Consider the following 121,896-nt stretch of genomic DNA (forward strand, 5'->3'; position numbering starts at 1 on the left):
TCAAGAATCGGAGCGGACGGGATGAATGATTCGAGTCCTCCTTCAGACTCGTTAGCGCCAAATGCTAGGCCTTTACCGCAAAACAATAACCCTCTCCGCCGACGATTGAAAAGATGAACTATTGGAGCGCGCTGGCATGCTGGGTGATGGACGAATGTTTAGCACACTACGAAGATGACCGTTCCGTGGCATCTATTTGTTATAAATGTGAGATTTACTTCCTGGTTGACTCTAATGGCCTCCAAGAAAGCCGACACTGAAGCGCGGAGCAGATTTGCGTAATGCCCACCATTAGCGGACACTGACAGCATGCCTAGGTAGTTAGGAGACGGGGGAAGCGGCAGCCAGGGGGGATTTAAGTTATAACGGCACCGATAATTCTCCTCTCATATGAAATAGTCCTTCGCCAGGCCAGCAGTGCCTGAAGCGTCCACATGAAGATGGCATTACAATCATAAAATACTCGCGGCCGTCTCCCGCTATGCAGGAATGTGATGAGGAGTCCGCGGAGAGCAGCCAACTCTCGGACGGATGAGTGCAGGCCTGATCTAGCCCTGACCCCACCAGACTCTCGCCGCATCCAGGCCAAACGCAGCCCAGCAGTTCCCTTCCAGCTCTGCACCGTCACTAACAGGTAATAAGAGCATTATGGGTTTTTCATTACACCAACTCAGGCCACTGGAGGATGACTGGGAGACAGACGAAGGATGAGAAGAGGGGGTTAGGAATATTGCCAAATAAGATTACGCCCAATAATATGTATGTGCTCACAGACTTTGTTCTGGTTGGTTGCCGATACTGTGAGTGTTTTTTCTTTTTTTTTCTTCTGTTTCCATCTCATTCTGATGATTGTATTACAGATGTGGGTAAAACGGGAGGAGAAGCACTTTGGGATGCGAACCACAAACAGAGAATTGTATTACAGTGGATGGCCTCAATGCTAAAGGTGTAGGAGCACGGGAAGGAAGGGAATTAAAGAGTGAGAAGAGCTAGAAAGGGAGAGAGAGATATAGAAAGACAAGAAGAAAAAGTGAAGGACAGGGAGAAAGAGATAGATAGATAGATAGATAGATAGATAGATAGGTAGCTAGATAGATAGGTAGGTTGATAGACAGATAGATAGCAAGAGGAAGAAAGTGAGAGAAAATGAGAGAAAGATAGATAGCTGGGGACCAATAGACACATAGATAGACAGATAGATAGATAGATAGATAGAGGGAGAGATAGATAGATAGAGGGAGAGAGTAAATGTGTGAGGGAGAAGTGTGAGTTGTCCTGAGGGAAGCCCTGCAGTTGCTCTATTACCGGCGGCTTTGCTAGTGAAATCAGCACACGTTCATCCCCCCGCCTGCGCCAAAAAACACAGCAGCGAGCAACCGTGTGTGTGTGTGTGCGTGTGTGTGCGTGTGTGTGTGTGTGTCTATCGGTGGCTCCTCTTGAAGAGCCTTTATGGAGACAAATGACTTTGCCTTGAAGCGATTCCACCTGAAGGGCAGAGTGAGCTCAGAGAGAGCTGGAGAAAGACAGGCTGCAACGCTTACTGCAGCGCTCACACCAGCGCCACGGCAACGCTCACTGCAGCGCTCACACCAGCGCCACGGCAACGCTCACTGCAGCGCTCACACCAGCGCCAAGGCAACACTCACTGCAGCGCTCACACCAGCGCCACGGCAACGCTCACTGCAACGCTCACTGCAGCGCTCACACCAGCGCCAAGGCAACGCTCACTGCAGCGCTCACACCAGCGCCACGGCAACACTCACACCAGCGCCACGGCAACGCTCACACCAGCGCCACGGCAACGCTCACACCAGCGCTCACACCAGCGCCACGGCAACACTCACACCAGCGCCACGGCAACACTCACACCAGCGCCACGGCAACACTCACACCAGCGCCACGGCAACGCTCACACCAGCGCTCACTGCAGCGCTCACACCAGCGCCAAGGCAACGCTCACTGCAGCGCTCACACCAGCGCCACGGCAACACTCACACCAGCGCCACGGCAACGCTCACACCAGCGCCACGGCAACGCTCACACCAGCGCTCACACCAGCGCCACGGCAACGCTCACTGCAACGCTCACTGCAGCGCTCACACCAGCGCCAAGGCAACGCTCACTGCAGCGCTCACACCAGCGCCACGGCAACACTCACACCAGCGCCACGGCAACGCTCACTGCAGCGCTCACACCAGCGCCACGCTCACACCAGCGCTCACACCAGCGCCACGGCAACACTCACACCAGCGCCACAGCAACACTCACACCAGCGCCACGGCAACGCTCATACCAGCGCTCACACCAGCGCCACGGCAACGCTCACTGCAGCGCTCACACCAGCGCTCACACCAGCGCCACGGCAACACTCACACCAGCGCCACGGCAGCGCTCACACCAGCGCTCACACCAGCGCCACGGCAACGCTCACTGCAGCGCTCACACCAGCGCCACGCTCACACCAGCGCCACGGACAAGCACTTAAACAACACTGCCAAGGAGCAGCGCAGGAGGAGAGAGAAACAGAGAGAGAGAGAAAGAGAGAGAGAGAGAGAGAGAGGAGACAGAGATAGAGAGGGAGAGACAGAGAGAGAGAGGAGACAGAGAGAGATTGAGACTAGGGAAGGAAGAAAAGGAGAGCTAGGAAGGGAGAGGAGGAGAGATAGAGAAAGGTGTAAGAAAGGAGAGGGAGAGGTGGAGATAAAGGGAGAAAGGAATAGAGAGAAAGCCGCAGAAGGACAGAGAGAGCGAGGGAGCACAAGAATAAGAAAGACAGCATAGGGAGAGAGAGAGAGAGAGACATAAAGAAAGATGGAGAACAGGAGAGAGAATGAGAGGTGAACAAAAGGGAGGATACATGCTGACAAGGTTGAGAAGATTCTTTTTTTTTATTAATTTTTTTGGGGGGGGTGGGTTGTGTCCCTGTCGGGAAGGAGCACGTTGTCTGCATGCCTCTTCCAACAGCGCAATGGGATCAGTCACAGCCGAGCCCGGCTCTCTCCAGCGCGCCTGCGCACCAACAAATCCTCCTGCACTCACAAGGCATGCAACCTGACTGAGGAGAGAAAAGGCAGAGCAAGAAGAAAAGATGAGAGAGAGAGAAAGAGAGAGAGAGAAAAAATAGCAAGTTAGAGAGTGCAGAGAAGAAGAGAGGCACGTTGCAGAGAGGGAGGGAGGGAGGGAGGGAGCGATGGAGAGAGGGATGGAGAGAGACGGCGACACATAGGGAAACTGACAGAGAGAGAGAAAGGGAAAGATTTTTAAACAGCTAGACTTGTGTCAAGCCTCTCGATGCCTTTTTTTCCGTTTTTTTCCTCAGTGTTCGCAGGGAACATGACACTGATGGATCACACACACCTCAACACACACACACACACACACGAACACACACAGACACAGTCAAACATATCACACACACACACACACACACACACTCACACACACACACACACACACACACAACACACACACAAATCACACAGCAATGAACAAACGCAAACACAACAGACAACAAATAAATACATATGCACCAACAAAAAAAACAACACACACACACACACACACACACACACAGAGCATACTATGACACAGACGCAGTGCAGTTGTGGAGCGTGCCGTGTCACTTGAAGAGGAGCATTTGCATTCCCCCCACTCTCTCTCTCTCTCTCACACACACACTCTCTCTCACACACACACACTCTCTCTCTCTCTCTCTCTCTCTCTCGCAGTCGCTCTGTGTGAACACTCACATGCAGCCTCTTGTGACTGCACCGGCAGGAGAAGTCAATCCTACCTTCACCTCAGCTAACCAGTGACATGCGCGCAGTCCCACTAACACTTGGGCCTGCACACACAAACACACACACACACACACACATACACACACACACACACACACACACACACATACACACACACACACACACACACTCATACACACACACACACAGACCCTTAGAGACACACATGCTAACTCTCTATTTACTTCTCTCTGTGAGTCTCTTACACACTCGCACATACACACACACACATTGTAGTGTCTTTGAGTGTGACATTCTATATCAAATCTGTATCAGTATTTGAGTCTTTTTTTCAGAGGTGTCTTGTACCTCCAGTACATCAGATTACCCCTTAACATCTTTTTACTGTCTCTCTCATCTCCTCCATCTCTCCATGACGACCCCCTGCTGGCCTTCGATGTCTTTGTCTGCCGCTGCCGCATGTCTGATGCTCGTCTGGGACACGTCTGTCACCATGGAGATGGGTGTGTGTGTGTGTGTGTGTGTGTGTGTGTGAGAGGAGGCTGGGTCAGAGTGACAAAGAATGTGTTACCTGAAGGTGAAGTTGTACTTTTTGGAGGGCTAGTCGCAGTTGGAGTCCAACTTTTCTCAGCGGTGGAGTTCATTTTCAGGTGTGCTGGTCGGGGTGGAGGGTGGGGAGGGGGGGCGGCGGTGGAGTTCATTTTCAGGTGTGCTGGTCGAGGTGGAGGGTGGGGAGGGGGGGTCTGAGGGGGTTGGTTGCTGAAAATAGAAAAAGAATGTGAGAGAAAGCTGGAGAGAGCTTAATCAAAAACAGCTCATGTGCAGTGACCAAGAATGACAAAGCTCACGCCCGTGTCATAGGGAGACGGTGGCACGAGTGTGTCACCGAAGGTAATTAAAACCAAACGCACGTGAGTCGCATACAAACACAGGGAACTGTCTCTCGCTGCTGCTCAATTACCATAGTCCATTCTATCCAAGATATATATATTATGTGAATACCTCCAAACCAAACATCTATATACACAGATGAAGTCCTGATGGAACTATATAACAAAGCTTTATGGACATAAGGATCACAAGAAAGTTTTGAATCACTCTTGGGATTTTATAGTTGAGGTCTGTGATCCCACTGTGACAGTGACAGTAGCTAAGTGACAGTAGCTAAGCACATCTACAGTCCCTGTGAACACCTCTACCTTTAAACATGATGGCATAAGACATCATTTATCAGAAATGTATGAAAGTGTATGACATGTTTATGACGTGGTTATACCGGTCTAATGGCAGATGGTTCAAGTCTCACCAAAGTCAATGGGATGCTAAAACAAGGAAGACTTAAGTTCCGATCATGCTCTCACAACAGTGTGGGTTCACTTATACCCCTTTTCCACCAAAGCCAGGCCGGTGCTGGTTCCGGGCTGGTTCCAACTCTGGAACCAGTTCTTCCGTTTTCCACACAAAAAAAGCTGGCTCCGGTTCCAAAAAACAGGTTCGAAGTCAGCACCAGCTTTTAGGTGGGCCAGAAACAAGAACCGGTGACGTCGGGTTCGTACCGAGGTTATGGGCGGAGCTACCACACCAGAAACAGAAATTTTCGCCGCCATTTTTTTTCACCGTCAACCAAGAGGATGAGTGAAAACGGTGAAAACATAAATGAAAAATCCATCCAGCAGTGGATCACCGACTGTCCACGCGGGTGAGACGTGCAGCCAGTTGAGGTGGGAGATGCCCCAGGCAAAGACACAAAGAGGTCAAAGGTCAGAGGTCAGGGGCCCGAGAGCCCAGAGAGTAACTGATTCTTTATCAGGATTATCTATGGGCCACAGATATGAGCTAGAGAGATGACTAAAGGAATGCTGTGAAGGAAGACAGTTGATGGTGAAATTTATTTATTCTACCCAGAACCTTCATTAATCCCAAACTGTACAATTTTGTACGTTTGTACATTTATAACAACTGACTCAGATGTGGACACAGAATCTGGGCTTGGTCTGTCCGAGAGTTGGTTGCTGTCTAAAGGTGATGATACATGGGGCAACCTTTTGAGCGATGTTCCAGTGCAATCACATGACCGGTTCCTAGTGTTCTGATTGGACGATCGCAGCATGATTTAAGTTCTCAAGCTAAATATTTGTTGCCCCAAATCAATGGGAAAGTTCCCGAAACAACATCGCTCAGCAACATCGCTCGGGAAATTACCTTGTGCATCACCACATTAACTGCGTTGTTTGTGACACCAGAATGGACCTGGCCCAAATCTATGCCAGATCTGAGTCACACCTGAGCCAAGTCCAGAGTCCTCTGCTCTCAGGGACCGTGTGGATGTGAAAGTCAGAGAGAGGTGAAGGCTAGCGGTGAAGCAAAAAACTAAAAAAATGAAGGCTGGGAAAATACTCGCTCCAACCAGAGCCTTATTTATGACTTCATACATTCCTGCCATGGGGCTGTAGGCGTTTCAGCGCTGTCTCTCTCTCTCCACAGGTAACAGCTTATTTTGGATCAAAATCAGCCAGAACCAGGCCCAGATCAGACAGAACTGGGCCGCATCAGGGCCGCATCAGGGCCGCAGCAGGGCCGCATCAGGGCCGTATTGATCCCAGCCTCCGCCTTCCTCTGGCTGTGGTGTTCGTGACCCACAGGTGAAGCCTCTCCCAGGGGGAAGAAGCTCAATGTCAGCAGACAAAGTCATCCGAGCACAGCTGTGACTACTGCCACATCAAAAGTCACTGTCCATCCTCATATCTTTGAGATCTCTTCTCCCCACCCCCGCGGCACATCGTCCATTTGTCAAGGTGTCAAAACCGTGCATCCCCCTTTTTTATCGATTTCTCACATGACTAATTGCGTTCCGTAGCCATCCTCCGTCGCCTTGATTGATTTCGACATGTAGACGGAGCACAGGGCCACTATCAAAATCAGATAAAAAAGAAGCGCTCTGGGTTTAGGGGGGTTGAGGTTGGGGTTGGGGGGGCGGTGAAGGACACATACCTGACCTGTGCCCCCACCCCTCTGCTCTCCATAACGCAGCGCTGCCAGGCAGCGAGAGACAAAGATAATTACAGCCATCAGAGGCGTCGCCGGCCACAGCTGCCTCTCCCGTCCTCATTCATCAAGTCAAGCCGACGCCCGACCGCGCAGGGCAGCAGGGGGTGAACTTCGGAGGGGCAGAGTGTGTGACGTGACGACAAAATAACACCCCTTTTTCTCCATTTCTGAATAGCAAGAATCACACAATCGGCTTAAAAGGGTCATGGCTGTTTACCACTCTAACTTTATGCTTGTGGTTCAAGTATGGAGCATGACACAAAAAAAGATATATATTTTCTGTTATATTGAGCGTAATTAGGTAGATAATACACCATTAATTTATTCATTTATACTCCTGATGACTGAGATTAATTTGACAGATGTAATGGTGAAGCATGATATTCATGGTTATAATCATGAGTTATGGCACTGGTAATAGTGAAACAATTATAATTCCTACAAAATTGAAAATGCTGTCAATTTGTCCCTCTGAAAAAAGAAATCTTCTGTTTTTGTGCTACATTTGAGCAGCAAGGTCACTTGTGTTTTATACTGTCTGTTTGTTGGATCACAGGAAACAGAAACATTAATATATTCTCATGGTCAGTTTGTCATCATGCGCTTTCACTGATTTTCTTTTAATTTAAGCATAAAGCTGCATGGTCCAATTAGCCTGAAGCACTGCATTCCCCTTGTGCAGTCACTGTGTGTGTGTGTGTGTGTGTATGTGTGTGTGTGTGTGTGTGCTTTTCCCTTGCGTGCAGGAGGTGCGTGATGCGCTACCATAGCTCACAGCATCCCGTCGCACATCTAAGTAGGGCATAATATTTACAAGCTGAACTACTTCCAGAGAGCACGGGAGAGCAGCTTGGCTTGGTGAGGACTCACCAGCAGGCTTCTGCGTTCCCTATGTGTGCTGTGTGTGTGCTGTGTGTGTGTGTGTGTGTGTGTGTGTGTGTGTGTGTGTGTGTGTGTGTGTTCCCTTTGTGTGCTGTGTGTGTGTGTGTGTGGTTGTGTGTGCTGTGCGGTGCTGTGCGGTGCGCTGCTGATGAACTCCTGCACACGTAACCAACTCACACAGTGGCCTGCAGGAAGAGATGAGACCTTGCCTCTCTGCTACTCCATTTTCTGTCTGTGTGTGTGTGTGTGTGTGTGTGTGTGTGTGTGTGTGTGTGTGTGTGTGTGTGTGTGTGTGTTTGTGTGTGTGTTTATGCAGAGTAAGTTATATGCAGTGAGATTATACAGTGAGACTTTGTTTTGCTCAAGGATAGTAGTTCCCCAATGAGGAGTAAGAGAAGAAAACAACAACAACAACAGCAGTAGCAGCAGCACCAAAAAGATAGAGGACTATATAATGCATGAAAGGTAATAGAGGAAGGTGAGTCTATGGAGGGGAAGTAGAGTATCCAGGGCTGTCTCTACAGTACTGCTCTGTCTGCTAGCGGCACATCCACAGGGTGGGCACAGGATGCTGCTGCATATATATATATATATATATATATATATATATATATATATAAAGCATAATGAGCAAGCCTTATCACCAAACATCGTTGCACCCTATGTAATGACCCACTGTGCGATAGTACAAAAATAGTGGTAGCTATTTAAAGCCCCATTCCGGAAGAATTGGTATTTTCTTCTACTGAGCTCCCTCTGAAGTGGCAGAGTGTAGCTCCCTTACACCACTGTCGTAAATACAAATCACGTTCGAGACCCCCTAATGGATCTCATACAAATGACTCTGCATAGTTTTATTTATTATGACATCGGAGATGAAAGCATAACCAAAGAATAAAAAAAAAGAATGACACATTTTAATTGTGCTGAAATACTGCTCGGGTTTTCAGCCCATGTGCATTGTTTTCTTAGCGTTTGACGGAGGAGTATGTGTAATCTAATAAAATGCTGATGGCAACATGCTTAACATACATTGGACAGTGTAATTTATTACAAGCAAACTGAATTAGGTTTTCAAGGTTTCAATCTTCCAAGGCTTATTAGCGTGAGATTGACGAAGACTTTTTGACGTGAGATCAATTTATTTGGATGTTAGCCAGAGACAGGACAGGTTGATGACTTTGGGCATCTGGAAAAACTACAAATCTCCGTGAGACAGGGATGACACCAATAAGGTTACAGCCTACATCGAATTCTTTCATAAATAACATTGGCAGGGATGGTCATGATGAAAGTTAGTGAGTCGGCAACTTTCCAAACACAGCCAGACATCAAGTAAGCGCAACACAAGAGATAGCAAGGCCGCTAACAATTTATTACTGACTAGTCCAACAGAAAGAAGGCCAGCTCGGCATCTGACTTGCTCAGTTACTTGTTCTTTCTCCTGCTCGGTTACTCTCTCTTTTTCTCTTCCTATCCTCTGACAGCGCCTTCCTCAGTTTCTTTGTCACCTCTGCCATGATGTTCATTCAGAGAATACTGCGCTAGCTTCCTCTTATAGCTAGCGCATGGGTCAAGTTGTTGTTGTGTGAGGTGGTGCCATAAAGCATTGTGTACTTCTCGAGAGTGGTCTCACATACCTTGTACCCTGTAAGTTACGTAGTGCAATACAAGGCGTGCTGTGGCAGTGGCACAGATGCCATTCTCTGTATTACAAGTCAGTGTACCACCAAAATGATTGTGAAGCTGTTATTTTAAGGTAAAATTGTTGCATAATGCTACTTTAACACATATTCCATTAACCTGGAAACTACAGGTTAGTAAATACAGTAGTACAGTTGTAGTAAATACAATATTTAACTGAGGGTAACTGTGTCAAAGGGATAGAGCAATCACCCCACCCAGTCTCGAACCCAGGTCACAAGCCAGAGCCATAAGCAATCCGACCGACACACTACAACTGGGCTTACTTACACAGGTTACTGATGGTCTGTTAATAAAAACAACCTCACATATAAGGCTCTGTATTCCTTATGGTGAACAGCGTTACAGGTTACTGATGGTCCGTTAATAAAAACTTGTATCGACAGCTGGGGTCAGACTAGGGGAGCGAGAATGATGACCTTTGGCCTTTCGCCAATGTGTTGCTGTCTCAGCTTTCCCCACATCAGGCCTCTAACCACTTTGTTCTTCAGTCTCTCTCGGCTATTGTCTTTCGTTCAGAGATAACGTGTCTTTTTTTTTTTTTTTTTCAGTGAAAAAGCCCTATTACACCTTCAGGCCCTGACTCACACTCTATCTCTACTTATCTCTGTCTCTCTCTTTCTTTCTTTCTCTCTCTCCCTCTCTCTCCATCTCATTTCGCTCTCCTCCGGCTGGCCGGCAGAATGACTGGCAGTGCAAGGGCTGCCTGCCTCTCCCCCCTCAGGATCTATTGACCACGTGAGGAGGACTGACGGCTGCCAAGAACAACACGGTTCCTCCCAGTCGCTGGAGTCAAAGGAACTTCCAGCTGTCCATTACCATTTCAAAGAGCCAGCCCCTCTCCATCACCAAAGACAGGAAAAGAGGATGAGGGGGTAGAGAAGAAAAGAGAGAGAAAGAGAGGAAAGTAGAAAAAGGGGAATGAGAGAAATGTGCATAGAGAGAGAAGTAGGGAGAGAGGGGGAGAAAGAGATGGAAAGAGAAAAAGAGACAGAGGGAGAAGTGAGGCACATGGGCTTCTGAAAGAGATGGAAAGGGACGAGTGAAAGAAAGCTGGAGATGATGATGAGAAGCAGAGAGGCTGCTGGGGGATGAGAATCACAGAGATGAGATAAAGGACTCCTCTGAGCACCATAAAGTTCTCTAACATCTCACCTGTGCTCGTCAAGTTTTATCGGCTGATATTAGCCCCATACGCTTCCACCACGAGCCTGTGCTTTAGTGATGATCAGCTCCAGTGCTGACAGAGATATTATTGCTACCTCATTTTCTGCAAGGTAACTATGTGTTTATGCTCAGTCAGTCAACCTTTACCAAAGACAGCTGGATGTATTACTGTTCTGTAGAGTGTGTGCGCATGTGTGTGTGTGTGTGTGTGTGTGTGTATATACTGTATATATGTATGTGCGTGTACAGACACATATCTGCAAAAGATCATCAGAAAGAAATGAATATACATGCATACATATAGGACAGCAGAGCTAGACAAGGCCAGTTACTGTATATCAGCGATGGCTCACCGTGTGTGTGTGTTTGTGTGTGTGAGAGAGAGAGAGGGAGAGAGAGAGAGTGTGTGTGTGTGTGTGTGTCTGTGTGTGTAGGCGTGCGTGTGTGTGTGTGTGTGTGTGTGTGTGTTTGGGCTGCTGTGTAACTGTTCTCTCTCTCAATTCCCTGCATCTCTCATCTCCCCCTTTTAGTCACACTCTGTCTCTCTTTCTTCTCTCTCTCCATCTCTCCCACTTTCTTTGTCTGTCTCTCTCTCTACCTCTCACTCTATTTCTCTCTCTCACTCTTTTGCCATCTCTCACCCTCTCACTTGCTCTCTCTCTCTCTCTCTCTCTCTCTCTCTCTCCCACCCTCTGTCTCTCTCATGTGGCAGATCAAACCCCCAGCTCCCAGGTGAGAGCACAAAGCTCTTTGGTTCATTATGACGCCATCACTGCTGGCCGTCCCTGTCGGCTCCCTTTGCATGTTCCATTCTCTCCAATCAATCTGTTGATGCCATCTCTCGGAGTAAAAGGGAAGAGAAAGGGGTGGGGGGGGGGGGGGGGGAGCAGGCCTTTCACCAAGAGACTCACACAGCATACAAAGAGTACAGAGAGGGATCTCAAGTCCCTCACAGCATCCTCTCTCAGACTCGTGTCTGAAAGGTTCTTGAAAATGATATACAAGATTAAACAAAGGCAAATGGCGTCATGCACAGTTGAAGTAGTCATTTGTCACGACATTTATTGTTAATATGCATTTGCCCCTGTTTAATATGGAACATTTTAATGATAATAATAATTCAACGCATTCAAACATTACCTCCCCAACCGATCTCAAAGACCCAGTGTCATGCAAATGGTGCTCTTGCGGTTCTCCTAAAATAAAAACCTGTATCTATAGTCTCTGAAGGAAACGATGCTTTTCCCATATGTTCATGGACCACACAGAGAAATATCAGTCGCGTTATTTTCCATTGGCAAACACAAAAAGTGTTGAGAGACTTGACAGGATGGAATATAAATATGCTGAAGGTAGGGGGTTAAGGTGAAGTGCTAGTTATGATTAAAGATTTCTGGTGTGGTGAGGGGGGCTGGGGGCTGGGGGCTGGGGATTGGGGGCTGGGTTGAGGTCAGGTTATGCTTAGCATTGCATTTAGTTGACAGGCAGTGCACAGTGTGGGCAGGTTGACAGGTATTTCATGGTTCATGCATTGGTTTACTATGGGACTGTTTTGTGAGCAGAAAAGAAAGTGTTACATATCTGTGAGGTTGGAGACTGGGAAACATAGACCAGTGAATTAATTAAAACTCTGAAGGAACATGAACGTGAAAAAACATTACAAAACAAAGTGTAAGAGTTTAAGGTCCCTTTAAATAACACTAATTAAATGCAGTAGCTAGTTGAGATTGACACAGCATCCACTCGAGTAAGTAATGTTACAGAATGTTGGTTAATGCCAGCTTGTCTCTGCTACCTTATGCAATGAAAAGTGTTAATGTGAAGATATCTTGGATGTCAAACATAGTTCATTGAACTCTGGTATTAATAAACAATAAGTCATGTTAAATACTAAAGTTCATGGTTTAACTAATGAATCAAGTAAAACTGATTACTGGAACCTAAATGGAATCATCATCTTGGAATGAACTAAAAAAAAAGAGAGAGAAGACAGGAAATGAGGAGTGAGATATGGCACATATAAAGAAAGAGAGAGAGAGAAAAGGAGGAGTGAGATATGGCACATATAAAGAAAGAGAGAAGAGAGAAAAGGAGGAGTGAGATATGGCACATATAAAGAAAGAGAGAGAGAGAAAAGGAGGAGTGAGATATGGCACATATAAAGAAAGAGAGAAGAGAGAAAAGGAGGAGTGAGAGAAGGCACATATAAAGAAAGAGAGAAGAGAGAAAAGGAGGAGTGAGAGAAGGCACACATAAAGAAAGAGAGAAAAGGAAGAGTGAGATATGGCACATATAAAGAAAGAGAGAAGAGAGAAAAGGAGGAGGGAGAGAAGGCACATATAAAGAAAGAGAGAAGAGAGAAAAGGAGGAGTGAGAGAAGGCACACATAAAGAAAGAGAGAAAAGGAAGAGTGAGATATGGCACATATAAAGAAAGAGAGAAGAGAGAAAAGGAGGAGTGAGATATGGCACATATAAAGAAAGAGAGAAGAGAGAAAAGGAGGAGTGAGATATGGCACATATAAAGAAAGAGAGAAGAGAGAAAAGGAGGAGGGAGAGAAGGCACATATTGTGTGTGGGTGCCGAATAGGAGCAGGAGGACTCACGTACTTCCTCATGGATCATGGATTATGCTCCCTCTCTTTATCCATCACTGCTTGGACACTGGATCATCAGCACCTCCCACTCCCCTCTTTTCTCTCTCTCCCTCTCCTCTCTTCCCTGGGGAGGGGAAGGTCTGGGACATGGTCTGTCTTGCTGGTTCCTTTTGAATCTGAGAATGTAACACAAGAGGATCTTATAGGATGTCTATATTGGAGTGCAGTGCCGTAATGTAAAGGTTTGAAGACTGGTTCAATAACCAAGTGTTAAACCTCTCCTCCTCTCAGGGGTGTGTGTGTGTGTGGTGTGTGTGTGTGTGTGTGTGTGTGTGTGTGTGTGTGTGTGTGTGTGTGTGTGTGTGTGTGTGTGTGTGGATATCCATCTCCATCAAAGAGTTCAGTCATGACACTGACTGTGTCTTCTGTGCAGAAACGTATTTCAGAATGTGAGGAGTGTGAGTGACATATACACGTCTCTCCAGAGCAGGGCTCGGGACCCAGTGAATGAGGCTTCGCAGAGAACAGAGACACCCCAGCTGCGAGAGAGAGAGAGCTGAGGGATCTGGGGATGAAATGCCAACCCCAGCCGAGACTCCTGGACTCTCTTCTCATACTTACTGCTGTCACAGTCTTACATCGTTAAGTTATATTATTATTAGCTAACCTTTCCTTGTTTTCCCATGCTAGATACTTTAAAGGTTTCTCTGGTGGTGAAAATGTCTATGACTATCATGATTTAGCAGCAGCCATCTTCTGATCGAATCCACTCTCTATTGCATTGGGTAACGTCTACAATGTGGGATTACACGAGTAAACATAAAGGGTTCTATAATATTTTCTTTGTGCATTTGATTCTATTTCTCTTTCACTCCTTTTTGCTATTTATAGAAGTCTTTATTTTTGTAAATATCAATGTTTAAGAGATACTACTTAATGTTGATATTAGTTTTTAAATACATACATGTACATGATGTTGTCCTTGCTATTCGTCCTTAATTAGAGGGCTTGGGACCTTTATATTTGTGGGGACTTTATGGTGTGTGTGTGTGTGTGTGTGTTTGTGTGTGTGTGTGTGTGTGTGTGTTTGTGTGTGTGTGTGTGTGTGTGTGTGTGTGTGTGTGTGTGTGTGTGTGTGTGTGTGTGAGTGTGTGTGTGTGCGTGTGTGTGTGTGTGAGTGAGTGTGTGTGTCTGTGTGTGTGTGCTGGGGTCTGCATGAGATAGTGACATTCTGACACAACAAAGCTGTAATTTCAGAATAAACAAGATCCTTCCCCATCACCATGGTTTCCTCTGAGTCTTTGCTCACTCCATCTTGACACACAGCTACTTTCAAATTAAACTCGTATACAGATAAAAGAGAATACATTTCTTCAGTACTCATTAGTACTGCAGCATGAAGATAGCATACATCCTGACAGTGGCAGATAGCTAGGATTCCCTGTCTTCTTTTGAATATGTTTGGTCCAATGACAGGAGTCCTAGAATTGGCTGTTTGTTGTGTAGATTTCCCCAAGAAACACAATGTATTAATGTAACAGTAGAGCTTTAGAAAATATAATAACAAACATAGTGTCTCAGAAACATAACACAGTTGTGTGTATATTTTGGATTGTGTGTTCTGCTTTGGCTTGTCGTACCAGATCATCCTTGTTCTAGGTGATTGTGTGTTCTGCTTTGGCTTGTTGTACCAGATCATCCTTATACTAGGTGATTGCCACTAGCTCTCAGTGTAGTGTGAGGCACATATGATGCTGGTCATTTACTGTACTATAATGCCAACATCAACGTGATGCCACATTACTAAAATGCTGTTGTTTCTGAGAGCAATACCTTTGCCCCTCTAAATGATGGTGCCATCCATGTGAACGTGAATCTTCTGAAGAACTGAAGAACTGGCAGGGGGGGGAGGGGGGGATTATAGAAGAAAGGAAAGTGGACGAGCGAACCAATTTTATTTTCAAACCAACATTTTATTTAAACTGACATTTTATCATCAAACTGATGTTTCGGTCTGTCTACTGACTGACTCATAATAAATTGGTGCATTGCGAGAAGAAAGCAGTGTTGCACTATTCTCTGCTCTATACTTTACAAGCAGCTGCACCTGCTAAATGCATCTGCCAACATGTGCAGATCCTCATATCAATGTGTGTGTGTGTGTGTGTGTGGGGGGGGCGTAGAAATGTTGGAGGCTATGTTTTGCACCAACAATCATTGAACATTTAAACAACACCCAGGCCTGTTTGTCAGCGGTTCATAATGTGTCAATGTTAATATTGGCAAGAGGGGAGTGGTTACATGCATAAACATGATTTTATCCTTAAGACAGGAACAAAAGTGCATGACAGAGTGCATTTATTCTATCAGCTCAGAGAACATAGTTGTCTTATGGTCTGCAGTGTGTCTATTTAGAGAGGAGAGAAGAAGAGAAACATATTAAAACTCCTCTTCATGAAGTAGAAACAGAAACAGATGGTTTAGATATAATCAACCGGGGCTGTAAAAGCACATGCATACAGTGTGAAACATCAGCAATTAAGACGTTGGGAATGAATTACTTTCATAGCAAAGAAATTTGAAATGTACGACACGAATGCTGTCCATCTACCGTACTACACACCGATGTAGCAAAGGATCTTAGTTTACCCTCTTAACAGCATAGAAGATCAGACGATGGCTGTTCCTTTTTGATTTTGTCACTTGTCAGCTTTTCCCTACCTCCTCTCTTTTCTCACCTCCTCTCTCCTCTTCTCTTCTCTCCTGTCCTCTCATCTCCTATCCTCTCCTCTCCTCTCCTGTCTTCTCATCTCCTCTTCTCTATCCCCCACTCCCAACCCACCTCCCCCCAATCTCCTGGGCTGGCTGTGATCAGAACGTGACTACAACCCCATCGGCCCTTGTTTCCGTTATCAACCACTCTGCACTCTGCTTGGTCTAATGGAGACACAGGCGAAAAAGTGGGTTAGGGGTTGTTTGTGAGAGCTGACACTGACTGGGGTCCTTTGGAAACATTAGCAGATGTGTCCTCTCTGTCTCTGTCTGAACTAAATAGCTGTTAAATCACCAAAGAATAATGACTGTTGTTCCACTTTCATCTGTACCCAAACCATAGGTGTGACATGACACTTTCTCCATCTCTCTGGAAAAAAAAAAGATGAAATTGATGCCAGGACTTTTTTTCCAACAGAAGAGCATGCATTGTGTATGGATGTCACTCTGACACTCTTGAAAAGAAAAGAAAAAAATCCCCTGTCACTAGATATTCCACAATCAGACACCCCATGAAAAGAGACGAAGGCCAGTAACCTGCTGTCTGGGCAGAGGTGTGTCCTCCATGGGCCTCTGCTGCCACCTACTGTCCAGAGCTGCATGGCCTAGCCGGGGGCATCGGCACGGCAACACAGGGTTCGGCATGGCACAGCAGCCATTAGAGTTCAGCAGAGTAACCGAGTCATTACGGCCCTGTGTGCTTAAACAAACCATCTCAATTTAAGTCGTGTGCCCCTGCTCCAGGACTCCCAAAGAGCTACTGCTAATGCTGCAGCTGCTGCTGCTACCGCTGCTGCCACGGCCTGCTCTCCTGCCGTGTCGTTCCACCATAATAACCATACTGAGGGTAATAATGGCTGCTCCACTGACGGCCACGGTTAGAGCTGCGATGCAGATGTTGTCAAGTAGCATCTGTTTCCGTTTGGGCACGGTGCATGGAGAAGCGGAGCGGGAAGAGAAGAGAAGAGAGGAGGAGAGAATAGAAGAGAAGAGAAGAGAAGAGAGGAGAAGAGAGAAGAGAAGAGAGGAGAAGAGAAGGGAGGAGAAGAGAAGAGAAGAGAAGTGAAGAGAAGAGAGGAGAAGAGAAGAGAGAAGAGAAGAGAAGAGAGGAGAGGAGAAGAGAAGGGAGGAGAAGAGAAGAGAAGAGAAGAGAGGAGAAGAGAAGAGAAGAGAGGAGAAGAGAAGGGAAGAGAGGAGAAGAGACGAGAGGAGAAGAGAAGAGAAGGGAAGTGGGGATTGCTCAGCGCTCGCTGGCTCATATAATGGGGCGGAGGGGAAATTGTTAAGTGTGGCATGGTTGCCCAGAAGCAGGGCATGAACGACTTCAGATGGGTTTTTCTGGTTGGCAGCAGCTGTCTCATGCCAATTAGGGCCAGTGAGTGTTTATCTGTATCCACCCCCCCACCCCCCAGGCATCCACTGTACCCACTACACCCATGCAGGATCTTCCTGCCCCCCCTTTCCCACCCCCCTCCCCCATCCAACCTCAACCCTTAAGGACACACAGTCACACACACACACTTCAGCTGCCATCAATTCAGACTTATTTGTGGACTAATTGTGTCAGGGGGCTGGGGTAAAACACGAGGGCTGGATGGAGGGGGGGTAGAGAGAGAGATTAAGGAGAATGCAAAATGGAAGATGGAGGGCAGAAGAAACGAGTGAAGGGAGGAAGATGAAGGGCATCTCCGCCCTAGTGCCAAACAGTTTTTTTCTCTTTTTTTTGGCACTCTCTCTCCTTCTCTCTCTCTCTCTCTCTCTCTCTCTCTCGCTCTCTCTCTTTCTGGTTTAAGATGACTTTCACTGAGGCCTGTTTCATTAGGAAGCCTGATGAACTCCCCCCCCCCACACACATCACAAGAGACCTGAATTTAAACCAAAGAGCTCTTAACCTTCAGCAGCATCCAGCAAGCATAAACCAGGCCCTATCTCATCAACTCAACGCCTCAAACCAAGCCAACGCTGCAGGGACTTGAGCTCTTACTCAAAGCATTTTGTAACTGTTACTCGTGCTGCCTGTGGGAAACTCCACACCCTTTACAGATCACCACAGAGTAGTAGCTCAGACTGCCGCACCAACATCTATGCCTCTGGTGCAGGGACGTGCACAGGAGGGGGCTAAGGTTGCTCGGGCAACTGCCCGTTTGCCCTCCTCGACTGAAGTTGCCCCTCCGAAGTATTACGGCTGCAGAACTTCATGTAGGCCTAGATAAAATAATCACAGAATAAGCGTTCAGGGGACGGGGGCGTGGCGCCGGCGGTTAGTGAGAGTTTCAAGTGATATAGGCAAAATATGCGTCCAGGGGACGGGGGCGTGGCGGAGGCGGTTAGTGACAAAAATGAACGTGTTGCCTCTTTTTTCCAGGGCAGAGCAACTGCCCTTCAAAATTCCTGTGCACGTCCCTGCTCTGGTGTTATGGTCAGGGTGCTGGGATACTGAGAACCATCTCGAGGCTACAAACCAAGCCAGATCTGAAGGGATGAGAGCTCTTACTCTGCGCAGTTTGTACATTTTAGCCACCTGGACTGTGACAGAGTACTATCGAAAAACAGTCGATTGCATTTGAACAAACTCGGCTATTTGGAATTGTGGTCAGCATGTTATTACCCAACAGACCCAGATTTGAGGCCCGGTGTAGTGACTGCTCTCTCCCTTCACCACACCACCCTCGTCCCATTCGTACACCCCCACCACTCGGCAAGACAAATCCTGATTAAATCTGCGTGGCACGCAGAGCTTATGACGAGTAGGACACAGAATCAGATACGGTCCCCAGTCCTTCTCCCCGAGTGCAGCTCTGCGTTGGGGATGGGCTCTGCCTGCAGATGTTCAGGGGCCGATGGGCTCATCCTGCGTAATTGAAGCCTCCGGGGCTCTATCAGTATTCAGCTGTGCTCAGGTGCTCTCAGGTGGATGCTGGGTCCCACCCCACTGCAGACATTTCTACCCAACAGAGAGAGAGAGAGAGAGAGTGAGAGAGAGAGAATGTGAGGGAGAGAGAGAGAATACAAGGGAAGGAGAGAAGGAGAGCTAGAGAGCTTGCAACAAAGCCAAATGTCAGTAAGAAACTCAGATTCCATAAAGAAGATGAAAATGACTTGAAACAGAGAGAGAAAGAGAGGGAGAAAGAGAGAGAGACAGAGGAAGAAAGAGATATTCACTAGAAGCCTAAAGACCTTGTTGGGAAGCGGAGATCATCAGAGACAAAGACAACAAGAGAGAGAGGTTTAGAGATATAGAAAGTGTGTTTTAGAGAGAGATTTAGAGAGAGAGAGATTTATAGAGAGAGAGAGAGAGAGAAAGAGAGAGGGATGTCAGTTATAAACTCAGTCTGTGTTTAGGAACTGAGGGTGGCAGCAGGCGTGGGGGAACCAACGCCAGAATGTATTCATTGCATTTCAGTTCATTTCAGTGGGGGCTGGTTGGCATTGAAAAGTGATGCACTAATTGCAACTGAAGAACAGTCTCTTTCAGTGGGATGAAGATGGCAAGTCTTTGGGTGGCACTCTTGAGGACGCCACATCTGTGGTAGCGGCCCCTCTCTCCCTCAAGCAATAACCCAGATGGCAGCTAACTTTAGAACAGATTCAAGAGTCTGGCCCGGGCAAGGGCCGGAACTGGCCCGGACGTGAGCCGGAACTGGCCCTGACGTGCGCCAGATCTGAGATGGACGTGAGCCATATCTGAGATGGACGTGAGCCAGATCTGAGACGGACGTGAGCCAGATCGGAGCTTAATCTGTTCCAGTCAACCGCTTTCTGGGACGAGCTTTAGTGCTTTTCTGGTGTCTTCACACCAACATGTTGTGGTGAGTCATCACGTAGGATGCACAAACACCCAGCGCTTCCTTATTCAGGCGCTCTCCACTGTTCGACGGAGAGCAGCATACCCACTGTGTGCTCAAAGAAGCAAACCCATGTATTGAACTAAAGCATGTAAATAAATGAATACAGCTTCCAGCTGCTCATCTGCCAGAGCGAGGTGCTAACAACACCAATGTTTATACCCAGGTAGCACACCTAGTGCCAAGATGTATAACTGTTCTGTACTGTATGTAGTTTTGCATCGTTGCATCTGCTAAATGAGGGTATGCAAACGTATACGCCAGAGGGTCCAACAACTGTTGGGTGTATTACGAAGAAATGCTGCATAATCCTTCAGAAAGTATTCCGATTCTTGACCAATTCCTGAATCCTATTATCCTGCTGAACCTACTATTTATTTTTTCCTCTCTGAGTCAATGACCTGGAATTATCTGTAAACATCATTTAATATATATTTACTTTAAACTGTATTGATTTTTTCCCCCTTTTTCAATCAATCTCCGTTACAGTGGTCAATTAGCTTTGCTTGTTAGATATTGATTGGATGACATAACGGGGGTTGGGCAAATACACAATTTGGAACTCAGTGTACACAAGACAAACCCTCAGTGTTGGCCTTCGTATACATTCTCATTCACAGGTATATGGAGTAGTGCTATCTGTACAGTGCTATCAGTCCAATGACTAGCCTATCAACTGACACAGAGGTGTCTGTGCATCTTTACGAGTGAGAGGTCAATCTCATATGTCTTGAAAGAGCTACAGTTTGTACATCCCTACGCAGCCCATTTGACCTGGTTCAATATGGCTGCACCTTTGGCGTATTGCGGCCTACATGCCTATGTGGCCTAGTGGGTCCCAAAATGTGTGTGTGTGTGTGGGGGGGGGGGGGGTGTAACAGCACAGGGGGCATGGCTTGAGGGCAAAAAAAACAGAACAAGAACCCTGAACAGCCAACGAGTGGTCAAATTAGGTGTGGCAGTGCTCTTACAGCATAGTAGCCGATAACTAACTTATTTGATGATTAGATGAGTTTGATTTGATGAGTTTATAGTCTACTTTGTAATATTAAAAGTACAATTTATTAGAAAATATAGTTCAGTGCATGTAACGGAATAAACTGAATGTGTTACTACCCACCTCTACATGTCACCATAATCCAAAATTGTCATGACAGTATGATGCTATGACAGTAGCATGTAGCATAGGTACCATACCATACCATAAGTCATGTTGTCTAAAACACCTATCATGACAAACACCAATAACGGTAACATAACACTGTAAAAACAATTAACATTAACTGTCATGATGACCAATGACAGGACAGAATACCTGCCATAACATGTTTATGACATAGTTATGTCAGTCTTATGAGACAGTATTCAGGTAAAGTGTAACCCAGGCTTGTGACGTAAACCTCCTCTTTATGGTGGAGTATTGCACAGATATTTGGGCAGCCTATTAATAATATCATCTATGAGCAGGGAGACATACAGCCAAGGAATGTGGCACTTCTTATAACTGGGCAACACAGACTGCTGTCAAGTTAGAATCAGTCACAGTGAACTCATCTGAACACTGAAATAAATGGCAAAAACTACAACAACAACAAACATTAAATGATAATGCTTCTATCTATTTAGCCATCTCCCAGGAAGTAACTTTTTTGGCCTTCTGCCTTTTTCCCCCTTTCTGAAAACAAAAGCACACTCAAGTCCCCCCTCATGAAGGCATGAAGCACTCAGTTCATGCCTAAATGGAAATTACTGCAGAGTTAATTCAATTTACACCCAATGGTGATCGAAACAAGTCTGTGGAACATCAAAGAGCTCGGTCTTCAGAAGTTACTGTTATTACATATCTGACTGCACACAAGTAATTATTAAAGGTGACTTTTCTCTGAGAAATCCTGTGAAGAGTCAGCACATAAGTAATATTCAGTAACCTAGCAACAGAAACTCTCTCAGCTGTCGCAGCTTTAAAAAATGAATAAATAAAAAAAACTGCGATTTTGGCCTCAATCAAATTATGAAAAAACAAACCCAATTTTCCCTCAACCCACTCAAGGGCCGGCAGCTGATGGTGTTAGATTAGAATTTCCAAGGATCCCCAAAACCATTTTATGGCAAAACTGCATGTAAGGGCGGCTGAGGACGGATTGGCCTGATCTAAAGTCCCTCTTCTACAAAGGCACCCAGGGCATACAATATCAGACCTCAGAGTCTGTTTCCAATTACTGAATGTGCCAATCAATCGTGGATTCTGACAGAGTGACAACATAACAAGGCAGGCACGTAACAGTGCCCCTGGTCACCTTTGATTGGCAGTGTTGTCTGAGCGATGATTAGTCTGTGTTCGACACAGCAGGAGCTGTCTGCTTTTAAGAGCAGACACCAGCTGAAACGACTCCACACTCTACAGGGGATAGTCTCTCTTATGAAGGCCAGTGATCATCAAACCTCACCATATTTACTCAATACTTTACAATACAGACTCGGCTGGTCAAACTGGTTGTGAAAACAATGATTACAGTTATTACTGTAGTAACATAGTGGCATTCTGAGATATGTGCATTCCTAGCAGTGGCATTAGATATAGTAATAGTTGTATTGCTTGTTGCAGTATTAGCATTTGTAGGTGTAATGGTAACATTAGTAATGGTACCAGTAGCAGTTGTCATATTAGTGTTGGCACCTCCAAGGGTAGTTTTAACTATTAGTATTAAGCAGCAGTGGTAGTAGCAATAGCAGCAGCGGTAGTAGCAGTAGTAGTAGCAGTGGTAGTAGCAATAGAAGGAGCGGTAGTAGCAGTAGTAGTAGCAGTGGTAGTAGCAGTGGTAGTAGCAATAGAAGGAGCGGTAGTAGCAGTAGTAGTAGCAGTGGTAGTAGCAATAGCAGCAGCGGTAGTAGCAGTAGTAGTAGCAGTGGTAGTAGCAATAGAAGGAGCGGTAGTAGCAGTAGTAGTAGCAGTGGTAGTAGCAGTAGCAGTAGCAGTAGTAAAAGAAGCAGGTGTAGTAGTAGGGGAACTGATAAGGAGTATTATGATCTAAAGACTTTTGTGTGCTTTCACAGCTCCACCTTCCACCTTCTTGTTAACTTTCACTCACTCCTAACCTGTGCCAGTCTGCTGCACCGCGTAAGCAAACAGCAAACGTGTCCGCCCGTGCCCACGTCAGTAAACGCGTCCGCCCGTGCGCACGTGGAGGGCCCTGAGAACCTCTGCCAGCTCGCATCATCATCACAATTAAAGCAACGCTAAATAAAAGAGACTGGCGTTGACGCGCCCCTCCGCTGCCACGGCCATCTGTTGGGCCTACAGCCATGATTAAAGTGCTGCTGCTGCACAGCGGTGGTTTGCCCAGGCTGAGGGGCCGAGAGAGAGCGAGTGAGCGGGGAGCCGCGTTGGAGACCTCGGCCAACAGGTGACCTCGTAATTATTCTCCAATCCCAGCATCCCACTGGCCCCGCTCTCTAAACTGCGCCACAACTCCCGGCTCCGAATTAGCATACTCTTTCTCTCCGTGGTCAAGCATGCATAGACACTGGAGCACACACACACACACACACATGCACACACACAAACACACACACACATACACACACACACACACACACACTCTCTCTCACACACACACACTCACACATACACACTCACACACACACACACTCTCACACACACACACACACACACACACAGACACACACACACACACACACACACACACACACACACACACACACACACACTCGCACACACACTCTCACACACACACACACACACACACACACACACACACACACACACACACACACTCACACATCTGCTCAGAGGTGATTTTAGCACAAGTGCAGCAGTGGGGGTCATATTTCAGACAGATACACAGTACTGGTGCACCATAAGGCATAGTTGATTACTGGATGATAAGAGAAAATGCACTAAAGATGTGTTTTTGAATGTGAATGAAGACAACCGTGATTAACTATTCTAAAAAAAACAACAACAACGTAATCCTATCAGCATTGTGTTTTGGTTGATATCAAAAGCTACTTCACTCTACTTCACACAATTTAATAATTTTTTTCACTTAAGGTGCATTTGCTAAATACACTGAAAAAAGAGAAAAGAGGGATTGTCAACTGTACTAAACCACATTACATTGGAATGAACACAAACTAGTCTTGTTTTGTTTTTTATAACATGATGTTAATATTTGTATCTAACATATACACATTTAATTTATCCAACTGAATCATGTAATATGTCATGTATAATACCATGAAGTTAGTTCACCACCATCAAGTGATCACATGGGGTATTTGAAGAACCTTGCTACCACCACTTCCTTGTTAAATGTATTCCCATAAGCCTTTGTAAGAACATTGAAATAATCAAGTTAGCTATCAGTGTTGCCAATTGTTCTTACATGTGTTTATTAATGTTAGTTGTTCTTAGATAGCAAAAGAATTTGGGACATTGGCTGTGTCTTTATGTTTAACTTTTAAATGTGCCTTAATTTATTCCCACCACGAGCAAGTCAGGTTTTGATAACGCTCAAGGTCTCAGTGGTTCCATTGTTTTGTTTCTCAATGTAATGAATGATTCTGAATGTTGCTGTGCTGCTTTTTCAAAATGTGTAATTTCCAGCGGAGGTGACATTGCAATATCTCAATACAATTTGTATAAGATTACCCTCATTATGTGCCAATTTTTAAGTTACATGATTACATAAAGAAATCTGTTGCTATTGCATGGAACCTTAATGTCAACAATGTCATTGGAATGACTTGGTCAAGCTGTGTCTCAAAAGCTAGGTTGATTTAACACATTTTATTTATGAGCACCCTGATGTACGCATTCTAGCTAAGTCAATTCAATGCAATTTAAATATTTTTTTCATCTTATGATTAATTATGAACACACCTTTTTTCAAATATGAATGACTTTGAAGCATAAACTGTACATCAGTCTGACGACTATGTGCACTGGATGTTTCATTTGCAAACCCCAAACCCTGCATGAGTTTGGCAGCTCTGACCTTACCCACATACCCAGTCCTCTGAGACGGGTAAAACTGTTCTAGGCCTATTTCCTCTAAGAGTTATACTCTACATCTGCAGCCAAGAACTGTGGCTAGAAATGGACTGTGCATTTCAGGGCTATGATAATAGAAATTACATTCTGAGCAACATCAATATTTTTAAAGTGCGTGCATTTAATAATAATCCATGCTTTATTGCCCAGAAATCCTGCGCTCAGTGCACTGCTCCAACCCGTAAATGTGAAAATCAATCCCAGACTCCAGCGTGCGTTGGAACGGGCTGAGAAATACACCTACACGCAGAGGCTGGCCATCCGTGATGTTAAACGCCGTGGCAACGTTACGCCAGAAGCGGCTGCAGCATATCTCCGGCTCGTCACATCTGGTGTGATTGAAGTTCATTAGTTTCCAAACAGCCAGTTGCAATATGGCAAGACGCTATGAACCACTGAGCTCAGCGGTGTTGTACAACACAGCAAGGCCCTAATGAGTTGACAAATGGGAGAGTTAAAATCAAAAAGCTGCAATGAACCGAACAGTGACGCTGACAAGCTCATTTTTCTTAGTTTTAATTACAGAATGTTCAATTACTTTTAATTACATTGGTAACCAGTGTTTCGATTCGTTTAAATGGCCCTCTACTTAGAGGAGAGAGAGAGAGAGAGAGAGAGAGAGAGAGAGAGAAAGAGAGAGAGAGAGAGAGAGAGAGAGAGAGAGAGAGAGACAAAAATGCTTTCCCTATTGTTTCATTGCTCTGGGCATTTGATTTTTTTTAGGACATTGAACGAACTTTCAATCGTTTATGAATGTTGGATGACACTAAAAGTGTTAATTAAGTCAGAAACTGCTCTCATTGTTGGGTTTTTCCTGTCTGTTATGCTTTTCAAATGGGAAACAGGTGAAATTTCCATATTGACTGAAAGGCAAATATGCGGTGAGAACAAATGGTATTCGAAGGTTAAAGCCTGTGCAAAATCAACTGTTTTAATAAGGGTTGTGTTGAGTAAAACCCCCTCAGAATTTTAGGTCGTTGTCCTTTGCAAGGGTCATAGAATGCATCACTGTGTGCTATCACATACCCATTATGACTTCACAAAACTTAAAGCACTGAAATTCATATGAGGTGCTCATAAAATGACCTGTAGTGGCTGGAGCACAGCTGTTACGCACTGCAAACGGCACCCGACAGTGAATTAGGAAGCAGTTAGAGCGGCTGATCTAAGTAAATGCACTGTCCCATGGCTCATTTGGGCTCAAGGAAATAACACATAAGTGAGACACTGAGCCAGAGAATCACTAATAACAGGACTTCAACTTGAAATTGCAAACACAATGACACAGCTTCACTCAACTCTGTTTGCGAGGGGACTTCAGTTCACTTTATCTGAAAATTCAGACGACGCAAAACAAGCTGCACACACTCCAGTGAGAGAAAGAGAAAAGAGAAGAAGAGAGAGAGAAAAAGAGAGAGAGAGAAATTTGCACAGCGGATGGAGATTCCCTGTTCTCGCATATATGTCATCCCAAAATAAAGTTAGCCTGTTTGTTCACCACAATGTCGGCCCCCGGCAGCTGTATTTAAACAGTCACAAAAAGACAGGGGGAAAACATTCAGGTAAACAGATCGATATGGATAGGATTCAATAAAGGCCCCAGGCAATCCCTTTCTCACTCATTCAAAATACATGTTGAGATTCTATTGTCAATAAATAACAACAAATATCAACATCAAACAATAAGAAACAAATGTATGCATATTACTGGTATGTGCTACGTGAAATGGATATGTACTGTATGTGTAATGACATCAAAGATATCCTTTATAAATGAGTTGCGAGAACAAGACAGCTGTGTTCATTCGTATGGCTCTTAAAAAATGCCTTAAAAAACCTTTATATGCTTGTAAAGCTAACACCCGGATTCACACAAATTGGTTACATCTCAACAACAGCCAAGCCCTTCTCTGATTGACCAGCTACACACACACATACACACACACAGTTGATTGAGCCATTTTCCGTGGCAAGGTTGTTGTGTCTGACGAGGACCGGGGACGCTTGGTTTCTTTTTTTTAGTGCCCTGAGTGACAGGTTTTTGGCATGAAAGGGAAACAGGGATTGTCACACTTACGTAATCTGTCTCAAAGTGACAAAACTATCAGAGTGAAATTGGGCCAGGAGTATTTGTATGTCCTGCTGCACGCAACGACTGGCCACAGACTGAAGCCTGTGTATACACAACACAAAAACACAAGGGTTACAACAAAATGGATTCATATCTGTAAAATAAAGATGAAGCACTGCCACCTACCATCACCTTCCATCCACAGACCGAAGCCTGCTGGGATTCATTTAAAAGTATATCCACAGACAAGGTTAGCATAAAGAAAAAAGTGTAACAACAAAATGGATTCATATCTGTAAAATAAAACTATTCCCCAGACCAAGGGGAAGGACTTGTTGGTCATAGTGCTGCTGTTTTGTTGTCCAACATTGCTTTCTGATGGTGTGCAGTTCTTGTGGTTGCTACCAAAATGAAGGTCCCATATATCCATTGTCATACTGGTTTGAAATCAGATTTTCATTGCTCTGACAAACCTTTGAAATATCAAAAGGCTCCTCAACAATTGGATATCTTATATTCTCATTGTCATGTTAGTTTGAAACTTTTCTTTGCTTCAACATCCCTTCAAACCATTAAAAAGTTTCCACTGTCACCTTTGTTTAAGATGACGCGTGTTGTTACAGGGCCCCCAGTCATTTCACCAACATTGCGTCACCTCCTCGAAGACTTTGAACCACTAAAGGAAATCTAACACGCCTTTGACATATTGTCATGCTGTTATTCCTTTCTTCTGTTGTTAACTGTTGCCTTGTTTTGTTGCTTTTACTCTAGATGTCTATGGGGACATGGAAATACATGTGTTGGATGGACTGTGGGCTATTCTGCGATTGTGCATTCTCCATCTGCTCTGTTGAGTCTTCTCTGGGATCTGTCCACGTGCTCATTGGCACAAAGTCCACATATAAAATGTCCTCTGCCTGACCTACAGCCATTGTCTGTTAGCTCTACCAGACAGAAACTTTTTCATGCTGCAAAGTATATGTCTTTGGTAAAGACGTTTTAAATAACATAATTTCAGTCCACACATATAAAATTGATAGTTAGATCGATACTTTATTTAACCCGATGGAAATGTAGGAATTATTATAATATATATTATATATTATTATAATTATATATTATCGAGCGCTATAGTTTAGGATTGCCAAGCGTTGCTCCTGTATGTCCAATACTGTCCTGAGCACACTACACACATTATAAATGTTCTATCCCCTATGGAACGAACATTAGTTCCATCCACAGATCATGTTAATGTTCCATCCACAACGGATGTTTCAGTAGTCCCTGAGGCATATTATGCAGTTTAACAGTTTCCTTCATAAGCATGAGCACCCCATTCTACATATTCTCGAGAAAATATGAATGACATTGCGTTTCTGAGTCGTATGTCTGCGATCAAGACCTCACAGGCCTAGGCCACATGCCATACCTCCCACCACTGTTTGTCCCTCAGAGACTGAAGGTGTCTGACACGTTTGGGGCTGTGGGATTTAAACTGCGCTATTAGACCTTGAGGTGTTTATATAACATGATTATTAGTGCCAGTCAAATATGCTGGGAAACATCATGCTGTGTCTTACTTTGAGTTACATGGCTCATTTACGACTTCCTGGAATGTATTTGCATTTAACAAGGCTGATTGTACCAGGCCTTAAGGCAACAGTCCCAACACTGTACGGATGGGAATTATCATGCAAATTTAAACAATTAGGACCGAATCTCTACTTGAGTAGACACTTTGAACCAGTGGAATTTCAGTTTGAGAAATGAAAAAGGGATGTTTTAATGCTGACCTGCGGATGACCCTCGTATCCAGCCCAGAAGACTTAAAGGCTGGTAAAGGGGTTATATACGAGGACAGTCACACAGCTCACAACATGTTTACACGAGCAAGTGGGCTTGTAAGTTCAGCACCTTGGGATCCTCCCTTTAAAGACAGCAAACTGCTTTCGTGTCCGCGTACTCAGGAAACAGCATGAGATTTAAAGAGGTAGTTTACACTTAAATGCACGTTTAAATGCACGTTTTTTGAGCTGTAAACTAAATATGACTTTACTGTGATGAAACGTTATGATAACAATGATAACATTGACAAAATTACCATTTCCACATATAAATCTGCACTCTATGTGTTGAAAATGGGTCAACATGGGCCATGTACTGCTTAAATCATCTTAAACCTGGCAAGGCCAATGCTGACATGGAGTCCACCGTCCACTGGTTATTATCTACATCATGAAATGGGTGGCCCACCTCCCACAGCCCCTCCTGTGAGTGTGAGTCTCATTTTCATTTGCTGATCAAGCAAGACTCATCATTCACCCACAATGCACTGGGTGTTAGTAGGAGTTTGGCTCTGAGCTGGGAGTATGCTTTCACAGTCTATAATTTCAACTGAATACACTTTTTGTCAAATTCAGCGAATTGCTCCTCACGGTCCTCTAGCTGTCTGCTCTGTGTGTGCGCACTCAGAAAAACTACTGTTCACAGTGTACACAGTCCTGGCTCTGTAAATGGGAAACAAACAAAGGGGCTTGGACTGAGCCGAACACCATTCCAGCCAATCAACACATTGCTCCAGGAACACAGAAGGGAAGGGTTTTATTTAGTTTGGCTGTTGAGCTCAAATATCAACAACCCTTCGCCAGAAACACGGACTGTACCTTCAACTGAGATGCCCCTTCTTGAGGTAGATTCTGTCTTTAAAGGCGTAGCGTTTCAGTCAGTGGTAAAGCGTTCTTAGTTTTTATTTCTCCCTAGAAGTCCCTACTGCTGATTTTATCATAACTGCACAGAGTGCCATTTCACAGATGCGCCGAATCGTTTTGAGCGTGCCAAGGAAACATTCCACTGCCATTGCACCCCTGGGCACAGCTGGGCAAAGAGTGATTCCTGACTGTGCCCAACAACCATGGCTTCCATGGCCTGACATGCACAATCCCATCCAAGGCAGCAGAAGTAGCACGGGCTATGTTTCCCCAAAGCTTTGCTACGCTCTGAAAGTTGCTTAATGATAGAACTTCTAGGCTATAATGTTGAAAAATGCTTTTAGTTATGAGGGTCGCAGTACAGTGATGCTTTTGGGAAATGTATGTTTCTCAGCTGAGAAGTTAATGACGGTCAGGGATTGGTTCTCTCTCGTAATAAATCAAACGTAATAAATAGTTGTATTTCACTTTCCCTTTTGAGAGTCCAGATGTCCACCAGAGGTCCACCGAGCTGCTGATCCACAGGCTGCCTTTACAGCGTCTGGTCAGAAAGACCGCTCAGGAATTCAAGACTGATCTGTGCTTCCAGAGCTCTGCTGTCATGACTCTTGAGGAGGCCAGCGAGGCTTACCTAGTTGTTCAGTTCCAGAACACCACACTCAAAAAAATAAGTTGTTCAAATTACTCAATATTGTTATGTCAATGATTTCCACATAACTGAGTTGTGTTCAAACTAATTTAATACTATTATTACAGAGGAAATAACTAACTTATGTAAAACCAACAAGACTGTATTAAGTAATTACAATATTATTTGGTCAAGTTAGCCTTAATTGATCAGGCAGTGTTCATCTAACTAAACAGACCTTCATTACACTGACCTAACTCACTTATGTAATTCTAACTCAACTGGATTTACTAACACCAACTGAACAACTCCTTGTATTTCCAACTTAACTGACTTGAATAAGGAGTACCTACATGGTTTTCATTGGTATAAAGCCTAGTTATGTCAACAATCGCCGTGAATTTGACTTCTGCATTTCCCCATCCCGGATTGTCCTTCCTCCAGGACCCCAGGGCAGCTTTTAAGCGCCCAGGGACCAAGTGAAGTGAACCGTCCATCTTGGTCAGGGATTGATAGGAGAGTGTGCTGTTGGGGTTCTTGTGGACGCTGGGAGAACATGCAAACTCCACACAGAGATACCTAGAGATACATACTGAAGGTACTCAACTTACAGAAACACACAACAGGCTTGTCAGATTAGATGCCTTTCATAGAACTCATAGGTCTCTCTCACAATACTCTAATGCAAAACCTGTCAGAGGCAAATGGAGGATTTTTCTACATAAATTGAGGAGACATTAAGGGAAGCTGGCATGGGTGCTTCACCACAGCACTTAGAGTAAGCAGGAGTAGAGCCACAGCCACTAGCATAGCACTTACTGCAGTTTCCCCCTGCGGTTGCCAGGCCTGTCCGCGCATTGGCAGAAAACCTTAGCACACGGGCACCCATGAGAATGAGGTTCTTGGACGTTCAGAGCAATTCTTAGCCAGCATGAAATTACAGTCAACATGACAAGACATTCAATTGCTGCAATTTCATTTCAGTGCCATTTGTAAATTATGTCGGGGCACCGCGGAGATAAAGGCACACCGTAAACACACAAAACTCTAAAGGCTAAGAATGTGCAACCTCAAGATGCTTCTGTCATGGAAATTATTATGAATTTCAACTCTAAAAGGATGAATCAATTATGCATACAGCCAGGGCTGAAGCTAAATTTCACATCTCAAAACTACTATAAATGCAAATAAAGAAAATAACGGAATTCATGCAATTCATTATACACAAAACACATGCACATCCAAACAATCTTCTGATGACAGCAAAAGGTAGAATACATTTATTTTCCATCTAAACGAAATAATGAAATACTAATAAGTCTATCCATGTTTGATTCAATAAGACATCCCAATGCAGTGCTCTCTAATGGCCTCTCTCAAGGCTAGGCTATTTCTCCTTATAGATATGATAGGAACTGGTTTAACACCACAAATGTTCCCACATTCCTCGTTTGCTTCAAGAGCCTCTAATCAAACTAATATGCTGGACCAAATATAAAAATGTCAATACAAGATAAATATGGTACAGCTGATCAATACTCGTATACCGGGGGGACTTACTTTAGGAGGACATTGTATCAGTTCATTAGACATATACTGGCTTAATTTATTGATGAAGTATTAAGAACAGTTCCACTGAAGTACATAACTATGCAATGTTTCAACCAGTAGTGCAAAAACTGTGTAAAACCAACAAATTCTGTATATTGTTGGTTATGACCTACCTAACACACACGTACACACACACAAATTCAGGCCTCCCTGCACCACTCACACCCATGGTAGTTATAACAACTGTTTGTGGGTCCAAATGTGCATTCTCAGGGATGGGTCAGTGACCTCCTGTGCCAACTCCACTGGATCTGTCTCAGGGATGGGTCAGTGAACTCCACTGGATCTGTCTCAGGCTTGGCTAGAACATCTGCTGAGAGATCTCCATGGCAACACAGCCTCTGCCCCCCCCCCCTCTCTACCCGAGAGAGGGTAACAAGGACCAAAATTTAACAAGACAAGACAGATGTTGAACAGCTACAGTCCAATCCGGAAGAACGAAGCACGCACTATTAGTTGCACATAATTGAATTCCATTCAGAACTCCTGTTCGCAAAGCCTGAATTTACAGGGTGAGAAATCACAAGGAGCAACGCAACATTTCCCCACACACAGAACCTCCAGTCATTACAAGCAGTTCACTTACAGGGGTCAGCGGTGGAATGTAACCGTGGGTGTGAGTCAGAGTAATGGCGTAATATATCTATACTGTGTGCCTGAGCGTTATAAGACCATCTCTTCTTGTACTTCATATTTCAGAAGCTGAGAAACTTCCTCCATATTTTACGGTATGCACCTACACTTATAATACATTCATAGCTTTGCATAAAAGGCTGCTCATCCAACCACATTTCAGGAAAAAGCTATGTCCTCTTCTCCCCATAAATGTCAATGTTATTCTCTGTCATTTTAATGTGACAGTATATTACTGTATTTACATACACAATGCATTATTGAGGAATCTCTTATGCCACAACGAATCAAGCTCCAGAAAGACAAGCTCCAGAAACTATACCACATGTATTCTTTTTTTTTTAATGGTGCCTAAGTTATATATAATATAATACTAAAAATAATACTGAAAATCCTTGCAATCACCAAGGCAGCAGTGTAAAGTGGAGTGTGTTGAGGAGAGAAGAAAGCTGTCTGCAATCAGACATGAAGCTTCAGCCTCCTCCACTCAGACTGGCCCTCGCCTGCTCAGCACTTCCTACTGATGGAACACTGATTTGCATGGCTGACCTCAATAGCAAAAAACCCTTTCATATGGAACGAGATTCCTTTTAATTTGCCGGGCTTTAGAAACTTTGAACCGTTCATTAATATTTATCCCCGGTTCACGTTGCTTGGCACTTTTTAAATGTTTAATTTGGTTCAGGGGCATTAAACAATAATGCTGGCACGCATTCCAGAACCAAATGTACACTGATGACTTCGAAGCTACCATCCCCCCCCTCTTCTTCCCTTGGAAACGACCAAGCAACCAACCAAGCAACCAGCCAACCAACAGAGCCATGACATGTATTCCCCAACCTGAATTGCTCATGCAGTACACCCACACGTCTCTCCCACATGCAGTGCCTCTAATTCTGATGGCTATTTTCATATGCACTCTGCATAAAGCCCAAGGCAGGCGCATGCCTCCAGCTGCAAGATTAGCATCTCCTACTCTCTCTTGTTCCGCAATCTCTGTGTGATGCTGGGAGGATTCAATATTACCAGGATTCAGTTCATATTGTTTTTAAATGAGCCCTGCATAAATATGAACCCGTGTGAAAACGTGTCGAACACATGTGGAATTACACGCCCGGTTAGCATGTCTCCACCTGGCACAGGTTTCCTGTTGGCGAGGGACGCATGGCGGATAAATGGATGGATGGATGTAGAGTTCCTCCAAAAAAGGCCAAGCCAAGACAAACACAAGTAAATCGCATTAGTGGTGCATGGCTGGAGATGAATGAATGCTGAGCTCCCAGTAGCACTGCTACATGATCTGGTTTGGTGCCCTGCCATTGGGCCTGAGTCACTTCAATGTGGGCTACGGCGGCTCTGGCTTTATCCAAACTGCACTCGTGGCAGGAGAGCCTTTGAGAACACCCGGTGATCACAGAACAAATAGCAGGGAGAGCGTGAGTTATGATTCTCTGTGTGATACTTACGTCACGATGCCAGGCCTTATATTGTGTGGTTCTCTGTGTGATACTTACGTCACCATGCCAGGCCTTATATTGTGTGGGTTTGTTTGAAGGTTACCCTTCCTGCTGTGCGTCACTGCTTGAACACATGTGTTCCCACGGTGACTGGTGGAGCTTTTGTGATGTACATCAATAATTTCTGACGACAAACCCGTGGGTGTTTTTAATAATAAATAACATTACTTGAACTGACTTGACTTCCACTACTAAATATATGAGCCTTTCACTGGCTTGAAGTCCAGAGCTTATCATACCATTATCTCAAGGTCATGTGTGGGACCACAATGGGATTGCTAGGGTCAGTCTACATGATGAGCTTCGTGTGGAGACTTTGTCATGTTCAGACGCAATGCCCAATAGGTGGCTTCAGTCAAGAGGCCTTTAACTAGTTCCTACCACCACGGTCGTGTCATATAGTAATTTATTTAACACGCACTTTAATCTATCATATTTACACAAAAATTAAAAACTATGTATGTGTACTATCAGAATATAAATCCCCTGACCTTGGGGTTGCTGGCACCTTGGTCTACCGGTTGAGCTTGGAGTTTTCAGAACCTGGTTATACCAGTTGAGGGACATGAACAAGAACAGACAGGCAGATATGTGTGTTGTTTTGAATGTGTTGTTTTCAGACTGTCGCAGCAAGTGTAGAGGTGACTAGTCATTGTCTAGGGCGCATGGTTGGAGACAAAGTTGTCCTGTAGAAAGTGAGAAAGTCCTTTCCCCTGGACCACGCCAAGAACTGGTGGACTTTCTCCTTCAATGTGAACTATGAGTGGAACTTGGTTCCTACCATCAGCAGAAGAAAAATGATAGAGACTCATACTGGGAAGAACACGTTTGTTTGAAATCCCACCTCAACTGAAGCAGTCATGGTGAATGTCTAACGCACTCCCGGTTAACTCAAAGCTTTGTCGCTGTCTCCCATTCTTCTTCTACCAGCCCTGTCCCACGGATGTCAATAAACAGACCGCTTGTAGCTTCTATTCATCCAGTTCATTCTCTGAGTGGAGATCGGAGCGAAGCTCAACACTGAATAGTGGAATGCGATAAAGACTCTTAAGTCACTGGAGCACACTATTAACCGCCCATAAACAGAACTCTGGGGAGATTTGTGCTCTCCTTCCCCCCACAGCTTGACTAGTAGGCTTTCTCTGCCTGTGTACAATAGAGGCCATTTTTTCCCATCTACTTTTTATAGACAAGGAACCTTGATGTAATGTAAGGTTCACAGGGTGTGGTAAAAGAAAGCATCAGCTCATGGGAATCAATAATAGTTCTAGTAAGGATGAGAAATGACCCAGCATCTGTTTTATTGGTTATTTGTTGTTAAATGCATGGTATTTCCTTTTTCGCTAAAAGGGGAGTCTCTTGGAAGCCTGGCAGTACTCTAACTTACAGTATATTTTAACAAGAGCCCTGAGAGCACCCTGTAAAGGAAAAGAGAATGCACATCCTATCTATGTTTATATGAGTGTGACAGAATGCCTTTAGGGTTGACAAATGTTCCACATCTTCTACAAGAGGATAATGGTCAAGTGAGCTCTTGCAGAAGCTGGGAGCAATGGGAATGTCCAGGGCAGTGCAGAAAACGTAGGTAGCTTTCAGTCTTTGAAGACTCTTATGATACTGTGTGTTAGCATTTGTAATGGCTGCTGCTCCAGTAGTGCTTCCCATGCATGATATGTATGATAAACATGCTAAGAGTTTCCTATTATCTCTTAAGGGCACGCTGTTGAGGCAAAATCTCAGCAGGAGACGACCAAGAGAAAATTGCTTCATGATGGAAACTAGCATCCTCTGCTCGGCTGTTCTGTCGACAGCCTGGGTTCCTGTGTGTCCTGTGAGGTATGCCCAGAAGGCAGAGAGTCCGGTCCAGAGAGTGGCACCAGAACAACATGAAAGCAGGCCCCCTACCAGCCCCGGAAACCTCAAAAGGCTGAGTGACTCAGTTATTGAACCGTACCAGGGTTCTGCAGGTTGGAAGATGAGTAAGCCATTGTTTCTACAGCTGACAGTCAGTCCTAAGGCAAAAAGTGAACCTTGAGACATCAGGACCAGACATAGTCCAAAGACTATATCCAAGGTGGATAGTGTTTACCAGGTGCATTTAAACTAAGAGAAAATATATTGATCCAGGATATATTGGCCTGCAGAGGGGTATATACGGTACCCGCTCATGTAAAACGCTAGGGTTTAAGCCTGCAGAGGGGTATAGACGGTACCCCCTCATGTATAACGCTAGGGTTTAAGCCTGCAGAGGGGTATAAATGGTACCCCCTCATGTATAACGATAGGGTTTAAGCGAGCCAATGTTCCCTTTTCTGTGTGACCTCTGGCTATGATGACGAACCATAGAAATGGAGGAGAACCTTTAACATGGTCTGGTTTGCTGTTCATAAAAATCTGGCATCCGTAAAATTAGTATTCAAGAAAATATGTGAAAGTTTGAAAAGCTGACTGGAGTTTACTGATGTGTTTATAAACAGAACAGTGACTATGTCTGTAAAAAGCATGGAGTCGATGATGATGATGATGATGGCTGCAACCATACCACCAGAGGAGGAGAGAAAGTTGGTCTGGTAAACAGAGCTTCTGAGCAGAGACAGCCTCTGGATGTGTATCGAGTCTATCCCTATTCATCACCAGACTTGTGTCACAGCCGCATAAAAGCGCCAGCATCAGAGGGTAGTTGCCATGATGACAGAAATTCAATCTTGCAGGCATAACAAAGTGTTTTGACTCATGTGCGCATAGTTTCTCCTATTTTGCTGCTCCCCTCTCCATTGGTGGAAAGACTGAGCTCAAAAGTTAAAAAAGAAAAAGAAGAAAAAGAAGTGCTACATATGAAAGAAAAACATTATCTCCATCACAAACAGTACATTTAGCACCCACGCCCTGCCCTGCCTCTCAAGTCAGGCTCTCAGCCAACATTAAATCAATACATTTTCAAGCTTCACAGAAGATAATTTGAATGTCCAGTCAGAGGAGACACAGTATTGCTAGATTTAAACCATACAATGTGAGTTAATTTAGTACTTCCACCACGAGCATGGCGTGGTTAAATGCTTTCTTGACAGTGTTTGTAAATTATTTTTTGAAGACACCTCGGGTGGTTTTTGAAAGGCATTTCCAGCCAGAGGACAGCTAAGGAGAGTCATTTACAATTTGATGAGCTCCCCGTCACTGCTCTCAAACATTAAGCATGATATGATTGTGTAATGCCTTTGATTGTCGAGACATGCCTTCACAATGATAAGTATGAAACAGATCTTTTTTCTACAGTGCAACACTGCCACCTATCTGGGAATGGTGGAATTGCCATGACACGTGTTCCAGACACATGGGGGCTCCAGCTACTGATTAGAGCTACGGCGAGATGTGTGAAGTCCATGTGCCGAGGAATGAGACCTACAGCCAAGGAGAATCTTTTGATATTAACATCAGAAGGCTTTTGCTTTACATCTTGCTACAAAGATCCCAGGGCAGGCATACAAACTATAAACAGAGAGGCAGTCAGTTTCCTTACTGACAGAGTATGAGTCATTATTCTGAGTCCTACCACTTCCTGCAAGAGAGAAAAAAAAAGATAAAGAGCTTTGGAGCATGACATATTTCGTAGTCTTTATGTGTCCACTGCCACATGGATGGATGTACTTCCACATACATTTTGGTTAAGTAAGCCTCTGTCATATTAGGACTTGGTATTATGCTCTCTGTTGCCATGTGTCGGCGGCCCCTTCTAACAGAAATATGATCTGGGATGTTGTGGTTTGTGTCTCCATCTACTGGTGGTCCTAAAAACAGCTTCCACACCATGCTCCACATAAGGTGACATAATAGGTGACATGTCAGTTGTTGCTTGTACAGTCAGTGATTTACATGAAAGGATATTCATGTATTGACTTACATTAACAGGTGAGAAATATGTGTTTACAGCAAGTACCCGAGGCATGGGTGACTGGTCCACTGTAAACAATCAACCAACTGGCACTCTGTTGGTTATGAGTAGCCCAGTACAAACAGGCTAAGATTTGAGGACAAGGTTTTGTTAAGATTATTTATCAGATACTTGATACATTTTTTTAAATGGTATATTGAGTTCCTTGATTTCTGTATTTCTATGCACACACATGCACACAGAGGCAAACAAAAACACATGCACACACAAACACTGACTCATGCTCATTTGTATTTCTGAATACATAAAATGAGTGTTTGAAGGCCGTTTCTACCAGGCTTTTGTGCCAAGGCTCTAGAGCTGTATTCAGTAGGGGATGCAGAGATTCACAGTTACAATAGAGCATGCTGGGTACATTTCAGTGTTCTGTACCTGTTAACCCAGGGCGATTGAAAACCGTTCGCAGAGCACCTTCAAAAGAAACAAGTCACTAATTTTAAATGTCATCATTCAAAATGATTTTTCACATATACATTTTCTTGTCACGCTTTCCCTTTGAAGTTTGTCGGCCAGCTGTGTCTGTACATTTTGATTTTAAAAGATGAAAGGACAGTTTTGCCTCCCATGAATTAAACATGAGTGGATGAAGATGTTTCAAACAGGACTGGATTGATCGGCGGTCGCCTCTCTGTCAGCTAATTGGTGCATTTTTCTCCCATTCTCCTAAAATTCAGATTTCAGTCGTGAACTTTGTAGTGTAAAGTTTGTAAACAAGGAAGTCTGGTTTAATATGTGTGATATCTGTGAGTATATGTAAATATAACTAGCTAATAGAAAGAAGCTGATGGTTCCTGAGCCCATAATCTGCTAATGCTATGTGCTAATGCTATATGCTAATGATATATGCTAATGCTATCTGTTCCTTAGTTGTTTGCTTCTGCTGCTCAGATATTATCCTGGCTAAAAATGAATTTTAGTTATTTCCGAATTAAGATTGTTATGGCCTTGTTATGTAACGTTGTTATGTTATGGCCTTGCCTGGCCTTCCTTGGCCCTGCCCACATTGTGTACCTGTGCTCTCTCTCTCTCTCTGCAGAGGTGAGTTGGTGCTCAGGTGTGGTTGGTTCTTCCTGATTGGTGGGGGGATAAGAGGCCTGCTCTCTCCACTCTGGCTGTTCCCCCTTCCTCACCGACAGCATTTTGGCTTGTTTTCTGTCCTGTTTTACACCCCTAGACACTGACTTGTGCTCCACTTTTGTTTACATTCTTTACATTCTTTATTCATTCTTTAATAAATGTACTTATTCACAATCTCTGTGTGGCCTCCCCTTCCTGTTACCATGCTCCTAGCCAAGCATGCGTGACAAAATGCTCTAAAGCTTACATTCACGACTAGTAATAACCCTAACCTAAACCTTCAGCCTGAGAATTGTTTAGTAATATTTCAGCAGTTCATCACAACTGTAACACTGCCACTCATACTCTGCATGACTGGAATTCATCATTGAATCTCATTGATCATCATTGACCTGCAATAAATAAATAAAATCAAGTGTACCCTGGAAAGCAAGGATGCACAAAACAACTCCATAATATAAAGTATGAAAGCAGCTGTCAACATGGCATGTAGCCAGCTATTATGTTTCTTTATTTGAATGCCAATACGTCAGCACGAGAAATAACTTTGTGGAGTGCTGAAAGAAGCATCTGTCATTTTTAGCTCCTAATATTCTTGCTGGTGCATCTGGAGAGAAAATGTGTGTTCACTTTACAGGCAGATTCTTCTCAGCTATTTACTGAGAACTGTACACTGACTGTTTCAAAATCAGTCAAGGTTCCATAACTAAGACCATAACAGCTTGGTGAATTTGTACAATAATGCAAAATAGTGCAGAAGTGCAATCCACAGGTGCAATGACAACAATGAAATGTATAGCAGGGAATACAGTAACAGGGTCCTATTTCGGTACAGGGTTTGTAAGATAATACAGTGTTTTTTGGTGCTGTCAGTAGGTGCTGGGTCTCTAGGCATTCATTTTGACAGAGTGTGACAGCAGATGAGGGCTACGTTTCCTGAAGCCTTCTTAATGCTACGTCCTTCGTAAGTTATACCTTACGCTGTTCCTTAATGTTTAGGGGTGTGTCCTGAAACGTTGTTAGCTAAGTATAAATGTAAGAGATACTTTCGTATGGATGGGCTGGACCACTCTTAGCTATACCTTGACACAGTTTCCAGATAAAAACAAATGTTTTCGAGCTTAAAAGTGTTGTGTCAGTGTCTGGACATAGGCCCTGACTACAATGTAATACATATAATAATATGTATATATAATAATAAATGTATATATATGTATATATAATATATATGTACGGTATATATAATAATATATAATAATGTGTTGCATTACATTTTGTGCTTCATGAAATATACATAGGTATAAATTAATTAGCAGTTAATTTTTAATCCCTTGCGCATACAATTCTATGAGTAACATCTAGCCTACAGCCGTTCTTATGTCCTTAGTATTTCTTGTTGATGTTCTTTCTAATAATGATCACCTGCACTCCAGTCATGCACATCATACACATGCTCATACCTACGTGAAGGACAATAATTGATCCCAGAAATATCGATTCAGCCCCTTAAGGTATATGTCGGAAGGTTTCTCTTCAAGGAACTCCTTAGAGATGGTTTGGGAAACAGGCGTAGAAATGAACACAACTTTAGTACAGTATACCTTTCAAGTCTTTGTAAAAACACTAAGAGACAACGTTATCGGGAAAAGCAGCCCAGATCATTTGGTTGCCATTCAAGAACTGAGTGTCCAGGCATTTCTGGGATAGTGTGAGAGACTTTGGATGGAGTTGGGAAACTGGTTTGACTACTGTGGTAGGATGAGGGAACAAAAGTCTGGCCTGGGGCTCCATGGTATGGATTGATTGTAACATCAAAAGCTGTTCAGTTCATCCCAAGATCATAGTGTGCAGGACACTCTTCTCCAGGGCGAAGATCTGGATGAGGAAGTTCATGGACATACTGTATGTCGTGTTTTTGTTTGTTGGCGTAGCTACAAATTGTGGCGGCCCTGACAAATCTCAGCATCTATGGTCTACATCTAAAAACTCCCTCCTGCCTGGCATGTTCCAGGGCCCTGGTCCAGCTCTGGGAGTCCCTAAATCTCCCAGGCACCCCCAACCCCCCCCCCCCCCCCCCCCCCCCCCCCCCCGCGATGAAGGCTGGTGTCAGGGCTGGAAGTTGATGTGAACAGCCACGGGGAGCACCAATAGAGAGAGAGAGAGATGGAAAGAGATGTGACGTGTGCCCTTTTCGGTTTAATGGAGGACCAGGCGTCTCGCCACACTGAATCATCTGCCGGGGTTTGAAGGCGAAGGCTGGTGGTCCAGCCAGTGGGCATGTTTCACTGCTTAAGCATCGCATACCCCGCAGAACTTGTGTAATTCTGCTCTGCATGAGGCCTGCCATAACTCACTCTCTCTCAACTCGGCAACCTGCCAGTAAACCTCTGGCTAAAGACAAATCTGTCCTTATATGCTCCACTATGTACAGGCATATCTGTGCATGAATCAAATACATTATTAAAAGACATTATGAGTGGATTATGTGGATTTCTGCTGGTCTGTTTTTTTCTGAGTGAGCAGTATCAGTGATATGCAAGAACATGCAGGCATAGTTCATCACTCACAGGTATTGGTAGGCTCCACTGGCTCTTTTCCATTCTTTTCACCTCAAGGCAGAACACGATAAAGGGAATTAATCATGCCTGTTACACCAACAAATATAAATGTAACTTCCCATAAATGTAATAAACAGCAAACGTAATAGAAATCTTTAAATGTAATAATCCCACAAACATAATGTATATATATATATACATATATATATATATATATATATATATATATCAAATGCCGCAAAAAACAGTTGGAATAATAAGAGTAACTAGAAATACATTTCCCCTGAGAAAATGTGTCAGTTGTTGCATATTGTAAGCTATGCAATTACGTGGATGCTAAGACTTCCCCTTACAAAAGAAATGTTTGACTGTCCTACCACCTGTTGGATGACACATACATATTGCCTAGCAAGTCACAGGGTAGAGATTTTCTAACACCAATGATTTACTGACATTATGGCACAAACAACATTCAGACTAATCATTGTGTGCAGTGCGCCTCAATGAGATCTAGGAAAACTTGACAACTTTGTCCCTGTGAAGATTGCCTGATGTCTTTGCTTCCTCCACAGCAAGAGAGTGCAAGTGAAACACTTTGCTTTAGTGGTACCTAGGTAGTGAATGACATACACAGTGTTATCTAAACAAGTGACAGCTATGGTACACTGAACGAGTATAACATACACAGTTTTATCTAAACAAGTAACAGCTATGGTACACTGAAAGAGTATTACAAAGAGTGTAAACACTCATCTCTTTAGAATTCATGTCTAACGTATTTGTTACAATTTTTATATTATAATAGTTATTGTAAGCTTGTATGGTGGTATGTTACATTTTAGAACTTTAATTCAATTACTTTTGAGATGAACTTAATGAAATAGCCAACTTGCACCACTCAAGAATCAAACCCAGGTCAACCACTGCACTTCCATTCATTTTCAATAGGAAAATAAGCGATTAATAACGACATTAAAGAATTAACGAGAGGACCTATCACCACTCACTACATTAGGCATTAGGATAAATCAGCGCTGGAATGCTGTCAGTGTCGGAGGAGAAGTGGCTCCAAAAATGTGGAATAATAAAAATTATAATAATTACAGTAATAATTACAGTATGCGTTACAGTAAACATATAATAAAACTTAAGAAGAGCAAAAACACACAAATGGTGTACTACATTTGTTGGTTATTAGAATTTTATCAAAACATTTGAAAGCTGACAATAATAGAAGGTGACTTCTTAACATTGCTGTTTGGTCCCTATCTATAATGTGGACATAGTGCACACAACACTCAGTAAACTAAAAATGTAATAAATTGTAAGGGTCATATATTCAGGAACGCTAATCATTTCTTTAAAACCTAAAATGTTGCACGGTCACACAAGAGGTGAACATCCGGGCTTTTCTCTTTGGAGAAGGCAGAGTTTTAGGGAAGTAAGATAGGCCTGGTTGTCACTGGCGGTATGGAGTGGCATGTGTGTGTGTTGTGAGCGCTCTTGGGTTGAGCATGAGAGACTGCATGAGCAGGGTGTCCAGACCCACTCTAGAATCAGCCCCAGTCTGTGTGTGTAATATACCAGGTCATGTCTGGATCTATTACAGGCAATGAGGCAATGTTTGCATGTGGAATATACCTATAGTACTATAGCTGTTGAATTCAGGTCTGGGCTGTGTTTCTACCAGGGTGAGCCTGCTATTTGGATGCATTTGGAGAGGTGTTTTGGGTTGTGTAAGTTCAAGAAAGGGTGGGATTAGAGCACTTAATCCTCTTTGGGGGCCACTTTGTTTAGAGAAATCTCTATTTCTTGCTCCCAAAAGCTTTGCACTGTGCCAGAATTCAGAGTGTGCTGGCAGCAAACACCTGGCACAAAAAAATAACACAAAAACAGTATTCTAGAGTGAACACCAAAAAGGAAACTGTGGAAGTGTGTATTGTTTTTTTCTTCTCTTACCAGCAGTAGCACACTCTCAGTCCCTCTTTGGAGATATTTTAAAATGTTGCTTGAAATATTGATGAAACGGTCTCTTTTTATTAATTTATACTCATTATATTCATTACATGTGAATGATTGAACCCTCCTCTGGACACACTGATTTAGTTGTACTGAGAAGTCATTAGGTGTCACACATTTTATATGATAATGACTAAATACAATTGAGGAGGATAATTGTGTTAAGTACATTCTGTTATTTATCCTCCAAAACATTTGCTCAAAATCACTGCAGTTTAAACGCACTGCAATTTTTGAGAATTCCCACAGCAGATTCAGTCACATTTGGCTGCGACAATCACAACAAACCCTTGGGTCCTGGTGTGACTGTTTATTGCTTAGTTGTATTGCTTGTTAAACTTCACCTGTCATTGAATGTAGATGTGAGAAGTGTGGTAAAGATGCTATCACAGGCTGCTATAGAAAGTCAGTGGAGATATCGGCACATGTGCACTGCCTGTACTGCTCACACCAGCACTGCTCACACCATTGGCCTATCATCCCAAGAGCACAAAATGCTGTCTCTACCCATTCCGAGACAGTTGCCTTGAGACCCCCGACAAGTCTGAATGAATGAATGAATGAATGAATATTTATCGAGGAATTGTAGGTTAAATGCAAATTGTATTCTAACAAGAGTATGTGTTTGAAATATGTGGGTGAAAATGAATTTGTGTTTTTTTGTGTGTGACGGTATTGACACAAAAAAAAACTAAAAGGCACATTTTGATCAAAGATTTTGGGAGGTTGTATCAAAACATATCTCTGCATCTTAAAAGGATGTGTTAAATACATTTGTGCAGTGTAATTTTTTTTATTTAGCATAAAGTTTTTTTTTTTTTTCAATTTTGCATGATGTTTTGTCCCATGTCTCAAAAATGACTGATAAGCTAAGTGACTTGCTTTGTAGTCTGTTATTTTTCGCAGTTAGCAAAGGGATAGCAACAGATATATTTTAGAGATATAATGGGTCTAAAGTAAAGTCTATTTGGAGACGTCATACACATGTATTTTATTTAACAGAATGGAATGTGAGGTCTCTAAAGCACCATGGGCGTTATTTTGACGATTTTCCAAAACCCCATTCATAGGGATTTTTTCTTTAACACCGGAGATTGAAATAATGTCAATCCACCACCTAAAAAATGAGAACGGACCCTCCCACATTCAGATTTAGCCTATTTGCATGCACCTTCAACAAGAGGGCGGACATGGTTGCCAGGCGGAAGTGCACCAAATCCCGGATGGGCAAATTTCGTACGTGAGAGATGTGCTTAATGGTAAAGTACCCGTATGTACGACCCACTAACACATTTTACATTTTCCTGTAGGGTGACGAAAAATGTGGGCGGAGTCGGGAGCGTTCAAAAACAGAATCAGTTTTTCAAAGACTGCTTTAGTGGAGATTGAACAGCACATACTTGCTTTGTCTCTGTAGTTTCTGTGCAAAACTAACAATACATCACAGTAGTTGAACTATTTAAAAAGCAATGTGATGACGTGACTTCTTTTGTTACTTTTTCCTCGGTTTCCCTCTAACTAACTTATCCCAAAGCAAAATGACCTCTGTCGATGTTTGAAATGAAATGCAATTTTGAAAAACACGGATAATTGAATTGCCTATGTACATCTTACTCGAAGGAAAGCATTTTACCTCCTACAAAGGTAAGATTACCGAAAAAACTCCAGGCTATGTGGTTGTTCTTGTTCGCTACTATCTCTTTTGTGCAGCTGCTAGCTTGTTCCAAATCGCCCGCCCACAGGCTATGTTCAGTTAACGTTAGGTATGCTAGCTGCAGATAAATAGGCTATCCAAAGGCACATTTAAGTGGGTCAGATTTTTGAGTTATTCCACATATGCAAAGAAAAACTAAGAGAATGTAAGGTGCTGACACAGACTTTGTTGATGGTGGTTTTTGTAACACTAGGGCTGTAACATTAAAAGGGCGCTGAATTGGTTGTCACCAATGCACAGGGTTGTTTACAAGTCTTCAAAACGCTATAGAATGAGTGTTTATACTTTTAAGTTGAGCTTGATGAACTTCTCAAATTATCTTGTTTGAAGTGTGCTGAAACCAGTGCAACTAATTTAAATTGTGTCCATCATTGCACTTTAGTCCGAAAGTACTGCACAAAGTAGCACCATTGCATGGCTTTACGACTTCGACGAAGTTGGTTAACTTATATAAAATTTGCACCGACTGCAAAGGCTGGCCAACCCGGATGCAACGATGAAGTTGTGTGGGTCTGAGGAGAGCCAGCGACTGATGAGATTGTTGGAGGATGCCCTAGCCCGGGAGGCTCGCTTGTGGAAAGCACCAGTCCTGGAGAATGATCAGATACAGGTGATGTTATGTGTCTACAACTTTATAACCAGTTGATGCATGTCACATGGTGTATGGGATGAGGTTGTTTGTATCTTTATCTCGTAAGATAATATGCTCAACAGTGTTGTTCTATGACTTCTAGGGCTCCGACATATCCCTCATACAATACCAGGAAGTGATTTTGTGGCTGAGGGAAATGAATGCTGCATTTCAGTTCTGTCAGGAAACGTATGCACTTGGTGTTTGTGTTCTAAACAGACTGCTGGCAACCGTGAAGGTGAGTATCGGGTATTCCAAGGACTCGGTTTAGTGCCAAACCTGTTCAAGTTAACTCGGCTTAAGTGGTAAACTCATTCTACCTGCAAAACAAAGCCACAGGGCTCTTGTTTTAGGAGGTTTACCATTGAGTTTACCCTGAGTTCACATACCCAGGTATGACCCTAAACCACATACCTGGAATGCCTCACAGTTCAGTCAGTTCGTAGTGATGAAATTCCATTGAAAGACTTGACCTAAGTAATTCAACTAAGTACCTATATATATACTTACTAAATACATGTCTGTCCTCTGTTGCAGGCGCAGGCAAAGTACCTGAAGTGTATTGCAATCACAACACTCATTCTTGCTGCAAAGATCAATGAAGAGGATGAGGTATTTACATGCATGATGGTTTATTCAATGTTAAGCATTGCACTGTGCAAATGTTCATTCACCTCTCTGGTCATTAAATAAACTGTAAAATATTATAGTCTACACAGAAAGTCAAGAGCCAGTCTGAAGTTCAGTACAACACATTTTATTGGTCTCCTCCACGATGTCTCTGGTCACAGGTAATTGCATCGGTTAAAGACCTTTTGGCACAGAGTGGCTGCAGCTTCTCAACAGCTGAAATCCTTCGCATGGAGCGGATCATCCTGGACAAGCTGCAGTGGGATCTTTACACATCGACACCCATTGATTTCGTTCACATCGTAAGTTTCACACAAAGGGGCTGTTTTCTTTGCACTGGCTTAAACGACACTTGTACAAAATCACAAGAAAACATGTACTAGCAATCCTTGAGTGTGTGCGTGTTGTGTACATATGAGGGGGATGTTTGCAAGCCAAAATGGCTGCTGCAATCGATAGCTAAATAGTCTTGGTCCTAGATATTGTGCGTTAATTTTGACTGTGCTGTCTATGCCATAATGAGCAGTTGGCCAGAGATGATACTAAAACACTACAAGCAAGCTGTCAGCATGATGGGTGAAGTGCGATGCATATTTGGCCAAGGCACTTATCTGTCTTGAGTTCCAGAAATAAAGCAGAAAAAGTATAATCCTCTGGAAAATAGGGAATCCATAAAGAAATAAATGTAAATATTTGCTCTTTTATAGCACAGGTTTTACCACAAAATATATTATTATGACTAAGCATTTGCCGTTTTGAAAATTAATGTGGCTTTGCCAGTAATGGCATGAATTGTAAAGTCATAAAGTTGGGACCACAACCACCACCGCTGAATAGCCATTGTAGACACCACCCATTGTCTTAAATAAGAATTTACATTGCGTATTAGTAAATAAGAATTAGTAAGGGACTTTATCCAATTTTTTACATAGATTTGAAAAAATGACGTTCAATGGCACAACATGGGTAAATTCCTGACACTAAACATTTAGGGTGTCGAGTAGAGGGGATCCATCCACATTTTTTTGCAGGAAATTAGTGTTGAAATAGTTGACCCTGTGTAATTTCAATAACAAAAATATGCCACAGTGTAACAAAGTCCTTAGGTGCAAAAACAAAATAGTGAAATGTGAACTCTAATATTGTAGAAAAATAAATTCAATTTCAAACTTTTTCAAATAAATATTTCAGCATATGCAAAGTCAATACATTCCAGTGAAAATCCATTTAAAGGTGCAGTGTGTGTGTGTGTGGTGTGTGTGGTGTGTGTGTGTGTGTGTGTGTGTGTGTGTGTGTGTGTGTGTGTGTGTGTGTGTGTGTGTGTGTGTGTGTGTGTGTGTATATATATATATATACTGTGTGGTTCTGTGGTAAAATAGTAATTCTTCATGGCCATGTTTTTAAAAATGTGCATCCTATGAATCTTGTTTCTCCGTTTCAGGGGTTCAATTGCATTTGTGTAGCATTTCATTCCCTGAAAAAGTAGACAAATGCTTAAGCACGCCTGACACCAAGGATCAATATATGTATAATCTCCCACAATGATAGTATTGTGGGAGATATCTTTTTACCGTTCCTTTAGAATAATGATATAGCCCTAGATGTATAAATAATATATATAGAGTATATATTTTCTTTTTTGATAAAACAAAATGTAGACTGCACCATTAATTGGAATCTGATCAGTGATGCTGATGCCTAGGTCTGTAACTTATCTTCCAAAATAATAATGATAATATTAATAATACTCTATAAAACTGGACATCTTAAAAATCATAGCACTCTATCCTCTTCCTGCTAATGTTACACTACAATCTGAACATCAACACTGATCGAACAACATGGCTTATTGGTTGGAAAGGAACATACAAAATGTAAGCATTAATACGCTCAATGCAATGACTTGATCGATGACAAATGGTAACATCACACCCAAACAATGAACCTGGACTATTATCAAACTTCCCTGTCACTTATTTTCACATACAGTATCAGTCATGTACTGCATCAAGGAGATATACATACTCTGCACACATGAAGGGGTTAAACACACCTGTAACGCCTTACGATGGAGAGGATCTGGATTTATCACAAAGAAGGAGAAACATGTTTGGCATTACGGATGAACCCTTCCTCAGTGGAGAGAGATGTTGGGGTCATGGATGATTAATGTCTTTTGGTCTTTGTTTCTTTGCACTTTTTCCTTGCCCCACCCATACCCTCCCCCTCCCCACCTTACTGACCTTCCCACAGTTCCATGCCCTGCTGCTGTCTGATCACCCCTACCTGCCCCTGCTCGCGGCCGCTCAGAAGAGGCCCTGCTTCCAGGCGGAGTTGTGGACCAGGCAGGTGCAGCACTGTATGGCGTGCCACCAGCTGTGGCAGTGCAAGGGCTCCACGCTGGCCTTGGCGATCATCACCTTGGAGTTGGAGACGCTCACCCCTGACTGGTTCTCCGTTTTCATCGAACTGCTGAACAAAGCACAGGTATGCATGACACACAATAAACTGTGTTGGGGCACTACATGAATGGAATAAAGATATCCATATATTTTGTTATAGGAATCCTACTATGTAATCTTAAATCATGCTTAAATCCCTGTCTCTCACTAAATGTGAATTAGACTACTCCATGATGGGCTTTATAGATGGTCAAGAACCTTTTCGATCATTGATTGTTTATACTACGATAGTTTTTATAGTCATCCCATTGATGGCAAATTGGACATAGTGTGAACATATTTATGTATTTAAAATATTGCCCTTTTGTCTTGTTTACCTACATGGTTGGATAAAAAAAAGAAACTTCCTAGTCTGTAGCATTTCTGGTTTACCATGTTGTCATCGTTCCTAGATCGAGAGCTCCGAGTTCATCAGGTGTAAGGAGATGGTGGATGAATACCTGTCTAGCCTCAGGGTCTCTCTGCCAGCCAACGCCGTGTACATATTCAACAGCACCTACGTCACCAAGTACCGATCCTTAGGCCCAGAACCAAAGCAGGTGGCAGGCTGGTATCCGAAGGACCGGCCCAGACGTAAGCGAAGTGGACACAGACCAAGGAGCCGCAGAGAGAGGGAGGCGGATGAGTACTATGACGGTTTTCGTTGCCTTTACGACGGAATTGCCTCTGAGGGCAGCCACGGGGATTCCGGGAATGTTGGCGTGACCAATCAGGACGTCTCGTCCTGCCCACCACTGCAGCCCCACGAGGGTTGATATGAAGGGGCGTCTCTGCCCACTACTATGCTTATACAGCACTTTCACGTTTGCCTGTCAGTATATGCATTTGATTTCGTTATCATTTACAAACTTCATGACTTATTTTCAGATACGGTTACTGAATATGCATACTTTAAAAAACAAACAAAAACATACTCTTGGATTACTTTGTGTGAGTGTGATACTTAGCTAGTTTTATGTTGGAAGATCTTGGAATGTTAACAGAATAAGCTTTTTTTTCTACTTACTTCGATTTTATACCCGTGTAACTCATTTTGTATGGTTTCCCCCCCTGTTCTGTTGATGCACTTTTGTAGCATTCAGAATTTACTGAATTTATCATGTTTTTAATTGGATATTCTGTTTATTGTTTTAATTATGAAGCTAGTATTTTTACAGGCAGCTACTCATTACTGTTGTATGAGAGAAACGGTTCAAATGAGTTTTTTTCTTTATTGTTTGTTTGTTTTCCCCAGTCTTATGTTTTTTCCATTAAAGTGTTTTGAAACCTCTCACACAAGCCTTTTTTCCAGTGAAGTTTTGGGCACTAAAATGGATAACCACTAAACCAGAGTATGCAAAAATGGGATGCATGCAAAGTCATTTTTGTTGAAGCAGCAATACGGAGTTCTGTTCCAAAACTAGTAAGCTAACTACCTAAAAGGCATGCAAAAACCTTGCAAACACCACCAACAGTCCAGGGGACACTGATAGAAGCTTGCCAAAACACTAACGGTGTCTTTTGCCAGTATAGCTGGCAATGTGAAAGCTTTTCCTCCATTTTTGCAGGGTGTTCCAGCGCAGTACAGAACTACATAGGGCATATCCTGGATGGCTAGTGAGGAAGACACAGGTGTGTCTATGCTATCAAAATGAATGAAGATGGTACCAAAACTAGTTGCCTATAAAACCATACCTCAAAGTGTCATTGTTGCATAGTGTTACTTTAAAGAAAGGTATTTTCTAAATGGCCACTGCCCATAACCGTTTCAGATTCTAACATGTGAAACCCGAGGCTTGTTACTGAGTAGCCAACACACATAAACCTTCTCCCTCATTTGCAACTAGTAAGCCCTTCATGGCGTGTAGCTAGACATATGAGACGACCTTTGACATTAGTCTATGAAACTAGCTCCAAACTCCAGCAAGTACATTGTCCAAATGACGACCTACATAACTAGGCCAGACGTATGTAAACATTGACTACGGTCTCAATCTACACAACTCGGTTGTTGAAATAAAATGATCAAAAGGTTGCCCTTTTCTCAGTAAAACACATAAATCTATCAAACATGGAGCAGTGTGTGATTACAGAGGTAGACACATGCATGGTGTGCAATTGTGTTCCTCTTAGGCCTGGTCCTTATGAGTAAGTCTTACACCTCTGATGCCTACATAATGGACTGCTTGCTGCCAAACAATGACCGCCATCTTTGAGTATGACTTTATAAGATATCCCATTCACAATGGGACAGGGTCGGGTGTCGTGCTTTTAGTTTATTTACGAAAGTCAATACATCTCATGCAAACGTCCTGATCAGCTAACCAATAAGACAGAAAAGGCTTTCTGTGTCTTTTTGACACCGAGCCGGCTTCTCTGTGAACAACTCCCCTCACACATACAATGGAAGCAATCACATAGTTTGACACAATTTCAAACACAATGTGCCTGACAAGTTTCGCAATGCTTAAAAAAAACAGCTACAAAAATATGTGGGTTAGTGGGTTGAAATATTAAAATAAAAAACAGCACCAAAGAAACTCTCCCTCTTATTATAAACTTGACCGGTTTATTTAATCTGTACCCAGGTGTATAGATTTGACGTTGTGATGCTATTATTGCTATTATCGTATATACGATCATTCAGGCCTGACGTGGCTCAGTTTAAGACAACACTAAATGCAGACAGAGAAAAATGCAGATTAATTAGCATTACATCACCTATTTAAAAAAAACATGGCTTTAAGGATTCTGCACAGAGATTAAACACACATTTGTATATATATTTGCTGGAGGCCCATTACTCTCGTCTACTCCACATTAGTGCTCTAGTGACTCAAGCCTCAGGTGCATCTCGAAGCAAGACAAAAGGTAATACAAAATAAAAGGTATAAAAAGTCCCAATTTGTCAGACAAACAAACCAAAACTAAACAAAATAAACCTGGATAGTCCTAGAGACGAATGGCCACATTATTTTCGGCAAGGCAGCACCAGCATCGCTGCCCTCTGTCTGGCCCTCAGTGTCCACAAGTGTCTTTGGTCCATTTTAAATGTCACAGGAAAGTCAGGGCACATGTGCTGATGTAGCTATGGTGATGGAAGACAAATCCTCGGTTGGCCTGGGTGCTGAGCTCATAAATTAACTGAAAGGGGAAAAAAAAGGAAAACGTGGACAAAAACAGAAATAAATAATGACCAAATGAAGACAAATGAGGAGTGATAACATGCAGATGTCATGGTACAATCACAGTGTGATGCTTTTAATGTTATGCTTCACTTACCGGTCATAACCATAATCATGCAGAAAAAAATAGGCAAATTGAAGAAAATACTCAAGCATCAATAAAAACAAAATACTGGACAAATAATGATGTATATGATCTGTATATGATTCCACAAAATAATGCCACTACCTTATAGGTGATTGTATGTGAGAAAAATCAAATACTTGTAATGACTGTCACTTTTGTCAAGATCAAGAATGCTGGTTTTGGTAATTCACAACTATGACCACCAGATGGAGCCTGTCAGTCACTAAAATTCACAACTGAGCCCTGAAAAGTGTAGCCCTGTGAAAGAGGCCGACAGGACAGAGGGGACAAAGAGAGTTAGCAACAGAGGAAGAAAATAGAGGACACTCACTTTTTCTTGTCCTTGTCCTTCTTGAGCGGCTGCGAGAGGGATAGCGTCTCGGCGGCGACCTTCCTCCTGTTGAAGGCGTTCATCTCCTCCTCGATGTCTCGCCTCTTCTCCTCCACCTTCCTCTTCTCCTCCTGGTGCATGCGCTTCAGCTGCTCAAACTTGTCATGCAGCTACACCAGGAGAGGACACAGAGTCTTAGACACGCTCAGGCACCATTGCTGACACCTTAAACTGACAGACTATGGTACGGTCTGATGACACCTTAAACTGACAGACCGAGCATCCTTGCTACATTTGGTTATTCTTGACGACTGTGTGATATTCAAGTAGTGTGTGTTCTAGGAACTAAACTAGCAGAGCAACAGTACAACAAAAAAAACAAAGGTCACAAAGGTCGTGGGTTTGTTTCTCAGGTAGCTCAGATACTGATGGAACTGTGCCATATTAACACGGCAAGTGACTTTGGATAAAACTATCTGCTGAATGAACAAATGTAAAATGTAATGAACCAGCTAATGTCATGAGCATGATCAGTGCTTCTTGTAGTGTCTAATCTGTTCTTGGACATTAAATCCAGCACTTGATGCACCCAAATGAACTTATGTTCCACAATGCAATGAGTCATAGAGAGAGAGAGAGAGAGAGAGAGCTGTGCAATGTCATGACACTCGCTCATAAACAACCACCCACTGTCTAACCCCCTATACAACAACCACCCACTATCTAACCCCCTATACAACTAACCCCCCCGATCCTTACCTCTTTTTCCTTCTCCTTCAGCTCAGCCTCCGTCTCCTTTACTTTGCTGACGAACATCTGCCTCATCTCCTCCTCCTTGCGCTGCAGGTCGCCCAGGAACTCTTTCCTCTTGGCCTCGTAGGTCTCCTGTAGGCTGCACAGCACAAACCACAACACAGATGAGTGTGCAAAAGTGCAGTCTCGGCTCCCATGCGCTCTCACACACACGCGCACACACACACACACACACACACATTTTAACGAAATGCCACTGAACTCAGAACATTTCTTCCTACTTGTTATTAGTATTATAACAGCATTTTAAAAAGTCAAATATACATTGCATGCATTTCTGAGAGCTTTCGCTATGATCCTGTACAGTGCTCTCCTATTGTGCTGATTAACAGGATACTGAAATCACTGAGGACAGATTGAGGGCAAGTATATGACAAGATATTAGTGTACTTTTGTGTATTGTATTGTGTGGTTTTTTTGGGGGGGGGGGGGGGGGGGGGGGGGTTTGAGTGAGTGAGTTTTGCGTTTGAGTGAGTGAGAGAGTAAGGTGACAGAGTGAGTGAGCACATGTCCAATTGTGTGTGTCCATGTGTGTGTGTGTGTGTGTCCATGTGTGTGTGTGTGTGTGTGTGTGTGTGTGTGTGTGTGTGTGTCCGTGTGCACTGTCCCCCACCTGAAAGGTTGGCTGTCGGGGTCGGTGTCTTTGAAGCCCATCTCCTCCAGCTTGCAGCGGCGGTAGAGTTCATAGTGGCGCGCGTGGGTCTGCTCTCGGAGGTCCTCCATGTTCACGCGGATCAGCATCTCCCTCAGCTTCACAAAGTCACAGTGGCTCTCGTTCTCAACTGCAACACACACAGTCAGCCAAACTTAGCAAAACTAGTCAGTCTGCTATATCAACTCTGTACACCCCTCCTGATAGTGAAGCCCCGATCCACACACACACACACAGTCAACACAACTACGTGATCTAACCCTCCAGACAGTGTCTGATTCTGGCCCTGATGCGGCGCAGATCCGGTACAGAGGGAAGGGAGAATCCCAAAGCTGCTGCCTGGACTTTTGCCTAATGAGTCGCCAACATCTTAGAAAAAACCACCAGCGTCAAGAGCCCAGACTCCCTGAGAGAATAAGAACTCAAGTCTGCCACGAGGAACAGCACTCGTAGCCAGTGATGATGTCAGTGAGGAGATAATACATGGTTTTGATCGGCAGACAGACTCACAAACACAGATGTCTGCACGTACTGGATTTCATCATTCATACTGTGGAAAACACCAGACAGCCGTCTGATAATCACTGAGACCAAAGTCTGGCTTTCTTGTAGCCTGGTGCATCAGAGAGGCCATTTTAATTATTGGGGGTGGGGTCGTATAATGACAAGTGAAGAGCTAAAACAGTAAGTCTCGTTCCGCATTCCTTTTCGTAACCCCGCTCCCCAAACACACACACTCACTCACACACACACTCACTCACACTTTCTCACTGAAGCCAGACAGCTGGATGTGTCTGTCTCTGGAGTAACTGAGGACGCTCTAATAAGAGAAACAGCCACCAGAGCGTACAGGTATCTGTATGTTTCCCAGGCGATCCATCACCATGACGACTCACTAAATAAATGCTTTACATCTCATTTAAGTGTGAGTGTGTTTAGCGTGCGCTCCATCAGTCAAAGAACAGACTACATAAACATGAAGCAAGTAAGATTGATGACCATGAAGACGTGATGTTTAGAAGAAGAGTGTTCCCTATTCAGTGAGCCGTGGGAGGGAGAGGGATGTCTGATGGGAAACTAGTGCAGGCTCCAGCTGGAGGAAGAGGAAGAGGAGGAGGGGCGAGGGGGCGGTTTGGGTTAGTCACTCACAACCTTTGACACGTTCACATAGCATCTCCACAGACTGCTGTTTAGACAGCCTGGGTCGCAGGATTTTACATAACTGTTCCTTCCCCACGGACATCAACACACACACACACAAAGATAAAAGCACGCACACACACACACACACACACACAATTCAATCCTGATGTTCACGGTGTCATTAATGTCCATATGACCTTTTTGAAATGCATGATGGATCAGTGTGATATCTAACCAGCTCTCTCTCTCTCTCTCACACACTCACACACACACACACACACACACACAATCAATCAATCAATCAATCAATCAACCACATTGGATTGACTCCACTCCGACCAGCATGCTGTTGCTTTGTGTTAATATTTTCATGTGTAAGGATGCAACTCCCTGCTTGGGAGGTCCTCCAGACTCATCAGGGCCTGACAGCTCCTATACTCATGATGATGTGAAGCTGCAGTCGACACAACTGCTCATGAACTAGGACAGAGGGGCCCGCTCAGTAATGGTGAACGCAGACAATCCATGGCGTACTTCATGGAGCTCATCACCACTGTGCATAGCACACAGACCCATCGTGAAGGACTAGAGGGTTGGATACAAATTAATGAGGGGGGGAATTGGTATAAGGAGATCTCTGTGTGTGTGTGTGTGTGTGTGTGTACAGGCTTCTCTCTGCATGTGTGTGTGGGGGGGGGGTCTCTCTCTTCTATGTATGTGTATGTGTGTGTGTGTGTGTGTGTGTGTGTGTAGGCCTCTCCCTGCATGTGTGTGTGCATATGGAGATAAAAGTTAAGGGAGATGGGCCTTCTGGTATGTGCGCCATCCAGCTGCGTCTCAGAGAGCAATTAGCTGCGGTCCCTGAGGAGTCTGAAAGGAGGGGAAGGGGCCAAACCCCCATTACCATCAGCCCTGGCCAGAATAGCACACTGCAATCTGCCAGAGTCATCCCAGATTCAAAGAGAGCGCGCACACACACACACACACACACGCACCGGCACACACACACACACACACGTGCACGCACAGGCACACACTGGCTTGAAACCAGCCGATTTCCTTCTCCACTGTTTTACTTAATAAGAAATTGTGTACGTGTATTGTGCAATATGTGCAATATGTTGTGTATATGTACAACATGTGTATTAAATCATGGACATCAGAATTAAGGACTTCAATGCTCTCTCTCTGTGTGTGTGTGTGTGTGTGTGTGTGTGTGTGTGTGTGTGTGTGTGTGTGTGTGTAAGAAAGAGCATGCATGCATGCAAGCTAGTGACCTCTTCATACATTAATAGATATACAACTTACAAAAGACAGAGTGAGCGCTGCATGGCTTGATTCTCTCCCTCTATATAAATAGCCCAATGGCGTGCCACAAACCTTGCACCACTCCCCATGGGTACTGCCTGGCTCTCACTGTCTTGTTCCCCACCTTGACCTCCTCCACACTCCCCACCACGGCGAAGGGGAGATGGGCCTGAGGAGAACACGGCACACAGTGCTTTTACTGAACGGAACAGACAGCTCAATACACACACCAGCATCAAAAACCTACATAGAAAGACAAAACAGACTTTTTTTTTTTTTTTTTTAAATGTCTACGTGCTGGGCTGAAGGAAACAAAAACCACATACATTGTGTGACAGCAGGCACTGTTACACGTCAAATTCTAAAGTCAAAAGAAATAGGCCTGTGCCTGTGTCGTATCTACACAGTTGCGTAACAAACTGCATGTCATTATCAAAGACAAAAAGCTGAACGCATGAAAGGGAATCGAGCCTGGGGGGCGGGGGGCCCAGCGTTAGGGGACATATCTGCACAGACGCAGGGAGGCCTAGTCACATTCAAGCTGAATTAAACACAACACTTCTTCTTCTTTTTCTCTGTGTGAGAGCGAGGAGCCGAATAAACAACATGCTGACGCAAGCATCCTCTCCACTCGACCACAGAAACCACACGACATGCCAAACAGAAGCTCAGAGATGGCGGTCCTGGAACAAGAGGCTACTGATGGGAGTGGAGAGTCTCACGGGCTAAGGCCTGGTCAACTGATTAGTCCACGTCCTGCCAATGTATTTACATAACCTCCAGTGATTGGTTTTACAGAGCCGTTTGCCTCTCGATTGGGGGAAAAATATGTTTTCTCAGAGCTGGGCTTGAAACTGAAGAACAAATATCTAAAGCTTAAAGACAAAATGAATAAAATAACAAATTCCTCACTTAAAGGTCAAAAGACTAAATATAAATGTATGAAACTAGCTTTGAGGAAGGATGTCCGGTCCTTACGTTCATAGAGGAGTTGATCTCTGTGACTGCCTCGTCATCTGTAGGAAACTGGTAGATCTGCACGCCGTTGCTCACCAATTCACTCATGATTTTGATCTTGAACTTATGCAGTTCACTCTTAGAAATTGTGTCTGCTTTAGCAATGATTGGGATAATATTAACCTGAAAGACAAAAAAAATAAATAAATCACAATTTCAGCAGGCATCGTCATCAATCAACATACTTGGCAGCAATCTATTTATTTCTTTAATAGTACAACATCAAGCATAAACCGAGCAAACTGCAAATTTGGAATGTATTTTAAAAAAGATGTAACAAGCACGCAATGTTGAGATGCTAGCTCATCATCTCATTACAGCCAACACAGTACCCCAGTGCCTGAGGCCTCTATGTAACCTTACTCATTTTACAAAAGCCTGCAGGCATAGGCGCAGCAAGATGGTAAATCATTTAACACACACACACACACACACACACACACACACACACACACACACACACACACACACACACACACACACACACACACACACACACACACACACACACACACACACACACACACACACACACACACACACACACACACACACACACACACACACACAGGAAGAGAGAGGACTGGCTGGACAGGATCAGTTTTACCACACACACACACAGGTTACTGGCTAAACAGGTCAACCACACACACACAGGCTACTGGCTAAACAGGTCACTGACGCACAGCTATACTATCCACAGACGAGACATTTCTTTATTGCAGAGAAGAAAAATGTGGCTCCCGAACCACAAACATAGAGCTTGGCTTTCCGTAGCGCTCCGCTCATAAAGACTGCCACTTCTCCAGCTCTGGGCCACCCATCATGCCAAGAGCAGATTTCAATCTGTCTGCTGCCTACTGGTCCTGCACAGTCAAGCCCAGCTCAGGGACTGGAGCAGCAGTGAAAGAGGGAGCCATGGCTTGAGCAGCCTTCTTCTCTTCATAATCTAATCTCCCATCACAACAGTGGGTGACGCATCTGAGAGAGAGAGAGGACTTTTGCACATGACACGACTGGGTCTGAATTCACCCAGGGAGTGGGAGCTCAGCGCTGGAACACTTCCCTGCGTATTGCTAGACCATCTGTCTTCTACACACACACACACACACGACCTCCCAAACAGCCCCTCTTACATCTCTCCGTTCGTTCTCGCTCTTCACCATTGACATTCTCACCCTTCTCTCTCGCTCTCATCGTCGCTCTCATCGTGTGTCTCTGTGTGTCTCTGTGTGTCTCTGTGTGTCTCTGTGTGTCTCTCTCTCTCTCTCTCTCTCTCTCTCTCTCTCTCTCTCTCTCTCTCTCTCTCTCTCTCTCTCTCTCTCTCTCTCTCTCTCTCTCTCTCTCTCTCTCTCTCTCTCTCTCTCTCTCTCTCTCTCTCTCTCTCTCTCTCTCTCTCTCTCTCTCTCTCTCTCTCTCTCTCTCTCTCTCTCTCTCTCTCTCTCTCTCTCTCTCTCTCTCTCTCTCTCTCTCTCTCTCTCTCACATTCACAGCCTTCTCTCTCTCACCATCTCTCTTCTGTCTCCCTCTCCTCTCACCCTCACGCTTCACGCTCCAACGCACACATCGATTCGGCTCACACCAACACTTTTCACATGGGTCACAGACAGTTCCGCGCCATCATCCAATTAAGGGCCACTCAATAATGAATTCACAAATATGGATCGGCAGCATACTATAGTATTCTGTGAGCAGGACTACTACTTACACACGCACACACCCCCACCCCCACACACACCCCCCATTGAGATGAATGTAGATCATAGGTACCTTACTGTCCAGTTTTTTCATGGTGACTAAATCCAGAGACTTGAGTGAATGCCCAGTGGGAGCGATGAAATAAAGGCAGATATGAATTCTGGTGTCATGGTAGTTGAAGAGGGATCGCTTGATTTTTAGCTCCTCCTGAAGGTAGTTTTCAAACTGTGTGTCGATATAATCCACTATAGGCTTATAACTGTGAAAAGAAGATAAATCAGACATTTTTGTTTTAACAGGTCATTTCCAGACACAGAAGAGTATAATGTATTTTATCCACAAGTCATTGAATTGTGTAAAATGAACAAACATACCACCTAGTCACTGTAAATTGTAGAAATTAGGCATATATGTAGTCACTAGCAAAACAACCTTTGCTAAAATAATAAATGTCCTTTGTGACTCAGTGGGAAAAGAAACGGTGCTTGTGCCTACTTGCATTATTATAATGTGTGACCTTTCCCTCGGCTCAGGGACATGTTCCCATCCGCCATCCCTGTTAGAGGAACTTGAATGTGTAGTTTGCTGGCCGTGTCCCCCGGGCCATGCAGACGCTACTTAATTACACTCTATTCATTCTGATGAAGCCCACAGCAGCAGAGACCCATTAAAGCAGTTTGAAACATTGAGATTTACAGTTTTTTTTATATATTGGGATACTGCACTCGACTTAGGTCTACATCAACACTTTGGCCTTGACAAGAACAGCTGCACTACTCACTACTACGCAGGGTTTGTGTCAGCAGTTGTTCAAACGATAACTAAGCTCAATGATTTTGTCTAAAACTGGTCAAATACCAAGCATCATTTTATAAGCGAATGGTCAAATAAAGCGTAGCGTATGAGAACAAGTTGCCCACAGTTTGGTCAAAGGTCAAACAGTGTTATTCTGAATCCATGCGGTCCAATAGACACTGCCATACTTGTAATGAATTCCACACAATTTTGCCTGATCTGATCAACTGTATTCAACCATCTTTGATACTTTGATTCCAAATGATTAAATGCACCTAATTTTTCTTTTACTTCAAAAAGAATGCTCATCACCGATGGAACATCATTTACCTATGAGCCAAACATCTCACCTGTCTTCTTTGTTGATTTGGTCGCCAAAACCGACCGTGTCCACGATGGTGAGTTTTAGGTGCACGTTACTCTCCTGCAGGTCGTACGTTCTGGGCCGCAAGTACACACTGTTCTGGTAGTGACTCGCCTCCTCGTTCTCAAACATCGTATTAAACAGCGTGTTCATTAACGTCGACTTGCCGATACCCGTCTCCCCTGGACAAAGAGCCAGAGAAAGCAGGGTTGACATCAGGAAGACAATTACATTCACAGCTTGTAGTTTCACCCCCTCGCCCATGCCAAGGACACAGACACGCACATACGGTTAGACAGAAAGGGAAAGATACTCACCCACACACAGGATGTTGAAGCAGAAGCCCTGTGTCACCGATTTACTGACCAGCTGATCGGGCAGACTGTCAAAGCCAACATGACCGCCCAAACTCAGGTTGCGCTTTTCTTCATTCTGTAAACAAACAAATAAATAAATAAACAAACATTAACGGACATGACTGTTTACTGGCAATAATCTGAAAATGGATTCCTGTACACACCATGAGCAACAAGAGGAAATTGATAATTACTCCATAACCTAGTTCAACAATCCCTTCCTGAACAGATTCATTCTTTTTAAATGTTAATATTTAGGCCTACTAAAACACAGCTGCAATAAATCACACAAAACCCCTCAAAGGACCACTACCCAAACTACTCATCTCCTCTTCTTTTTTCCTAATGCGAAGCCAATGGAATTTAGAAGACTAGAGCATAATACTGAACCACTTGGTTTCCCCAACCTCCAAAATCATTAAAGAAGATATCTTAGCCTAAATCATAATGTCAAGGCTACGTACTCATCTTGGGGGAAGTGGCAAACATGTTACAGGTATGCATCTGGAACTATAGCATCTTAGAACACGTTTTAGCTAATCGGCTTTGGGGAACAGCACCACCGACTTCATAGTTTTTAAATGGTGGTTGTCCACACTGGCAGACACATTTTCACCTGCACAGAGTCTGTGACAATAACACACCCAGATAATTCACTCTAACTTTTCTAATTCTTCCTCACAAAATGACCAGATGATCATGATGATCGTTACATCTGATGAGTACCTAGGCATACGGTCAGGAATAAAAGTATCAACACTAGACACTGACTTGCCTCAACCTCAACATTTAGGTCTACAGAGCAGAGCACCACCTAAGCCCCACACACCAAACCTCCTCCCCATAAAGCGGGTGGGGTTAGTTCTCCCGCACGGCCACATATTTTGACGGTGAGGTCAGCAGACTTGCGCACGCAGCCAGCCGAACACAGCCAGACCAAGCAGAGGACTGCAGGAACGTTGAACGGGGAACCAAAGGAATGCATACAGTACAGTGTTATCACAGGAGCCAAGGCTCTCATCGAACAGAACTCCCCACTCCCCATGTGGTGGGGGAGGGTGCGAGTTGTGAATAGGGGTGGACCGCTAACTGCTAATGTGAAGGAAGGATAACAACTTCAGCTCTGACAGAGCAGGCGGGATATGATACGTTGCTCAAACACTCCAACAAGGAGCAGCCATGACAAATTTTTTTGTGTGTTTAGTTTCGCTTTTTTTCTGAGGGAGGATTCCAGAGATGTCTTGAGTCTACAGAAGTTAAATGGCCCCCCTGGTAATGAAACCCTAGACTTTCTCAGGGGAGTCACCAGGTCAAGAGGAAATGGCTGCGTGTTTCGTGGTGTAGAACAACATTTTTGTAAGCGCGGGCCTGAGCGGTCCGCCTCATTCTATCTGTGAGTAAAGCCCTCTGACAGACTGCTGAAGACGGGCTTTAAAAAAAAAAGAGCTTGATCAGGAGCCGGGGGGCGCGGGGTCATGGCACTGTGAATACAGTGTTCTGTACACTTCAACTTTTAATCGAATATTATGAACAAATATGAACAGGTCGGTGAAAATATATATACCACTACAAACTGTGGCTTGTCTTCTTAGATATGAACCATTCGGAGAAGGATCCACAACGTTTTGTGCTGAGAGTTAAGTAAATATCTGTAGACAAATGGCAGTAGGCTAGAACGTTCCTGCTGTAACCGGATGCAAGAATAGTCTAAGTCCAACCAATCAGGGCTTATTTTGTAGCGAATAACCTCCACCATTAAATTAGACCACTGGTCAACGTACTGATCAATCACATGGACGTACAGACGCTGTTAACCCTTCAGGCTACCCCTCAGAGTGCACAGAGCACTGCTACCTGACGTTTCACAGGAATTGGGATGGTGGGGGTATATTGGGGATGGATCCTGCTCTGCTCCTCCTCTAATACTGGATGGATGCCATGGCATGGCATAAAAACACACACACACACACACACACACACACAAAGGTAGTTTCAATGTTCCCATGAGACAGGCAGATGGAGGCAGATGGAGACAGAGAGAGAGAGGGGGGGAGAGAGAGAGAGAGAGAGAGAGAGAAAGAAAGAAAGAAAAGAAAGAAAGGAGAGTAATGGATAGATACAAGAGGAGCGATGGAGAGAAAGCGATGAAGAGACTGCTAAAAAGTGACAGGAATGGAGAGGCTGAGACAGAGAGAGGGAAACAGAGAGAAAGAGAGGAGACAGAAACAGAAAGACAGAGAAAAAGATAAAGAAAGGAATTTATCCAGGACAAGAGAATCCAAAATGACGAAACAGAGAGACCGATTAAGGGGCTTCAGTGAGTGAGACAACGGTGAGAATGAAACACTGGAGTCCTTCTGTTTGCCTGTGGCCAAATCCCCTCAACATCTCAGCCTATGAACGGTCAGTCGAGTCAGAAAACATGAAATGACATAAGACGGCCATAGGATACGAGGCAGAGGCATATCCACCCAGTCGTGCGTCGTCAGCCAATAACGCCAGTGAGTCATGCATCGCGGTTTCTCACGCTGCATGGTAAACATCCTATATGACATAAGCATCAGGTCATGCGGACGAGCAGCAGCCCAACCAACCTATTTCTGCCTGAGTGCACTCTGAGCACGCTAATGAAATAACAGAAAGGCTGAAGCCATATATATACGCTACTAGACCAACTGCTGGGCCATCTCATAAACATAACGGTAATTCAAAAATAATTGGATTACGCAGTGTGATTGTAATCTGCCATGGACTTCACTATTGCTGAACAATCAGGGATTACATAATACACACTAAAATAGACCTCTAACTGAAGGCAATCAATAGCCCCGATCAAAATGGCCTAATCAACATCAGTGTCTGGCTGAGAAGAACTCACAGGGAATGAAGTGTCAATAGGAAAACATAAACCGGCCAACCATCTGATCAATACCCCCAACCCCAACCCACTGCATAAGGAACTTCAGTGCTCCAGTCCCTTCTGGGATAACAGAGAGAGAGCAGTGCAAGAGATCTCAAATAATCATGCATGTGTCTGAACTGTCTGCTCTCTGGCCTTAGCTGGTTCCTAGACACGTTACTTTTACATCTCATTCTCTTCAGCTAGAAGACCGGAGCCGACCGTCTACATTTCACATTGAGAGCATGTTTGGATGCTTGGGAACTGTTTTGATGAGTCGGAGGAAACAAAGTCGAATCTATTCTTTCCGACCAGTTCGTCCCAACAAACTGTCAGCCAAACAGGGCCTCGTTTGTGCAGGGGGCTCAGTAGTCCAAGCACAAACAGCCACAGACAATGGGACAGTGCTTTGGCTGACACTTCACAGCGGCTGCAAATCCACATGAACTCTTCTTCAAAGGCACCAATAGCAACTCGCAGAGCACACCAGATTCACTTACCCAATGCATCTCATTCTTACTCCACAAAGTAGTCTAATTACAAACAGATTCACCATTTAGGCTAGAGGATAGACTAGGTTGCAACTTCAGTGTGGATAGTCCCGCATTGTAGGCCTGGCACAAAACCCACCAAAGAAAGGATTTACTACCAACAGATAGGCCTAATCCATTTATCTTCCTTTTCAACAACTGTGAGAATCTCTCATTGGCTGACCAAAAGTTAATCACCCTTGATCTTGAATGCGTGCACACACACACCGTCTTGACACTTATCTGCAGTCATTCTGTCGTGGCAGCAGAACGTTTTTTACTGTAATCTTCTATCTGGAAGAGTAACTTTCTCAAATAACGCCATATTTCTGGTTAAAGGCTAGCTTACCACAGCTCCACATAAACCTGCCATTTGGGTTTCAAATGCTCTTCAGACAAGAATCAGTGCAGTGGGTGTCCCACTGGAAGAACTGGAATTATTATTAGCTACTTCTGAGATTGTATGTAACTGAAACGTTGCTTCATTATTTTATTAAAATAATAGCAACTCTACTTTCTTAACTGCAGTAAAAACTTGGATGTCAACTCCTGTCATCTGACATCAATCGGCAATGTTGAAAACAAAGCGACTATTTCACAATAGCACACGCAGGTGTTTTCTCAGATTTGGTTGAGTATTTCCATTGAACACATTCGATTAGAATGAGGACCACTGTCGCTATCTGTATGAACAAGATAGCTGTAATGTTAGCTTATGAAGAAAACAGACAGCGGTGATGCATTTCATTTGCTGAGACCGAAAATTAACGTTGCCCACAGTTGCAAGTAAAGCACGTAAACGATTTTATTTCAATGTAGGTGCCCTCAAATAAACGGTATGAGATCAAGAGTCCGCTGTGCTGAAATGTATAGTGAGAAACAAATCTCGATCACTGAGCTACAACTCCGTCCTTTCTTGAAGCTTGATGGTACACTCCCTCGAGCTAGCTCGTATGCTAGCTAATTGGCTAGCAGTATCGTACACTTTCCGAGGGAAATCACATACCACAAATTCACAGCAATGCATTGTAACTCATAGTGAAAACATTAGGATATACAAGGGGAAATAAATCACAATGCACTTACAGAAAATATGTCAACGTCGGTAGCAGCCATATTGCGGAATGTGTGTATTTCACTGCCGAGCTGGGCGAGGGGCTCCTCTCGTCTATCACTGTCTGTAAACTGACAGAGTGGAACAAGCTCACAGGCTTCAATATGGCTACTTCCTGGAAACTCCCACTTGGTCCCGGACGGTTTAGGTATGACCTTCTCAGCTTTACACAAACCCGAAGAGGACAGTGCTTCAAACCAAACTATACAGTCTGATATTTCTTAATGATCAAATGGTATCCAATTTCATGATTAAAGGGCAGACGCACAGCTCATGTTACCATTGCACATACCACCTAATACTTTGCTATTACAGCTGGGAGTTGTAGTTTTTAAGCCTCTGCCCCAGGTGCCCTCGGTCATTTCGCAAGTTAAAAGTTATTGGCTAGGCTATATAGGATACTGCATAATACTATAGGCCTACCATACGGAAGCCTAGAAACTGATTAGGTTACGTGTTTTGAACATTTAAGCTATGTGTTTTCTTTACAGTCAATTGCTTCCCTAGGCTACAGGATTTTTTTTACAACTAGGCCAACATTTAAACATAATAGGATATGTCAGGTTATTTAAGTGGGCTAAAGAAAAATCTACATTATCATAGAGGACCTGGGGATGCTAGTCTTGTGAATTAAGTGGTTATTCTAACTCTTACAATGACCTAATGCGTATTTGAATGATATCCACGTGTGCATTTTCTCCCGGAAACGACAGGTAGGGCGAGTGTCAGGTAGACAGGTAGCCTCTTATCAGTTGAAGAACTAGTTTTCTCTTCTGCTGTTCTCGACAAGAAAATGGATCTAACGCAAGACGCTATTCTGTCCATGTTGATAAAAGAGGGTGGAAAGGTGAAGAATTCAGACATTCTGAGTAAGTTTCGAAGTTTACTCAACTCAACTGATCCAGTTGAAAAGAAACAAAATAGAGATCTCTTTAAGACATTTGTCAACAATGTCGCAGTCGTAAAGGAGCTGGAGGATGGTAGATATTTATTCCTTAAAAAGAGATATCACCATTTATTGAATACTGAAAATGAGGATAGTGACAAAGAACCGTTTAAGGCAGAAAATGGACCGTGTTCAAAAGACGCAGCAGAGACATTAGACAAAGTACAAGAGCGCAGCTCACTTTTTCAAGATGGAGATAATGTATCTGATCGTGCGGGCGCAGAAGACGTTGATTCTCACATTACTGGAAATATCTCCCCATGTCGTGTTGATGAACATTCACCCATACAGTTGGCACTACAGAGGTCCAAAACAGTTGACATAAAACCAAGAAAATGTATTAGCTTCGTCCAAAACCAAGTGATTAGTTTAAATGATTCAGCTGAAGGAGAAACATTTTTTCCTGGCCAGACAGGGACAGCAAACACCAACAAGCCCTGTGCATTGCCATTAAGAATGCCGGCTACTCGGACTACGACAGAATCCCAGTGTACCAGATTCACAGAAGACACAACCAGTCAGGAGGGTACAGCAGACAGTGTTCCCAACACCCCCCAAAACAAGAGGAGACCGTGTGCAGAGGGAGCGGTCCTCAGCTCGCCGCTGCTTAGGCGCGGCTGTAAGAGCGCCAGACCCGCAGAAGAGCCCAAGCACTCCGAGTTGGTCCCACTGGAACAGAACGAGCACGAGTGGCTGGTGAAATCAGCAGCTGGGCAGTGGGACCAGGTCTACGGTCTCCTGCTTCAGGACGCGCACCTGGCTGAGAAAAGGGACTTCATGTCTGGCTTCACTGCTCTGCACTGGGCTGCCAAGTGTGGTAACAGCAACATGGTCACCAAGATCGTTGAGGCGTCCAGGAAAGTTGGCAGTGGAATCGACATAAATGCCAAGACTCATGGCGGGTACACGCCACTGCACATTGCTGCCATACACGATCAGGAGTTCATAATGACCCAACTGGTGCAAGACTATGAAGCAGACATACGCATCAGAGACAACTGTGGCAAGAGGTCTTACTACTACCTTCATAAAGGGGTGTCCAGTACAGTCAGGGAGATGTTGGGGGAGCCCAAGACCCTCCAACAGGTGGTGTTGGCCCCAGAGAGGGAGGAAGCAGAGCTTCCCAAGGGCCCATCCACACTCACCCGGCTGTTCCAGGAAGCAGAGCTTCACGTGGGCCACTCCACACTCACGCGGCTGTTCCAGCCCCACACCATCGGCCCCAAGAAGTCGAAGTCCAAACACAGGGAGTGGTTTTACTCAGTTAGTGAAGAGCCACAGGAGGAGTGAAGCTGGAACTAGCTCAGGACTGCAGAACCTCTTCTTCCTGTTATCCAGTTATGGACAGCATTTTAACCTGCATATGATGATGATGATGACAACGATGATGATGACGATGTTATTATTATTATGACAAGGATTCTTCTTATTATTATTATTATTATTGTTAATAGTAGTAGTATTAAGTAATAGTAATAGTGAACTAATAGTAGTAGTAGCACTATGATTAGTTATTACTATGACACTGATAGTAGTAATATCAATTTGCAAATCAACAATCCTGTTATCCAATGATCCAATAGTAATTTGTAATCACGTTATATTATAATGTAATAATGTATATCTACTGATTACCTTATTAAGTGTTTGTCATTTTGATCATATTGAGGGTATACTAGCTAGTGTTCTCTGATGATCTGGGACCTTTCGAATGCATGGTACAATGGTACATTTGCTGAATACATACATAAAATAATATATTTTACAGTACACTGTTTACTTATTTGCAGATCATTTACAGAAAAGGTAATATCTTCATTTGATTGGTAGATGTAGTCTTTTGGAACTCAGTGATGTCATTGCTTGCACCTTGCCCAACAAGCGTTTTTTGACAGGAGCAGCTTTGTTTGGGTGCAGTTTAGAGATTCAAATGTTTATAATGCTGGAGACACGTACGGTAAATCAATGGGAGGAAATTCAAGCTACTACAACACTCGTGTTTATCCCTGTGACGATTGTGTGATGTGCGTGAGGCAGATTTAAAAAATAATAACCGCATTTACTTCCAAAATAGCTCTGAGCTTATCTGGAGTGAGACGGGTGCGTGACCAATTTAATGTGAGATATTCATTCAAGTAGAGATATTCACACGGCAATTTTTTTATATCCAGCCCACTGAGCATTACGCTTGTGTACACACAACCTGTGAGTGTTTTTTGCTTAATCTTAATATATATATATATTTATATGAACATATAAAAATGAACAAATGTACTGTACACATACAATAGGGAAAAGGGAACATGTGTGTATACAGTAAGTATGCAGGAATTATTTAATAAATAATGCATGAACATTGTGATTGTGGGTCATAATGAGAGAACGTGAAGCTGTTGCCCAATGGTTCTGAGGCTCGTCTACCTTACCTTGTGCGTCCTGGTAAACAGGGTGTGTGTCAATGCCCCAGGCTCTCTCGCTTGGTGGGAAAACTTACATTTACTGGTTCCATTTACTGATGGTAAGTAATACATGAATTAACATTATGACTAATGAAGTAACTAATGAAGATCACTTAACATTTAGAATGCTGTAGTTAACACCTTATTAGCACTTGCTTGACTTATCAACAATTGCTGTTAGTAAATGGAACCCTGATGTCAAATGTCACAATCTTGATATAATACGAAGTGAATAATCACTTTAATTTCCTGTCCTTATTCACTCTCATACCCTTTCATCTCTACCACCCGCCCTGCCATGATGTCATTTCCACCCAGGCCACCACACACACACACACTTTTTTTTGCTGCTTTGTGCTCTCTCTCACCCTGCGGTAGAACAAATGTCTTCTGCTCTCACACAAGCAGAAGTGGGCAGTGGGCCAGGACAGGGCCGCTTGCCAGACACCAGGCACAAACAACCGTTACCTCACAGTGCGCTTTAAGCCAGTCAAGCACCATTTAGAACAGGAGAGTGAATGCTTTCCCTTGAGTTTACCTATGAGTTCTAAAGCTGCTTCTCAACATTCTAGAGAAGCTGATAATGTAAGGTTTACCAGGCTGATCTAAGATCAGGTAAGGTTTTTAACAATTATAAGTTTTCTAATTCTCATGTAAAGTAGTATTTATTGTTACACCATGCTTTTTTATTGCTCTTAGCTTGACTGTTCTCTCCCTTGTACGTCGCTTTGGACAAAAGCGTCTGCTAAATGACTAAATGTAAATGTAAATAAGTTTGCAAAGTGGAGTGATATGTTCATTGGTAATACATTATATTTAACTTACATGTTATTGTTTTAATTTTATTTTCAGCCATAGATGGATCTGAAAACACCATGGTTCACTCATTCAACCCACACCAGTAATTCACTGTCATATGATTTCATTTTGCAAAACTATGCAGTATGATCTAGGATGGAGGAAGTTAAAATGTAAAAACCAAGCGTCTTGGCAATGCTTTGCATTCCACTTTGTTGACCTTGCGGTTACTTTATTTTTAAGTTATTCACTGTCAATAACAGTTCTACATTTAGGTCTTCAACCCTCTACGTTCCCTCCCAAATGACACAAGGTCACACACTGAAGCAACACGATGTCCGCCAACCACAAGAGACTCTTCTGCTTTCTCTTAGTACATTAATCCATTAATTAAAGGGAGTCTATTAATCCATTTATTTCAACAAGCATTCTCTTTTTTATACTCTAAAGTTGAGATAAGGTATAACAGGACAATGAAAAGCAAGTTTGCAAATTTGAAATCATTTGTGGATATTGACATAACTGATACCACTTGAAGAAGGAGCTGAGCTGCCAATCCAAAATTACACTGAGTCATGGTCAACCATTGCCTGATTTTAATAAGGCACAGCACATATGATTTTTCTCTGTGTATGAAGAGACAGTAAAGCAACTTATAGCTTCAATTGAACATGAAACTGAAATGTGTTATTCATTCACATCATAACAAAACAAAGAAACTCATAAACATTAACAAAAGAAAAAAAAATAACTACAAAGTCCTTTCAAGTAAAAGAACAGTCAGTCTAGTCAAATGGACGGCTAAATGATATGTTGTACACTTGTTTATGTCGATTCCAAACTGACGGTGAGATAGATGTGATATCCAAACAAACAAAGACCGCAACCATGTGACAAACTAGTGCCATGAGTCTCATTACATAACCCCATCTTGCCCATGGCATTGTCCTATCCAAACACACAACAACAAACCAGCCCACTTCAGCAATGCTGGCAAAACAAAGAAACGCCTGTCGTGAAATGCAGATCAAAACGAAATAAATCAATGGAACATGTGTGTGCATATGTAGCATACATAACAGGAAATTAGTGTGCACTTATTGAAAGCAAGAATGTGCTCCTTTGTTGGTTGTACGGTTTCTGTAACGTAATGTAATGCAGCGCTGGTTGTTTTTCAAATTCCTTCGTGGCCGTATAAACACAGCCCCTTTGAGACATAGGGTCACTTAACCTTTGAGGTCACGTTCTGAGCAAAGGCCAACACAAACATCCATTATGTTTATCCAACTGAAATGTCAGTGGGCATAAATCTCAGGAGAAAAGGTTGCTGGAAAATATTCCTTAGATATTTTAGAAAACTCATTTGTGACAAATCGCTTGTGAAAAAGGGAGTGGGAAACCATAAACAACATTCAGCTCGCTGAGTTCATGTACCCTGTACTGTACGCCTTCAAAATAAAAAGACAGACAAGCTCTGGTATACTCTAGATGCACACGTTGGGTAGCTTAAGTGTGTTGTTTTCTTTGAGAGACGTCTGTATCTGATAAACATCTGAGAAATGATTATTATGTAGGAAGGGTGGTGATAGCCCAAGAACAAATCCCTTCAAGCTCGACATTTGCCTGAATTCAGTGAATCCAGAAAGCTTTGAATATGTCTCAGACACATAATTTACGCCCGTCTCAAAAGTTGCTTCAGTCCAACCTTTCATAATGTTTAGAGTCATCCATGCATTTAGGGAGTTTGACAAAATAAGTAAATGACACAATGGACAATCCAGTGTCCAAACTAGGTCAGAAATGTATCCAGTCTATGTATAGATGAATAGTTTACATTTATTACCAGAGACTTGTAATCCTGCCAGTAGGGTTTGTGTGAGAAATAACTGAAAAACATTTAACATTCAAGAGATTGGTGTTTCTGTGGTGGCATCAATGCCTCTGGGATTGTATAGCACAGTACAATATAAAGGCAACTGTTGAAATAAAAGGATAAATATTTACTTACTGATTTAAAGATACGATCATAATACCACTGAATTGTGATAAATTCGCATTTTTATGATCACGCCGTCCGTGGACAGCCATTACAAACATAAAACTTGAAATAAATAAAGGCACCGAATGATTAAAACACACAGAGGAGACCTTAGAGAGACATACAGTATACGAGTGCATGGAAATATCAAAGTGCTTTTCTTCATTTTTTCATTCTTCCTTTTTTTTGGTTTTGTCTAGAGTGCCTTCATTCATGAAATTAATATTTACAAACGTTACCGGGGACAGCCTTTTCATATTCAGCACCCATTCCAAACCACGCTCAAAAGCCTTAAAGCTTGTGTGAAATGTGATGCAAACTGAAGCAAGTACTCAGATGAGGGAATAAAACAGCACCGAGGTCCAAGAGTCCTACACTTCCACAAACAGGAAGCGGCGCAGAATATATACGTAGTGTATGCTGCTGTATATAGGCAGCTTCACACGACACAGCATCATGTTTGGAGAGATAAGGGGTCAGCACTGCAGGATAACCCTGAGGAGCAGCTGGCCAGATGAGCCTTCCTCTCCAGCCCCCCCCTCCCCCCCTCGTCTAAGGGGGGAGGCTGTGGACCAGCGCCTCCCTCTGGTCCTCCCCCAGGCGCTGCCGCTCGTCCAGGTCCTTCTGGCGGATGAGCAGCGAGGCCTTGGTCTGGACGAAGCGCCGGTAGTCCTGCAGCTCGGCATCTGTCAGGTGTTTGGACAAGAATATGGAGACCACGCGCTCGCGCCGGTCCAGGTTGTCCTTCAGGTCTTTGGCGTCGTCTCGCTGCTTGCACAAGAGATGGTGGCGGTTGTCCAGGGATTCCTGCACGAGGAGAAAGAGAGAGAGAGAGGGAGAGAGAAAGAGAGAGAGAGAGCAGAATGAGTCGGCCATCAGGGGCATTGAGGGGAATACACACAGGTGTCAAATATACTGAGGACACAGAGCCCATGTCCCCATCAAATTTGTGACACATTTTTCTCAGTCATTTGCATCGCCAAAAACCACTTTCTGCCTCTAGCACTTTTAGGACACCCATGGGGAAATCCCTACCCTGTCATTATTGGAATTGACGGCCTGATAATAGGTCCTTTAACAATAGAGGCACTGATGTCATTCGCCATGGGACACTGCTGTAGTCTCTCCACCCGGTCTACCTGCAGAAACCCTCGACCAATTGCACCCACCGCCACCGCACTGCCGTACACTTACTCTACCTCATACCCTATGCTAGCATTTATATACAATATATATTATTGCCACCATCGACATGTTTCTCTGTTCCTACTCCCCTTACCCCTGTAATAGTAACCCTATCAGCACAGTGTATATCCACTAAACTGGTCTTGTCTGTATCATGTATTTACCACTGGATGCCTGTATATATATTATGTACATCTACCAAATGCAGGCTATGTACAACACCTGTTGTTTCCCTTCCCCTTCTACCACACAACCCTCCCCCCTTCCCCCCTTCCTATCTCCACCCGGCCGACCTCAAGCAGATGGGTTCCCCCTTATGTGCCGTGGTTCTGCTTAAGGTTCCTTCCTGACTAACAGGGAGTTTTTTCTTGCCCGTGTTGCCATTGTGCTTGCACTAAGGGGGTTTCAGGCTCTGGGCTCTGTAAAGCGCCTAGAGACAATTGTATTCTTATGGCGCTATATAAATAAAATTGAATTTAATTGAATTTAATTGATGTGTAGGATTGTTACCGTTGTTTACGGCCTTAATGAACAAAGCATTCCGCATTATAAGTGACGCCAGAAGGTTGACCTCCCATCTGTGGAATTTGACATTCAAAATGGTGTTCAGATTTCTGCCACTAGAGGGCAGTGTGATGAAGAAAACACCCACCGAAACTGGCCTGCAGTTTCGATGACTCACCGTTGACAGCAACACTGCTGATTACAGTGGCAACTTTCAAAGAACTGAGGCAGCAGATTACAACCCATGTTAACCAGTGAATGTCTTCAGGGTTATAATAAGTCATATTTAAAGATTTTAAAAAGACAAAAGTGAATAAACAGCATAATCACAAATGTAATCACGAGTAGGCTACATATTTACATAAATGCATATACAATATTTACACAATTCAAATGTGTTCATTTGACTTGTTCATGGTTGTCTTTTTTCTCCAATTCCAATTTCTTTTAGCTAACCATCCAAGTGTCCTCATGTATTAAATGTTCGGTATGTGACATTTGATGACAAGTTAGTCTGACCAAATCTGTGTTCTGTGATTGATGGCCCTGACCCAGTGGAGCGCTCCTCTTACCCTCTCCTCCTGGTCCGTGTGTTCGTCCACGGCGCTGAGGGCGTTCTGCACGCGTGCCAGTCGGGCGGACAGGCAGAGCAGCAGACTGACCACGCGCTCCAGGTCGCCGATGAAAAGCGCGTATCGCTCCTGCTCAGTGGGGACGCAGCGCTCCGCCACCAGGGCCGTGATGGCCGCCCCGCGCGCCCCGTTCTCCTCCTCCTCCTGCTGCAGACAGGAGCGCTGCTGCCCAAGGACTCTCAGACGCTCCTCCACACAGCCCAGCATCTGCCTCTGTACACACACACACACACACACACACACACACACACACACACACACACACACACACACACACACACACACACACACACACACACACACACACACACACACACACACACACACACACACACACACACAGAGAGAAAGAGAAAGAGAGAGAGAGAGAGAGCAGGTCAGGTAAGGTACATCAGCACAAATCACAGCAGACCAATGGTAGCCTTACTCATACATACTTACAGTATACTGTATATTAGTACAAGTAAGAATCCAACATACATTAACCTAAAAATCAACTACAATCATGAACTACTACTTGTAGTTAACAAAGTGATATTAATTGCTGTTGTTAAATGTAGTAGCTAAATAATAATTAAAGTCTGTGTCTGCATTTCAATATTATCTAAGGGGAATTTAATTAAATGTATTACCAAAAGTGAATGTATGTATTGTGTAGTTCCCACAGAATATTGAAAAAAGGTACCTTTTTCTCAATCACATCCGCATCAGATATCCTCTCAGCAGCTTCCTGCTGGAGCTCAGTGCTGACATCTTCAGAGTTACTGGAGGAGAGGTCAGGCTGCTCCTCAACAGCATTCGCACTTAAATGAAGAAACAGAATTATTAACTGAGATGCACACAACAGAGTTAAAACAATAAAGGCAGTTGTAGTGATACATTCTAGCCCTAACTCTAATGGCGTAAGTGACAGTGTTCAATACAAGCTACTATAATTTCACTAATAAGCAATGAGCAAGCAGTTTAAAATAGGGTTAAGACGGTCATTGCACTGCCATTGTTGAGCACCACATGTTGTGTCTCATGAGTGGTAAGATTTATGACACAGTGGAAGGCTCGATTCCCTTTTCCCTGGCACACAATTAAACAATAGAGGCTGCGGGATAAGATAAGGCATGTGGAAAGATGTCATAAAAGCCACAGCATGAGACGCTAGGTTATATAACTGCTCCATGACGTGCGTGTCAAAGTGAGCATTCACCTCTCAGCTCTCTCCTCCTGCCTCTTCTTGTAGTGCTCCTCCATCAGAAGAGTGTCCTCTGACAGCAGCTGCTCCATGAGCATCAGAGCGGTCTTGCGATTGGCCACTGGGCGCAGCAAACGTGCCAGGGATTGGTCGGCCGCGGCCACTTCCTGAACCAGCACCGCCCACTGATGCTGTGGCTTCTGCTGTGGGGGAGGGGCGTTCTTCTCCGGTTCTTCTGCCGGAGTTCCCCCCGCTGATGCGACTTCCTGCTCCCCATCTTTCATGTCTCCCTCCTGCTGGCTCTCTTCCTCCCTCTCCCCCCCTGTACTTGCGTTGGTCTCAGCAACAGGAGTTGCCCTGGGAGACGGCGTCAACCGCTCGTTAGACTTTGACTGTGACGACGGGGCTGAGCTGTGTGTTCTCTCCATTCCCATGGTGTCATAAGAAGATGAATGCTCATCTTCATCTTCCCCATCATCATCATCATCAAGTGAGGAAGGCCACAGACTGGGATCGGTGGTTACTCCATGGCTGAGGACCACCTCATAAGAGGAGTCCGGCTGTTTTGCCTCAGCCACATCCACAGGTAAACACTCCTTCACTTGAGAGGGCACTGGAGGCTCTGCCTGAGACAGACTGGGTAAAGACGGCACACGACAACGTGAAACAATGCTTCAAATACCTGCAAATGTTAAGTAACCCTTTATTTATACCTAGCACTTATTTCCTGTCTGTATGTAATGAATTTAAATCAACAAGATGACAATTATGGGATGATAAAATATAGTCTAAAAGCTAAAAATGTGAATTGAGTATATTATATAATATGATGTTGGGGTATTGGGGGTATTTTACTAGTAAGCTCAATGGCCTTGAGTGTCCTCAAATACCTTGACAAAGGTTTGCCCTCCTGTGAAGACTGTCTGAGCTTTGCTGTGGACATCAGACCATAGGACTGTGCCACTGCATCCACAGGAAGAGATACCACACTGGAGGTGGAATCACCCCTGGCGTGCCGGTTCTCCGTCTGCATGGCCTCCACCCCCTCCTCCTGGTGCCCAGTCCCTCTCGGTGTCCATTGGCCAGGCTGGACCCCGCCTGAGACCCCGCCTGAGACCCCGCCTGAGACCGCCACGCTTCTTTTCTCTGTGCTTTGGTAGGAGCTGGGATTCGTTGAATTGTGCATCCTGCCGCTGCCACGGAACTGGTCCAATTGTTCCGAGCTCCGGCTCAGACAAACAGGCCTGATGACCTTTGACACGCCCAGCTCCTCCATTGACTTCCCTCTCGGGGCCACGACCCGACGGCGCTCCTCAGGAACACCACAAGCAGCAGTCTGGGTCAGATCCGCCGCTGCGTTTAAGTCTCCTTTCAGAGTGCTGTGCACATACAATAAGCCAAGTCAGACCAAATCATACAATTACAACAACTTGACCTAAAGGTTGCACAATCACCGGCTCTGCTATGCCTTGTTACCTGCAAATGGGACCTGCAAGTTATCCCGTTTTACTATTTAAGGTTACAAAATCTGGTTATTTATACTAAACATCATGTAATATGATCAAAAGTATTAACAATAATACATAATAATATATTGACTCCAAGGGCAAAGATATGCACTCACCTTGATGAATCTGACGATGACGCGTCACTAATACTCATGTGATCCTATAGAGAACAAAATACTTTTGTTAAGTGCTGAATCTGCGATTATGACACACAGTAGTCAAGTAACAATAGGAACGCTATATGATTATAACATAATTACTGAAACGGTCATCAAGCAACTAAAACACTGTTTAGACTGTTTAGAGTTGGTATGTGCATACCCGTGTGGATCTCTCCCTCTCCCACCACCCCCTCCTTCTCTCCCTTTCTCCCTCTCTCTCTCTCCCTCTCTCCCTCCCTCCCTCCCTCCCTCAAACACTTACACATACACATAAACAAACACACAAGTATGACTTTACGTGTTTTGACACAGACCTGGAGGGCATCAGGTGTTGACTTGGAGCGAGCGCGGAAGAATCCGGACTGTTCCGGTTGATCCAGGAGACTCTCCACAGAGGCAGCTTTACTTGGAGACGACAGAAGCACCTCCTTCCAGCTGGACTGTCGGGAATGCTCACTAGATGAAGTGGAACTGAACTGGGCATACCGGATGGAGCTAGAGGAAGAGTCTAAGATGCGGCCAGCAGAGAGAGGCCTGTGGAGTTTCTTCTTCGGGCCTCCATTGCTGTGGTGAAGCCTGAGGCCACAGTCAGACGTCCTGCCTGCTGTGGAGTGCCTTTGGCTGGGCACCTGAGGACAAGGCTGCTGGGGTTCGACTGCCTTCTGACCCGTCTTCCGCTCCATGTAGGCCATGAGGGCCTTGTGCTGGAGGTGCTTCAGGGTGGTCTTTGATAAGTTCGATGCCGAGAGGGCGCGACCCCGGGTCTCGAACAGCTTCCTCCTGGCGGCCACCAGACCCTGTTCACTGAGGTCATCCTCTGTGAGCAGACACTCTCCCTCGTTGCCGAGCGAGTTCGAGGGCTTGTGGGTCGGCACATCGTCCAGCTTGTGAAGCTTCTCCGGCTCAGAGTAGCACATTTTCTTCTGCTCCTGGGTCAGGCGCTTTCGGCCTCCGATGCGCGGCACTTGAGGCTGGGCAACTTTGAGTACCTTCCCCGTTTCCTCACTCCTTATATCGTTCTCCTGGACAGCCTTCATTTCCTTCTCCTTCCCGACTGGTTTGTCACTCTCTCCTCCACTCATCTCAGACTCCCTGAGGTTCTCTGCGGGGCTCTCCTTCCTACTCCTGGTGTCTGACACCTGCGACTGTTGCTGGGGCCGAGGATGACTGAGCTTATCTACTATGTGCAGAGGGTCCTGGGAGGAAGGGAACACCTGAAGGACGGGGTGCTGCTCTTCGCGCCTCTGTTTTATCTTGTGAGGCTGCAGGTCCCTCCTTTTGAAAGAGGTCTCCCGGAGCACCTTGGACTGGACGTCTTTTAGCTTCTCTTTGTAGTATTTTTTAAAGGAGTCGTCCAGCGTGTTGCAGGGATAAGAGAAGTCGTCTAGACTCGTGTCCACAGGTGGTGTAATCTTAGAGTCTTCATGCTCGTCGCTACAGATATTAGTGCCTTTCACTTCCTTCACGTTGGATCGCTCTTTTTCTGGCTGTTGCAGGGCTCCGCTGTTCTGTTCTAGATTCCTACAGCTCATTCCAGAATCAGAATCGTTTTTGAACCTGTTCATGAGAGCCCCCGTGAGGTGATACAGTAGTGGGGTGGTTTCCTTGGTTATCTTCTCACGGGGCACGTTTAAAGGCTGCTTCCTAAACTTCCTCTCCTGCTCCTCTTGCTGCTTCACGTGAACAGGTGGATCTGACACGGGAGGCGGGATCGGCGTCAGTTGGCTGGGCGGTTGCACATTCGTGACACTTTCCTCTGGACCACAATAGAAAATTGGATGGGCAGAGCTATGATGTCTGCTTGTGATCTCCCTACCTAAGAGTCTCTGCCCTGGTTCTTGGGCATCTGAAATATGTGGGACCGGGTTGTTACTGTGAAGAGAGTTGCCAAAGTACTCATCATCTTGCTTCCTCACGCTCAGCTCCTGAGCACGGGGGAAATGTTCTCTTTCGCTCAGTGTGTCATAACTGTTACGCCTGTGACTGGTGGTCCTCGGCATACCCTCTACACCATGGAATCTCTCCATAGACTTATGAGGGTCAACACAGGAGTTATCTGAAACGTTGGTCAAGGGCCTGGCCCCAGCTGATCCCTCTGTCTTGCAAACGCCCATCAGAAAGTAGAAGTGCCCTTTGTGTTGGATACTTCCGTTGATTGAGCTTGGAGGAAGAGGAGGAGGAGGATGCTGCTGCCAGTGGTCTGCCGAGCTCTGCGGCACGTGGGGCAGGGCCGCGTAGGCGGAGTGTGCCCTCTTGCGCTGCACCTCTCCCGGAATAACGCAGTCCTGGCCAGACGGCTGGTTGTGATGTTCCGACGTCAGGCTTGGGTGCTTCTGGGCCAATCGGCTTAATGTGTTCCACGACTTTTGCTGAGCAGAGGCGGCGTCTCGGTTCACTGGCTCACCCTGGTAATACGGTGGGACCGGGAGGGGATAGGCTGCCTCTGGGCCAGAACAGGGAATGCTGGGAATTGATGGTGGCGTCATTTGGGCCCTCTGGTGGTGCGACCTGTCACTCAGTTGCCCTTCGGGGCTTTGCCGTTCCCGGAAGTTCTCCATGTTCCTGATCATGACCAAGCTATCAAGTCGAGCAGGGGGAGGAGGTGGCGGTGGAGGTGGGGGTGGGGGTTGGATAGATGTTTGTTTATTGCTACATTGCTGGTTGCCATTGCTGCAGTTGCCATCTTCCTGGTTACTCCGTCTAGTGAGGGTTTCCATGGAGCGATACAGCTGGTCCATACTCTTGGGTTCAGACTCTGCGCCCGAGTTGAACGGAGCATTCATGTACTTGAAGTCTGCATACTGAAGGTTGTGGGCGTGAAGGTCGTCAGGGAAGAAGGGCGAGGAGAGATCAGGCGCGTTGGAGCCACCAGAGAATGAGCTGTAGGCAGAGTCGCCCTTGCCGTGGTGGTGGGTGTACTGGTCGATGCTGCCTGAGGACTTTGCGGGGGACAGCCGACTGATGGGGAAACTCAGAGGGTGCATGTCCAGGTTGCTCATCCTTTCGAAGGGGAAGCTGAACGAATCCATGTGGGGTCCGGGCAAAACATGGACTCGTGTGAAACGGAGGCTGACAAGAGAGATGCTCAGGAAGCTGACTTGATTGGGACGTAAGACCTATGTCATTTTTCCTCCTGGACCTATGGAGGAAAAAGAAAACATGGTCAACGATCTTTTGAATCAGCATGTGAACAGCTGCAAACTGGCTTTCACTTTCCAAAATGGCACATGGCTACACCAAAACACACGCACGCACGCACGCACGCACGCACGCACGCACGCACGCACGCACGCACGCACGCACGCACACACACACCACAAAACAAATAAGGTTACTGGTCTTCCTTCTTCCAATTCCCCTCATAATGCCTCCATAGCCCTCAGCTAGTAGTCCGCATTGTCACGCATGACCAGCAGTTTCCTCTCAGTCTCGCCCCTATTCCACACTCCTCCCCCCAGTCAGGTGCCAGCGTAAACACACCCTTTTGCTAAAGCTTTGTCTGATGCCTGACATGCAGTCAGTCCTGTCTTAGGCAGACTGTTCATTATCATAAGTACTGTGGTACTGACTTATGACCATCTTTGTTACATCTGAGGCTTGGCCTTGCTGTGGATAAACGATGCAGCAAACCATGGATATAATTCTTCTCCTTGAATGTAAATGGTCAGGCTATGCCCTGGTGGTGAGGGAACACCCCGGCTGATACTGCTACACAAGTGATGCATACCGTACAAATAGGTGTTCCCCCATGGCCATACAGGATGTGTGTTAACTAAAAATAACATGTGTGGTTGTGTTCGGTTCTCAACCCTGCGTGTCTGCCACTGCCACAACAATTAACCCATTAGCCCAAAAGACCAAATCCAGTCAGGAACAATTTCTTTGATGGAATAAAAATTTTAAATGAAAAGTTTTAGAAATTTCAATGGAACGCCGTTACTGTTTGTACTCAGGATATTTGGATTATCAAACGCATCGGCACGATATGGTGTTTTTCATTTAAAACAAACTCAAAGAAAAAAAGCTTTGATAGCACAGTGCTTGGTACAGTCAAGCACTCAGAAATGCCCTTCCCTTAACCTAATAATTAGAACGCGAATCTTATTTTAGCTCATGCTCAGTTTGTCTGGAATTTAAAAGACCCAATTTGTCGACTTGTGCCTTGCAGCTCCCTGTCAGGATGACTTAAAGTCTTAAGTGTTGAGCCAGGGGGGGGGGGGGGGGGGGGGGGCAAATTAGTTTGACTTGGATAATGATGGAATCAAGAGAGAAATCCACGAATTGAGAAAATGAAAAATGAATGTTTTCATGCCAACATCTCCAAACATTTCCTTCATTGAACAAATGAAAAAAAATGGCTTGTTTTGATTAAAAATGTCTCAAACAGGTCTTTTTTATTTAATTTCAGACTCCAGGTCTTTGAGGTCCATGTCAGGGTGATCAAAAATGTGTGGAATTCCTTTTATAATATTTTATATATTTGGGGATTAATCATGTGATAATGCTTACTGGATTAGTCTCTGACTGAGGTCAATGCATATTCTATTCAGAAGACTGATGGCCAGGCTTATTCATTTTTTTAACTGATCCAGTCCTTAACTACACACAGTATACTCACGATTACAAATAGCATGGAGTGAAATATCAACATCTATGAGATTGAGTCATTATGGCATGGTATAGGTGAGAAACACACGGGGTGTCGTCCTGAAAGTGTATTATCACAGTTAAAAAAAAAAGGTTTGGAAGATAAATGAATACATTAATGAATGCATTACTATACAGTACATTCAAGAATGTTTTCTTGATAGTGGAAGATCATGGAGTTCGGTGGTAACACCAACTTAAAGGTTGGCGTGTTCCCACAAATTTCATGTGAAAACACCACTGTTGTAACAGACATCATCTATTTTAACTGAAGTTAGTTGCAGTTGTGTGATTTAGCAAAGGACTCGATCAAATGGTCTGATGGGTAGGGTGCCGGTTTATTCTGCGTATTCTATGAGACAGACCTGAAGCACACACACACGACACGTTACGATGGAGAGAGAGAAGGAGGGATGATTAGGAGATATTGTCCTTAGTGTAGTGCCTCTTCTGTGTTGGCCTTGTCTTCAAAGGTGGCCATGTTTCCTCATCATCCCAGCACCACTCCTTGCTCCTTTTCTCACCACGCATAGTATTCGGTGTCTCCACACGGCAAACCTAAGTTCTCTTCACCATGTTTTGCACATGTTCTTCTCTTCTCTAAAAGTTACATTTCAGTTGTAGGAAGGTACACTACACAACTTAACACACTGGGTGTGTCTGGGGGTCTGGTTCAAGGTGTAAGGTGTAAGGTGGGGCATATAAATAAGGGGAACAGTATGGGGTCTACCTAGATATGAAAGGTGTGAGGGTCTGCACACAGGAAAGGTCTTGCTGACCATTGGAATGTTAATGAACATGGAGCCAATGTGATACATTCTTGTGGGGGAGGAATTCACATGAGTTGCAACCACTTCGAAAGAATATGAAAAACACCAATATTCTTCAATATGGATATTAATATGCATAATACAGACTACAAAAGTAAATACCAGATACTCCCAAATAATGCTATTTGTTTTTGCAATTATGGATAGTGGAAGCTAGGGTTAGACTACGCAGGTGCACTTCAGAACAGCTTCACAATGTCACACAACACGGACTGCCACATCGACGGAATGCCTAGCTATTAAAGATTAACGAATGTTTTCTGACAATCTGAGAAACAACAAAGTCCACCTAATCCAAACCAAACATTTCAGAAAAGGTTCCCTCCCCATTTCAAAAAACCTTCCTCGCATGTCCAAAGAGGACACATGGCTGTCATGTGCAGAGGGGTGACACAGTTCGCACAAAGACACACACACTTTCACACACACACACACACACACACACACACACACTCACAAATGGAAGGGCTCAAGTGGAAGTAATTGGACTGACATCCAGTGACGAACAGCTCAGACAAACACAGAGGACAGAGGACAGAGGATGCCTATACACAACCCGTGAATTTAACACACGTGCAACAACATCCATTACATTTGTTACAGCAGTATAGTAAAAGAACAGTAAAGTACCCCAACCTCTTACCCAAAGCTGATCCCGACTGTAATGAAAGTAAAATCCGCTCGGTACGCAGTACTCCATGTGCCGTGCCTCACTGGGATGCAATTACGGACTGAGAGGAGGTTTTGTGAAACTTTATTGAAACGGAAACCTGCTGAAGCAGACAGTAGCGCCGACGGGGAGCGAACGAGAGAATGGGAACGAGAGCCTCCTCCTTCCGATTCCCTCCGCACTGGACACCCAGTGAGGGACCTCCAGTTGCACCGGCCGTGACGTCTCTCCTCGCCAGAGCACAATGGAGACAAGCTGAGGGAATATTTCACTGTTGATAATGGTGTCCGAACAAGAGAAAGAGAGTGAGCGAGAGTGTGTGTGTGTGTGTGTGTGTGTGTGTGTGTGTGTGTGTGTGTGTGTGTGTGTGTGTGAGTGAGTGAGTGAGACAGAGACAGAGAGAGAGAGAGAGAGAGAGAGAGAGAAAAAAGGCCTCACATTCCAGGCCAGCTTCAAAGAAAGACAGGGCCGGGGTACCATTCATTCCCAGGGTCCTTTGCTCATGGAACGCAGCCAAGCTGCTGGGGCAAATGGGGGGGGGGTAGAATGGGGAGGACGCCCAGGGCACTCCCCTGAACTTCACACATTACAAAAGCCCCTAACACCTCCTTAACTTTCCTAATGGAGATAACAACCTGCTTTACTGTCAACAAATCAGGAAAGACACTCAACGAGGTATTGCAAAACTCTCGATCAAATGCAATTGTGTACATCTGAGTGACGTAAGGTGAATGGCCTGACTAATGGTCTGAGTGGATATATGATTTTCTCACAGTACACCTTGGCTATGAGCAGTGAAAGCTGTATCAGAGTACTGGGTGACTTATGGGTATTTCCTCTTTATCCTCCGGTTTCGGTTCTCGGCAGGGATTTATGACTTTTTTTTTTCCTTCTTTCTAGCTTCACAGAATTGTGATGCCTTTTCTGTGGATCAACTCCATGACCTGCCCAACCCACCTACCTATGAGCAGAGAGACAAAGGATTAGGCCTAGCAAACAAACACCAGAGGCCTATTTATTTATACACTCTATTGGCTAGGCACTGCTGAGAATGACTCACTCCTGTTTGAGGGCTAATAACGGTCACAAAGGCAGTTGACAAGGGCACAACAGGTCCACAATAGGGCACAAAACATCTTTCACACCACACTTTCGAAAAACATCCTCAGGATAAATAGCCCATGAGCACAGGTCGGCTTTGTAAACCCGCTTCTCAGAGTCAGTTTTCCCATGAGAGATCAGTTTGACAGTTTTAAGGTGTGAATCAGACCATAGCAGCCATGGCATGGTGTGTATCTTCCGGTTCAACTTAAGAAAAAATACCTACTCATTCATAAACATGACACCCAAGGGCCGAACCTGACCAGTCCAACAACCAAACATTCGCATGAAGCATTCATTCAAATTCACACCTTCACTTCAACTCCAAACACATTGGCCAAATTACAGAAGAGAGCTTAAGGGCAAAGGCTGGATGAAGGAGGGAAAGAGATAGAGGGAGAAAGAGAGAGAGAGAGAGAAAGAGAGAGGGAGAAAAAGAAAGAGAGAGCTTTTTGAGAGGATAAGTCGGATATGAAATCTGGTATGCGGTAACACTTGTACTGGGTCAGGATTCCGTTACCGTGGTGAAATGGCCAGCACAATCCCTGAAGGCTGGTGCTTTAGGAAAAGGTGCTTTACTGCAGCAAAACAAAGCACATCATGACAGAATGTGGCCAGGTAGTTTGCAGAACTACATTTCCCCCCTTCGAGACATATAGGTACTGGTCTACATATACTGGAGAGTAACCTTTCATGCGCAGCTTACCATTCAAGCTCGGTTCTACTATTGTGGCATGCAAATGTAACAGGGGTATTATGCGCGTTATTTCCAAAAGTTTCACTCTATTTAGTGTCACACCATTAGTGTCACCAATATTGACTTCTTCAACCAGCAGCATATACAGACTTGGAATGCACTGATTTATCTGAGATCGTGTCATCAGAAAATGAGTTAACTGTAAAGATAGCGAGCACAAGCTATAAACATGAAGTTAAGCTATGATAAAAAAAAAAGTACATTATGAACAAACTGGGGGGAAAAAATGGGAAAAGTTCTGATATAAAAAGGTTACTAGGATCATGATTTGCCCAACATGCTTCTTTACAACGCCCTTAACTACCTGTGCTCAAATAGACACCATTATCATTTTCCCATGTATTGTCAAATGGAAGCATGAGAATAGGCCCCTGGGGTGGAATCTGAAGAACAACTAAAGAATGCTTGTTTCTTTTTGTTTAGTTCTAGAACTTGGATAATTACCTGGAAACTCGATTCTCCTTCGAATCGGCAAAAAGATTCCCCCCTTTTACATACAGCTTCTACCTGCAATGTAGCCCTTTACAACAGCTGTTAAGGGAAACTTTGTTTGGCCTGTGTGTGGTTAGTAACACTTCTTCTTAATGTATGAAAATGGGTGGAAGCCCAACTTCACACCCACTGGTGAAGATATGTAAACATTTTCTTCTCTTCCCAGTGGACTTAATCACCCAATTAAACTCTTATTAGATGTGTACCAAGGGAGGAGAGAGAGAGAGATTTGCGTCGACTCTCTATGTACCTTGAAGTGTTATTTTTGGCCATGATATGAACTGACATTTTTTTTCAGTTGGAGAATGTGCATCATAGGCTTTTCGAGACAAAGCAAATAGAACTGGCACATACTGTGTTCCTGCCATCAGATTTACTATCGCCAAAAGAAACGCAAATATTAGCTTGACTTACATGCTCTTGTACACTATTAATATTTGACTATTTGATCAAATGATGACAGCCAATAGGGCTGTTGCTTCCTCTTCTCACAATCTGTTTCTATAACATATGCGTTAAGGTTTTAAATGTATTTTTTCAGTCCCAGCATGCAGGGTTAATTAAAGTGTTGCCAATCTGAAACTGTATTGTGGATACTGAGAAAATGGCATACCGTTAAAGTTAGCCTCATGGCTTAAGGCGGACTACTATGGTAGCCGTGGCCTACATGTTTCCCTTCAACTGTGTCCCTGAAGAATGCTACCTGAACAGGACCTGGTAATTCCATCTCAGTGGGTGTTATATTACTCTTGTGCAGATGGCATTTGAAGGAGTCCACGATCATATTACCAACCAACCAACCAACCAACCAACAACCAAAAACCCTCCTTGGAAAAAATAAAAACATTCCACCTTGAGCGTATTGTGAAGGTACTGATATTTAGGGGAAAACAACAGCCATTAGTTTCCACAATGTGAGCAAAACAACATGACATGGCCAGATGTGTGTTTAGCCTTTTATTAAAACTACCACTTCGATATCAATCTTTTGATCTGTTTGGATTTGAATGCTCTGAGTGTTATTGATTCACTTCTATGCAAACCCTTCACAAGACTTAACACTTATATTTGCTAACATTCGCCCTTCCCAGGTGTTAATGACTCAGTTGTGACAAGCCTTGTGTTGTGTTATTAAACACGTAGTCTTTAGCCACTCCACTTGCGTATGATTTGGGAGTAAGGACTCTGAGGGCAACGTTTGGGTAACCCCTGGGTTTACGTCCACAGACGTGCTTGAGAATCTGGCCGTTTGTTTGCCGTGTGAAACAGAGCGAGACCCTTGGTCTCCTTTCTTTACGAGGAAGGTAAGAGCATTACTTCACCCCAACACCAAACAGAGCATTGCTCAAGATTTGTTCACAGACTAATGACCTTTATGGTAATCAGGTCATGCTGGATCAAAACTGTTACGGCGACGCCAAGCTTACCACATCACAAGAATCAGAAAAAAATAAAAAATACAAAACAAACAACAAAAATACAGAAGAGAGCTTGTTCAGTGTGATTGAGTTTCGGAAAGAACGAGGAAAAGAGACAGATCGAGAGAGGAGATACACAAGCAGACATTTGTTTAATCCTCTTCAATATTTGACTTGCAAAAAGACGCTGTTAGTAGCAAGCCTTGTCCTCCCAGAGATGGCAAACAGGGAGGGGTTGGGCAGAGGCCTTGTTGTTTGATGAAAGCCATAACGAAAAGAGACACCGCTCAAAATAATACTCCCTAACGGTCATGACTGCCATAGCAACACTGCTTTGGCTTTGGAAACACACAGCCCCTGGTCTATCAATGTGAAAATGAAGACATAGATTTACACTCTGCAAAAGCCATCGACTGTCTCTACTCAGCTGTGCTCCTTCTCAGCCTAATGAGTGAAACTAAGAGAAGGGGGAAACCTACAGAGAGATTAGGCCTCAGCCTTACAGCACTGCTACAGGGCAGTACGCCCTGAACTTTGTAACCTGGAATCCTTGTAAAACCAGTGGGGAAGGTAAGGAAAGACAACATGAGAAAGAAAACTAGCGCACTGATGAAAAGTGAGAAAGAGAGAGAGAGAGAGAGAGAGAGAAACGAGTAGCAGGTAAATCTGAACTGCAGGCAATTGTTGCAGTGAAATTGTGAAAACAAAAGCCCAAAAGAAAAACAAAAGTCTGTGTTATGTCGCTATGTCCTGCTCATGCAGCACCATTACGACGGCGCGTTACCATTACAGAGTTATATGATGACTCCAAACACCACGGACGAGGCTGTACAGTAAAGCGTTACCACTGCTGAGTTATATGATGGCTCCATTACGACGGCGCGTTACCACTGCTGAGTTATATGATGGCTCCAAAGACCATGGATGAGGCTGTACAGTAAAGAGTTACCACTGCTGAGTTATATGATGGCTCCAAACACCACGCACAAGGCTGTACAGTAAATGCCACTTTAGATGATCTTAACTCTCTGCAACCTTTAGTCCGGGTGACAGGCTGTCAGACACACTTTCTCATCAGGGTATATGAAACCTGAGCCCTTGGCATGGCCAGGAAGGGTGGGATTACTGTACCTGAGCACACTACACCTCTCCTTTTATGGCCCTCAGAGCTAACAGCCGTTCAGCAAAGCACACCTGAAGACGTCCCAGGTAGTACCAGTTCTGGGATTCTACCTCTAGGAAGTGATCTTGATGAGCAAACTAATAAGCAATGTGCGTGAGTGAGTGAGTGAGTGAGGGGGAGACTGTGTGTCTCAGAAAGGCAGAGGTTGAGGCAAAACCATTTTGTTTTACATTCCAATGCATTGCACAGAGACAGACAGTGTCTATCTGTATGAAACCCAACACTGTACACACATTCTATTTTATGTAGTACCAATCATGCTGATGCATTTCTCAAATGTTTATAAGTGTTTATAAATGTCTTTGTTTTCATTCCACTGACCCTCATGAACCCTTATGTTCTCTATTGGGACTGGCTTAGATGTGTTGCATCTGTTGATCTACCAGTGTTACTAACAATCTTAATGCTCACAACACTGCCTATAATTCTACAATGAGAAGATTAAACATAAAGAGTATGTGTATCTAGCAAATTGATATTTGCTTTAACACTAAGAAAGTGGTTTTGCTATCTTACGCTGGAAACTGGAGTAACTGGTAACTTTACATACGTAAATCCTGAACCTTATCTACAAAAAAGTCCCTTGACTCCCATGATTCAATTTGTCATGTGAGTACCTCAAGCTTTCCTGTACATAGGCCAGAAATACCCTTTCCCTCATGTATTTAAGTGAGTATCGAAAATATAATTCCCTTCAACTTACTGGCATCCAAAGTCAGATGAGGACAAGGTGATGGCCTCATGATTATCACCCAGCAACCACTTGGCCTCCCCCTTAAGAAAAAGGACATTACCCATGAAGCACCGACGGAGCACCCGACGGAGCACCCGACGGAGCGAGCACGGAATTTAAGGCATTTTCATGCTCCCTCAAAGAGCCTCACCACCACCAGCCAGCCCCCCCACCACCACAGACACACACACACCACACACACACACCACACACACACACACACACACACTCACCTCATCGTTCAGCTCAGAGCCAATCAGGATACAGCATGATTTACATTCCATTGCGGAACAAGCTGCTTAAAATGTATGCTCCTTAGTGGAGTTATGGTAAGATCATACCCGGGGCAGTTCACAAACCACCTCAAATCACTGACATTTTTTACAATACTAGATATATGCTTTATTCTACAATTTTAGCCGGAAGTAGCTATCGTTCAGTACAAGGAATTAAAAGTACACAACCAACCAACTTGTAAACAACTTCATGGAAAAAGAAAATAGGCCAATCAGCTCTTTGTAAAGTAAGCATGTGTCATGTAATGATTGATTTGGTTAAAAAACCTGCACATATAAAATACCAAAAACGTGTGTTATATCTTATAACACACTAATATTCGTACCCACCCTGAACACCACGCCACAGCAGTGGGTACCAACGAATTAAAAAACAAAGGGTCTTTTTTAATCATCATTATATCTGCCATGTGACACAGTTACCATGAGTGTGTGCTGCCTAAGCTGCCAGTACACCAGAGTTTTAGTTGGCATGATGAAATCTTTTATAATTCAGAGTTGCACGCCAGGAAGCTTGGAATGACAGAAGTACACTTGTAGGGTTATTGATGCTCACGTTTCCACATTAAGGTTGACGTTATACTAAGAGATGAATTATTCTATTATTTCTATTATATTATTTGTGTCTGAAACTAGAAACTTGTATTGCATTTGAGTAGAGTTTCAGACTCTGAAATGATGAAAAATGTCCCCCATGTCTACCTGGGTGCAAAGTGACAGTGTGAGCTTTGCATGAACTATAGAGTTTCAGTCTAACCACAAAAGGCAGCGTCAGGTTTCCTCCTAAGAAAAACTATGACAATGGAGTCTTTCCCTCTTCTATAAATTAAACATGCAAACGTCATGAGCGGCAGAGAGGAAATCAATTATTTCCTTACGTTTTTATTCAAATTGCGAGAGCTGGGAAGAAAAAAAACGTTACCAGGAATTGTCCAGAGGAGTTTGAAACCAGTGGTTTCTCAGTCAGGACACCAGGATGGCTGAAGCTTGCATTTATGCGATGGTAAATAAATTGTTAGTTTAAACCAGACGCTTCAATTTGTTCTATGTAAAACATAATGTTAGTTTACATCCATGTCGGCTTAAAACTAAAACTAGATTAGTGGTCAGGTGCCTTAGGTTGTACGTTTCGACATTTTTTCCCTTCTCAGCAAACACTAGCTTTGGGTAGTATGCCTGTATGCCTTCAAGCCTACTTTGCCAAAATAAACCAACTTGTTGTGACAAAATATTCGCATCGCTTGAAAGTGTTTCATTCACTAACCTGTCTAGGTAAACATTTGTCGACCGAAACTCAGCCTCTGACGCAGATAAACCATAAATAACAAGTATACAAAATATTGCCTACCTTGATGGTCAAGCAGACATACTCCATCGAAACATGCAACTAAGGTGGGCGTCATGTCCGCCGGCTAACTGAAAGAGTTTCATCCTTACATTTATTCACATCATCCTAATTGGCAAGTACTTCCTTCACTCCACAAACGGGCGACTCGGACGCAACTGATCCATCAGCTTCAAAAGTAACCTGAAGGGGGTAACGAATCACCAACAACATAGGGGATAGGCGGAGCAAAATCCGTGCGTAGGTATATGCCGCCGCCTTCCGTAGGTTTCACAACCTGTTGAAATAGATCCCTGCAAACCATGTGCTAACACAAGGCCGGTTCACATCACAGGCAGCACAGCATGGCTTGGGTGCAAATGCCACCTCGAGGACATATTTGCTTATGCCAGCGTATTTCCTGAGAACTTAATGTCATTACAAAGGTGTGGACTTCTTATCCATCGGTCAGGTTTTCCACGGAGCGCCCCCACGCGTTTACAAAGGCCTTGCGTATGGTGAGGCTTAACAGCTAAACAGACACAATCTTTAGTTATTTGGCTACATGTCAACAGATTATCTATGCACAACTATTGCTTGTGAAAACCAGAAATCATTCCACTCTTCATACTTTCAGTAACAACTGAAGCATGGGAGCTTTGCCATTTTAATCTGATCAGAGTGATAAAGTTGTACCCTTAAGAGTTTACTGCTAAATTGTAACTTCCAAACGAATGATTAATGAATTAAATAAATCTAAGGCACTTAACCAGATGGCAGGGCGTGGGAATATGGATTGCGAACACAGAAAAACACCGTCCACTAGGTGGCTGTAGTCCTTAAGCTTTGAGATCCTCGAGAGACAGATGCGCACAGAGGTCTAGTTTCATAGGGTTTTGATTACAACCGTAGCAATGTACATTCAATATGGCCAGGGGAGGCCTTCATATCCTTCAGACAAGAGGCTAATTAGATTAGGGTTGTAGTTTCCCACCAAAGCACAGAGAGGAATCCTACCAAGAGGAAACTTGTCAAAGCAAACAAAGCACGTCTTTAGGTCACTATGAAGTTGACTTTTTAGAGAATATTCAAGAGTTCTGTGAATACATATAGGGGCGATAAAGTGATTTGCTACAACATTCCAACAAATTGAAGAGAAATAAAGACAGCCAAATTCAGATTACAGATCGTTTTAATACGGTGTTGCATGGTTTCAGGGGGGGAAATATAGTTAATATATTAATTTAGTTCTGGAAATGCACTTTAAGTAGAAGCTATTTAAGCACCATTTCTAATTAAATGTATATATTTTGTTTTTACATGCTAAAACAGAATATATATACATCTACATGCTAATCTCATAATGAATAATATATATATATATACACACACACACACACACACACACACACACACACACACACACACACACACACACACACAGTATTCTTCATTATGAGATTAGCACGCATACACTCATCCTACCTCTTTCATTTTGACATGAATAGACAAGGACGTCAAACATAATCATATACATTTTTTATTCTCAATACGGTAAAATACAAAGAATATTCACAACAGACTCTGAAAATTCATTAGTTACCAGTAACACTCACTTCACAAAATGCTTTTAAATTACAAGTTATAACAAGTCTGGATAAATGAAACAGAACCTTTAAAATGTACCTTTTAAACAATTATCATATTGCATCCATAATATATAAGTAGATTTTTCATGAATCTCTTTGTCATTATGTATAAACTAAACCAATTTGAATATTGTTCTGCATCTGCCAATGGCGTTTTTAGAGACAACTGTAAAAAGAGTACGACATACAAACATCAACGTCAACAGTACAGAATTGCCTCGAAAGATATCTCTAATAAATTGTAAAAGGGCTGCATCAGCCCAAATTGGGAAAAAAAACGAAAGAAAAAAAAAGTATTCTAATGATATCTTGTGGTACATTTGTTTTCCGATGAGCAATATGCACTGATGAAGCTGCACTTTATTTCTGGACCGTGCACGGAACAGAATCTTACTCTAGGAATTTTGGCGAGGAGAACAGACAGCTCAGAAAGCCACAGACACAGAGGTGTTTAAAAATAGTTTGATATTCTTAAGAAAGAAAAAAAAAAAAAAAAAAAGACAACAGTTTAAATTGAAAACGACATACAGTGTTAAGTACAAAGTGTCAAAAAAAAGTTTGGAAGAAAAAAAAGATTTTGTGATGAAGATGTGCATTTATTTTCATGTTCTATTTACATAATCACATAAATGATTAACTGCTATAAAAAAATTTACCCAAAAGAAACGTTTATATACATTTATACATTTGTAGCCATTTAAATAGAGACATGCGAGTGTTACGTGTGTTCTTGCTGGATGTCAAATAAAAGTATTCTTACCCTGGATTATTGGTTATACTTCCTCTGGAGATACACAAATGTATCTAAATTAATGTTAAAAGCTTAGTATAAAAATGAACTGATCCAAATCATCTCTTATGGACAAACTAGACAGTCATAAAACAAACGTGTTAAACAAGATATCTCTTTAAAAAAAAAAAAAAAAAAAAAAAAAAAAAAAAAGTAATGCATCCTAATTGTCTTTTGTGGCAGTAAGTAAACAACTTTTATCTCTGGACAATATATCCAGAGCATAAAGATATGTACCCTGAATAGCAGCTATCCTCATCAATAATATTCCACTCTTTGCTACTCACCAAACATGGACTGATGGAGACAGCAGGTTATATCCCACAGACTGACATACACAGACAATTAGACAGCATTCTCTCAAAATGAAAATGAAAAAACATCTACAAGGTGAATGGGCTCTGTTCCAGGGTTTCAAATGTGCAACACCTTTTAAAAAGAGAGCTGAGCTGAGCTACACACACACACACACACACACACACACACACACACACACACACAGAGAGAGAGAGAGAGTGAAAACTACCAGTATATCAGTGATGAATGTACATCAAGCCCGCCCCGACAGTCCCAACAGCTGAAAATACAAGATATCCTTGACAAAGACAACACACGACAAGAGTCTGGTAACTGACAACTTGCCTAGTGTCAAATAAAAAGCTGGCGTGTGATTGTGGGTCTATGTGCATTTGTATATATATATATATATGTTTGTTTGTTTGTTTGTTTGTGTGTGTGTGTGTGTGTGTGTGTGTGTGTGTGTGTGTGTGTGTGTGTGTGTGTGTGTGTGCGTGTGTTCTTATGCCTGTGTGTGTGGGCATGTGTGAAACCAAATGTATTTACCTGTGTGTGTGTGTGTGTGTGTGTGGGTTTTGTGTGTGTGTGTGTGGAGGTAGGGATGACCAGAGAGCATCTTCCTGTGAAACATCTGTTTCAGAGCCAGGCACTCTCTGGGGGGCCCATGGGCACAGGCCTGTGTACAGCTCTGGAACCGGAGGAACTTATAGGAACTATGGACATGTCTAGCAGCACAGAGGTCAGACGTCAACCTGGGTCCACTGCCTACCTCAGTGCCCTTACCTCCCCAGCTGAGGCAAACGACCCAGAAACACAGCGAGTCTGGAACTGATGCAGCCCCGTTCTGGGACAGATGATCTGTCCCAGCCTCAATTAGCCTGAGGTGCAACTGCTACACCTGTCCTGCGTGTTGTTGTCAAGGATGTCATACCACAAGGACAAGGCCAGAACAACAGAGCTACACAGAAACTACACGTCCCATCATGCAATGTGGCTACGTCGCAGTCAGTCTCCCGACAGGTTCTACTGACGCCGAGTGAGACAAGGACACTGAGCCAAAGGTCCGAGAGACTGACTGTGGCCTAGACACATCTGCTCTGCTCTGCTTTACACAGCCTTAAATTTCATATAATGATTTTTAACTGGCTGCGGACTGGTCACGTGTCTGACCCGGGGTGAGAGAGACAGAACAACTGCATAGTGTGTCTGTCCACTAACCACAGTGTTGTTTATCTCATGGTCTTGAGTCATGTACCATAATATAACAGTTCAGATCTCTAGTACATTCATTCAAATCAAGTGAACTAAAATGGATGATATCCTTCAAGAGAGACTCTGGAGTCAATTCGTTTTAGTTTTAAAAGGTTAAAAAAAAGAAAAGAAGAAGAAAGGTAGTTTTTAGTGCAAGGTATAGATAACAGGTGTTTTCAGCACACAACATAGAGGACTGCCCTGAATACTCTACAACCTACAATACCATGTTTTGTTTTGTTCTTCCACTTCTCTAGTTAAGGAGCTGGAACAGTTCTACAATATGACGACCAGCGAATCAGACGGTTTGGTGGATGGAGGGAAGGAGGGGGAAGATGTTTTAGAAGTGAAACGACAACACACACACACTCTCTGTCACACTCACTCACACTCACACACACACACACACGCTCAATCTATAGCACATACCATAAATATATTCCGTAGATGACTTTTCATTAAATGATCTGTAATACACAAATGACGATTATGCCAAGAAGGGAAATTCATGAATGACATTAAATATTTAAATACTTTCCATATACAATAGAAATACTTTACATTTCTGCGCTCTAATTTCAACCCTGTTTGAAGCCTTTTCAGCTCCGTAAGCGTAGGTAGGACTCCGCTCAAAGCAAGCTCTACTCTGTATAAATAAAATATAGTTTGGGCCATGTGTGTGATGTACAGAAGCATGATGCTCCTGCAATTAATAAAAATAAATCTGTGACTGAATAAAAAAACCATGTGCATGCTACATTTTTACTGTTCAAACTGTTAACATGCCAGGCTTAAAACGTCTCAGAATTGAGAGTGCATCGGGGGCCATTTAGCATGTTCACTCTCAACGGCCAATTCTGCCTAAAACCTTTCAAACAAAGAGAGTACAATTCGCAAGGTCCTCCGCGCTCTGCTGTGCCTTTGAAAAAATAATACAAATGTGCCACCCAGTGGAACGGGCATCTAAACGATGCATCGGTTTAAAAGGAAAAAAAAACAACAACAAAAAAACATTTCATTAAGGAAATGAGCATGTCGACGTGCGTTGTCCTATTTTCCTGTATATCAAATACAAGGCACAAAACCGATAAAGGACAAAACCTCAGTTTTAAAGCACATTTGGTTAAGTGGGAGGTACTTTGGTTAGACAAAGCCAGAGAAAACCCAATTTCATGCACATTTGTTTGCTGCTGACAAAAAAAGAAATAAAGACTATAAAAATGGCTTTGCATTAAAATGCCTTCATCCTTGATGATGGATCGAATAAATACTTGAATAAAAACCAAATCAAGCCAATGATATGGGAGAGCACGCAGGACCAAGAGGAGACTGGGGGTTTGGGAGGGGGGTTCCTCAAGAGGAGACTGGGGGGTTGGGAGGGGGGGTTCCTCTTGGTTGTTGGAACCGACCTTCCGTAATAAATATCACAAAGCTGCTTGGAGCCGGGGTTTCCATATGGACGAGAGTTTTAGCGTCTTTTTTTGTTTTTGTCGCTGCTGCTGCTGCTGCTGCTGCTGGTTTTGGCAAGCTGGTGCAGATAATGAACACAGTGTGAGATATGTCTGAGGCAGATCGAGCCGAAGTTAATGACTGTTTGTGAGTTGCTGGGCTTTATAAAACAAAAGGCCCCATGAGTCCCAGGCTCTGAGAGAGAGTCGAGTGAGTCCAGCATGAGAAGAGCACCTCTACGCGACCAGCTTGGCGTCCTGACGCAGCCAGGCGAGGCCCTGGCGAGTGTAGCGCACCAGATCGGTCATACTGCTCGTGTTGAAGATCAGCGCCCCCATCATCTTCTCCAGCTCAATGAAGAACTCTGGGAGGGGAGACAACATGAGAGATATGAGGGCACAATAGCAAGAGAGAGAGAGAGAGAGAGAGAGAGAGAACAGAAAGAGAGAGAGAGAGGGAGGGAGAGGAAGACAGACAGAAAGGGAGAGAAATGGGCAAGTGAGTGAGAGAACAGAAAGAGACAGAGAGAGGAAGACAGACAGAAAGAGAGAGAAACGGGTGAGTGAGAGGGAGAACAGAGCAAGAGAGAGAGAGGCCCTCCTACCTTTCTGCGCGCTGGCTAGCTGCTCTGCCTGGTCCCACACCTCGGTGGCGTACAGGAAGTTGGAGGTGACCTGCACGTAGCTGGCGGCCATTTGGTGGATGCGCTGGGGGATGTTGACAGACGAGGAGCTGCTGGGGTTGGAGCTGCTGGAGGAGTAGCTGCCGGCGCTGCCCGGGGACAGCTTAGGGGACACCGGAGACGGCATGCCCGCCGCTTTACTGGGGGGAGCACGCGCAGAGGGAGAGAACACAGTTGAGTTTCAGAAGTCCTCCATTACACAATATCTAAAATCACTTATTTCACAAAAAATAAAAACAACAAAATTCACATCATCTTATACAGAACCTGGTCATAAAAAAAAAAAATCATAGAAAATAGGAAAGAGGGAATAATCAGAAAGTCCTTCAAATAAAGAGCTTTAGTGAAAGTCCACTTACTTCCCCGGAGACGGCGCGTTGGTATTTAAGGAGTTCTGCAAACACAAACACAGCAGGCGTTACACTCACACCACAAATAAAACGGAGGCACACAAACTCTTTAGACCCGAGGAGAGAGCAAATTACCTTCAAGTGGTCGGTGAGTGTTTTGGAGTACTTGAGTGCGCTCTCCTTCCTCAGCTTGAAGAGCCGAAGGTAGAGAAGAGACTGACACCTCAGACTACCAGGAGAGAGGAGAGGGACGAGGAATGAAGATCGAGGGAGACAGTTAATGTGTTGTTTTATTGTTCCTTTGTGCTTTAGCAACACTGTATGTCAACTGCCATGCTAATAAAGCAACTCAAATTAAACTGAACTGACATGCAGAGAGGGACAGAGAGAGACAAAGACAGACAGGTAGGTAGAAACACAAACAAACAATTACAGATTGGTAGATAGGCAGACAAACAGGTAGAGGCGCGCGCACACACACACACACACACACACACACACAGGCAAGGGAACTAGCAATCAAAATCGAGAGAGAGACTGAGAGAAAGAGAAAGAGACAGACAGACAGACAGACAGACAGGGAGGGAGGGACAGAGAGAGACAGGGACAGATACACAGAAACACAGATACACAAACAAATACAGATTTGACTGACACAGATAAACAGACAGACAAGCCTACAAGCCTGACGGACGAGCCAGGTGACCTACCAGAGGACGGCCAGTCTTTTGTCTGCAGATGTGGCGTCTGGGGCCATGTAGCTTTTGAGTTTCATAGTGTATCTAAAGCGCCAACACGCAGACAAGATGGAGGTCAGAACTAAACTCAAATTTCAGCAGTCACAGTGAAAACTACAAATACACATGCCATCACCCAAGAAGTAAAAAAGCTAACTTTACTCATAGTGATCAATACCACCCAATACAAGACACCTATTGTCTTTACAGTACAAAAAAGGGTTATACTTGTTGTATTGATCAAGTACGTGAGCTGTGTTGTATTATTAGAGTGTGCTGCAGATATTTTAATGCAGTGTATGTAAAGCATGGTGACTGGGCTACACACTTGCATATCGTGCAATGCATATCGAAGCTTATTCTCTTACTTGATGAGCTCCACAGTCTCTGCGTACATAGGGAACGGAGACTTGGCCTCCTGGGCACTCCTCTCCAAGGCATTCCCACACTCAATGAAGGACACCACGGCGTCAAGGTAGTACACAGCCTTTTCAAACCTGTCCATCTGTGCAGGGGAAGAGAAGGAAATTATATTAGAGTAATAATATTTAACTTTATTTGTATAGCACCTTTCATGCAAAACAATGCAGCTCAAAGTGCTTAAATATGCTAGATATCTTCAGTCTAGTCCAGTCTAAGACTTATGTTAAAAGTACATAAGTGGTGATGGTTGGCTTGTGCTGAGTCATGCTTCTGAATGAGTTATGGACAGTTTAAAAAGTTGCTCAGCAGGTTTAGAAGTATGTGAGTGTCAGGTTGGCACAGAGACACACGCTCACCACACCCAGAAGTATCATGGCAGAAATACGATATGGGGCACGTCTGACATTTGAGAACAGCTCCGTAGACCATTCAGCGCCTTACCAAAGCATCAGCGTTGTGTTTCAGCTTCTTGGCCTCCTGTAGGTAGTGATCGGCAGAATGCACCCTAAAAGAAGAAGAACGCCAGTGACTCAACTTCCTACTTATCGGGCGACAACACCCTAACCGCCCCCGCGTTTCCACATTTTTGCTGGTAGTGGAAGTGTGACATCAAAGCCACTTAAAAGGAAACTTTTCTCCATTTTAGGTCAAAATTTTAACCAGGGACAAAAACGATCGTAATCGGTTCAATATTGAGATTGTGTTATAACCAGCAACCGCAAAATGGCTATACATTGTAATTCCATGGGGCAAGCGGCTGCGTCAAAGTTAACCACTTGTCTTCGCCACGGACAGGCTCATGTTACTAAGTGTCTGACATCATGCAAAGGATCCCTACAGCGATAGACCCCGAGTTAACTCAATAACAGCAGAAAAAAAAATAGTAATTAGTCATTTTGTACAGTCTGCACAGCATTAAACTAAGCTATGCCCCGTCCCACCACTCGTGCCCACTCGTGCCCTCCCCCCACACACAACTGCCTCCCCAGTGTCAATGACATTTTCTATTTCTGACGGCAAACATCTCTACATCCCACTATAGACATGCGTCCCTTACCGGTCTTCAAACAGAAGCTTGGTTCTTGACTTGGAGCATTCAGACTGCTGTGTCGCAGACAGCTGGCTCTCACTCATCTTAGAAGATTTCTCCTGAAGACAAAGAAAACTAATAAATACATGCAGGAAAAACTGATCTACCTCTTGTAGGTCTTCATGTCTTGTCGCAAGAGACTAAAGCAAAAGTGACCAAAAAAGGATAACTACACAGTGGATGTCCATTGTCTAGGCTGGTATCAAACAAGCAGTATACAAACGAAATGTACCAGGCTGGCATAGGTCTGTAAATGACTATTTTTAAAATCAGTAGTTTGAAACGATTTTTTTTTTTTTTTAGTTAATAATTTGTTTGGTGAAGTTACAAAGACTAATCCAATGGCAACATGAATAAAAAAAAAACTTGTTAAAACACGTATATCAAGGTTCAGGGGTTAGATGCTCATTGGCATGTCTTCACCATTTCCCACAATCTCGCAAAGCACATATTTATCTATTTGTTTAGGGTAAACAGTAGGTTAATGTTAACCTTTCCCCCAAAAAAACAACCCTAACCCGAGTGAGGAGCCTAGGATGAATTTTTGATTTCGCTTTTTTAGCATGTAGCAGTCCAGTACAGAAATGTGGCAGCAAGCTATCCATCTACCTGCATAATCACAAACCCAGTGTAATGTGTTTGGAATGGCACAGGTATACGTCATGAAAAGTGCAGAAATCCCAATTATATGGCCCCTTTCCAGAACTGAGGTGCCAAGAGGATCCGACTGCATAATTAATAGCCTAGTGTAAGTGCAAAGGCGTGTGTTATTGACGTGGGTATGTTATTGACCTGGGTATGTTATTGAGGTTCATCGTTTGTTGTTGCTGCCGCAAGGATTTGTGGGACGGTACCATCTCCTGTCCTGACGTAAAAGGATGCTCCAGTGTACCCAGCGCTCCAGTGTAAAAGGAGATTTGAAGGGAAGCACTGAAGCACCTTTCCTAAGCATTTAGAGAATTCGACCACCTCTTGACCTGGCTGCCTCAGAAACTTCCGGGTCATTTCACTCAGTCAGGAACCTCTCTACGCAAAAACGACCAATCAAACGGGGCCCAGCTCTACCTTTCCGTCCCTGGTGCTCCTGCCCTGCTTGTCCTCTCTCCTGTGCTTGGAGGCGGGGCCGTTCTTTGTGCTGTGTCCGCCCTCTTTGCCACTACTGGCTCCGCTGGAAAGGGAGGTGGACGATTGGCTGGTGGTGCGTTTCCGGCTCTGGTGCTCCGCCTTGGGTGTGCGCTGCAGGTTACCAATGGAGGGCGAGGGCGCCAACTCCTTTTCCTTCTCCGGGCCCCGCTTGGACGACCTGATCAAGTGCACCACAATTACCTGTCACACTTCAGCTGCAGCCTCATCATCAAAGACCATTCAATTTGAACCGATACAAATTCAATTTCATTAATGATATATGCCATTACACACACACACACACACTTACTCTTTGCTGCTGGACTTGTGATGCGATGAGGCCTTGTCCTCCATTCTGGATTTTTTGCTCTCTGGCTTCGAGCTCTCATCTTCATTCTACAAAAGTAGAAAATCAGGTCAAAACGGATGTAAGACTGAGGGGATACAATTTCTTTTTACAAAAAAAGGATCCATTCAGTCCTGGTCTTGAGCTTGGTCAAAATTGAAACATAAATAGGTCAAGTTCATCAAACTGTGTCACCAAGTCTCCCTTCTCTGGAGTAATGCAATATAGAACCAAAAGAACTCCATGTTCAGCCTAAATGTTCAAACATCTAGAACATCATTGTGTAATTGTGTTATTTCTCCATGGCTTTTACCATCTATCAGCATGGTCGGCCGTGCCAGCAGTGTTGTAATGTTTGTTTTATTTGTGTGCGTGCGTACCTTGCCGTGCTTCCTCTTCCCCTTGCTGGAGGTCTTCTCACTGGGCGGCTTCTGGAGGTCCTTCCCATCTCTGTTTCCATCGCCGCCGCCGCCATCCCTCTCCGTCTTGATCTGGTCCAGCTCCTTGTAGAGTCTGCCGGGGACGCGGGAGAGCAGGCTCAGGTCGATCTTCACCATTAGCACCTGCCGGGTTGGGAAGCGGTCCTCCGGATCGCTGAGCGGCGACAGCAGCTCCTTCTCTTCCATGGGCGAGAAGACGCAGACAGGCGTGCGGATGCTCTCCTGGTACTTGGGCGTCTGCGACGAGGACGGGATGCTCTCATTGCCTTCCGAGTCGGACGAGTCCGTGTCCGTGTCCACAAACTCTCGGGACTTCTGCGGCGTCTTGGTGGGCGCTTTGGTCTTGCGCTTGTCCTGTGCTTGCCGCGGCGACTTGGGCTCCTTCTTGATATTGGGTTTGCGGGGCCCTTTGCTGGGGGCCTTGTTTCGGGGCGTGGGAATGTCCTGCGGGGTCTCGCTCTCCACCATCAACCCCCCCTTAGGCTCCTCCACCACAGGGGGCTTCTCTGACTTCTTGGGTTGTTTTTTACCCACAGTCCTTCGCTGCCCCGCGCTGCTATCGCTCTGGGCAGGCGACTTTTGCCGCCCCCGGCCATTTTCAGAGCCCTTCTGGGCTGGCCGCAAGTCCCGGCCCTGTGTGGGCGCGCTGGCGTCTTTTGACCCACTCTGACCACCGTACCCTCGCCCCGACCCCTGCTCCCGGCCCTCTTTCCTGTACTTGGTGGGCACATTGTTGTCCACTGGTGACGCTGGGGAAAACTTGTTGACCTTCTTGAACCAGTTATCCAGCTGCCACTTATTGGCTGTAGGCTGCTCCGGCTGTAACCAAACATAAAAACACAAATGAGCAATGATGCCACAGTCATGTATTCACTCCATCTGGGGCTTCACATTTCGCTTTGTTTGTTTGTTTGCTTACTTTGTTTGTGTGTGTGTGTGTGTGTGTGTGTGTGTGTGTGTCACCTCTGGTGAAGCAGCGCGTGGAGGCTCGTTGGTCTCACTCTCACTGGAGCTGCTCTCACTCTCACTGTCCGAGGCCGAGCTGCTCTCAGAGCCCGTGTGGCTGCTGGAGTCCTCCCGAGAGTTCTCCGCCACCTCCGCCACCTGACTGTGGAACGCAAAACACAGGAGGTCAAGGGTTAGAACCTGCTGAGGGGCTAGAACCTACCAGTGTTAATTTCGTTGACGAAAACTATGACGAAAAATATTCGTTAACGACCTTTTTCCTGTGACTAAGACGAGACTAAGACGTGACGAAAACGGATCTTTATAAATAAAAACTATGACTAAATCTATTTTAACTTTCGTTGACGAGACGAGACGAGACGAAAATGTTGGTGGTTGACTAAGTCACAATTGTTTTTTTTTTCTAAACTTGTATGCACATCATTGGTTGAATGTTGCCTGGTCCTGTATCTATCCCTCCTCCACTCCCTGAGATGGCCAGACATGCAAGTGACGCCCTATGGCTTAACGTTATGATGGCTGAAGTTCAAGCACTCGGTACTGGAAGACAAATAAGAATAGATATCTGGACAGTCTTAAATTATAACTTGACAGAAAATAAAACACAATGCACCGCAATAACCGGAGAGAAACCGTGTGGCTTCAAAATAGATGGGAAGAACACAACAAGAGGCACCTGAAAGCGCACAAGACAACCCTGCCATTAATGCCAAGGTAAATTAGCTAGTAACTGTCAATGATAATTAGCTAATGTTAACTAGTTATTCGAATATATTAGCCAACGTTAAGTTAACTTCAAAGGGGCAGTCGAGTGTATAGGTTGTGTCAGCTTGGATAACTAGCTAGTCATTTTCGATTGAAACCTCCTGTTTGGCTTGGCAAATGAGTTCCAAAACTTTTAGCTAGCTAACGTTGGCTAACTATGAGGTAGCATAGCTAAGTTATACTAGCTATCGATAACTAGCTAGTAAACACATTGCAGAATGGACTATAGGACAGGCCACGCATGACATTAATCATGAAAAAATAAATTAATATGTGATTGGTTTACATATCCTTGTCTATTTATGCAATTGTTATTACCACTACTTTCAACTCTCAAACTATCCGTCTAGCTAAATACTGTATGTTGGTTATCAGATTGCACAGCAATTCATATGGAGGATATGTGGTTGATTTAACTAAGGCCAGGTAGGCATAGTAGTTGTATTGTGTTATCAGATCATTTGAATCTTCAAAATCTAGACTTGATATTCTCTTATATTTTAATGATAATACTGTTAATTAAGTATTGCCTTAAAATTATTATTTTCATTGGAATTCAGCTGTAGGCATAGGAGATCTGTATCTTAGAGACTAATTGCATCCACAGTTTACGTACTGCAAGCTTGACTATTATGCAGTTGTAGACACAACACAAGGGGTCCCCAGGCCTGAGAAGGGATTGAAAGGAGTTTAATGTGACTATAAGATGGACTTAATTTTTTGTTTAATGTGACTAAAACTAGACTAAAATGTAATGAGACTTCGTCGACTAAAACTAGACTAAAATGTTCTGAGTTTTCGTCGACGAAAACTAGACTAAAACTAAGCAGGATAAAAATGACTAAAAGTGACTAAAACTTAGATGCATTTTCGTCTAAAGACTAAGACTAAGACTAAATCTAAAATAGCTGCCAAAATTAACACTGGAACCTACTTAGGGTTAGAACCTGCTGGGGTGAACAGGGTTCTTTCTGCAAACTTAGCCATTCAGGCAGCCTGCCAGACCCATACATGGTGAAGGAACAGCATGGGCAAATTCTTAGAATCAAAGGGTTTCTGATTTCCAAACAAATATAACTCATCAAACACCACCTACAGACTTTTGTAACTGACAGAACCAACCATACAGTCACAACATCATTCACTTTTCATGGAATGGCCTAGATGTGTAGACCAAACACCATAGACCAAGACTTTGCAAACATTCAGTATGGATGCCTGTGTTGCTCAATCAAAAGACAAACTGATGTGGCGTCACGACACATAACACGACTGTACTCAATGTCAGCTTTTGCGGTTTTTCTATGCGCCTGTTTTGTAAAATATTTTAGAAATACTTTAAGACACGTAAACCATAAATGCCCGTGAATGGCCCAGATGTAGTGGTAGAGGTACCTTTGGGGGGCACTCCGGGGGGCGGTTTTGGTGGAGTCCTGCTCGCCGTCACTGTCCTCACTGCTGCTAAGCTTCAGGTCGTCCTCCAGCATGCTGTAACAGCAGGACATCAGTCTTAGCCCTGCTGCTAGTAATCTTATTAGCACTGCTACTGGTACTCTTATTAGCACTGCTACTGGTACTCTTATTAGCACTGCTACGGGTACTCTTATTAGCACTGCTACGGGTACTCTTATTAGCCCTGCTGTTGGTACGGTTATTAGCCCTGCTGGTGGTACGGTTATTAGCCCTGCTGCTGGTACGGTTATTAGGCCTACTGCTAGTGCTCTCATTAGCACTGCTGCTAGTACTCTTATTAGCACTGCTGCTAGTGCGCTCATTAGCCCTGCTGCTAGTACGCTTATTAGCACTGCTACTAGTACGGTTATTAGGCCTGCTGCTAGTGCTCTCATTAGGCCTGCTGCTAGTGCTCTCATTAGGCCTGCTGCTAGTGCTCTCATTAGGCCTGCTGCTAGTACTCTTACAAGCACTGCTACTGGTATTAGCCCTGCTACTGGTACTCGTATATGCCCTGCTGCTAGTAGTCTTATTAGCTCTGCTACTAGCACGGCTACTAGTACTCTTATTAGCCCTGCTACTAGTAGTCTTATTAGCACGGCTACTAGTACTCTTATTAGCCCTGCTACTAGTACGGCTACTAGCACGGTTATTAGCACGGCTACTAGTAATCTTTTTAGCCCTACTACTAGTAGTCTTATTAGCACGGCTACTAGCACGGTTATTAGCACGGCTACTAGCAGTCTTATTAGCACGGCTACTAGTACGGTTATTAGCACGGTTATTAGCACGGCTACTAGTACTCTTATTAGCCCTGCTGCTAGTACGGCTATTAGCACGGGTACTAGTACGGTTATTAGTACTACTGCTACTACGATTGCAATTACATTAAAGCCCTCGGCACACACGATCAGAACATACATTTACAGGGACATGGTGAGGCAGTAGTAGCAGCAGTAGAAGAGGTAGTAAATGTAACGGCAGCAGTAGATGTAGCGGTGTAGTCATAGTAGAAGTTTTATTATTATTATTAATATTACTACTACTACTACTATTATTATTATTACTATTACTACTTTATAATTATTCTAGTCGGTCTTCATCAGATGTATTGGGGCGGTGTGTTCTTACTTGGCCTGGTCGCCCTCACAGGGTTTAGAGGCATGAGTGCTGGACGAGCCCTTCCCTGCGCTGCTCCTCTCTGAAACACAAAACCACAAGCGTTAGTGTGGGCTCTCTCTATGACTCACCAGCCACTGAAAGGTGCTGTTTTAATGCAACACATGTACTTACTGCTGTGTCCTCCACTGCTGAAACTTGAGTGTTGGGAGTCCTTCAACATGTAGAAGTACATAAGATGATAGATAAATAAAACAAACAAATAACCAAGGAACTCAAGACATACGGTAAGTGATATAAAGTATCATGCGTGATAAACGTATTATAGATAATTCTAACATCTGCTATGTCTGCCCGTGGTTAACATTAAAATATTACTTACCACAGCTAACCATCATCACTAGGCTAACAACTCAATTGCAAAACATGTTCATGAAAACTTTCCTAGTGAAGATGACGCGAGCGGAGCTGACCTTTGTGGGGAAGGGAAATTTGGATGGCTCCGTCTTGCAGGGAGTGTGAATGGCCGTCAGTGGGGGAGGCCAGGACTGAGTCATTTCCTGCAGGGATGACAAAACGGCATTAGGACACAGACACGGACACAGACACAGACACATAAACACACGCACGCAACAACATGACGATATCTGAAGGTGCTTGCCACAGAGATGAACACTTCCTACAGAACACCTGCCTTGGTGGTTCAAAAGCTATCCCCCAAATAGCCCAGACTTGCAGGATGACTACTTTGTTTCACAGTATTTTACTATATTTAATTAACACACCAACTGACTTTATACTTCTACATATAAATTGATATATACTGTTGCGGTTAAAATTTGCATGATAAATGCAATTAACGCAACTGCCTGAGTTTTGTTATGATTTATGTTATGTGTATATGTAAGTGGTTAGAATATTTGGGGGCATTCAACGTGCACCTGACACGGAGCTTAGTTGAATTTATCAGCTTGCAAGTTTTTTGAGCACTTCAACTACAACTACCCCAACGGGCTGAACCACATTCTAACTACCAACCAGCTGACCTAGTTACTAGCTCCTTCCAAAAGTCTGTCTATCTTCTTCTCTGCATCAAATCAATCCCCATTTCAAAATAAAAGTCCCTTCACACGTTGCGTGCTGTATGACAAATATGCCTTTCAAGCGGACATTCGATTCTGATGGCCTTGATGGTCAGGAGATAATCTGTGTTCAGTGCAAAAAAGATGCAAAAAGAGTCTTAAGAAGAAAAGAATCACATCAAATGGTGCGATTAATTGTTGTTGTTTTTTTAAATCGACTCCCAGCACTAATACAAATATGCTCATTTCAAACATCAGAAAAAGGTTGACTAAGTACAACTGAGAATTTCATGTAGGGCCTGTAATGGCAGAAAAACGAAAAAGACTGTAGTGAATACTTAATTTTAGAAACATTAAGTTGCAATATCATGAAATCACAATTACTTATATATCAAGTCATGATATGCACTTGTGCCAATGGATAACTTCCCAATCTCACACAATGGTTTCTTGTAAAAAAAGCTCACAGCTACACAACTGATTCAGGCATAGGACTTTGAGAATGAACAATCAAGGTTTTAAAGACTGTCAAATTAATGTGTTGCAGCTTTGACAACACAAGACAACACACTACGAACCAGTGTTCATCCGAGGCCTTGAGCTCGTGAGATTCAGAAGTAAAAATGCAAACGGGGACAGAGAGTGAAACACATATTCTCTTATTTGGCCAAAACAGCACCCCAAGTTTACAAGCCTAATTGACTTGAGAGAAGTTTCTGCTGTGACGCAAGAGAAAAACAAGGTCTTAAAGCCACCTTGTGTACTTCAGAAGCAATGTTATCAGTGTAGACGTTTGTACTAAAATAAAATGAAAATCACAATATTAAATGAATATTGTGATACTTGGTGCCATTGTATCGCGATAATGTTGTGCCAAAAAAAAATCGTGCTGCTACACGGTATTGATTTTTTTCTCCCACCTCTAATAGTTTGGCATGCTAATAGGTTTTCATTACTATTGCTAAACGGAGGATGGCCTCCATATATTTGATGATAATGAGCCATCAACAGCATTAGTTAATAGTATCAGCCTTACCTTTAAGATTTCATCAACGCAACTTGAATCTCCCGTCATGGACCCCTACGACATTAAATATCCAGTTAATATCAAACCTGAAACTATAACCCTTTGTTTATAAATAAATATAATATTTTTTTTAAATAACAACTATGTACCAATACTTTTAATACTACTTGAGATTCGAATACTTTTCGCAACTAGTGCCAGTTTAAGGCATTGTCTAAGGGAGTGTTGTACCTCTACAGATGGCGTGGGGATCTTGAGCTTGGCGAGCGAGGCTTTGCCGTTGGACTTCATCTCTCCGGCGCTACTGCTGTGCGACTGTCCGCTGTACATCTCCGTGGAGCCCTTGGGCTCGGCTGTCTCCTGGCCGTCCATGGGCCGCACGTAGGCCGTGGGCTTCTGCAGCATGGAGCTGGGCTTGGTCATGAGCGAGGGCGGGAAGGCCTGGGTCGTGTGCTGGCCCGTGGCGAAGGTGTGCACGCGCGACGGCGAGTCCCAGCTGGGCTCACGCTCACGCTCACGGTCTCGCGGCGACTTGCGGTAACGGTCCTTGCCGTGGTGCTCGGAGCCCATCGAGCGGGAATGGCTCGACGAGCTTATGGACGAGCCCTTGGTCGGGCTGGACGTGTGTCCCTTGGACTGGTCCGAGCTGTGCTTGCTGGATTTCTTGCCGCTGCCACTACTGTAGTCTTTCTCGTGTCTTTGGCTGCTGCCGCTGCCGCTGCTACTGCCTCCGGCTCCACGCTGGCTGCCCTGGAGCCCAGAGCGCTTCTGCAGCTGGGAGGAAGACGAGGAGGTGCTGGCCGCGGAGACTACAGGAGTCCATTTGCTGCTCTGGCCGCCACCTCCGCTGCTGCCGCCACCTCCTCCACGCTGCTCGCCATATAGTCCTTGGCCTGACTTCTCCTCGGAAGAGGAGGAACCTGAACCTTTGCTCATGAGTTTGGAAATGGGGGTTTCACCGATTGTTTCTTTCATCTCGTCGTAGTTTCCTAGCATGCTCTGGATACGGCTGGATAGTTTGTCTTCTTTGCTAGACTGCAGTGAAGAGACAGAAGGAGAAAAGAGGAGACCGTAAGAATCTTAACCCCCAATGTTTTTTTTGTTAAAATTAATGATTTTCTCATCATCAGCAGGTTTCCCTTCTACCATTGTCAAACTTAGGACACTATAGAACACAACATGAGTTTCCTTGGTAACACAGCATTTGCATTCCAATAACCAAGCTACTAGGGAAGGGCTCTTAAATGTGTGCACCAAACACACATTACATGTGGGGCAACAGAGACAGTACATCTGTAGTATGTGGTAAATACAAGTCATCTTCTCTGCATTACATAAGAGATCCTATCAATTGGCCTCAGAGAAACAGACAAAGAGCCACGGATAGAAAAAAAAAAAAAACAGTGGCCTGCTATCAAAACGATCGCCTCTGACAGTCTCACAGGAAATATAAAAAACATCTCCCGACAAACACCCGATCGTTAAACTCTTAAGTGCACCGTTATAAACAAGTGTCTAAAAAGACGGCAGAAAGCTTTTTTAATTTTTTTTAGGTCCATTTTGAACTGCGCTATCTGCAATATAGAGGAATGCCTAAAAATAAAGAAAATAACTAAAAATAAAATAAATAATTATTTATCTGGAACATCAAGTCCACATGCTGCACTGTAGTTATGTAACAGGCTGTCTGAGGACAGGTTCGAAGCACCATCACAAAATGACACTGTAGCGCTCAGAGGAGCCTCGACATGATTATGTGCTGGCTGATATTTAAGCTGCTCTAGATTACGGCCCTGATTTCTTGGTCACATCAGGCAAATGTGTCCAGAGCTTGTGTAAGAGTCAGTACAACCCAGGGAGGGGACCTCTGAAAAAGCCCTTCTACTCAACACCTTTTCCCAGGATGCTTGGAGCTTCAGAGGAGGTCTTAGGTGTGTTGTGTAAACTCCGAGCGCTCATCTCAGAGGGGGAAGAGACACAAGGCAACTCTACAGCTCGTGCCGTCTGACATGGCTGTCCCCATTTCTCTAGCCGTCACATCCTATTGACACTCATGCAGTGACGGGTGCCTTCCACTGAGATGCAACCCCCCCCCCCTCCTCCCTCCATGCGCTAAGCTGTTTAGTTGCAAAGATTAGCCAGAGGCAGACAGAAATCCTATTAGTCAGCAGCCATCATAGTGGCCAGTCCCTCAGTCTTGTTGGCTCGCTGTGATGTGCCGAGTGAACACGCATCACTGAGCCGACCAGAGATAAATTCAGAGAGTATTTTCTCTTTTACAGTCTTGTGACTGAGGTAACAAAGTTCACGGTTCTCATTTACACATGGCAGAGAAAGAAAAAAAAAAGCAGTGTACACATTATGCAAACCAAGATGGAGGATGAACACACACAGTAAAAAATAAATAAATAAAAAAAGTAGTAGTGTCTGCACACTGATTTGGAACTTCCATAGGGATTTTACAGCTAACTTTTGAAGGCTAATTTTTGACACATAATAACTGGAAGAAAGAGATGCTTACCCTTCTAGAAGTTTCCTGATTAGTTAACGTCTGGACTGAGTTAAAATTTAGCTGTTGATTAGAGAACCCAGAATTGGATTTTGTTTAGACATCTTTTTTTAGTGACCACTATCAACATGTAAAAGTGTCTGTCACAAAGTAAACTCATCAAAGACTCATCCCCCAGTATCTTTAAAATCAGTGTGCAGGCCGACTAGCTCTCTTTTTCTGCCCACCCCACCTCCAGCTACAAGCCCCTGAGGGAGCGGTGACTGACTGGCTGTCCAGCCTGACCTTCAGATCCTTAAGGGTCAAGCCATCAGATTTGTAACTGCTACTCATCTTAAGAGGTGATCAATACTTCAGTTCCATGGGTGGGCATATACTGTAGCTGACTTGCCTCATACTCAGGGGGGAAAGGAGACCACACTCTTAACGGGAAGTGGAATGGCTGAATCTGCAGTGAAGGCATGTCTTGTGACCCCTAAGGACACCCACCCACACACCCCTATCCCCAGAAGGGGTTGCCACTTGGAGGGGAGGCCGTTGAAGACCTGCTGCTTCAGGGCAAGGACAAAGCTGCTAGGTAAGAAGCTATAGGGAACCTGCAAGGCTGCACTTACCTCAGACTTAAAATATAAAACACACACCCAGACACACACACACACACACACACACACACACACACACACACACACACACACACACACACAGACACAGACACACACAAGAACATGCTCCCACACATGCATACACATGTACACGCACAGACACATACACACACACAATCATGCATACACAACAATGTCAGCTAGATTAAAAAAAAAAAAAAAAAAAGGTCATTCAGGTTCTGGCCATTTCACACAGAATGGACTTCCTGTAACAACCAAAAATAAAATAAATAAATCAACAAGGAATAGGAAAACAAACTTACAACTTTATAAGGCTCAGGAAAGAGAGGGGAGTTAGCTGGGAAGGCCTCTCCTCCTTGCTGGATCTCTTGATTTCGCCTTTCTCTTTCTTTCATTCGGAGCACATTCCGGTCTTCACGGTTCATGTTGCTAACAACAGAGACAGAGTCACTAAGCGTGGAGGAGAGAAAATTGCAACTTCCAAAGCTTTGACTCTAAAACAGCAGTTGTATCCACTTTCATATCACCAAAGAGTACAAAAGCAGACAAAATGATCATCATCAGTTCAAAAACTCACTGTTGAGCTAAGGGTTAATTTAGCTTGACCGCAGCTAATCAAATACAGTCATAATTGAAAAGGGATATCCAACAGGGATTGAAGAACTACAAAACAACTTGTGGCAGAGTATATAATTCCCCAAAAAAGGAAACTACGTGTAACCTACGGACAACTTGCAAATGCCCTATTTATTTCAGACTACATTACTACCTACCCTCTCCAGTGTAAATCTAGACAGTGCAACAGCAGCAACAAGGCGAATACCACAGCCAACCAATCACATGAGATTAAAAAACGATAGTCATCTTTTACACCCCCCTCCCCCCAGATAGATTATTGGAGCAGAGTGTTTCAGCGTTATTAAATTACAATCTTATAGTCTCAGGAGGCTGAAAACAGGAGCTTTACAAAGCTCGACTTGACGGTGAATGACAAACTACCCTACAAAAATGTTCCATCACCAGACAAAAAGTATGTGTGAGAAGCAGATTAAGACGGTCACAAAAAGTAAATGAATCCTGTACTTGACAGACGCTGAAAACCCTTAAGTCGATCGAGGAAACTCTTATGTAAGACTCACTGTGTCCCTCACCATCGTAACAAAAGCAATTCAGTACTGACAACACTCCTGTTTAGTCGTGGTCGAACCTTGGCAAAGCATCCCGCGTTTGTTTCCTAAGAACATAAAGCGTTGAACATTCACAAATGGTTCAACTAAATGATCAGGCATATCTAAGCATTTAGCTCTCTACAGGACAGGTTTTCGCCTTTACACCTTCCCATGCCTGTGAATGACAGTAAGAAGCGACCACAGTATACCAACACAGAGGGATTCCAAACCTTTCCACAAAACATCACACACACACACAAACACAAACATACTTACACACAAACACACACTAAAACAAACAGACAAAGTCAAATAAGATAAATACGAGAGGAAAATCTCATCTCATCTCATGTAATCAGGAAGACACACTTGGCACACAGACCACACAGCCAGAGGAAGAGCCTAGGTTCATATTTAAACGGAGAGGGACCGAAGATGTTCAGAGGGACAATTTAAGGATCGAGGGGTAAAGCTATACTGTACAATTTCCAGGATCTTTGTTAAAGTGACAATGAAGAAACAAACAAAATGTACGGATGTGAATTCAGCGCAATGGTGGCATTGTCACTACATTGGGTATTCTGGTACACTGCAATCACCACCTGTGTTAACTGTCTGTTTTGATGCTGTTTACACAAACAGCATCAAAACAGACAGTTAACACAGGTGGTGATTGCAGTGTATATATCTAGATATATATATATATATATATATATATATAATTAAAAAAAATACAAAACTAGTTTTTAGGCCATCTTTACTTTTTTTTGGCACAAGCAGACCATAAATAATAGGACCTGGACTCATCATATACTAACCAGAGGAATGCTCCTTCTCAAAACAGAGCTTAATTTAGAGCAGAGCGGACACAGTTCCTGATTCTGGGAAGCCCTTTGGGCAAATTTCAGTCTGCATTCTGCTCCTTGGAAGGGTGGAACTGCAGGGATCGATTTTGAAAGTCAACAATACAAAGAAGCTGATGCAACTGTAACGTTTTGAAAGGCTAATAAAACTACTACAAAACAAAAATCATTAACTTCTGAATTATTTGATGTAAAGGGAGTTTGTGAAAATAACTCTGGTTTGGATCCTTCAAAAAAAAGATTTTACTTTAAATTTTAGTCAATCTACTTCATGTAGAATAGCGCTACTACTTTCCCAGAATGCCTTGCTATTCTATTTACGAAATGGGACATCACTGTGGCATTACAATGATCATACTATTTAGACTGTTTTTTTTAGTGTCTGAGCCATAAACATGTCTGCTGTTCAGGTAAGGGCTGGGCACACTGGGCTCCTACGCTCTCATTTGGCCAGTCTGTCACCTGTGTGCTCGGGCTTTTACTGCCCTCCTGGTCTGTCACCTGCCCTCCTGGTCTGTCACCTGCCCTCCTGGTCCGTCACCTGTGCACTTGGGCTTTTACTGGCCTCCTGGTCTGTCACCTGTGCGCTCGGGCTTTTACTGCCCTCCTGGTCTGTCACCTGCCCTCCTGGTCTGTCACCTGCCCTCCTGGTCCGTCACCTGTGCACTTGGGCTTTTACTGGCCTCCTGGTCCGTCACCTGTGCACTTGGGGCTTTTACTGGCCTCCTGGTCCGTCACCTGTGCACTTGGGCTTTTACTGCCGTCCTGGAAGCGGACACCCTGGCTCTCAATTTCGGCGAACTTCTGATTAGTTAACTAAATTGGTCAGGAGCATCACAAAGGAATTTCTCTGCTGTGCAGATGGTTCAATAAGCCTGGCAACTGAGTCTGTGAGCACCTTTCAAAACGGGAGACAAAGCTGCCTGCAGTAGCTTTCATTACAGCGGACAAATGAATGAGTCTCAAACACGATTTTAAATATTCCTTCCTTTATATCAGAGAGGAAACTGGTAACCATCTCTGTTTCATGAAGACATATTTCTTTCTTTAATTATTCCCTGTATAGTTTAGCATAATGCTGCTTTATATGAGTTTCTCCTGGGCTGTCCTGTAATTCTTTTAGATACATTTTAAAGTGATGCATGACAATGACCAGGCCCTCTCAGTCCATTTCCACATAGGTTAATTACTTATGAATAAATAATACAACTTTGACATTTTGTATAAATATGCCAACTTGGAATGCGTCACTGGAACAATGAATAAATGTAGACTTTTGCTTATCCTTGGTTGTTTCTGTCTGAAAATGAAATGATTCATGGACAGCTGTCCATTCATATCAGGTAGGGAAATGTACCTCATGAGCCTCTTCATTCAACTTCATGTGTAAATGGTAACTAATAAAACATAGGCCAACACATAAACTCAGTTAAGAAGAGGCTAAGTCTATTTCACATAACACAAAAAGATCCATCTTAAAAAAGGTACACTGCTGACATATCATGGTTGTGGTAACTAAAGAGGGAAATAAAAACAATAAAAAACAGTCGACACACGGAACATGGCTGAGTGCTGAGTGTTGAGCAAGGAGGCTGCAGCTGCTTACCCCATCTGAGAGGCCATGGCCAAGGGCTGTAAACCATCGGAAAGGAGTGCGAGTCAAACTCCGACAGAGTTTGAGTACCCTAATCAAATGGTGTTCTGCTGAGAAAGTTACTCTCCTAACCGAGGGCATTCATTTTGAGGCGTTCATTTTGGGTCCCGTGGCGGCTTACAAGGGAGGCGGCTGACACAGAACTTCCTTGGTGTGCTGATAAATCTCACTTGGAGAAGGGTGGTTACGGATTGCTCATGGAAGACACCACTCGCAACAAGCCACGGGGGTGCCCGGGCCAGGGACAATGAAGCTTACGGGAGACTTCTGTGAAAGACCAGGGAAAATGCTCTTGAATAAGCGAACCTTGCCTACATTCTAAGTTTAGTAAAACCTTCCTTGTGTGCCCTTAAAATAAAATACTAATCCAATTACTGTCACCTAACAATCGCGTGTTCATTTCTTTAGTGTTGTGTAGACTCCACACTTCTAGTCCTTTTGATTTAATTAAAATGCATTCATACTGAAATATTTATTTCTGAAATAAAGTCATGCAAACAGAAAGGGGAAACTGACTCTGCATTGCAGCAGCAACTGAAAAAGTTACACAAACTCCTGTCTCAGGCACACATGACCATCTGCTACCTACCTCCTTTCCTGATATGGATCGCCCCTGCTGCGCCATATAAGGAGATGTTATTCTATGCAAGTGAGCCTCACCTCCTAGTGATCTCATCATTCTGAGGAATGCCGAGCCAATCAGAGTGTCTGTTCCAGTAAACATTCTCCCTCCCCCACCAAAAGCTAGAGCGCTGTAGCAACTTTTCTAAAGTCCTACTACTACTACTACTACCTGCTCTTTCCCTCTGCCAGGGCTGACACTCAAGTTTCTTTCCGTCATGACATGAGAAGAAATACAAAGCCCATGGAATATATTTCAACAGTTATTTAGACAAGGATCTGCCAAAACAACAGAGCCATTTCAAATGTAGACTGCATTTAGATTATTTATGCAAAGGGAAAGAACTGCTTCAGTAGCCATGCGAAGGCACACACCACTACCTCATTTTCAAGTTCAGTGGCTTAAGCAAAAGTCAGTTATGTGTTTACCTTTAAATCCATCACCAAACAAATCGGCAATGTTCAACATCAGGCACACTCAGGCCAGATGGGCATGAAAGGACACACACCATACTAATCACCACTGTTCAAATAATGTTAAGTTACATTTTATTCATGGGGGACTAGACTAGAGGCATACAGAATGATCCAGGATGGAGATCATAAAGCAAACATGGCCAGGAGGAGAGGTTGTTGTGGTGCTGAGCCTCCAGGCTTGTCCGCTGGCTTTTATGTGCGTACTTTGAGCCACTTAGACTGGTGATCTTTGGCCTGTGTAAATACTGGATTTTCTGTCGACTCAAATATGGTCATTTCCACTGCCGTTTTAGACTACGCACACTGCCTCAGTCACAGAGTATTACGGTCACAGATACTTAGTGTGAAAATAACATACATCTCAAAGGACATTTACACCACGTTATACGGGCACCACCTCACAAGCAGTTATGACATGGCTAACTGCATACAGCTATATTACCCATCAGCAGAAGCAGTCCTTTAAAAGTGAAATTGTCATAGTAGAGTATTTGTACATCCAATACTGATGCTGTTATCCATCATCATCCAGCACATACCATGCCGACCCAGTCCTTAGTTTTAAGATTGGTAAAAGGCTTGGGAAATATTTTGCTACTGGTGTGTTTAAAAACAGAGTGTACCTACATTTTTTTAAAACATCCCCCTGTTACTTTTAGTCTTTATGAGTAACTCACATGGACAGGGACGTGAAAACTCAATAACAATCGCGATATACATCTAACCATCATTTCTTTTAGCACCCGGCCATGTCTGTGCGACATGCTTGAGTAGACTAGCCTCCCTCATTATACAGACTTCACTAAACAGGATGTGCTGTTAAAATAAATGGCATGATAAATATGCCAACTCACAGGCCTGTTGTATACCAAACTGTGTACGCACATCCTCCAAATGCATGGTGCCAAGTAATTCCCCTACTATGTGGGTTTTATAGTTCATGCTACGGGTGAAGGGAAATAATCATTTCAGTTACAAATCAGGATTCTTGATAAAAAAAGATGATTCACTAAAGGCTTACTGATGCAAGAATATCTTGGTATGTGCAGATGCTTTTTAGCCCCAGGATGACCTTACACAAAATAACCCTGTAAGAACAAAAAAACTATTCTCCAGTTAAGGGACCTTAAGTTATTGGGAAAGATATATAGCGTCTCATCTACACTGTATGCTTTCAGAATTAAAGCAAAGTCCTCACAGGCCAGGCTCACCACTCAGCAGCCATCTTGACAGCGCCTCTGGGGAGATCAGGCTCCTTTTGAAACGAGCGGGGACAGACTCGTAACTCATAACAGAATGGTCAAACAGCCCTCAAAAGTATATAGTTCTCTGGCAATTTACACCCCTAGTTCATGTTTTAACAAGCATGTGTAGGCTATCTATTTCCAGGTATGGGCCTAAATGTGTAGGCCAAAATATGAGAGCCAAGAAACTGCAACATATGCAAGTCAGCCTGGAGGTCAGAGAATGTTGCCATGAGACTAGACTGGAAAATAAATTCTTTATTGAACCTTAAGTTCAGAAAGTGTCCTACAGGAACCGGTATTACTCATTTCACCCAGCCTGCCAACTGCTCGATTGCTCAACTACTGATGTCAATAAGGCATTTTTCCACTCCTATTTTAGGGGAGGCAGCACCTTTAGGCGGTTTTCCCCTGCCGGAACCACCTCTGTAGAACCTCGTTCAGGACCGGTTTTTGGAGGGTGAAATAGTGCATTCCAATTCTACAGGAACGCTCCCTGAAGTTGGAGTTCTAACTCAGAAAGTGGGACGAACCACCCCCCCCCCCCCCCCCCCCCCACCCCCCGCATCAACTTTATTAGCACTGTTGTCAGTCGTACACAAAATACTGTTCCATTTATATCTGTGGACATTGTTAACATCTAGTAACAATTGCTGACAACAACAATTGGTATTCCATTTGTTTTCCAACTCGTAAACCAATTGGCATTGCATTTGTATCGCTGTCAACTCATGTGCCATGTCATTCCCAGGTTGGCGTTCCGAGGTAAATGGAATGCACCATGAATTCCTACTCCAGGGTAGGTACTTCTGTGTGGCCCTGACACTGCTGGGTGACGCTTGCAGTGATGGTTGACGCTTATTGGTTAAATGGGACATAAGTGGAACACAACAACAAGCGCCATTTTTTTTAAACCAGCAAGCTTTTCCAGAGGTTACGTGGTGAACACAGCAAAATCGATTTTAGCTTACATAGTTAGTTTGTTCAGGTTACAGTCACTTAATGAAACCAAGCAAAGTGTCAGCATTATTTTGAAAATGTCTGTCTTTAGAACAGGCTAATGTTGGTGCTGCTGCCGCCTGAGAAATATCTCATTATTTTGTTACGCTCAGAACTGGCGTCACGATCGAAGAGCAAAATACGAGGCTGCGTCACTTGTAGGTCTATAGTTGCTTCACTGTAATGGAAACGGAAAGACTGAAAGGGACGAATCCTGTAAACTTTGGAAGTGCCCAGAGTTGCTACAGTGGAAAAGCACCTAATGAGGTGTTAGGCAAATCCACAATAGGCTTTGGCTCAAAATTCCAATAATGTATTAGGGGAGAGCAATTTGTACTAAGAATTATCACATTCCAACATTATTATTGTTACAGCACCTGGTCGATCAATATTCAAAACCTGTTCTGTACTACAACAACAACAACAACTATGCAACTGTTGGCACTGCACCCATTTCCTGGACTCAACATTGTGGTCATGGTTGCACTGAAATCATACGTTTCTTTCGTCTGATAATAATGATTTGCCTGCCGATGCAATGATGCCACGTACACAGTCATTACCAAGCCCTGAGTAGAACGCATGAACCTGATAATAGCATCCTGACTGGTGTAAGTCTATTTTTTCCACTCTGAACTCCACCTAATACCCTGAAGTTATTAATCTGCTCAGTGTAAAGAAAATAGGCTTATATTCGTGCCAGAAGTCAACCCAATCAGAGAAGCAAGTAAATCCCCTATGTCCACTGTAGAAACACTTGTGCACCTTCCTCATTAAGGATTCAAAATCCAAAATATGACACATGATGCATCTGATACAGGATGACTCGCACGCTCTCAGACAACAGTAATATGTGCAAATAGTCTAAACTGATAATGTAATCTAGTCCTTTTGGCAATTTTACACTTCCCAAAATCCCCTCAAAATCCTTTGCCACCAGAACTCCCATTTACAGTGCCACAATATCCTTATTTAGCATACATTATGGATTTTTACAATTGTCTTTAGTCTGGGGCCAAGTCCCCCGTTTGTCCTTGAGAAACAACCAAGTTAGCCCTGGATTTGCACAGCATATTCACCAACAACTTTATGTAGGACATCTTTGCTTTGGGCTTTAAGCAAGTACAAAGCAGTGTTATCCCAAAGAAAAGAAGGACTGACATCACTCGTATGATAATAAATAGAATTCTAATTCTATGGCGCAACACTATCACTGCAGCAAGGTAACCCATGCTTAAGACAGCCTTTTACAAAACCATTACTGTCTTTCTTTTTCCCCCACAAAGTGTCATTTCCAAATGCTCCAATTGCTCATGAATTCAATTTAATCTTTGGTTGTCTTGTGCTCTGCATAAGTTAACCCTAGGCTTTGTATTCCAAGTCTGAATACTTTACTCATAAAGTAATGGTTAAGGAGCAAGTGTGTGGAAGTGGAGCTTTACTCTGGTCTCAGAGACAAAAGCATAAACAGATTAAAAATGTTAAACCAAGTATTCAAACTATGTTTGACTGGCCTGCAGGCATGTTGAAGTGCAATTTGTGTTGGGGTGTGCCTCAGTAGCACGCACAAATGCACAGTCTACATAACATAAGAATCCACAGTTCTGCCTTTGATTAAATTCTTATGGGGAAAAGTAGGCCTGTATATTGTTACCACTACAGCTAAGAACTTCCTGGATTTTCGCCATTTTGGAAACACAACGGGCTTCCACAGTCATGACACAGAACGCTGTAATAGCCTAAACTTTGAAAACCCTTCAACCTGCAACCTCAGTGGTATCGACAATTGTTGACAAAAGTTGTTTGTAAATGTATTGATCGGTCATCCTATTTCAGTACGACATGACAACAATGAGTTCATGTTTGTTGTCAGTGTTTTTTCCAACAACATAAGACTTTTACACAATTAAGTTTATCACGGAAAATATTACATGTCCTAGTAACTAAGAAACTAAGCAGTGTAAATAGAAAACTTACATAGCCAACTTATTTCTGTTTACAATGGGTGCAAGTGATAATGTAAGCTAATAACGTTAGTTGATTAAATAGGATTAGATAACGTTAAAACATTGTTGTTACTCCGATCGTTTGCCATCTAACGTTATTATAATGTCGACTAACGTTTTTCAGACTACATCTTTTCGACTCATCAACATTTACATCGAAAACACATCTCAAACGTACAAAAAACTGCGTAGCTAACGTTAGCTTACTATCTGATGTGTGATACGTTAGCTGTATACCTGTGTAGCTAGCCAGCCAATGTTAGTTCCCTCAGATGACAATTTAAACGAACAACAGTGAGTTCACATGGCTGTGTTAAACAAATTCCATAACCAAATAACCTTGACTAATCACAAAGGCCATCGCATCTAAACACCGAATCGTGACAACAACCAGTGGGAATCTGGGTCAAGGAAAGTTAACCTACACAATATATTTGCTGGTCGTCGTGCCAGCTAGCTAGTTAGGCTAACTATTGCCTACTGTAACAAACAGTTGTGGCCACTAACGGGGTAACGTTATTTCTATTTGTCGTAATAGTCTAATGTATAATCTGAAGCAACCTTTTCAAGAACTGTAACGTTATTCCAAATACAAGACAAGCCAACTGATAACAACAATGTACGTGTTAGCGAAGTTAGGTATCAATTCCAAGAAATTGGCATATGAACTCAGCCCAAGTAGCTTTGGTTGTAGCCTGTAGCAAGAAAACAAATCGCGTTAGCTTCTATGATTCATCGCTAGTTATGGGGAGCATAATGGCTAACAAGCTAACTAATGGCTAACAAGCTAGCTAGCTAAATTAGCAAACCAATCCCACAAGCTAAGTTAGCACCTTGATTAGGTGGTCATTCACAGACATTTTCAAATGTACTGAAGGTAAGAATTATTTTTACCACATCTATTGGTAAAAATAAAACAAATGTCGAGATCGTTCTTAGTCGTCTTACCTCTTGTCTTCTTTAGGCCCAAACCATTCTAGCTATTGGAAAGCCTTTCCCTTTGTCTTTCTTCACTTTCCAGTTTAGCAAATAGACCTTCCGTAAAATGACATCAACGAATTCCTAAACATAAATAATTGTAAAAATGCTCAATCGCCTCCATCTAAGTGAGCCATGAACCGAGATGGCGTATAATCGCCATTGTTTTGCCGGACAGTTTCCCCAACAAAACCTCAAGAACACAATCAAGAAGAGAGTCGATTGAAGCAACTGGGTGGTTGATTTCGATTCCTGAACTTAGTCACGTGACAACGACGCATACAGTGACACAAGAGCGAGCATGTGTGTATCTGGCCTTGTGCACGAGCGCAACACTTCAGTGTTTGTTTATCACGTGTATGTTTTATCATCAGGGCCACCACTACTTACACGCAGGGCACGTGCTATGCATAGGGCACTAAGGACACCTAAAATAATACATACAAATACATTTAAATAGATAATGCTAATCTACTATCTACCGTTCAGACTGTTTACCACTAAACCGACATATACACCATTTTACCGAAATAATAACATGAAAGATTTTTGGTAGCCCACTAGATTATCTTTGGGCCGGATCTGCACGAAAGCCTTTAGATCTGTCTGTGGCTCACACACGGTTTCTGACTATGGGCCAAATCTGCGCCAGATAGAGGCTGTAGCTTAATTAAACATTCCAACTGCAAGCAGCGCAGTATTTTTACCGGTTTACAGATTTGGCCCAGATACGTTTTCACCAACTCAACTGGAAGCCCCAGAAGATATGCTCAAAAGATTGTACGCTGATTTGGCCCAAACCCACAATACAGATCTGATCTGATCGTGGCAGAAATAATTGGAATGAAACTACAAAACTGGACACTTTTGTGTATGTTAAGACTGAGATGAAGCTTTTGCGTCATTGTATTGGGTTATTTTATGGTTATGGTATGGTAATGATTAGGTTATAGAATTTAGAAGAGGCTTTTGTCCAAAGCGACTTACAAAACATTAAAGGCATACATTAGAAAACAGGTAAATGTATTAAAAAAAACGTTAAAAATACAGAAATACCAACTTAATGAAAAAACAGATACAGATTAAGCAAACACTCCAAGGATTTGCAAAACGTTATTTGAATGGCCAGCAGCAGTCCTGGTTCTATTACTCAGTGCTTATAAGCAGTGTTATTACATCTAAAGACGGCCTTCATTTGTACATCTTTGTATGGCTTACAGGCTACAGAACAGTGACCTTTGTGATTAAACCTGTAACAACACCGATGTTCATAATGAGTTATATAATTCTCTTCAGTAATTTCACACTGTAAAATTGCTGCACCAGCACATTCTATGTATTAGGCAAGGCTACATTGGAAATTCCCTCGGAATTCCCTACAACAGTGAAAGAATGTTCACAGCTACAATGATGACAGTTCATTTCTAGCCTATATTAAAGCAAGCAGAGTGTCAAATGGTCGATGCTGATGTAGAGT

At 43.6% G+C, this 121,896-nt stretch overlaps 4 protein-coding genes across 9 annotated transcripts; 1 reads left to right on the plus strand and 3 right to left on the minus strand.

The window, feature by feature from the left end:
- The first annotated feature begins 44,984 nt into the window (after window positions 1–44,984).
- Window positions 44,985–50,327, plus strand: ccni2 (cyclin I family, member 2). The gene is made up of 7 exons (XM_012827697.3): window positions 44,985–45,264; window positions 45,809–45,944; window positions 46,069–46,203; window positions 46,503–46,577; window positions 46,757–46,897; window positions 48,849–49,082; window positions 49,450–50,327. The coding sequence occupies exons 2-7, from the start codon at window positions 45,831–45,833 to the stop codon at window positions 49,810–49,812; spliced, it is 1,062 nt and encodes a 353-aa protein (XP_012683151.2). The 5' UTR covers window positions 44,985–45,264; window positions 45,809–45,830; the 3' UTR covers window positions 49,813–50,327.
- A 965-nt stretch (window positions 50,328–51,292) lies between these two features.
- sept8a (septin 8a) lies at window positions 51,293–65,513 on the minus strand. Its single transcript, XM_012827696.3, has 10 exons — window positions 65,341–65,513; window positions 60,787–60,901; window positions 60,456–60,651; window positions 59,383–59,569; window positions 57,574–57,735; window positions 56,668–56,764; window positions 54,106–54,274; window positions 53,439–53,571; window positions 52,680–52,849; window positions 51,293–52,180 (listed from the first exon to the last, which is right to left on the minus strand). Exons 1-10 carry the CDS (start codon window positions 65,368–65,370, stop codon window positions 52,177–52,179), a joined length of 1,263 nt encoding a protein of 420 aa, XP_012683150.1. The 5' UTR covers window positions 65,371–65,513; the 3' UTR covers window positions 51,293–52,176.
- A 4,639-nt stretch (window positions 65,514–70,152) lies between these two features.
- On the minus strand, window positions 70,153–90,638 carry shroom1 (shroom family member 1). Its single transcript, XM_012827613.3, has 8 exons — window positions 90,261–90,638; window positions 77,100–79,924; window positions 76,741–76,784; window positions 76,007–76,495; window positions 75,132–75,752; window positions 74,616–74,733; window positions 73,871–74,143; window positions 70,153–72,416 (listed from the first exon to the last, which is right to left on the minus strand). The coding sequence occupies exons 2-8, from the start codon at window positions 79,812–79,814 to the stop codon at window positions 72,162–72,164; spliced, it is 4,515 nt and encodes a 1,504-aa protein (XP_012683067.2). The 5' UTR covers window positions 79,815–79,924; window positions 90,261–90,638; the 3' UTR covers window positions 70,153–72,161.
- A 2,881-nt stretch (window positions 90,639–93,519) lies between these two features.
- Window positions 93,520–120,682, minus strand: aff4 (AF4/FMR2 family, member 4). Of its 6 annotated transcripts, none has more exons than XM_031572166.2 (21): window positions 120,390–120,682; window positions 110,711–110,837; window positions 109,798–109,848; window positions 107,508–108,311; window positions 107,286–107,330; window positions 105,641–105,727; window positions 105,342–105,381; window positions 105,180–105,249; window positions 103,992–104,084; window positions 101,829–101,973; window positions 100,806–101,684; window positions 100,390–100,475; window positions 100,020–100,257; window positions 98,922–99,013; window positions 98,306–98,369; window positions 97,810–97,946; window positions 97,415–97,486; window positions 96,840–96,933; window positions 96,714–96,748; window positions 96,277–96,494; window positions 93,520–96,036 (listed from the first exon to the last, which is right to left on the minus strand). In XM_031572166.2, exons 2-21 carry the CDS (start codon window positions 110,831–110,833, stop codon window positions 95,909–95,911), a joined length of 3,501 nt encoding a protein of 1,166 aa, XP_031428026.1. In that variant the 5' UTR covers window positions 110,834–110,837; window positions 120,390–120,682; the 3' UTR covers window positions 93,520–95,908. The 6 variants fall into 6 exon arrangements, with proteins under 6 accessions (XP_031428026.1, XP_031428025.1, XP_012683100.2 ...); XM_031572165.2 differs by lacking the exon at window positions 120,390–120,682 and adding an exon at window positions 114,047–114,160; XM_012827646.3 differs by lacking the exons at window positions 109,798–109,848; window positions 120,390–120,682 and adding an exon at window positions 114,047–114,160.
- Between the last annotated feature and the right edge of the window lie 1,214 nt (window positions 120,683–121,896).

The sequence above is a fragment of the Clupea harengus genome, chromosome 8, assembly GCF_900700415.2.
Source record: "Clupea harengus chromosome 8, Ch_v2.0.2, whole genome shotgun sequence".
Lineage (NCBI taxonomy): Eukaryota > Metazoa > Chordata > Actinopteri > Clupeiformes > Clupeidae > Clupea > Clupea harengus.

Excerpts from the sequence above, each read along its gene's own strand:
- ccni2 (XM_012827697.3), top strand. The coding sequence starts at position 45,831 with ATGAAGTTGTGTGGGTCTGAGGAGAGCCAGCGACTGATGAGATTGTTG. Across the intron at positions 45,945-46,068 it reads TGGAGAATGATCAGATACAG|GGCTCCGACATATCCCTCAT; the intron begins GTGATGTTATGT and ends TATGACTTCTAG. Across the intron at positions 46,204-46,502 it reads GACTGCTGGCAACCGTGAAG|GCGCAGGCAAAGTACCTGAA; the intron begins GTGAGTATCGGG and ends CCTCTGTTGCAG.
- sept8a (XM_012827696.3), bottom strand. The coding sequence starts at position 65,370 with ATGGCTGCTACCGACGTTGACATATTTTCT. Across the intron at positions 57,736-59,382 it reads TGAAAAAACTGGACAGTAAG|GTTAATATTATCCCAATCAT; the intron begins GTACCTATGATC and ends TTTGTCTTTCAG. Across the intron at positions 52,850-53,438 it reads TGAAGGAGAAGGAAAAAGAG|CTGCATGACAAGTTTGAGCA; the intron begins GTAAGGATCGGG and ends CTCCTGGTGTAG.
- shroom1 (XM_012827613.3), bottom strand. The coding sequence starts at position 79,814 with ATGGATTCGTTCAGCTTCCCCTTCGAAAGGATGAGCAACCTGGACATG. Across the intron at positions 76,496-76,740 it reads TCATCGTCAGATTCATCAAG|CACTCTGAAAGGAGACTTAA; the intron begins GTGAGTGCATAT and ends GTATGTGCACAG. Across the intron at positions 72,417-73,870 it reads ACACGGACCAGGAGGAGAGG|GAATCCCTGGACAACCGCCA; the intron begins GTAAGAGGAGCG and ends CTCCTCGTGCAG.
- aff4 (XM_031572165.2), bottom strand. Across the intron at positions 107,331-107,507 it reads TCCCCACGCCATCTGTAGAG|GGGTCCATGACGGGAGATTC; the intron begins GTACAACACTCC and ends TTAATGTCGTAG. Across the intron at positions 101,974-103,991 it reads CCCCGGAGTGCCCCCCAAAG|TCAGGTGGCGGAGGTGGCGG; the intron begins GTACCTCTACCA and ends TGCGTTCCACAG.